This window comes from Serinus canaria, chromosome Z (genome assembly GCF_022539315.1).
Source record: "Serinus canaria isolate serCan28SL12 chromosome Z, serCan2020, whole genome shotgun sequence".
Lineage (NCBI taxonomy): Eukaryota > Metazoa > Chordata > Aves > Passeriformes > Fringillidae > Serinus > Serinus canaria.
Genome location: NC_066343.1, coordinates 33,805,866 through 33,929,891, shown reverse-complemented (window position 1 = coordinate 33,929,891; position 124,026 = coordinate 33,805,866). Strand labels below are relative to the sequence as shown.

At 39.3% G+C, this 124,026-nt stretch overlaps 1 protein-coding gene across 8 annotated transcripts; it reads right to left on the bottom strand.

Annotated features, from left to right (window-relative positions):
- Positions 1 to 18,096: 18,096 nt before the first annotated feature.
- Positions 18,097 to 101,802, bottom strand: CDC42SE2 (CDC42 small effector 2). Of its 8 annotated transcripts, XM_050986756.1 has the most exons (9): positions 101,477 to 101,802; positions 100,541 to 100,593; positions 86,390 to 86,472; positions 71,861 to 71,926; positions 68,469 to 68,589; positions 51,758 to 52,070; positions 25,015 to 25,116; positions 20,508 to 20,625; positions 18,097 to 20,032 (listed from the first exon to the last, which is right to left on the bottom strand). In XM_050986756.1, the coding sequence occupies exons 6-8, from the start codon at positions 51,809 to 51,811 to the stop codon at positions 20,527 to 20,529; spliced, it is 255 nt and encodes an 84-aa protein (XP_050842713.1). In that variant the 5' UTR covers positions 51,812 to 52,070; positions 68,469 to 68,589; positions 71,861 to 71,926; positions 86,390 to 86,472; positions 100,541 to 100,593; positions 101,477 to 101,802; the 3' UTR covers positions 18,097 to 20,032; positions 20,508 to 20,526. The 8 variants fall into 8 exon arrangements, with proteins under 8 accessions (XP_050842713.1, XP_050842714.1, XP_050842712.1 ...); XM_050986757.1 differs by lacking the exon at positions 68,469 to 68,589; XM_050986755.1 differs by lacking the exon at positions 71,861 to 71,926.
- Positions 101,803 to 124,026: the final 22,224 nt, after the last annotated feature.

The window sequence follows — 124,026 nt, the reverse complement described above, 5'->3', positions numbered from 1 at the left end:
CCCAGCAGTCTGTAGCAATTTGTGTCACTAGTCAGCTGTTCTGAAGAATACCTTGATAATCTTCCTAGCCCCATTCACAAGTGCCTTCTAGGTGTTAAACTAGAATATCGAATTCAGAAACTGTGTGTGTGAACACCATCTTTATGATTTCAGTGTTAAACTCCTCATCATCAGTACATAAATCTGCACTGACCTAAAGATCTAGATAAAAAACCCCAAAGCACACTGAAAAATCATATCACTATATTCTAATTTTTTAAAAAGAGAGAAAAAAAGAGCAGTTTGATATTTAGAAGTGTCTGAAGTTCTGGAATGGTGGAATGACTTATAATTTTTTTAAGTAAGTTGACTTTACTCCTGAAACTTTGAGCCCTGGTCCATACAGAAAAGCTTTGCTACAGGGTCCTCTGCCAGATTCCTATAACCCGTGTATCTGGGAAGTTTGTTTGTTATGTCAAAGCTGAGGTGCTTTTACAGAGAGATGCCCTTTTCCTGGGACTTGTTATCTGCCTGCATAGCAGGACATACTACATTGTGCTTATATATAATTGAGAATAAACACAGACAATTCCTGACTTTGCATATATGTCAACTAGGCAAGTTGGCTTTTTTAATTGCTGTTTCACACTGTATAGGTGCTGAAGGTGCCACGTTGTATGCAAACACTCATGAGAAAAAATCCCACTTCTCCATCACCTAGAAACAGCTAACCATGAAATTATCAAAAAAATGGGTTACAGGTGAGACAGAGGAAGAAGAGGATTTTACATCTGCTGAGCAAACCATTGCCAGGCTAAGTCAGTATATTGTCAATTTATCTTGTTGGTGGCTAAGTATTTAGGATAGAATAGTGCTTACTCCACATTTGTTGGCAGGAAACAATCTTGTCATATGGAAGTACCCCAAAAACTAACCAGGATGTTCAGTTTAAGATACAATAGCTAGATAAGAGGCCTTCCTAACTCACAGTGCTGCCCAGAGATTTAGTTTATCTCTACAAGGAATGAGTGTTATATGTGTTAGCACTAACACTATATGGGGTCCCACAAGAGAAGTCTTTACTGTCTGGGACAAAGCCTCTATCTGATCAGCATTTCAAACCTATCTGCAAATGCTAGGTCAGCAGGTTAATTGAAATTTTGTGACTGGTTGGCAATCCAGGAAAACTAGAATAACATCTCACAGGTTTGTATTTGTAAGACACAAGTATGTTGAGGTCAGTAAGTCAATGGCCTTACAGAAGCATCCCCAAATTTTTTCAATTCCTGTGTCAGCAGAGCACTCTTACTATTTAGTATTTTGAGATTTACTGCCATCAGGAAACCTCTAATGCAAAACCCCCTGAGGCTTGTGACTATAATTCTAAACAGTGTAACAATATATTTTGTAGCTTTTATCACTCTGATGCCCGAAGCCGACAAACTGCAGTTCTGTGAGGTTTACTTCCTCAGAATGATTTAGGAGAGGGTTTTTGAGTAGTAGAGATGTTCAGAAGCCAAAAGAGAGTGAGTGATCTGAATCAAAAAAGAGAATTTAAAGTAAAGGGGTTTGCTTGGGCAATCTTATTCTGTTGCTTTCTCCTACTGCTATTACTCTTTACCCAGGCAAAGCAATAGGCTCCTTCTGCACAGTGATTTGCTGCTCCTGTAGCTCTCCCATTGTTTCTGGCATATCTTTTCCAGCTGTTGCTTGGCAAGAGCCTTCCTGTCACCCTGTCAATGTCTCAGTCTCTAGTGGAATGTTTGAAAAAGCATATATATAATGATGGTCCAGGCAGCCCCTTGATGGTAGCTTCAGGCAAAAAAAGGACAGGGTGACTAATACCCAGTCCACATTTCGTGCTCTCAGTATACACTGCAGAACACAGTAATGCTTTCAAAATTTCTTATCTCTTTCATTAAAGAATTATATTTTGATTTCTTTTATAAGATTCCAGTATGTTCTTTTTCAAAACTTGAAATATAGTTTAAGACTTTTTCTTTAAATTTATCTTCCTCATTCTGTATGGATTATTAACTTTGGTTGTCTTTAAAACCATGAGGAAGATACCACAAATTGTTAGGGGACTAAATATATTCAAGTTGAAATGCAAAGTTCCCCTCTTTGTTTCTAAGCCTCCTGCCTTGTGCTAGGTCAGATTCTTTAATCAAGAAATGCAAAAGGAGTGAAAAAACCCTTGTGGTCCATCCAAAGACAAACTGATGCTTTAAGTCAGATGCTTTTAAAATCTGCTTTTACACTTCCTTCAAAGACTTGCCCAGTTTTCTGTCTGTAGAATTTCTCTGCTTCAGAGCAATAGCCACATGAGAAATGGTTTGTGCAATTGGCAATACAGTTGTTAGTACATGTGGAAATAGCCACATGAGAATTGTCTGGTACAGGTTCCATGCTGTGATGTACCTTATTTTTCAGTAACTCTACACAGAAGAGGTAGTTCTTGCTACCTGCTGAACTTGCTCTGTAGCTTTGGGCTGTTTGGAGTAAACCTGTTTCCTGACCCCTCCTTAATACTCCATTAAATCACCAGCTTCTGCTAGTTCTTAGATGTGTCATGTTCGGTTAGCAAAATGGAAAACAGATTTAATTCTGCTTCATAAGATTTCCTTGGATATGGTCTGTGTATGGAGAAAAAAAGGATCTGTTTCCTTCACTATCACAAACTTCTGCTCAAGGCAATTAAAAAATTTATTGTCAAAAAAATCGTATCTAATTTCTGGAAGACAATAAATGTGGGTAACAAGAGTGAATGGCTGTTGGATGAAACATATTTAATTTCCCCATTTGAAGCTTCCATGCTAAAATTTAGTGCTCAATTTTTAACAGTTCTGCTGGGAATTCACAGTAAGAAAGGATGCATTTTGGTGGGACAATGTCATTATTCCATCACTGGTGAGTATGATCTTAGCCCAGAATATTGATATCTTTGTCCATCAAGATAAACAACTCCATTATTGCTTGGATTCTCTGATCTGTATCTGTTTTAATATTTTGCTGCAACATAGGAACCAGAGAGCTGGTTCCTCACATATTTTTTCTTCACCAAATGCCACAGGGGCAATTCCTGCTAATAATAAAAGGAATCTCGTGATTTAATTTACCTCTAGATTTATAACTGTTTTCTTGATGTTCATAAAATGCACATTTTTCAATAGCTTCTGAATTTTGTCTAATAAAATTAGAGAACAAATTGTTTGGTTTGGGATGTTTTGTTTTGGTTTCATTTAGGGTCTTTTTTTTTGTTTGTTTTTTGCTTTTTCCTTTCTAATCTTATAGATTTGAAAGAAAACTGCTATACTGAATATGCAATACTTGTGAATTACCTAATATACTGTTTTGGAGCAAATTATTATGACATTCATGACCTTTTCTCCCTTGCTAAGTTGCTAAAGATTTTCCTAACAAATGTGAAATAAGTACATTTCTGCATGTGTTTGTGTATTGTCAGACACATATTTGAAAATATGGAGAAGCTTGAGTTTCAGCAACCTACTCAGTGTGCTTTCATCTAGCATTTTTTACAGGCATGGAAAACATCTCTCTGCATACATGAGAGCTATTAAATCTCTTGTTTGCAATAGCATTTTTTTGCTGACTGAGAGCTCCAGCATTAGGTAGGCTTGCTTCAGCCTGTGGAAAACTTGCCAGTCAACAGAACAGCTGACTTAAGGTACTAAACAAATAAAACCTTTACTAAGTGAATGTTTTTTCTGCCTTTCTGTACATATACTCTATTATTTGAGTAAAAGCTACATATGACTCTTTATTGAGCCTTTCTTCAGCCTTAGGACTTGGGCTCATGAAATATCAGCTTCCCTCCTTCAGTCCTCTTCTAGAAGAAACTCCTTACTGATAGCATTTGTGCATGGATGGCTCTGCCTGAGCTAGGCAAAAGTCACTTTTTTCTTGAGCAAAGGGATTGGAAGGGCAGAAATGCTTTGGTGCCTCTGAACAAGAGAAGCGTGACACGCTGGATCTCTTGATGTCGTTAAGAGGACAAGGAAGAAGAAAAAGTATATTTGCCTTGTTTGGTATGAGGTTATTCTAACACCATTGTGTAGTAAAATAAGGAAATAAAACATAAGGAAATTATGAGTGGAATGTACATCAGATCTACCAGATATGAGCAGATAACACACTTTTGAAAAAGGCAGGTTATTTTCAGATGAGAAAGCACTTTGGAATGAACATTCCCTCATCTCACTCCTACTTTTTTCAGTAGCTTTCTTCTAGGGAATGTTTTTTTCATTGGGAAGGATTCCTAAGAGCTATTTCTAGGAGAAATGATAGAGAAACCAATGTGGTTTTCCTTTAAACCAGCATTTAAGTACATCAGATGCCACCTACAATGTACTAAGCCATCTGGCTTGTATTTCTTTCATTACTGTAAGTTGGCTTATAGAAAAAAAAGAGAACTAGATTAATGTCAGTTCAAGCTTGGACTGGCACACCTATCACCTAGAGAAACAGCTATGCTGATGTTCAAGTTATTCATCCAGCAGTTATTGTTCACTGTGGGCATTAGTTATATTCTGTAATAGAATGGAAAGGCAGCATGAAGGCTTTATATTTCACATGGTTTTGGACTGGGGAAAGAAAATCACAAACTATTTCTGCATAAATACTTCCCAGTTTGGCCTGTTATCTCCTTCACAGGAAATTATGCCACAACCTAAAGGCATTAATTTTTTGGAGTTGAAAAAGGGTTGAAAAAGGGTTGAAAGAGTTGTATTTTTGATCTGACTCCCAGAATTGATGTCTTATCTCTTGTTGGCTCAGATTTCCCTGGAGAGCTTACACTGACTATACTGACTATTCAGAGGCTATTGAAAATGGTGTTCTCAGACAAAGCTGGAACCTCTAGGCATGATTCTAATAAAAATTTAAAAAAAAATCCAAATTCACTACATGAATGAATTTGTAGATATCCTAAGGCCCTTGTTTTCCCTTGAGAGTCATCTTAAGTATATTAAATATTTAACAAGCATGACATTGCAGATGTAGTCTGAAGACTGCTGCTAATACACTTCTCTGCCCCGTTGCTTGCTACCTGTCCTTGACGGAATGCATGCATGATTCATGCTTGTAAGTCAGGATGGCAGCCTACTCTTCTGACATTGTTTGAAAGTTTAGTTGGGTTGAACAGTTAAGAAAGATTTTTGGTTGAGCAGAGACTTCAGAAATGTACCAACCCCATTATTATCTTGGGACACTATGCTCTTGTATTTTGGGTTTGCTTCTAAGTGGAAAGGAAGAGTGGAAAAACAGAAGAGGTCAGAATGACCTGACCTCATTCAGTTCCTCTCAATCTTTGTCCTACACGTCTTCCTCCACAGTCCCCAAAAATGTCAACAAGAAACAGTCTCCAAGTTTCACTTCAAAATAACTGTCCCTTCACAATCTGCTGTTAATTTAAAGCCAACATTACAGTATTCATGCTTGCCCATGGTAGAGATTTACTTAATTTAGCAAGACTGATAACTACCTTTATAGATATTTGTTAAAACAGATATGTAGCCTGGTATTGAAAGTGTAAAAAAACCCACCCCAACAGCTACTAAGGAAAAAGCAAACTAAACCAAAACTACACTTTTCACTTTCTTGGGACGCACATATTTTTCTGACCCTTTGGCTCTTATTTTGACATAGCTCGACTTTTCTGTCAGCATATTCTTGCAAAAGCATCACAAAAGGTGTGCAACACTTTCAGAATGCCTGTAATTAGGATTCACTGTTTATGGAAGCACCAACAGCTGAGAGGATATGTGGATCACACGCATTTCTCTCATACTGCATTTACTGCTATGAGTCATGGAAAAGAAATGAATGGGTGCTCCAGCATGTTTTCCAAAACTGCAGGCAGCCAAATTTCTTTTGGTAGCAATTGCTTGCTTACATATGCATATTGTACTTAGACAGACTAATTTTGATCTACTTAAATGCAAAGGGAGAGTATCTTCTTAAAGGGAGAGAACCCAAATGGAGGAATACCAAATATAGGTGCCTTGTGTGTCTCATCAGCTACTGGCTAATGAATATATGTTTTCACCAAGCTGTTCAATCCTATTTCATTATGACAAAACTATTTTAAAACATTTCACCCATATATGAATGACAGAAAAGAAATGACAGAAGCCTGACTGTCCCTGATGGCATTCGCCCATTGTTACTCCCTTTTGTTTGAGTCCTTATATGTAGGTTTTAATTGTGAAGGTTGGAAATTTTTGTTGTTAGTAGCTACAGGCTGTATTTAGTCCCTGTTTTCTCTTTGCTGGCATCAGGCTCCACACAACCCTCAGCCTCAGAGCTGAGTTAAAAGCTGTCCTGTGATATTGCTACACTGGGCCTCATTTATTTGCTCATATGAGATACACCGCTGGAGAGCTGTTTCCTCATACCTAGTAAAACTTTTACCTAAGGGATCAAAACCACAAAAAGAAAATACAGGAAAATAATTGACTGTATACTTAGGAGGTTGTTTTCTAACAGGCATTGCCTTCACTACTGGTTGCAGTAGTCAGGGGTTGAGGAAATCACCATATTTTTCAGAGCATACTTGAAGTAAAAGTGCAAAAGCACTATCTACAGTGCTATTGCTTTGTCAGGCCCTGTGCTCTGTCATGGACTCTTAACATTAAAACTTCCTTGCATCTTTCCTCAAGTGTATAACCACTTCTTAAGTACTCAAGAAAAGATCATAGACTGAGTGTGGGTAATCAAGGCACCTTTAAGTTTCCACCCCAATATGCACCCCTTCCTGAGACCTGCCAGCCTGAGGACGGTCCCTTACAGTAGATGGAACCCAAGAGAAGCTTGCTCAAAGGAGATAATGATCTGTGGAAATAACATTAGTGTCAGAGGTGAAGACACGTTTCACCGAAGATCGAAGTGTTCTAGTAGCTGAAGTACTTCTCTGCAGAGCAGCTTTTGCCAAATGCTTCATTGTTATAATGAAGTACCTTAATTATATGAGCAAGAGTTAAACCTAGAGCATGTAGTTCTGGTAGCTTATCACACTTATGGGACAGCATACTATTACTGTAGCTCCAGATGTGTTGTTCATATGCTCATTTACTAATCTTCTCCTTCTCTCCCCTGCTGTTTTTTTCCTCTTTTTTTCTTATGTCAAAGGTTGAGAAAATAGAGCTGTGCTTTGCACTGTCCTTTTGTGGTCATGCACAGAGGAACTAGAAAAAGGGATGCACACCACAAGGCTCTGCAACAACACCAGAATAAAATAGGGAAAAAGAGAGCAAAGAGAAAATCACCATGAACAGCATGTGGATGAAAAAAGTAAGGGAGTATTAGAGCATGGAGACAAGGAATAAAGAGCATAAGGTAACAGCAGTAGCAGACTACCCAGAGCTTTGGCCTCATGGTCAGATCTGGGAGGAGAGGAGACTTGAGAAAGTGTCCCCTTCTGAAGCTGCTGACTCAAGCTCAGAGCTCCCATTCATACTATAGCAGAGCTTTTAAAGTGCTCCTGTTCTGGTGCTTTTGTCCAAGCCTCTTCTGTCACATTTTGTTCAATGCAGCTTGAAGAGAAGATTGAACATTTTCCTCAGTGTATGAGGAGTTTGGGAACATGTAGGAGGTTGGGGGAGAAACCAACTGCTGCACAAATATCTTGAAGATTTTCATGCTACAGACTGGCACATGACAATGGGTTTTATAGGTAAATGAAATGCATGTGTGACAATTTTCATGCCCTATACTTGCAGTGTACCTTGCTTTAGTTATTATATTACAGAATGCTAATTACTTTTTCTTTACTGTGGGGAGTACAGGCCCTATCTGTGGGATATATATATCTGACACCTTCTAACAATCCAAGGTGTGCGGACACATGGAGTGAAGGGAGGGGACAACTGGGCTATATGTAAATTGTTGGAGCAATGTACCCAGCAGTCATGCTGCCACTATTTTCAGTGTGCAGGAAACAGCCAAGATAGCAGAGCTGCATGAAACACAGAGCAGCTATTCCATTTGTAGCTGAACAGAATAATACCTTCAATGTAAATGGCTTCATCAAGAATTGCAACAATGACCTGTAGATTGCCTAGGCAGCTTTAAAATCTGCTCTCAAAATACTTCATGTGTCTGCAGAGCTGGTTTCTTATCCTAAGTGACAATTTGGAGAAGCATGCGTATGAGATTTGCTGTTGCACAAAGTGTATATTCCCAGGGCTGAGGGATGGGGAACTTTCTTTTCCTGGTGTTGGTAGGGAACTTCTACATGTGGTGTAGCTTGTCCTCATGGAGCAGTATTTCAAGGCAAAGAAATCCAGAGGCCCAGAGTGGGAAACACTCATTTGCTCTGCCATTCCCTAGTGGAGAGAGACTTGAGCCTTCCCAAGGGAAATGGCAGTATCAGAGCAGCATGAGGCCCTGCTGGCCTTGGGATTACTGCAGATATGATATGCTATCTGTGTGGCTCACCCCTTATGCTTTGAGCTGTTCATGCATGTTGGTCCTGCATATCCTACACTGCTAGGATCAGCTTTAGAACAGGAAAGATGTTCTCACATCCCACTTTAAAACAGTGGGATGTGAGAACAAAGCATTGCAGGAAGACCTGAGATGAGTCTGGAAGGCTAGTGGTGCTCTCTTACTACTTAGTAACATCTCATGTAACCACTCTCACAAGCAGTATAGAGCTAATGAAGCTCTGAAAACCAACACCAGGCTGTAGCATGACCTGAGAACCAGGCATGCTTATGCATGTACTGCTTTGTCCTGTGTACACTCTTCTTGTACAGCATGTTTCAAAAACAGTATATTTCCTATCTAGTTCAGAGCTGCCTTTATTCCACCTAGACAGAATAAAGGTGGTTGCACAAACAGCTCTTTGAATTTATCTATAGGGAAGTGATAGAGATGAAAGATGTCAAAAACCAACAATGGTTTCAGCAGTGCTTGCCAGGTCAGCTGCTTGCCAGGTCTAAGATGAGACAAGAGATCAAGAATTCAGCCAGACTTGCTGGAAAATGATAGTATCGTTTGAATAAAGCATTTTCTTCTGCCTCATCCATATTTTTGTGCTAACTAGGGCTTATTTCTGAGCCAAATGCAGCAGAAAATGTGTAACATTTTTCTTGGTCGTGCACATATTTATTAGAACTTGTTCATCTCTTGCTGTGGAGGAGGGAGAAAAAAGCACTGTCACTAGTAATTTCTTTGGTTTGATCCTCAGAGATTTGGGACAGTCTTAAGGGACATGCAGAAAAGCTTTTTATTTCTGAGGTGGTAAATATCTTAGGGTAGTAAAATGTTTCTTTTCAGTGGGTCTGGTGGGAAATGGGTAGTCTCTGTGTGGAACTAATACTAAAATGCCTGGGAGCAAGGCTCATAGCTAGAAGTAAGGAGACAGTGCAACAGGAGTAGGGCTGCCCACAGAAAGCCACTGGCAGTGCCAGGTAGGATTTTCAGCTTTAGATGAAGCAAAAGATTAGAGCAAACAGTAATATGGCACATATGGCACTGTGTCAAACAAGCAACTCTGTTTTACCCTTTAGAAGGGAACTTTGCTGCCTCTTTTGCCTCTCCTTTGAGCTGAGGGTTCCGTGAGCGTCATCACAGAGCTAATCATAGCGGGTGCTGAACTCTGCCTGCGCTGCACAGAAGGAGTCCCGCTCTCACACAGCTCAACAGAACCACCAAGTCAGTAAGCTAACTTGTAGCAAAAGTTTATCAAGTGTTTGGGATCTACTGGATAATGTCACACTGGGGTTTTTCTTAATTTACATTACTTTTCAGAACTTTAGACCGTTTTAAGATAACCAAATGCTCCGTGATAAATGGGATTGCCCTGTGTGAGACAAGTCTCTGTGAAGCTGCAGAGTGTTCTGCAATGGCAAAAAAGTGAAGTCAAGGGGGAGAAAAAATGCATATAGGGTTATATTATCCTGGTCTTGATCCATGTGTTTCTATTATTCTCTTGGAATGAGAATCCTATATACCATGTCAGTGTGCTTCTCACCTGTTCACGGTGCCTTCTTCCAGAGAGACACGCAGAGGACCAAGGGCAGCAGCACACCACAGAGATTTATCTGGAGACTCCCACCACTGCCTGCAGTATGCCAGAGGACCTCTGAACCCCTGAGGTTCTGCACCAGTTAAAATCACCATTATACTCTCAGAGGTAGGTCACCTGTTAATTTGAATTTTGGTAGCAGACATCTTACACCACCTATTCCACGCAGCGTTGTGAAGAAAATGAAGCTTAGCACGCAACAGTTCACCTTGTCCAAAATAAGATAATGTCTGCCCACTATATTTTTCAAATAAGCTCTCAGGTATAAAGGAGAGCTTAATAACAGGGGTGTATTGGGGTGGTTTGGTTTATGCAGCAAGGTTTTGATAGAAGGGAGGACTGCAGGGATGGCTTCTGCGAGGTGATGCCAGAAGCTGCTCCCAACAGACAATGCCAGTTCCAGCTGGCTCTCAGATGCACCCACTGCTGGCCAAAGCTGAGACCACCAGAAACACTGGTAGCAACTATGTGACCAGATAATTACAAAAGAGTAAAAAAACCCCACTGTGCAACAGCAACTGCAAGAGAGGGATGAAAATATGTGAGTGAAAGAACTCTGCAGACATCAAGGTCAGTGAAGAAGGTGGGGAATGAGGTGCTGCAGGCACCAGAGCAGAGATACTGCTGCCCTATTGCTGCTGGCCAAGACTATGATGAGGCAGGCTGTCCCCACAAGGATGTCCAGCAGGTATCGACTGCAGCTTGTGAAAGATCCCATGCCAGAGCAGCCCGAAGGATGCTGTAACTTTGTGGAAAGCCCATGCAGAAGCAGGGTCTTGTCAGGACCTGTGGCACCATGGGGGACCACACTGAAGCAATCTGCTCCTCAAGCACTGCACCATCTGGAAGGGATACAAGCAGGAGCAGCTCTCAAAGAGCTGCAGCCAGTGAGAAGGATCCATGTTGGACAAGTTCATGGAGGACTGTGTCTTGTGGGAGGGACCACTAACTGGAGCAGGAGAAGACTGTGAGAATTCATCTTGCTAGGGTGGAGGGAGCAGCAGAGACATATTATTTAAAACCCCGTTCCCTGACTCCCTATGCCATGGCAGAGGAGTAGATGCAGAATTTGGAGTGAAGCTAAGCCTGGGAAAAAGACTTAGCTAAATTAAACTGATTTCCCCAAACTGAGTCTGTTTTGCCTGTGATGGTAATTGCTGATGATCCTTTCTTGACCTCCTCTTGATCTATGAGCTTTTTGTTATATTTTCTTTCCACTGCCCAGCTGAGGAGGGGAAGGATAGAGCATCTTTGGTGGGCGCTTGGTGTCCAGCCAGGATCAACCCACCTCAGCTGGCAAACTGACACAAGGGCCAAAAGTAGAGGGAATGGAGCTGGACAATATAACTGTTCTTCAGTGTTACGATTCCTCAGACTACATGGAATGGCAAGAAAACCTGATGGGGAAGTCAGGGTTGGAAAAGACTCCTGCAACAGTCAAAGTATTTCAGTTCATCATCAGCTATCACTATGTCTTTCACCTTAGTCACTACTGCATCAAACCCATCACTGCCCCTCCTGAAGGCAGCTGCTGCTGTTCAATAATTTCTTTAATCTCACTTTTCTGTGAGATTAAAGAAATTATTGTCACTTAGCCTGCCGTCTTCCTTGAGTCCTGATGCTGACAGTTGTGTCATCTGAGACTTTCCACGTTGCCATTTGTAAGTCCAGAAGGACAAGATGACTGTCCTAAAAAGGCTTCCTTCCTTCAGGGACGAGGTCTAGCACCACTCCAAAGACTTTTCCCATTTTCCTCTATCTAGTTTTACCTGACCAAAGAAAGTGGAACGTGGAAGTGCAGTAGTTGCTGTATTTTCCTTTTTTCACTCTCAGAAAATACTGCCAAGGTTGGCTTGTATTTGTGGGCTTTTATTTTGAGACCTGTGCTCAGCCTCAAAGCAGCTGGACAGCTTCACTGTGGGTCTGGCTTTTTGGAGAACTGCTGATTCTGCAGCATACACCTTTTAGTGTACTTTCACCTCCAGGCAGGCTGGGATTTTTCTGTTGCTTCCCATAACACATGAATGCAAATATCAAACCCACTTGCTGATTGAGGAATCGCAAACAATCAAAATCAATATTGAAGCATTTAGCTCTGATGAGTACATGGTGCCATGCTCACAAAAGCATTTCTCAATTAATCACTCTCTCTGTAGGGAGAACAGGTGCTATGTTTTTCACACCTCTGTTTTCAGAGATAAGAGGTGAAGATGGTATTACATCAGTGACAATGTTGTGTCATTGGGGCTGACTAAGAGGATGCCTTACTATTGTAAACAACTTCTCTGATGATCATATGCAGGCATAGAGTCAGAAATACTTGTCAAAACCATGCAAAGTTGCACAGACAGAGAGCTCTGAGTCTTGCAAAGAGCTGTTGATATACTGTGACACTAAGAGAAAAATGCCAGACGAGCAGCCCTTGTGGACAGAGCTCTCAGTTGCAGCAGTCATGACTGTGACAGCCACCGTTCTGCTCTTCTTCCCTCTATCCCTGCACGTATTGCTTATAGGAACTGGAAGTTTCCAGTATAGGAAAAAGTATCCCATCTACCTGCATAAGTTCCTGAGACTTACCCCCTATCTTCTGGTGTTTCTTTCATTGTGTCAAGATGTCAGAAACAGGACTGTCTCTGCAGATGCTTGGCAGATCTCATTCTTGTGTCCCAAAAAATTAATATTTGAGATAGATGTCACTAAAAGCTGCATCTGAAGCTGTATTAGAAGTGGAAGTTTCTTTCTTTTTTTTTACCAGATGATTCTAAGTGTTCTTACTGACATCAATGAATAAAGTAAATGTAATTTGCAGTGACCTCTGGTAAGAGAAGTTGTCCTATCCTGGCTTAGTTCCTGCAGTCCTTGTTCAAATAAATCTTTTTGTTACAACAAATGAGGCTTTTTGACAAGAATACTGTGACCCTTTTTACTTTTCTCAGAGGATCTATTTTTTCTTATGTCATGGTAATTGCTTGAAGCAGCAGAGAACTCTCTTGTTACCCTGCTGCTTCTGCAGGAGTCTTTTTTCTGACTACAGAACACAGGCAAGGGACAAGGCAATTAGTTTACAGAAAAAATGGCTGGTTTTATATAATTATTATTTTAAAAAAATTGAGTTTTTCTTTTTCAAAGTGTCTATTATGTCCTGTGTGCTTGTGCATCTCACTAGGAAGCTCTGAAGTAACCTTAAAATAAGTATTATTGCTGAAGTGAGGGTAAGGCATGGGATGCCAGTCACTCGATGCTATGTTACGAAGGCAGTGCTGTTACCCTTTAGAAGGTTTTAACCCCCAAACAAATTTCAAACCACTGCTGATGCTACTGGTTGAGGAGCATTGTAGTTATTTAGGGACAGTGTTCTTATGTTTGCTCTTTTAAGTCTCACTGAAGTTCATTAGCTCTGGCTGCATATCCTGACAATCCATTGAGATACGGCTATGATGCCATTTATGGTGGGAGAATTAAGACAATCCTCAGGGGCGAAACAAGATGCAGCAGCAGCAGCACACAAAGTCTTTAGAAATAGTTCTCAGAAGCCCCAAAACCTTAAGCAGTACATAGTGAAAGAATAAAAATGTAGATGATATGGTGTACATGAAATTTGGACAAAAGGTTGTGCAGAGGAAAAAGCAAAGCATTGAAACCCTGAATTGCAGAGAAGTATTCTTAGTTCTGTAAAAATCCTCTAAACTCTTTGCAGTCCTCTGATTTGAGATTCTCTTGGACTGATCAGAAAAGGCCATTCTCATTTGCAGGTTCATTCATGGTCAGAGGACTGGACTGTAGATTTCTCAACTGGGAAATAGTTCAGTGTGCTGTGAAACTGGCTTTAGCCTTAGACAATAGGGAATAGAGCAGTTGCCCATCCAGAAAGGCCAGTGCCCACTTTCTAATTACCTAAATATTTGTTAAAACTTTTAAACTTATTGTAGTGTGAACATCAATATTGCAAATAATGGGACAGGGCAGGGAAAGGTTATGGGCCCTGTGGCATGGTTTGTTGGACAGGGCTGTGGAAATTTCTTACTTAAAGAGCTTAAATTTAGAAGGCATGTCTGTTCCCTAGAGGACTTTTCATTCTGGGTGTGGATAGCTTTCCTCAGTGAGAAAGCTATTCAAATGAGCAGCTGCACATACTTGATCACAGTTTTCCAAGCAGTGACAGCTCTGATTATTGTATTGATAATAGCCAGCTCCAATGGCCCTTCCATAAGCTGACTCTGCTGGCATAACCCTGCTATATGGGGGCAGGAAGCAGGAGGATCTACTTTCTTCACAGCAATAACCAAATGCCCTTTCTTAGAAAATGTGCTTTGAAAAGGATTTTCTTACTGCAATACTGTGCAAATTTGCACGTGGAAAGACAGCAGCCCAGGAATGAGATGTAAATGCCTCACTTAGTGTGTGGGGAGGCTGGAGGAGTCTGGGCTGCCCCTTGAGCAGGGCAGCTGCTGTGGCAGCACGTGTTGGCTGACCCTGCAGGCCCACTGAGCTGGGGGCATGGCATTTCCATCCGCCTTTACCTGTTACAAGCACTCACAAAAATACCTACAAGTCCCTTGCACCAAATGGCTTTGGCACTTCAATTTGGGATACCATGTCTGTCTTATCAGTGCTGTGCTGGCCTCCACCTTGCTGTGGGAGGGATGCTTGAAGTGCTGCTCCAAAAAGGAGGACTCTCAGACAGCAGGTGAGAAGTGCCTTGTGCTCTCTGAAATTGCTAGGCACTCTTAGAGACAGAATTACTAGGTCTCCTTACGGCATACATTCTGGATAGTGTGAGCCATTGCACCAACATAGATCAAAAAGTTTTAATTTTCCTCTACAAGACTATGCAAGTGTGTTGTAAGAGGCTGAAAATCCTACTTAAAATTGTTTTAGTAAGCAGTCGTCTTCATGTAACTTCACAGTTCAAGGTTTTATAAAGCTGTTGTTTTAGCCACAGTATTTCCTTCTGTCATGTATTTCCAGTGCTCTGGTTGTGATTTAGAGAATAAGCAAGGAAGCTCTTAAATCAAATCATGGCATGGCAATTTAATTCCCTTCCATGGACTGGGCTGGGTGCATTTTGGCAGTCTCTGTGGAAAACTGCATCTGTGAAACTGCAGTTAGATGTGAGCACATAGAGGTGGGTGGTTCTAGCGGGACTTGAATCTATAGCATCATCTTGATTTTGTCCAGCTCCAGTAAATGAGTCTGGAAAGAGACTTCTGAGGAAGTTTTTAAAGAGATGTGAAGCTACATGGCCATCTATTCACCATTTTATGTATGTTCACAGTAAGAAAAATAGTTTCCATTTAATATAGACTTTGAAAATTGAGAGTCTCATCTCCCAGCTCTGTTCACCATGCAGCCCTGTTGCCCTGGGCTGCTCTACTGCCAGTTCTGACAGATCCTGCTTATGCCAGTTGGAAACCAAATAAGCATTGCAACTTACAGAAAGAGTAATTGTTTTGGAACCTACTGCCTAAAACAGTGAAAAATTAATAAACCTTGCTCAAAAAGGATGCCATGGGGAATGCATACAGTGCTTGGTCATCTATCAAAGTATAGCCTTCCCCCCCACTTTATCTTCTTTCTTTTCCCTCACTCATCCTTTATATCTGCCCTCCCTGCTGTCCTCCATCCCTCCAAACCCAATACTGCTTACTGAAATGTGATTTTTTTATTCCTTATTTCCACCCTTGAAATGTTTCTCTTTATTATAAATGTGAAATGAAATGCTGTGCAATACCTCCATATCAATGCATTACTCTACTGCTTAATGCACATACCATACATGAGATTATTTTTAATGCTCCAGAAGGTGGAATTTTGACAAGTAAAAAAAATCTGTGGAGTGCCAGAATGTCCATTAGCATCAACCACTTTGAAATAGTACTATTTTCCAAGGTTTATGGTTCTTTGAAAGTTTTATTGATAGTTGTAAAGATGATTTCCCAAGGAAAACTGTTTCAGAACAGCCATTTCCCTAGAGATACCACATTTCAAAAAAGCTGAGGACTTCAAAATCAGTTTCAAGCAGTACTCATTTTCCTCCTTGAGGCAATGTTTTAAGAACTGGCCTTGCACAACAACAGCCAACCACACACACTGGATAAGGGATCAGAGTGAGTGACAGCAGGTGCAAAAGACAAACCCAGGCTCCTCTGTGGTGCATTAGAGTTCCTCACACCACGCTCCATCAACTGCAGTCATTCACCTGGACCTTCCCAGCAGGAAAGGCACAAATTTGATGTATGTTTATTTTGCCAGGCAGATAATTTCAAATCAATTAGGACCTACAAAGATTGATGAGAAATTAAAAAATCTGAAAGCCAACAACTCCCTCCTGGAACTGAAGGCACAGTATGCAAAGCATATTCCTGGGAAACAGGGATATGCTGAGGACTCTGACATGCAGGGCACTGGTAGAAGACTAGTAGTCCTAAAATGCTGACATCAATATATAAAGCTTTCTTACTGCTTAGTGATGTTCACTTCACTTGAAAGAACTGATAACCAAACATAACATTCAACTGTTATTTCCTGCTGATAGGCTCTGTTACTATCTTGTATATAAAAACAATCTACCAAATTTCTTGAAAAACACCCCTGACAAACCATGAACTTGCCTATAGACAATGCAGCTCAAACAAATGCTTAAATAGCTACAAGTGAATACAGCTTATGACAACTTGGTTATTCATATATGGACCATACTGAAGGAAGCAAGTCTGGTATTCAGCAATTTATTGCCAACTCAACCAGCACTTTGTGTTTTCCAGGTTTAATAGAAAACTTGCTTCAAATCTGAACTTATAATTTCTCTTGTCTTGTGTGAAGGTAGAAAGTGATTTCCTGTGCAGTGCAGATAGATGGAATTACCACTGATAGCAGAAATGAATCATACTGCATGAGGATGGCTGACTCTTGGTGATGATCTGGTTGTTCTTTTAGCAACATGTTCAACGTGCTCTGTGCCCCCAAACCAAGCGAAATACTCTAAACAAAGCTGGTGAGCACAGTACATGGAAAAAGAGCTCTAAAAATGTGGAATTAGTCTTTCCAGCAGATGCATTCACTGCTGCAAAGCCCAAACGTTCTGTTTTGGGTGAGTTTTCCTTTTGGGTATTTTTGTGTTGTTTTGGGGTTTTTTTTGTTTTTGTTTTGTTTCTTTGTGGTTTTGTTTGGGTTGTTTATGTTGGTTTTATTTCTTGTTTTGTTTCTTGTTGGTTTGCTGTTGTTTTTTGTGTTTGTTGTTTTGGATGGTTTATTCAGAAAAAGCTTGATGTTTTTCCATGGCCAAACTATCAATGCTCCCTGTAACAGATTATCTCTGATCCCATGACACTCATTCCCATGGTCCCATGTTTTGGTCTTCAAAACAGACCTCTGTAGACAGTTATAAGTGTCTATAACCTCAGCATTAAAAAAAAAAGAAGTTAGTTGGTTAGTATAGCACGGATTTATCTCCATCTATATTTTATTTTAAAATCTTATTTCCTTTTTTCCCCTCAACTGGCAATTTAATTGACTTGGCATGAGCTAAAGAATTCATTATCAGTCTTGAGAAGAATTTAGAATGAAATTTAAAGTAGTAAGTTAGTGCTTAAGGATTAAACTCTGAGAGTGTCAAATATAAAAATTAATTGACCCAAATAGAGAGCAGAGAATACTGTGTCTTGCAGGTACTTTTAATGCAGATGAGCATATTACGGTGACAAGTCTTTTACTGACCACCATAGTAATCTGCAGGAAAGCAGATTACTATGGAAACAATCAGGAAAGTAACACACATATGAGTTGCAGTCAAAAGGAAACATTTCCAAAGTATTTTTAGGACACTCTCCCTTCCTTGCAGAGGGCCCTGGCATATTTGTTAAATCAATGCAACAATAATACTGATAAAATTACAGGTTAATCCATTTGGCAACAAAAGGGTCAAGTGCCGTGAAAAAAACTCAAGCTTGCTATTTATTTATTGACACTAATAAGTAACTCTTTTCACCACAAATCTGTCTGTAAGATGCAAGTGTTTTTCTAACGCAAACATAATTTACGGAAAGGAAAAAGGGTAGGCCACCAACTGAAAGAAAACATTTATTGAATCAAAGTCAATACTTTCCTTTTAATATCTACAAGCCAACACTGAACTGACTTTATTCAAGAATGAACACAATGTACAAAAAAAGTATGTCTGTTATAAAAATATGTCAATTTTTTTCCTGGCTATTGAGCTGAAAACATTTTGGCAAGTGCAAGATAGGTTTGGCAAGAAAAATTTAAACTGCTATTACCAATAACAAAGATCAAATAATTTTATAATAGTTTTGTAGTATATTTAAGAGTCATTGTTAAAGTGGCATTGGAAATGCTAACCCCTAAAAAAAATATATGTATCGCTGCACCGCCATGTACTTATGCATCCAGACAATTGAACATCTCATCAGGAATCAGCATCTTTATCAGTGAACACTATCCAACCTACTTTGAACTATTCAACCAGATAAGTGACATCTACCACTGAAATACAACCTAGGGAAGGCAAACTACCTCCACAGCTGTGAATTTTATGTGTTGTTTACAAACAGAGAGAGAAGCTTAGGTAGGTTCACAGATATTTAAATCAACCAGAAAGCTGTGGCAATATGAAATCAGGGAAAGGATAGAAGGAGAATAAAGAACCATTTATGGTAGCAGTCTACATGCATATTTGCATATAGAAATGGATTTTATTAGGATCACTTATGCCTTATTTGTTTTAATGGTTTGGGTCTTTTTCCCTCATATAAATCTAATGTAACCAGGCCTCAAGTAATTGACTTCTCTAAAACCACCAGCAAGAAGCAAAAAAAGGGACCATTTATAGAGATAATCTGAAAACAGTGCAATATTAAATTGCAGTTTCACAACACGTGAAAGAAACATGCTTTGGAACCTGAGCAAAAGGCATTTTACTGACTTAGTAAAAAGTCACCCTGTATGTTGTTTTCATTGGCACCTGTTCTGCCAGATTACTATGTCGCTCTTAGCAACTTCCATGGCCCTAAATATTTAGTACACAGAAACTGCCAACTACTTAGAAAGGTCTACTAAACTTTTCAGCCAATATTGCAGGCAGTCTGACATGCTGCTACTAGAAATGACTGTACAGGTTGAAATTAAGGAAAACTGTAGAAAGAAAAAGAAGCAGCCAAACATGTTGCTCTTCTGTGTAAATAGACTAAAGCGATTCCACAACACTTAGATACGGTACTACACTGGTTTACAGTCTCAAGGTCAGCTCTTTCAAAATAAATATACTGAACATTTACAACAAATGCCTCATGAATGCAAGCTCTCTCTTTATTATTTCAAGACCAATTGGATAAAAACTAAAATAAAGACATGACTGAAGCAGCTAAGTTACAAGTCCTTTTTCAGAAATAGGCATGACTTGGTGCCACAGCAAAATTTTTCACATCTGCAGTAAGCAATTTTTTTTTTTCTTTTAGCACCAAGCAGGCCACCATAAAAAGCAACCTCACAAAGCATGCGTTCATCTACTCTGTTGATTCTGTATGAAATAATTATTTGTGCTTGCAGGTCTCAGACCTTTCAAAAATTCAGTCAACATTAGGTAATTAAAGACACTAGTGGAAACTCATTTCATTTCTAAACTATTTGAGTGGAGAAAAGATTAAAGGACTAAAAAGCAACAGAATGTTGTGCATTAGTATTTCTGAGGAATGAGGAAAGCTAAGATTGGTTCTTTAATGTGCCTTAGAACAACTAAAAACTGACAACCAATCCTAAATAGCTCTACGTCCATGATACTGGTAGAGGCCAATGCGTGCATGCCACTGAAAGGCACAGTCGGACCAATCTGATAAGTGGCATCATCAGAGCAGAACAGCAACTTTTCACTGGACTAATCACGAAGGGTGAACAATGAGCCATCACTTCTCTTGTCAGGAGCACAGAAAGCAGTCACCAAGGCAAAAGAGAGGACACAGGAAAGAAGATACAGGAACTCACATAAACCTAAAAGACAGAAAACATGCATTAAACCAAGTTTTGAGCATTCTGCCCATTTTCCAACTCAATACTGCTATACATTGACTTAACACCATACATATTATGGAACCGCTGCAAAAGTGGTACTATAATCACATCACAAACTTCTTATGAGATTTGTTTTACAACTAACTTCACCTGTAAAGACTGGCCTACAAGATCACCTTTAGTTAAAACGCGCTTGAAGTCAGACTGACACAGTCAGAACAACCTGCACTCCATTCTGTGAAAAAGTAACATTCTTAAAAGAATATTCTAATTTTAGAATATTCTTTTAAGAATATTCTAAAGAATAAAGAATATTCTATTTTTTTACTCAGAAATGGATTTAAAAACTGGTCATCATAAGGACACAGGTTTTTATAGGGAGAAAATTATAAAGCAGTATCATTATTTTTCATACTGCTCTAACAGTGCCTAAGAAGTAGAAGGAAATACTTACAGGAAAGTTATCCCCAAGGTTATCCTGCCTTTGTATCTACAAGCTGCATTTGAACATTTGCAGATAAGCCACCTCCATAGCCTCCCTTGGATTGCATCTGATTCTGAATTGAGCTGACCTGGGGATAAAAGGGAAAAGAGGGGTAGAGGAAAGAAGAATAACAATGAGTCATAGCATCATCTTGCTTTTAATTTTATTTTTTCTCTAGGTTTAGTTTCCCAGTTCTCCTTTGTTACCAGTAAAGCTGTATTACTTTTGCACAAGGACACGTGCATCCAAGTCTTGCTGAAATTTCAACTTCAGCACGTAGCTCAGCAGAAAAGATCAAAGAAGTGGTGCTGAGGCAAAAGTTTTTCCTCTCTCCTAAAGAAAACTGGCTGATTCATGGTTTCACTGACCCACTTGATTAATCAAAAAATAATTTAAAAAAAAAATAAAATCTTTTACTGGCATGGGCTCCACCTGACAAACTAAAATTTATCTTGTTACATGGAAAACATTCTCTGGCAATCATGATAAAGCATAAGTTTATCACTAAGTTAACATCATTCCAACTTGCAAATATCTGTATGACTAATTCAGATCATTAAAACAAGGCTAAAATAGGATTTTCTACATCAAAAAGGACCTTTTGGTTTGTGGAAGATTTTTTATTTATCTATTTATGTGACAATGTACAATGCTTCCCTTAATTTATATTGTTCCTTTAAATGGAGGGCATTTATTTTTTAAACCACAGTTGATCCGAACTTTCCTGAATACCTCCTTATTTGAAGGTATTTTTAGCCTGATGCATATAAATCTTTGTGCCCCCTGTTTCACACCTCATGTTTCAAGACATGCACATCCGCTATGACTTTCACTGCCTCCATCACCAAACAGAAAAGGAAACCCATAGTTCCTGCTTGTGTTGCATGAGTCAAAATAATCATGTCCAAGTGCCTGGAGGAAGACAACTTGAATCTTAAAGGTTTGGCCCTTTTTTCTCTGCATCCCAGAGCATACATAACAACTACACAAAGAGTAGAAAATAACATTAATTCAAGGCTATGCCTGCAGGGCACCACTTGCAATTATTTCATCTATGCTCCTCCTTCACAGAGACCTAAAAACACCACTGGAACATCACTGTGGTGTATTAAAATAGCACAGGAGAAATATTTCCAAGCAGCTTGCACAACATTCCCTGTCTACAAAAACAAAAGAAATATATTTTCTTTTCCACAAGTAAAACACATGCAAATGCATAAAATGCATCAGCAAACTCATTCTTCCATGCAGTTTTTTCAAACCTATGTGACAAAAGAGCCTGTTTTTTTGATCTGTATCTTCAGCAGCATATTGCAATGCTATGCAAAGGATCGTGTTTTTATGTATTTAAGCAACGCAACGTAAAGCCAATTTATGCTTTAGTCTTTTGCTGAAATAAGTGATACAGCTGCAGCAAAGCAATACTACCATCTTATTCTTCTTCAGGGAAAACTGTTCAGGGCCAATTTTCTAGTGCATCTGACATCAAAGACTACAAACTCAGTAAAAGAGTGTGCTGAAATGCATGGGGACATATTTAAGAAGCTGCTCATCTTCTTCACTAAGCATCTTTTGCTGCCCATGGAAAAAAACAAGGTCTGAATTCAAGTTTTTTCCTCAGAAAATAATGAATCTATGCATAAATGTATTCACAAGAGTGAATATAGGATCCTGGTAACTTTACACGAATGAACTCTGGCTCCAGCATAAAAAATCCTATAAAAATCCCCAGGCCACATCACCTTCCCACCTAAAAACTTGCTTACAAGACTTGAAAATTTTAGAGAGTAGCAAATCGACACAAATTGCAAGGCTGAAGTGTAGGTTTTCAAGAGTATTTCTAGGAGTTAGAGTAATTTCTCTGGTTCGTGAGTCACACATGAGTAACTGAATAAGGAAGTATCAGTCTTCATATGCAGAGACTACTGCCCTTAAAACAGAGAATGCAACAAATGGAACTAGTCATTAACATTTCAGTAGCTATTTTGTATATGAACACTTTCGTAGGAGACATACAATGCTAGAATTGCTAAGCAAAAGAGGTCTAACATCTGTAGGCTTTTAAGGTGGCATTCTTTCTGAAACACTCTCCTTTTGAGGCTGAGAAATGAGAACAAGCATTGTGAAATGCAATCTTTGGTTTCTTTCTTTTCCCAAAGATGCTTTTGCATTTTTCTGATGATATGAGGTTCTTCTCTCTTATGTCTAATTTAGATGGGACTTAAGGATTTTAAAGACTTTGGGAAGGAAAGAGGATTGTACCCATTAAGGGTCATGCAAACAGTTGTGGTGCTTATGCATCTCATGAAATTTCCTTCTTTCCTTTATTTTACCTTCCCTTTCAGAATTAGGAAAGAGCACAGACAGATCTTAAGAAAACAATGGGAAACTACATGAAATACATGAAATCAAAGACTGAACTGAAGAATATGAAGCCTCAGAAGAAAGAGATTTCACCATGGACTGTGAAAGCAAAACAGGGATGGAAATGAACAAGTGCACAGAGGGCTCCTGCTGTTTAAGTATACCTCTGACAAAGAAGCAAGGCACTCTACAGCGAAGGAAAACAAAAAAGCAAAATATTTCAGAAATATTCTGAATAGTCAGAAAACTATTCAGTCAGAATTGTAAGGATGTATAACAAAGAATAATGCTGATGAAAAAAGGCACAAGGCAGACAGAAAGTGAATAAAGAACCAAATGTAAATAGAAAAATTGTCATTAAATTGCAGGTATTTACCTAAGTTATTTAAAAAAAGAAAGTACAAAGAGGTTCCTGAGGGAATATAATGTCCATACTATAAAGGAAATTGTGCAGCAGAAGAACATGTGAAGGTGAACACTGTAATCTTGGAATTTAAACTGCAAAGAATGAATGTGGAGACCACCAAAGAGGCAGAAAATATGCAGCATGAGAAAACAGAGATTTGAGTTTCTGAAGCAAGGGGAGTGGGAATGATTATTTCCATCTAGGATCAGAAAAATCTTGCTAGTCATTGAAGCAGCACATTATCAAAATGAAAAAAGAAGAAAAAGAGAAAAAGCTATTTAGAAGCATACAAAATGAAAAAGTTTATGTAGAGAGACAATAACAATTACCTACTATCTGGGGATAAACTGGTTATTATGCAAGAAAAGGATGAGAGCAAACAGGCAGAAAGTGAAAAAAATAAAGCTTCAGGCCACCTACACAAATCTCAAATAAGGCAGCTCAGCTGTGAGAATGAGGAAGGTTCTCTCAGGAGAGACAACAATTACTGAAAAAGCAAAAGCCACACTTTAAAAAAGTAATCAAACGAGCTGGTCACAATATTATCAGTCTATCATTTCAATTTATAATAGCTTTAAATATTAAAGTAATATATCACATTAAATAAGGAACCAGCTTTAACTAAAATTTATCAAGTGGAATCTGTGTTTGGAATCTTGCTTACAGAGGTCTGACTGAAAATCATTTCCAACAAAGTGTTGTTTTCGAAAAAAGGTATTGCATTTTTTGATGTTGAATTTTCTACCTTTGTCCTTCCTCATTACACGCTAAGCTACAAAAAATTTTTGTCTGATCTCAGTAACATCAACTTAAACTAGCTGAAGCTACAAATGACCTCTCTTGCTTACATTTAAGCTTTTTTAGCTCTGTTTTCTATTCTGATACCTGACAGAGATTTTTCCTCTTTGTCAACTAGTCTTTGTCATCTCCAAATATGTTTTCCTTTAAAGACTACTAATAAAGTCAAGAAGTATTCTTCATCTACATACAACCATTTTCTATATTTTATATTATTGACCTTAGAAATAGATTGATATTTCACAAAAATTTGAAGCTCTAAAAGATACATGTCTTTCCATAAGCTCATTTTCATTATTTATCTTAGCTTCTGTTTTTTCACTTTCAGTGGGCTAATAATATTTATTGCAGCCATCTTCTACAGGAAGCTACAAAATCTCACTGTGGCACTGCTTGCTCTGGAAATAATTCACACTGCAAACTGGGCTACAGAATATAGAAAAAGCTCAGCAAGAACACCCAAACATAAATTTGTGTGCACATAAACTGACATAAGTTAGAATTCTACAGGAATTATATTTAAAACAGCTTGAGGCATTTAAGGTAAGAAATCTAGTCAACTGTAAGACACTTGGATTTCTCTATATAATACCTGAGTATATTTTCAAGTATACATCTATTTTGGTTCATAGATATAACCAGAGTGAATTTTTAGTTTAGAAAGTATTCTGTATGATTTATACAGCATCAAAAATGCGTTATCAATAAATCCAGGAATTTAAAAGTATATAATCCGTATTCTTGAATGCAAGTGCTTAGGACTTGGAATTAAAATGCTATCAGGTCATTCTCCAGTTTGCAGAGATGCTTTCTTATAGCTGAAAGACTCATTGCTTCAGCTACAACATACAAATACAGTGTTCCTGTATTCTGTCTAATATGAAATGATGTTCATCCACTCATGCTTACTGAATTCATTCCACTGAATAGGTCTCCAGATCCTACATGAGCTGTGTGAACAAAGTTTGTCGGCTCCCCAATCATGCTTCGATCAATCCGCCGTCGTCTTTTCTGAAAGGAAAGCAAAGAAAATATTTGAGATTCACTGGAAAGGCAGAAATGGTATCTGTTATAAAGGCAAAAGTTAACCATCCATAGGAAGGATATTGCATACACTGTAAGGTACTTTAACAGAGTCAAAAATCAGAGACCAAATTCTGCGGTTAACCATGACACTAATGTCCTTTTTACTTGCAGGATGTGTACCAGACAAGCATGGATACCACTCCCAGCACGGAGGCCAACAAAACATTAGTTAATAACCGTAGTAAATTCCATATATTTAAACAGTATTAGCAATGTTTCATACAATAACTTCTGCCTATATTTGGATTTAAGTAACGGTGGGACAGATCAAATTTGAGTCATTCAAAACAAGAATTAAGGATTAAAGCAAGTTAGAATAGTCTATGAAGCCACTAACTTCCAGAATTTCTAATCTGCATGCCCTGATGTCACTGTTTGCAATATACTTCATGGCAATGTCCAGAACAGTGCCTTGAGTTTGAGCAGGGTTAGTCACAGACGTACCCTTACTGAACTCTGAACCCATACACTCAAGATAACTTCCAGTCTTCATGATTCTCAACTGTGAGCTGAAGGGGTGCAGTGCAGTACTAAGGCAAAATGCCAGCTCAGGGACTTTTCTGATTCCTATACCATGCGACAGAAGGCAACGATTGCTTAACCTCTGCTTCCTAATTTTCAGAGTCAGAGCTTCATTTTTTAGTAATCTAATAACATGAAAGTAAAAAAAAAATAGAGGCAGTAAAGAACTTCCCTAATTAAAGCTGCTTTGGTTGCCTGCCTCCAGCTAAGCATTGCATTTAAAGGATAAAAACGAGAAAACCCTACCCTCATTTTTTAGGCCAGAGCCAGGAGCTTACACAGAGCAATTCATGCAGTGTGTAGTCACCACGTGCCCATACTCTGAAAAATGCCTGCCTTTGGAAAAGAAAAACCAGCCACGAAACAGAGTTCCAGTATCTCACTTTAAGGTATGCTGCACAAAGTAGAGTTTAACAGCTAAAAACTTACTTGAGCTCAAGTGAAACCTTACCATTACCTTAAAGCTCACTCAGTCTTGTTTTTAATCATCTCCATTTCTAATTGGCTATGAGAGTGTAAGACCACACAGACTCAAGGCATGAAGGTACATGCCTCGAGTGGGCTACCTACTACTTCACTAGTTACAGATGAAATCCTTATGAATCAGAGCCCATACCTATGAGAATACATCATAGGGTTTAGCCAGCAAGTACGAAACCTGTCCTGCTCCTTTTCTCCTATTACAAAAGGAGATTTCAGTAGGTTTCAGTACCTTCTTGCATGCTATGAATAGCTGGGATGAGGAGGAACAAATGAAATTCTGCAGGAATAGCTAAATACAATGATCTGATCTATGCTAAAACTACTAGTGAATTCTCTAATTCCAAAGAATTTTGCAAAGTCAATCCACTGATCAAATAAAATATTCCAGCTGTAAAAAAACTGTATTTACACCCTGATGAACTGTAATATGCTGTAATGTTGACACAGAAAGATGATCTAGACAGCTGTATGAAAATGCACTGCTTTAATTAAAACACCTAAAATTATTTAATGCCTGCAGCAGTTGCCCCCTCCCTCTTTTAAAAAAAACAGCAACCAAATGTAGGTATCTACAAAAAACACCCATAATTCATTTTAACAGTTTTCATACAGAGAAGATATAGACAAACTCAGACTTTAAATTTTTCTTATCTTGTTCCTGAGTTTTTAAAATAATTTAAGGTTTTTTTTGTTGTTGTTCAAAGTAACTTATTTTACCCCTTAACTTAAGATCAGTGGGATGCCATTAATGAAGTGCTGGATCTTGTAAATGACTGTAAATGATTCTCCACTAATCATCAGGTAGTCAACCAGTAACCACTCCTTAAACTGCACTGCCACCAAACCATGTCTCCTATCTTAACTGAGTTCCTTATCAGAGGTCATCAGCCTGCTATCCCCTAACATGTGCCCACTGATGGGAGCTCCATGAAGCTGTGGAACAGTATTTAAATGCAGTGCCACAAAACAGTTCACCGTGAAAGCAAATAAAAAAATTGATGGACTTATTTTTTTTCTGCAGGAGTACCCAGCTTGCATTTACATTACTATTTTAGCTTGGATCTCAAGAATGCTTTTGAAGCAACTTTACCAGTGCTCACTAATCATGATTCAATTTTAATTTTAGACTAACCCTGGAGTGCAAAAAATTACACTTTTTAAAAAATAAGCTGAACTAGAAGACTAACAGATGCTCTCCAATTGCTATCAGACATTGAGGCCAATGAACCAGGTGAACCAGGCTGGAGTAGATCACAAGACATCCAATGCACATCATGACTCCCCAACAGCAACTGTTCTGCTGTCCTACACAGCTGATCCTACTAGAACATACTGTTCCTGTAGACATGGTCTCAGCCACAACCAAACTGATCAATAAGAATATGTCAAGAGACATGGGGAGCACTGCAAAAACTCATCTCTTTACAGGAGAATGCAGTAGGGGAACATGCTTGAAAAGGTTACAAACGTCTTACAGAGGACACCATAAATACTAGCTTTGCCAGGATTTTGTTCTGAAGCTGTATTTTTTGAGGCCTTGAATCAGTAAGATACATGAGAAGAATACATGCATAACAATGTACACATGCTAATGTTAAGAATTAACACGAGATTGATTTTTTTCAGTAAATCGAATTTGAAAGAAGCAGCGCATTTATCTCCTACTTAAAAAGAAATGAAACATAGTTATACTCATTTCCCTCTACCATCTGTGGCATTCTGTGCTGTCTCCTTGTGCAGCTCACAAACCATCTTGCACGACTGATTTGTTGTGAAGGACTGATTTTTTGTTCTGGGAGTTAAGAAGTGCAGTGCTTGAAAAGTGGCCCTGTCTTCTCCAGGGCCACAGAAGCTGTGGCTGATCAGCTGAGATAATCACCATGACTTTCAGGAGGGGAACACATAAAACACTTCATGTTAAAAAGAAATAAAAAATGCTGACAGGGCTCAGCAAAATTTAATGCCATAGGCTTCACCCATACCTCAAACTGCTTGACCTCATACCATAAATACCCCTACAATACATTCACATACCACTGATCTAGTAATAAGCAGTACTGAAACGTGACTAAAGGTCATCTATAAAACAAATGGACATTTATGACACTAGTGCAAAGAACTTCAACATACACACCCCTGAGTATTTGTACCATCTAAAGCTTTGTTTTCAAGATGTTTCGAACTAAAGAAATAAATGTCCCAACCTAAATAAATGCCAGCCTAACTACAATGAATCCTGTGTCCTCTATTTGCATTCCCTGGATTTTTTTCCTAGCAGGAGGGAAACAGAAGAAGGTTCATATTATGATTAGCTAACTTGACTGTTATCTTTTCCGACAGTTTAGGTCAAGTTGCTAAAACACTCGGTATCTGTGGACAAAAAACGCTTAAAATCTGTATTCAAGTATTTTTTCCTCTTTGCCTTGTGCCAAAGCACTTCCCCTTTTACTAGGAGGCCAAGGGGTGACATGGAGCACAACAATGATGAGATGAGAGGAAAAGACCTGTAAAAGGATCCTGGAAGTGGAACATGAAGTCCCATCACTAATGGCTTTACTCAGTTTGTTCCCTTGACAGAAAGCTGAAGAATTTGGATTGCAAAGTACATACCCGCAATCTTTACACCATTGAAAGAAAAACTGATCTTGAAACCAAAGCAGAAGAGATGCAGGCTTGTGTGTTAAATGTCTTGAGAGGAATGGAAATAGCGTGAAGACCCACCTAAGAAGCCTTGTTCTGAATGTGTAGTAGAAGCAAAGAAACAGGATCACCTTTCAGTTACCATAGAAATAAAGTAAAAATTCATCTTTTCTATTCTTAACCTGCAAGTGACACTTTGCACCCACACAGCAGCATTTCCTTCGAAATACCAGATTAGAAATCAGAAAGCCTCCAACAGTTGCATCACACAAAATATTTTAACCCTGCAAGTTTCTTGAAACTTTAAACAATGTTAAACTTTTGCCTAAAAACTAATTATACCATGTATTCAACCTGCCCTTCAGCAAAGGCACCAACATTTAACTGAAATGTTGTTTTTCATAGTTCCAAAGACTACTTGTTGCAAGAACTTCAAAGTGTAATTTGTTTCTTTAAACATACTGAGAAGTCCAGAAGTATGTAAAATTTCCTTTCTACTCCCCTGTATTTTTGGCTTTCAGGGAAGAAGTTATCTCTTTTCACTTTCTCCAGATTTTGTCCAGAGGTCAGGCTGTGCTTCTTTAGCTCAAGCCCTTTCATAGGTGATGGCAACACTTGTGAATTAAGCATGCTTTCTGCCTGCATGAAAAAGACAAGTTTGGGAATTGTTTCTTCTTCCCGCAGTAATGCACCCCTCTCTGCTCTCCGTGGGAGGGCCTCTCAAAAAAACTAAACAAATCAAAACAACAACAACAACAAAAAAAACCCAAAAAACAAACAAAAAAACAAAACAAAACAAAAAAAAACAAACCAAAAAAAAAAAACAACAAAAAAAAAAAAAAACCAAAAAAAAAAAAAAAAAAAAAAAAACCAAAAAACAAAAAAAAAAACAAACAAAAAAAAAACAAACCAAAACCACCAAGCTTAAGACATGCAGAGTAACCAAGGTCTCAAACATATTAAAAAACTATTAAGTGGTATCACTTAGATCTTGGGAGGCTGACAACTACTTTCCTGATAGAAGCTGAAGATGCAAGTGAAATCAACTTCTGTATGAAGTTTCTTACAAAGGTATTCCAAAGTCAAGTGCCAGCCTACACTTGGTGGGTACCAAAAGCAAAGGAATCTGATAAGCTCCAGAAGAGCACATTCTGCTAATTCTACACCAGATATCTTGAGATGGCTGTGACAGACATATCAGAAATCCAAGTCTAAGTGAAATGTAAGTGACAACAGCATTGCGAAGGATCCTACAACACAAAAGTCTGTGGATTCTATGTGCAGCAGGCAGTCCTCAAATGAAAGGGGTACTACAGGTGCAGATGAGGAATGTGCACTAAAGTACATGGTGGAAACTGAACAAATTCAGGGGGGATGACATATTATTGCCATATTGTGATACAAAATCTCCGAAAACAATGCTTCTTTATAAAATGCACACATATGGCATCTTTCTCCTATTGCTTACCCATTTATTTTATCCCACTTTAAAAAACAAGAAATAATGCCAACTCTTTTTCTCCACACAGAAATATTCTTTATCCAGCTGTATGATGTCCTACTTACATCTCAGAATCTCAGTAAACTAAACTGTAAGAAACCAGAGAACAGAATACCCACTGTCCTCAATGTCTGCATGAGCAACAAATCAGTGGCAGGGACAGGCTGGATCTTTGCACCCCACACTAAGAATAACAAAATTTGGTATTTAAGTCACAAGCAGTAAGTCCCTGTTTTAATCACTCTTCTCTAAAACTAACACAGACACAGTTATGTTTGTATTGAGAAGAACTTTTTTAAAATTAACACTTGTTTATATCATCAAGCTATCACAAGGGAAGGATAACTTTCCTACTGCCAACGTTTTAGCATTTACCCAAATGTTTTGAGTGTTATTTTTAGTAACTGTTTTATACATATAGTTTTTACTTATTTCATATGCTGCAAAAATACACTGCTCATAGCATATTTATTAATTACTTAAGTTATATTAATATATCATGCATCTAAACACATTTTTTATGTAATTCCTTATTTATTTGTGTCCCAAAAGTACAGGGCACAGTACAATACATTAGAAAGGAAATAACATGCTGATCTGATCTATCTAGTCTGATTTTGTGCAATGTGTTTCCAACCAGATCCAAATCAATGTGAAGTGTTCCATATATAAAATGCCAAATGGTGCACCTTCCTTTTTTTGATCAAGATTATCTAGTCTCTCATTTTAACTGTCTGTAGAAGAGGAAGTTTTGTTTAAATTTGTCACAATTTCTCCTTATTCTTCAAGACACAATTATTTTTCATGATGTATTATTTTGGCTTGATACATAATGAGGAAAAAACAAAACCATGTACCATGCTTTGGCATCTCAACTGATACAGAGCAAAAACATCAGCTTCCAAGATTACCTTTCCTGTCTTGTATCAATTTCTTCTCTAATTTCAGACTATTAAAAAATAAAATTAAAATTAGTGGAGATTGCGTAGATCAAGGTATTAATAGCAGTCCACGTTTCAGTGGGTTATGGCAGGAACATCTGTGGCTTCAGTGGGCCCCATTCACCTGCTAGGCTTGCCTTGGTGGAGTCAGCAGTGCTTACTGTTGGCTGGCAGGCTCAGCAACCTTGCCAAGCCCAAAAATAGTTTTCCCCTTCCCTCAAATGAATACTGTCATAAAACAGGCTTATCTCTCTTGGCAAATGCTAACTAAAGAAGATTTAATTCCTCTCCACAGCCTTACTCGAGATTTAATACATTTACTTGCTAACTCCCTACACGGGAACTCTCCCTGGTGAGCAGAGAACTAAATGATCCATCTGCACGCTATAAAGAGCTGCTTTGCAGAATGGGTTTCTGTGGTCAGAGAATAATTGCTAAACATTTACTGCCTCCAAAAAGTTTTCTTTTTTAAAAGCAAAAAGATGACTGTGCATTCAAAAACACTAGAAAGTTACACAGCTTTTAATACTTGTCTCCGCAACATGAGGATGAATTTTGACTGCAAGCTCAGTCATTACAATGGCATCAAATACAATAGGAAACAATTTACTCTCTGATACTTCTTTGCTAGCCTGCCTTTTAAGTAACAGGATGGTAGTTAGAACATAACGAAATGTAATAACTTTTAACATTATCTAACCTTTGTAACACCAGGAGATCTAGTGCTAATACATCTTTCCATTCAAAACCAATCCAAATACTAAAACTCTCCAAAAGCAAAATAAATCCCAGTACAGCCCCCCAACTGCTACTCTTATGATAGGGCAAATACAAAGAAGGAATATACTCCTGGCTTTCCTCTGTATCTAAATGCTGTATTTGTTTTCACACTATATGGGTGCACTATCAAGACATTGCTAATACAGATACGATATGGACTTTTTTTTTAATTAAATAAGAACCTTCAGACTCTAGGTTCTTGCATCTGTTCTGTTTGATGTTTCAGAAATAAACCTCATACAGCAAGCCTTTTTTTAAGAACTTCTGTTACCACTTATTCTAGTGATAATTTCATGATTACCCAATGCAAAAAGTAAACTTGTAATCTCCAAATTCACTTTGGGTTCTTTTCACAAATCAAGATAAGCGTCCCTGAGGACATTTCAATGATAGAACTGTTGAAACAGAGCCATTTGCTAGCTTTGTATTCAAATACTCAGCTGAAACTTCAAAGGCAATTGCAGGCCAAAGATTAAAAAAAATCCCAAGACAGAAATCTAAGGGAAGGATTTAATCAAAGTCAAGATAGTCAACGATTTCAAGATGGAGGATTTGGATGGTTAGAGGAGAAACTGAAACCCTTTCATTTATTTTCCTTCTTTGACCTTTCACACTTTTTGTATTTGCTCTTAAAGAATACCAGCAGCAAGATTCCCTCTGCTGTGGCACCCATCTGATCCTCCAGACACTTGACACACAGGAAGGGCTAGGTACTTGCTGAGAATAAGAAGTATCAGTTCACCCTGCAGAGGCAGGTTTCTGTCCTCCCACGCACATGCTGTTCTGCTTCCAAAACAGTCTCATAGACAGAACACCTGAATGTTTCTCAAGACAAGCTGTGGTCTGAGATGCATCTCAGTTCCCAACAGTGGCCCATCAAAATTGCCTACAAAGGTCGTGGCATCTTGCATCAAACTCTACATAAGGGGGCTGTAAGGGCAAAGGTATCCCTTGCATTTGCTTTTTCGCATTGAATGTTTAAGATGTATTTCTCCACACCTTCCACCCTCATTAGGAACCTATAAGTTCATGTCAAAACCAACAAAAAGCATGTATGCATGTGAAGCTGGAAAGGTAACACCCATCTTTACCAACTAGATCATTAGGTAGCAAACTAACACTGTGAAAACCATGGCTGGATGTATAGGATCACCAAAAAGTCAGTGTGATATTTTTGAAGAAGAAAGGTTGCACATTCCCTAAACATTTCCCTGAGTATTGTGGTGTTCTCGTTTTTTTCAGCTGTTTTAAATCCGTGAGGTTACACTGCAGTCCATAATTTATACAATCTCGAAGTACTAAATCAAAGTTGATAAAAAAGACACGATACAGAATAATATTAAAATTCCAGTCAGCACTAGCATATGTTTAACATTTCAGTGTTTAATTCAATTTTTGAACCCTAAAGTGACAACGACCATTTGAAGTGTAGGAGCCCACATACTCTCTCAATGAGCCAGCGCAGACCTATGAGTTTCAAATGCCTCATGTCAAAACATCTCCCACACAGAAGAAACACAGAGATGCACAACTAAGGTAATGTGCAAGATAAACTGGAATGCTAGACACTGTCTCCAAACCACTGAATTTCAGTGACAGATTTATTCTAAAGCAGTAATACCTGATATCTAAGCCCAGCATAACGATGTTGTAACCAATGCTGTGATCTCCACCAACCAGATACCAAAGCTGCTGCCCTCACTAAAACACATTTTTCTCAGTCTCCTACTTGGCCAGTTTTAAGCAGGTTGTTTAGAGACTCCTGACTGATTAAGGATCCTGCGAACTGTGGCTTCATCACAACAGAAGCAGGAGGAAACTGGCACAGGCTTCCATGCTAGCTCTTAAGCAACAGAGGTAAGTAGCAGGTCTCCAGGACACTCAGCTTTCATTAAGTTTTCAGAAGTTCATAATGCCTCATGATTTCTCTTGCTAAAGGAGTTAGAAAATTGTGACCAGGTACTGAAGAGAGGTAAGTTTTTTAATAACATGAGCTGTTACAACTAGCATCTAATAAGCTGATTATCAAGTGTACACTGGATTTAGCTTTTACAGCAAAACCACTTGGCATGTACTTTGACTAACTCAAGTGGAAAAAAAAGAATGATGAAATCTGATTGTCTGAGCTCAGCAAACAACTCAGCAAAACACCTAGCAGTTCCATTTATGTATAAAAATGTTAAAGGCAAAATAAAATAATGTGACATGTCAGCAAAGATGACATCACCAAATCTTTGCAAAATCAAATTGATTATAAGTTTCAACTTCTCATCAAATTAATCAATTTCATAACTTTATACATCAAACTGGACCACATATTGTCTCAAACAGCTCTTTTTTTTTTAGCAAATTCACTACCTTCTTGCATCTTTTGAAGTATAAGCTTTTTGGTTTGTTTACACAATATTCCATTATATTATGATGATGTTAGTCATCATATGACAAAACTGGCAATTGTAGCCTATGTTTTCTAAATAAACAGGAAAAAATTGCCAGATGAGGTCAAATGACTCTGAAAGACAATAGGTCTTTTAAGAAATGTGTTTAGCTCACACATCAAAGGGAACTTGTTTCATTCCAATTGCTTGAACCACCTTTAAGTAACACAGTAAATCCGAATCTATTCCTTGGCACTAGGAATAGCACTGTCCTTTTCAAAACACACATTAGTAAGATTTTAAGTTGACATTTCCAACTTTCAGCTGGGCTGTCATTTTTTCCACAAATTTACTCATCCTTCTAATAATTTTATTTTAATTACTTGGGTGGTTTAATGTTTCTTTAACATAATTATTAAAAAGGTATTAAAAAACCCCAGTAATCTGAAAGAATCACACTGATTTTATTACTACAGTAACTATACTGCTTTAATGTCTTTAGACTGTGAAGTCTGACTGCAGATTAACAGGAAATCAATTAAAGGACAGTAGAGCATGATGAAAGCAACAAATCCTAGACTCAGAGAACAGGTTGGATTGGAAGAGACCTTCAAGACCATCCTCTGATGCCCAAGTTCCAACCACCCTCCCAACACCTTCCACCAGAACACACTGCTCCAAGTCCCTGACAGGGATGTGACACAGTAACATCCCTATGCAATTTGTTCCAGTACCTTATAACCCTCACAGTAATTTCTTCCTCATATCCAATCTAATTCTACCTTCTTTCATTTAAAAGCCATTCCCTCTTGTTGTACCACTAGCTGCACTTGCAAAAAGTCCCTTTCCAGCCTTTGCAGGCACCCTTGTCTGTGATACCAGCTTTAGCTTCTCAGCAAAAATCAGAACTTAACCATATTAACTCTACCCTTACAGCTGAGTAACTTCCAAAAGTTTAGCTGTTGCTTGGATTAAGTGCACATGATCAGCCTGCACAGATGAAAATAAAGTTAATCACTGAAACTCCAGAGTCAATCCAGATCTATGACAGGGATAAGGGGCAAAAACTGCTGTGCAGAACACAGGGAGAGAGACTGAAATATTGGTTTTGTTCATCTGTAAGAAATGAGACATCTCCTTGTGTTAATGGTCTGCCATTACCTATGTAGGAGGGAACAGAAGACAGACAGCCTTAAAGGTGACCAGTGGCAGTTTGAGAAGTCACAGCCCCAAGTTACAACATAGAAAACACTAATTAAACATATAAATACAATGAACAGTTATGTAGGTGGTCAAACACTGGACCAAAAATTTGCATGTCCATCCTTTGAAATCCCCAGAACACAACTGGTCCTGATCCTGCAAAAGTCAAGTCTAGCTGGTTCTGCTGTGAGCAGCTGCATTGCACCAGATGGCATTTAGAGGTGTCTTGTCATCTAGACTACTTTACAAGCCTCCAGCTTCAGATGGTGATGAAGAGCAGGCTGCAACTGACTTTCCTGTATATTCTCCCCTGTAAAGAAAAATTATAGTAACATAAAACAGAGGTTAAATGACAAGGACTCACCACACCACAAGCTTTCTGGAAACTTCTAAGAGCTTTTTATAAAAATCAATTCCCAAAGTCTTGATAAGAGCATGCCATGAACTCGATCAGGTTGAGCTTTCTTTCCATTTGCTTACTGACCTTTCCCAACAAGAACATAGGAAATACTTGAAAGTTCATCTGGCATGATGAGAACTGTAGTTCCTGGAGGACATAGCCAGGATTACAACATGTAGCCCCTCCTGCTCAGTCAACTGAACGTCTCCTTACCCCTCAGATAGAACACTAACAAAACTTTGGGTGTGCTTAAGAACACTGAGCACTGAACAGTTTTGTTAAGAAATTATGTCCCATGCTGTAGTAAGACTTCCTAGAGCTAACTGACTAATCTAAAGAGGTTTGTTAGGTCTTATGTGTGAATGTGTCTGAAAACACATTGACATTCTTGCTCTTGTGAGGACTTCTGCAAAGTTCCCAAATTTGACTGTCAGTCTGTTAATCTAGCTCATTTTAGGCAAATCATTTTGTAAAAAACGCATTTGCAGCTTGATGGAAGCATGTATGTTGCATAAGGTACATTACATCCTTCTCTACTCTTTGTACACTCTGCATCTTCTACAACACAATGACATGCACATACTAGATTTCACTGCATAAAACTAGAAAAACGAAAAAGAAACTGAAATACTACCTCCAAATGGGTGATAGCCACTGTCAGACACAGGGTCTTCACACTCACCACACAAAACTAATCCCTTAGAAAGCTGAACACTTTCTCTGGACCAGCTAAAGCATCCCCTGCATTGAAGGTAAATACCCCTAAAGGCACTGCCATATGTTCTCACAAACTCCACATTGTGATTCACCTTTAACTATGACAATAAATCAGAGCCCACATGGTATTTTCTTTATGAAACTCATTGTAATTCCCTTACTGGGAAACAAAAGATTTTTAAGAGTTATGGCACTCTTTATTTTTTAGCAGTAGGATTAATGAGTGGAAGATCTAGTACTTTTGCTACAGGCAAAGAAAAAGCCACAATATTTAATACCAATATCCTCAGGAATCAACAAAAACACAGATAGTGACTTCATAAGTTTTTAAACACCTCTGTGAGTATCATCTTAGAAACTTGGCATTAGTTTGCCTGGATAGTAGCAGCTTCTTGTTGGTACACATACCTGCATGCATATCTATGCAACAAAATACCTGAATATTTTCATGGTTTTCTAATGACATAATGTACTACTTACTTCTTAGTGAAGTTCTACCAAAATGAACTTGCTCTAAAGGTAGATACTTTCTTTTTTTTTTGGTACAAATCCCTTTTTAAGGGAAGTAATCCCATCAAAACTTTCTGTGTTTCAGTCTGAGACACACTCCTAACAGCAAACCTTTCTGGAGATCCTCCCATGGTCACCTCCTTGCTAAGTTCTTTGTGACCTGAGTGACCTCAGCATTGTCCCCCCTGCTCCAAAGGGCTGTCTCTCCTGCTCCAAAGGCATACTGATCAGTTACAGCTTCAGCATGAGTGCTGTCACATAGCCTTGGATACCCTCATCTGCAGTAGGGGAGAAGAACTTGTAAGCATGGAATCACAAATTTCCTTCAGTGGCAATCCCATTTCTTGCTCTTGTGAGGACTTCTGCAAAGCTCCCAAATTTGACTGTCAGTCTGTTACTCTAGCTCATTTTAGGCCAATCATTTTGTAAAAAACGCATCCCAAAACACATTATTATGTGACAGTCTGTCTTTGCTCATGCTTGCGGCATCAAAGCAAAAAGGAGTTAGAACCTACACAAGGGAAGCAGAAACAGCCTCCCATGTTCCTCCCATATTATGAAAAACACTCACACATTTGAAAGGTGATCTCACTAGTAGGCGTAGAAATGGTGGCACTATACACAAAATTATTAAAATACAATACAACAAGCAGCCAAGACAATTTAGCAAGGGATGGCCCAGTAGGTATTTTAGAGATCTTTACACAAGAAACCTACACACAGCAAGGCTGGAAGCATCTCTGGAAGAGCAGTCTACCAGTAAGGCTTAAGGAATGTTCAAATCAGCAGCTGTGCTTAGATTCAGAATAGCTTTCTGCTCAGCTCTGGACATATTCAGAATAGTAACTAACACAAAAGCCTATGGCTGACGTGTGGCAAATATCCCCAAATGACACAAGGGAACTTGTTCAGGAACCAATTAGCAAGCTCCAACAGAAGCATGGCAGCAAAGGAGAAGAACTGTGTGCCACTGAAAATCTGTGTGTTCAAAAGACAGACAATAAAGACAAAAGGACATTGTGTAGGAAAACTAGTAAGCCTACATATTTTATTACAACAAGGAACATAAAAAGGAAGCCTATTCAAGAAGTGTCCTGCTTTCCTTGGCAAAACAAAGGAATCTCTACTGCCTTGTCCAGTGTCCCATCAAAAGGAAAACACCAGTTCAAACATGTACAGACTCTTTTGTGTAGTCTTGCTGAGGCATGCCACAATTCCACAGCTCTTGAGTGTAAACAATCACTACTACTTCAATTTCATCAAGTAAGGAAGAATCCCATATTCCTAACTTACTTGTCCCATTCTACTCCTCTAAATTCAGTGTTGTTGAAAAAATGTATTCAGGAGCAGCAGCAGAAAGAGCTTCTTACTGTTCCACTTGCTGCACTACAGAAATTTTGTTAAGTCAGTTACAATCACAAGTCATAATTTACTGCTACACTCACAAGGAGTATCAACAACATCATACCATCATTTCTAGAGGTAGTGTTGGCTGTTCACACTACTCTGGAGAACTTTCCTACTTACTAATCCATTTCTGCGGCAGCCTATCCTTCCTTATTTGCAGATTTTCTGCACCAAGTTATCCATGATAAATCTATTCCTGCAAAAGCAGATTTTCTATTATTGTCTAGGTCTCCTACTTGCATATGTTTTGATACCATTAAATACAATTTCTTCAGCCTAATACTGGCAATTCTGAAGATGAATTCACTGTAGAAATCCAGGAAATATATACTGGGGTTTCCTCAGTGTGTCAAGTTTAGCAATCTCACCACAGTAAAACCAAATATTGGAGCTTCTTATGACAGGAAGAACAGGAAAGCATTGACAGCTGCACAGGAAACTTTGGCATTGCAACACTGAGCACCATGGAGATATCTAAGATTCCTCCAGGTTCATGCATTATTGGCAACTTCAGGGCAACTGCTTTCCAGTTTTACAAGTGTAGTCAGCTTCTACCAAAACCAAGATACACCCAACATTACCTTTTGGCTATAGATTTGCAGCAACTGGCAGCTAAAGTCAGAATGAAGAGTAAAAAGAACAATAAACATACAGAGCAAAATCAGGTCTTCTGAAGAGCTGCTGGCTGGGAATTTTTAAACTGGCTGCATAATAAAAACTGTACATTATTTATAGTAAGTATTTTTCATTTTACTCTTCAGCAAAATGAACCATGTGATATCTAAAAAGACAGAACGTGACTCCATCTTCCTAACAACAAGAATGAGTACAGAATTGAATAGTAGTTTTTGGTAGGAAGACAGATATTATTCCTAAATTAAAGAAAAATGCCAACAACCATGATAAAATATTACCACCACTACTCTCTGTTTCATAATCAGAAACAGGACAGGTACCCTTTACTAACACCCAGGCTTTCAGTGGACTATGGTACCTATGTCAATTAAAAAAAAAAAAAAAAGCTTTGAACCACTGGCTTGGCAGCATGACAACTGTGAAATCTTGACCATTTTCAATTACTGCCCAAACCTTGCTCCACTATCTCACCAGGTTTCCCTGAACATCTGTCAATGTCCTTGAACAGAGGCTTTAGAGCAGCCACCTACAACTGCTGTTGTGTACAGACATGGACACATGCTTCTCAATTGTGGTATACAGTTTTAGACTACGGAGAGATGTATACTACATCAAAATAATTTAGGACAATAATTGACCCTGGTTTTCTCTAAAACATTATTACAGACAATTTTAAATGTAATTCCTTAAGCCTTGAAGTTCATTTTAATGCATATTGAAAATGCAAATACATTTTGAGTATAATTTTTTAATCTAGTATTTGTCAAAACTCAAGGGAAAAAACATTCTCCACTAAAAACACCACAGAGGTATTTTCGAGCTGCAAAGCTGGAAAAAAAAAAAAAATCAGGATTCAGTATTATCATGAGACTCTACATACCCTCTTAGGGATTACTACATAAATATATTGAGAAATTCAAACCTTTCAGCCCTTCCCAATTGTTTCCCAGCATGGTTTACTTTCAGACCACTCTTCTGGGTTCAGGAATTGTATAGTTACAGTTCATTTTTTATTCAAGAAACAAAACCACATAAAGTTGCATGTGGCTGTTTATCTGGGATAACAGTAAAAGCCCAAATCAAACCACAGTCTGAGTATCCTACAGAATTTCTTGTTGAGGCATTATAAAAATAAGTGACTGCTATGTTTGGGCATAAAAAATGCCCAAACATGTCAGTAATACTCACCCTTGCAATGCCTCCAGAGCCAACATTGCTAAGAACCTAAGCTGAATTCTATTCCTTCTTGGGCATGACCAAATTATTTACTGAATTCCAGTGAGCTGAAGCAGGAGATTGTTCACAGAAAGCTTACTGTACCAGTGTGGGAAAAAGATTCAGCTGGACTCTCTGAACACAGTGGGAACTTGCAGAGCTGGCAACTGGAAGTTCAAAAGTGATTCCTTGGTCAGAGTCAACGACTTGATGTACATTTTAGTTATCAACAAACAACTTTAGGGTAAAATAGGTTTTTGAGCTGTCTCAGGGCATCTTTCAAAGGGAAAAGTCTGCTGGCCATTTAGACTACAATTTAGTTACAAACACACCAATACCAAATAAAATCTCACTCCCTTTATAATTTTTTTTTCCTTTTCACTGGGGAATAATGTGAGCTGACTAGTGCTAGAACACTAAATTACGTAAATTGTTATGTAACGTAGGGTATTGTAGGGTACCTGGCCACTTTTGCTATCATAAAAATAGATCAGACTGGTGCAAACTCTTCTGTTTTCTCTTCCTAAACAAAGTGAACGTTATCTACACAGGTGTCTAGTTTAGAGGCACTGAGATACAGACAAATATATTACAAAACATGACTTTGGTGATATGAGACATGCTACTAGTACACAAGGAGAATAATTTCACTGACTCAGGGGATGATCAAGACACTCTCACATTTGTAAGGTGTTACAGCATTTGCTTTGCAGCTCTTATGTCAAGTGAATATTGGTCCTGTCAGAAACTCTTCTTGTTTAATAATCTGATTAGATATAAAAAAGCTGTTTACAATGAACATCTAGTAAAAAAAAAAAAAAAAAACAAACCAAAAAAAAACCCAAACCAACAAAAAAAACAAACCAAACCAAACCAGGTAATCCAGAATTAGCATCATCCATTTTAAAATCCAGCTAGAATAAATTTTTGCCTTAGCACCCAAGATGATCTGCCTTCAAAGAAAACCATTATGCTTATGCACATGCCCCATAGATACTATTAATAAGCTTCCAAGAGTATCTTTGCAGACAGCAGGATCCCAGGGAAGCACCAAGGAAAATACTCTGCATGTTGGGTTTTGTGGTAATTCAGCAGATTATCCCAAAACACACAAAAAAGAACCCAAAGCAAACAAAACAACCCCACCAACTAAGCAACAAGAAAACCCCAAAACCAGAAAAAAAACAAAAAAAACCACCACTACCACCAACAAAACCCCAGCCAAAAGCCTTCCAAAAACCAACAAAAAACCCCAACCAACCAAAACAGACCAAACAAAAATCAACTGAACAGCAAAATCCAACCCACAATACAACAAATATTTTCACAAATCAGAAAAAATGTCTTTGCTATGTAGAAGAACCTGGAAATCCCCACAGCGTTCAGCTCTTTGAACATTAAATCAGCTAACACACAACTATCTTCGTGCCTCAGTCAACTTTTTGTCAGGTTTTAATCTAGGTGTGTATGTATGAAAAGGTGTGAACTTCCTCTTCATTGTCTTCTCTGTGTAGGAACAATAATCTCCTTCACATAATGGAAATGTTGGCATCTTATTCCTGAGTTTAAAAGAGCAGCTGAATCTCAGTGATGTGAGATGCATGGCACATGTTTTGTTTCTTTAGGGGCAGGACCATGCAAAGAGGCTTCAACTGCATCATTTCCAGTTTTCCAGCAGTCACTTAAATCCATGCTTTCATTACAACCACATCTTTTAAACGTTTTAAAACACTTTTTAAAAGCAATAATTAAGTAGCTCACACACAAATCTTGTTTCTTTATTCCCTGAACTACGCAGATTGAAGCTTCTTTCCTTCCTCCCCTAAATTTTCCTTCCTTTGCATTTATTAACCCAGAAGTAATTTAATTTTCAACATTTAGTTCCGATGTTAAAAAGAGAAAACATGAATTTGATATTCTTCCAAGGAGAGTAAAAGGCCTGTGAGCTCTTCTGCCTGCCACTTGTGGATCAGCATGCCTGTTCTTGTATTGGCATTTTTCCATGCCCCACAAGTGCAGCAATGCCAAGCTGCTGCCACAAATGCAAGCAATCCAGTATGTTGCATATGTGCACATGTGTGTGTGTGTGTGCCTTTGTGTTTACCTATCCTAGCATATCTCTCTGGAATTGTGCCTGGCAGGATTTGTTCTTCCATTTTAACAGCAATTTGATATTTGACCACCATTCGAGACCCTAGGAACAAATGGGGTTTTAGCAACTGCAGTACAACAAGCTGTATTTAAAGTAATATTTGTTCCAAACAGAGTAAAATAGGACATGTCCTATACAGATTTTACTCTTTCAAGAAATATACTTGAAGTGGATTTTAGCTTGTAAGCCACCTACATTTAGAATATATATCATAAGAGTAGTTTTCTTCCATAAGTAATACACTCCTTTGATACAGAGCTCAAATTCCCAGTATATGAGCTTTCTTCAGGCAAGTTAATCCCTGAAAGCATCAGCTTTTCAGCTTGCAAAATAAAAAAAAAGCACCCCAAAAGAGAAGTTTTATGCAAATATACATAATGAGGTGAAGATTAATAACTATATTTTATGCAACTGTCTTTCTTAAAATTTTTTTCCCCCCTGTAAAGGGGAGGAAACGATCCTTTAAATTTTAGCTTTCATAGTTTTTAGATTCTGTGCTGCCTAGGTGTGTAGCTCTGAGCTTCATAATCAGTGTAAATAAGTTCTCTTCACAGAGTAGGTCGACAAAACAATCCTTTTCCAGTTTGAGACCAAGGACAACTGTTACAAGTTTCAGTCCCAAAAAGCACAGGAGTGGACTGAAGAGAGAAAACAAGAAGGATGGGACTGCCTAACTTGAAGGTGTAATTGGACAATTCACTCCAATTTTCAAATGGATCAAAACTTATACAAGTATGAGACCTTGAGACCAGCTGTCTATTTTGTGACCATTTTGGGTCCATCTCAGGTGTAGCCCTGGCTGGGCTCTTGTACTGCCCAAGGTGTGTCCATTAAGGCCTTTTAATAAATACCTACTTTATTCCTTTAGCTCAGTCTAGTCTGTGTTCCAGGTCAGCCTCCCAAGACATCAGTTCCACCTCTAAAATTCTATCATCCTGCTGTAATCTCCAATTAACATCTATTCATAAATCCTGTTGGAAGTATTTTCTTCCATTTTATTCAAATTTGATTAATTTTTCACTATGTCATCCTGTACATCCCAGTTTCTCTGTTCTTCCCTAATTTAAGGTCACAGACTTTGAAGCCACCGCTGGACCACCATGCAGCTCTCCAAATAACGTGTCTGACATTTTGCAGCTGTAAAACAAGAATTGCAATGTTGAACCTTCAAATGAGTCAAGCATGAAATGCAAGAAAACAGAACTTGGCATCAGAGACAGAACTGGAGGGTTTCAGTGAAGGCAAGACTTGAACCTACTTGGAGCTGTCTGAGGCCAGAATAAAAGAATCTAAATTTCCATAGCATTTACCTACACCCAGCAGTCATGACACACTCCCCATGGGAAATGTTTTTGCTTTTTAAGCAAGTACAATACTTTCCAAGGTCAGAGTTTCTTTTAACAAACTTGAAGTACAAAGCTTTGTGTTACACCACATCCCACTCAGAGAGGTGGATGTAAATCAGAGGGCATGCAGACACTGATAAGCAACAAGCAGTAACTATTTCCTCCTGTGCACTGTGATGAGATGTATGTCTGGTCCAGAGATGGAAAACTCCAGCTGGCTGAATAGTAGAGCATGAAATGCCACCCTATGGCAGCAAAGAAAGGCTGGTCCAGGCAAACTTAAAAAGAAAAAACACAATTTGGGCTCAATTAAATTTCTCATTCTCTGGAGATAAGGCAGCCACATACCAACTTGAAACCATCCTGAGCAGATGAGAAACATATAAATTGCAATGTGCTAAATACAAGGCAAAATTAAAACTGTCTGATTTGAGAGCATCCCAGTACCAAAACTAATGAACTGTGAGTAGGTAGTCCTTTATGATACACTATCAAGCAAAACATCGAGGGTGGTTATGTTCATGCTGAAAAAGTTATACCACAAGCCAGAGAAAAGAAATTAAGACCGTGTCCATGCTAAAGACAACATATTTTCTAAGTCTGAGAGAGCTGAATCTACAACTGCAATAAGAAAGATAACGTAGTTTAAACTATTTAAAAAAATTCCAAGCGAGCATCATCCCTTTTAATGTCAAGTCACCTTCAGAGCACAACATATTAACAAATCACTCACTGTTACACATTCATTTGAGAGAGTAAACACAAAGAGAGATGGTATCTTTCCTTGGCTACAGCAAACTACAGCTCTCTTGAGGACACATCCAAGTAACTAAAAAAACTCTCCAAAATTATTTGACAAACAGAAAGTACCCAATGAGTTCAGAGAGTCATAACTTCCCTGAATCTGCATCTAAGTGCAGTTGACAGCTTCAGCTTTTCTGCCCTGCCTCTACTCTTCTATTCTCCTCACTCTGGAGAATATCCTCCTCACCCAGAATTACAGCTGTCAGCATTTTAGTGATCAGCTAAGTCACTCTGAAAACAAAGGCAAGAAAATAACTACAAGTGATTACCTATGAAAGTCTCTGGATACCTTATAAATGCAGGATCTTTGAAAACAGTAAAGAATAGCATTATTGGGTGTAAATGGGAATTTCGGTATCATGCATATCTCCTGTGGAAGTAAGTGTCGTGACAGGAACTGCAGAACCAGAGGTTTGAGGAACAGTCTGAAAAAGGAAAACTTTCAGCATTGTGAAATGCCAATGCTGGAAATTGAAAATGCAAGTGCAGGCAAAGATCTTTAAAACCACAATTTAAAAATACATATTTTTTGAGTTGCATATTGGTCTTAAGAATTATCACCAAGAGATCCATTCCAGATCCATTCCAGAAAAGTTACAATAAAAACACAGTAAGATATCAGCAGAGGAAGCCTCTAATCCCAATACCCCCTTTCATATCAAAGCAGTCAAAGCCAAAAGGCTGAACACATAGCTTCAGGGCAGCCACTGACTTCTCTATTCACTAACACAAAGCATAACTCCAAATAGTGTCATTGAAAGTGCACATCTCTCAGGCTATGTCCAGATTACCCCTGCCTCTAGATGTTGGCAAGTAGAAATGCCCCTAAATCTTCGTGCTCCCCATCTCCCCTGCTCTGATGTGAAAGGCAGAATGGGATAAAACCACTGAACCGACAAACATTAGAACTAAGGCACACCAAAAACACCAGGGCTTTATAGCTTCAAGCTCCATTAGAAAAATTACAGAAAAATCATTAAAAAATTGCATTGGAAATGCTTCAGCACAGTCTCCAAGTGTGTTTGCAAAACCATCAACTTTTGCTGGGCAGCATCAACTAGTTCTTGTGGAAGCTCCTTTTGTCAGTGACTCATACCCAGGTTTTGCTCTTGAAAATGCCTTCTCACTGAAAAATTTGGAGATTTAAGAGAAAAAAGAAACAAGCAATTCAAGGGCTCTAGCATTGGTGTCCAGATCAACAAATAGCACAGTCGACTTCCTGCCCATGTTTAAGTGGAAAGCCTGAGCTCTGTGGAGCCTGCAGATATTAAAAGCGAATTACATCCTTCTTCAAGTATGTTGATAATGGCAAGACACATTATCATCAACAGAAAGCTAGCATAATTCTTGTTTCCAAACTCCTTCAAAGAGCTATTTTCCATGTCATCAACTAGTATCATATTAAGTAAATAGCAACAATGCAGCTAATGAAGGGCGAAAAATTTCACAGCCATAATAAAAGAACATAAAATATTCTGTTAATTTTGATTCAGATATTTATACGTAAACACAAAACACTTCCTTTGTTTTCTTTGTAAACACTTTAATACTTAAACATGTCCAAGAATATTTTAAGATGTGTGGTGGCTAATTTAAAGGTAAAAGAAAAATCTAGAGCAGCTCTATCACGCTTAAAGCCATACAAGCAGATCAGGTTTTAAAAATAAAAGCCAAGTATTTTGCTGTTTTTTTGATTCTGCCCCCTCTGATAAGCTGTTCCCTCAAGCTACTTCTAACAACAGCACTGAATGGGAAAAAGAAAGAATTTCAAGCCTCTAAACTGGCAGCTCAAAATGTAACTCAGTAGGGTAACTGAAATCTGAGGGCTCTCTAAGGTTGTCATATTTTACATAAGTCTTTCCTAGGATTATTGAATGCAGCAGAATGATTGAATTTAATGAAAAAGAAAGCCCGAGTTTTAGGCATTTTAAGCCAGAAGCTGCACTTGCACAGAGCACTTGTGGCAAGCACAGAGCCTGAACCAGTACTTCAAGAGGCAAGGTGGAATGTGTGCCTGCTGGGGGGGTGATCTATTCTGCAGCTTTAAGGCACACGAATGTGCCTCATGAATGTTTAATTATTCTTTTTAAGAGTTGCATAAATTGCAGTGTTAGATGTATCCTTAGCTGTATCTATGCCTCCTTTTCCAGAAAGGACGCTAGGGCTGACAACATCCATCCATGGATAATTTCCTTGGGTAACCAGGGTTAGGATAATTTATGTCTTTATGTCTGAAGCATCTAGCATTCAGTTACACAGCAGTATGTGCAGGATTTTTCCCGCCTCTCTTTTAAGACTGGCCTCTCCACTCTAAATACCTACCTGTTGATCCTCTTTCATACATCAAAACAGACACTAAACAAACTTCACTTTCCAAACCACTTTAAACATTTATGGCATGCAACAAAACTCTAAAAGCCCCTTGACAAAACACAAAATGAAAACCATCTAAACAAGAGACAGGCAACAAAACATCAACAAATTAACTAGGGAAGGAAGCCTGGAGCCAGAAGTAATAGAGCATAGTTTACTCTTTTGTAGCAGAGCAATAATTTTACTGCAAGGTCAAAGCAAACTGAAAAGCTCAGCTGTACTGAGCTTTAGCCCAAATCAGGTGGGAGTGGATCAGATCAAGACCAAAGGCTTCTCAGACCAAAAATTAACCTTGCAAGCTAAAAACAGACAGACCAGGAAGAAAGCAGTATAGGAAAATAACAGATTCCTGGTGTAGGCGACAAGCTTAGCCAAAGGAAGAAACCACAGACACTTCCTCTAAAAACCTGCAAGATATCTAAGCTTCTGTTATCAAGCAATGCATCTGGTAGTGGGAATTTGGCAGAGTTTAGTGAAACATAGCAGTGGATAAGATGATAGCACAGAGGAAGCATATGAAAAATGATTGATCTTGTACTAGGAAACAAAATCAGCTTACAGAAACTATAAAGGATATCAGTGAGAGGTGCAAGAAAATCTACAATCACAGAAAGTGCTACTTTCCCCGAAACAAAGGTCAGATCATAAGAAACAGAATTCAGGCTACTTAAACCACCAAGAAAATATGGACATAGTTATTAATAGATTAGTATCTCCTCCTTGGTATCATGAAAACAGATATGAAAGCAACTAGTATTCTGAAGTCTTCATTGAGGTTAAATATATATGAATCAAAAAAAACCCCAAAACTTAGAGGGTGATACAAGAACACTCTCCCTTGGCTTTTGTTTGTATTCTATTGTGGTAAGAACCTCAGGCTATTAAGAAGCCACCACAAGGAACATGCCTTCTTCAGCTGCATCCCTAATTAGTTTTGCTGCTTTGAATACCTGCTTTCTTCATTTTATCACTCTATTTCAGAGATGCTTAGAGCTTCCAGCATGTGCCTTCTGTCATCATGAGTACTGGTTTTCAGATATACCAAGTGAAATATTTAGCAACCAAAGTACCATTTAGGAGAGAGAGTGTAACACTGCTTTCCAAGACAGGTGTTTTATTTCACAGCTGCATGGTGCAAACAGTTAGCACTGACAAAAGACTAAAAGCTGTGCCAAGATACATTTCACTAAAAGATGATGGTAATACTTGAACACTGTCTTTGATTTAAGGAACTGCAAAAAACACGAGTGTACAACTGCAGCATTGCTACTGTTCTGCTCTGGGGTATGCTAGTAGAGAAGTAATGGCAACGAAATTCACACAGTAATAATGTGTTCTTACCGTCCTTCCATAAAAATGACTGAAAGGACTCATGCTTGTGCAGTTCTCACGTTAAGTGCACTGTAGCTGAAAAGAATACAGATGCTGTATTTGACCATTTCACATGTAGTATGCTAGAATTTGCCAGCAAAATTCTGAAAGCAGGGACAATTCTGGCATCCTGGATTTCAAGAGATAATAAAACTCCTTAGCTCGATGGGTGCTAAAAATACCACAGAAACATGCAACTATTAAGACTTTCTTTTTATTTCCCCCTCTAGCAAGGAGGGTTAACATTTATGTCACATGACATTAAAGGTGCCTCAGACATCAGTATCTGCCAAAGATACAGAGAAAAAGAAAATCATTTCAGAACATGGTCCCTGGCAGAAGGAGGGGATGTAGGAGACCCAGGGGAGAATGGAAGCAGGTTACTACTGCTTGCAGTGACAGGCAAGTTCCCTCCCAGGCTACATCCCCTTCCCAAGTGCCCTTACACAGCAGGCATGAGGGCCTGGAACAATGGACAGACAACTGATGATGTGGGCAAGGTTTTCCTTCTGTGCTGATCCTCCTTTCTCTGCTGAAAGGATGACAGACCCAAGGGAACATATGAAATGTGTCAGGGGAAGTGTGGGCTGGATATAGGAAAAGATTCTTCACCAGAGGGTGGACTGGCTCTGGAACAGGCTCCCCAGGGAAGTGGTTACAGCACCAACCCTGACAGAGCTAAAAAAGCATTTGGACTCTGTTCTCCTGAGAACACAGAGTGTATTTTGGAGCTGTCCTGCACGGGGCCAGGAGTTGTGCTCCATGATTGTTCTGGGTCACTTCTGACTCAGGATATTCCATACTAAATGTAAGTTTAAAAATAGAAGGAACATTTTAAACATTGATCGAAACAATTAGCAAATTAACTTCCTGCTTTCAAGGTCTATTTTGAGAGGCTGGTGGCTGTTGGTGCTGCTACAAGACCACATCAGTCCTACCCAAGAAGAAGGCCACTCAACATGTAATGGCTGAACATGAAGAGGCTGGGACACTTAGGCAGGCCATAAAAGTGGTTGAGATGCAGGAATTAAAATGAAAGAAGGCACCTGAAAGGAATAAGACTGGGCAGATGAGGCATTTTTCGGCATTTTTCCTTAGAAATTGAACTCAACTGACAAGCTGAATCCACAGCATGGGACAGACAACTTTTATCCAAGTCTGCATGTTTCACTTAGCTTATGATAGATGGGGAAATATTTAACAGTATTTTGGAGCTTAAAAACGAGCATGTTTTCCAGCAAGCCTCTCAAACATGCAAGCACACAACATCTGCAGAGACAGGGAAAACTGCTTGCTTACACTTGTCTCATTTATCAGACTCATTTGCCTCAGAGTACCAGCACATGCTTTGCTATTTGTCAGAAATGGAAAACATTCCTGTACTTACTCAGAGGTATAAGTGTCTGATTAACCACTCCACTTAGTGCAACCGAGCATGGCAGAACAAGTGCTGCACAATACAACACAGCAAAATGAGATGAGTAACTGCAGGGAAAGGACAACTATGCGCCTTTCATCAAGCATGCCAAGAATCTCTTTTTTGTTTTTTTTTGAGACATATCCTCAAGAATTTTGGCACTTTGTAACAAGCAAGTCTCCTACAACACTTGAAAGACATATTTCAGAAACTAGGTTAGTGCTCAACACGACACTATTAGGATCTTAAACACAAGGATGGTTTTAATTATCAAGCCAATGCACATAGTGGGTTGCTTCCCTTTCCTCCACTTTCCATGTACTTTCCATCTCCACCTGCTTTATGAGTCATTACTCACAGACCACTGTAGTAACATATGTGGATTTCTTGGGCAGTCACTTAAACAGATCACAGAACTCAGGTCAAGATTTTGTAAGGACTGAGCCTCGGGGTTCTCAAAAACAAACAAAATATGCCATTCTGCTATCTAAAATACTTGGAACTGTCACATCTTATTCAAACATAAGTTAAAAAACAGAGACAAATAACTTTGGCTCCATTTGAGTACAGCTAGCAGTTTAAAAGATTGCATGGCATTCAAGCAAGAGAGGAGGATCACAGCTTCCCATGCTGGTATCTCAGAGTTCATCTTCCACAATTCTGCTCAACTAAGTCTGAAATAAAATTGCATTCATCAGTTAAAAATGTTAATGGTCACACTTTAATACTTGCACACCATCAGTCTGGCATTCAGGCTTTGTGCAAGGACAATGCCTAAGGTGAGGTGCTTTTTTAAAATCCTTTAGTTTCCCTAAAGCCAAATACTAGCAGCTGAGCATATTAATGTCAGGTTTCTTTATTCACTCTGGGTTTCTCTTGGTTACTCTAATACTACCAGTAGTAAATGTTTTTTTTTTTTTTAAACATGTCTGTTAAACTACTGTATGACCACTGTAATTTCTATATATTCACTTAGCTTGATCTGGATGTCATGTCATAAAATTATGTTTCTCACAGTCCTAACTATATTCCAGGTTAATTCCACCTTCATACAGGCAGAATTTCTGCCAACAGCACTGGACTCAGAAACTCTAAAGGTACTTAAAAATATATGAAAACAAAGAATATTTCTGTATTTTCTGTTTTCCTAACATATGCTTTGAATTTTTATTTTATCTAACCATTTGCTATTTACTTTTTCACAGGATGGCCATTTTATATGCAATTTTTTAAAAAGTATTTATAATATGAATGCATCCCTTCACTCTTCAAAGACTTAATCTAAAAACTAACTAATAGTTAAAGGTGAAATCCTTTTTAAATTAAGGTGGTGGAAGACTGGATTTCCCTTTGGACTTTTTAATGTAATCATTTTCTTCTACCATCATTGTCTAGACACACCCAAAGGCAGGCCTTAACTCATATAGAAGTGAGGACATCTACACATCTCCACTAAAAAGTTATTTACTCTAGGAAGACAGTTTACATCCTCATCACCCTTTTCCCTTCCCCTACTTTTCAATTCCAACAAATATAGGCTCTTTCCAAAGACTTTGGACAGATTTGGTCTCAAGGACAGGAAAGTAACAGCAGTTTAAAACAGACTTTTTTGATACCCATCAAGGCAAGTTATCAGTTAATTGTTTAATTCTCACCAAGGCTGGCCAAGCACCCCTAATTAAAAAAAAAAAAGTAACAAAAGAAAACTAAAAAACATGAACAATTTAGTCAATTATATAAAAAAAAAGCAGTGCCAATATTCATACTTACAGGCTGAGGCTGTTCTGCAATACAGCAGTTGAAACACAACCAAAACTCACTCATTGTTTACAGTCTGAAGTGGGAACACGGATGAAAAGCAGGACTCAACCTTTGTAAGTCTGCCTGTTCTTTGAACAGGTTTATTTTTAATGGCTCCAATGTGAAAATCTTCTTTTCTGATGAGCTCTTCTCCAAAGACAAGTCAGTCCCAGGACAAAGAACTCGAAGGCAAAAAGTTATTTTAGAGTCTTCTTCCAGAAGGTTGATCCCAGCACCAGAGAAATATTACGAATGCTTCTTTGGTCCCTAGCGTTACGTGAACCTGAAAACACAAGTACATGAATCAAAAAGAGAGAATACAAAGAATTTCAAGCTCCAAGCCAGCCACCCCAATCACTAATTTCTTGGTAATACCCTGAATCACAGATTGAAAGACATCAGCAAACAAGTCAGGTGCTTTTTTTTCTACAGTGACTACCAAAAATGGCATACAACATAAATCCATATGAGACTTACATTCCAGCTTTAGTTAAACAAAGTGATATCAAGAACTGGTGTCCAATCTTTTGGCAGTCATCTCTGTTTGTTTCTAACTTTCAAATGTCATTTCAGAAAGTGGAAACTGCCCATACAACCCTTTATCTCAGTGAATCATGCCTGTTAACACATCCTACTTCTGAATGCATACATACTTCTCACCATACACTCTCAGTGTGAGATTTAAATGGTATTTAACCCCAGCCCTGTTACACAGTTGTCAGTCAAAGGTATGTTCTATGAAGTGTCAAGGAAACAAATACATTTCTGTATGCAGAATATTTGCAAAATGGCTGGACCTGGTCAACACAATGTGTTTTCTTTCCTTCCACCCTCTTCTACCCTATGCCTCATTTACAGCTGACTTCAAAACATTAGTTGTAGACCTTGAAATTCTTTCCTTAAATCTCTAAAACTCCTCAAGTGGAACAAATGAGGCTCCAGATTCCAACCATTCCTTTCCTCAAATAATGTTTGTTGGTAAACCTCCATGCTGGTTTCTTTCAGTAGGAGTGCAATAAAAATTCCTGTGAGACTTCACTTATCTTGCCACATATCATAAACTTTACTTGCAGAGATAGCGAGATAATGAATATTCAGAAGTTTTTACAGGCATTCTCCTTAATAATTCTTTATACACCTGCATCTTCACTCACACAGATGTTTGCACCAGCATGCAATTTCTATTTCTACGCAATTCCTCTCAGCATGAAGTGTTTTGGAGGCTCCATGCAACGCATGAAACCACACACACGTCAGTACACACATTCTGTGGCACAGCAGCTCCACTTTGCTACCACCTTCATTAGTTCTCTACGTGCCAAGCACATGAGCAAAGCTGTGTCCCTCATTTATTACACGCTTGTCAAGTCACTGCACTGCGTGGCCACGACTAACCACGTACTTTCCACAACTACTGCCTACAACATGCACAAAAAGAATACAGCAGAACCTTTTCCATACCATCTCCAAAGCTTTTGGGAAGTTCTCACATTTCCTGGTTTTTAAGACACTATCTGAAGCTCTTTGAGAAAAAAATGCCTGCTGCAGTAACAACATTTAAATAGCAAGACTCCACCTAAAGTACTCTCGCCTCCTAGCTTTGAAAAATCAACTGATACCAAAATTAGGTTTATCTGCTTGTTTCTTACATTCCTTGCTTAAATTTCAGAACAGGAAGGGGGGGGAGGGGATATGCTTTGCTAGGTTGTCCTATTGCTAACACCATATAAAACAAAGCAGCTTTATTAAATAGGATACCTTGAGGGCAAGAAGGAAACATAAACAAGCAAACAATCCCCACTCTGACAAAAATACTTCTAACACAATCTTTTGGTTGTCAGGCACTTAAAAATAAGGTCTTAGAAGAGTGCTAGCATGACATATTTTCACTATTTAAAGGATGCTTTTCCTGCTTTAAAGATCACCATCTAAATCCCATGAACGAATCACGAAATTGCAGTAAAACTTGGGTTTCAGCAACCAGTAGTGTGAAACCCAAGAATGAAAACAGAAGTCTCTACGGAAGTTCTCACTCCATACTTAGGTGGCTTCAGACCCATTTTCTCAATTATTCTGGTGACTGAAAATTTCATTAACTTTAAATAGCAAGAAGAACACAGAAAACCTTGACAAAAAAATACTCGGCTGTTCTCTACAGGCTCAGAATTTGCATACCACAATTAATTTCTAAATTTGATTCAGTATGTTAGAAAATCAGAAGTAAAACACAGTTAACTCCTGTCAAGCACGTAATATTCTAGTCCCATGCCTGTACAGCTTATGACTCCTTAAGAGCTGGTCAATTTACTTCTAAGATAGGCACGAAGTTGTTCTGAAACACAGCAATGCCCTGCCAATGCTAGCAGATTATGAGGAACTGAGAAATCAAACACTCAAAGTTGGCATTTTGAAGTTTAATATACTGCAAGCTGCTTTTCTTGCTCTGCAAGTACCCCAATATTCTGATTTGTGACTCCTAAAATTATGATACTTGTTGCTTCCTTACAATCTCTTTCTAAGTCCAGAACTGACATATCAAGTTCTTATTCTCACGGAGGGTTAACTTTGATCTGTGTGTTACACCCAAGGACAGAAGACACACTCCGAAGGGCAGGGAGTTTTTTTGTTGATCTGTCTCTGTGTTTGCTCACTGATAGCTGGCACACTCCTCCAGCTCACTGCAGCCTCGGGCACTGTGCTGAGCTGAAGCCCTGGGAGCAAACCTGGAGGGCTTTGTGTGGGCACCTGTGAGCCTGGAAAGCTCTTCCTGGTTACAGATTACCCAAGGGTGCAGAAGTCTTGCTCTACACAGTCATTCTCTGCACACAGGACTTGTGACCTCCAGGAGAGTCAAAACTGATTCCCTGCCTTAGATCTAAAGCTTTTGGATGACAAAGCCAAGCTAAAGATTGTAAATAATAATCTCTGATAACATGTTTATTCTTAACAAGGCATTTTTAGTTCTAGAGCCTGCTACACTTGCCTTTAGTTTGGTGGTTCTGCAATCACTAACACTTTTTCAGTCTGTTGACTTTTAATTAAAACACACAGTTGACATATCAGTATGTCTGGAGAAAACTGACATTAACTGCACCTCTTAAAAGGAAACAAATGCTTAGCAGTCCTTTTCAGAGCTCTGGAATTTCATACATCTTCCCAGTCTGCTAAGCAAATTCTTTTTACAGAAATCAAGTTAAAATAAATATCAGGTATTAATCTGTTGCACCAATATGGAAAGAAAAAGCAATTAAGGTGAAAAAGGAGTATTGGTGCTGTGATATTAATGACAACAAAAACTTCTCTTAAAACTTCTCTTATAGTGTCAGGTGCTTGTTTAAAGACCAAGTTGAAACAGGAAAATTCTGCAGTTCTTTTCTAAATTATTGGTTATAAATAAATAAAGTGAAAAAAATATCGTAGTGGCCTACAGCTTCTAGTCAGGTAATTATGTAATATTAGCACACTAGCAATCTCATGGGAAATTGTTCCTGTAAAGCTTGAACTGCATCCCAAGCCTAGGTGCAATTAATGAGGCCTCAAAATATATGCAGTATTTCACATCTACTTCCCTCCTTTTTCACAGGATTAAGATTTGAATTACAGAATGGTCTGGGTTGAAATGGACTTCAGAGATCATCTTGTTCCAGCCTCCCTTCCATGGGAACACCTTCCACTAGCCCAGGTTTCTCAGGGCCCCATCCAGCGTGGCCTTGAACACTGTCAGGGATGGGGCATTCACAACCTCTCTGGGCAGCCTGTGCCAGTGTCTCACCACCCTCACAGGGCATCGTGTGCAGTACTGCTGCTTTTGTCAGAGCAGACTTGCCCGACGAAGAGCACAACAGAGGATGAACACACTTCACAGCAACAGCTCTGCCACCTTTAGTTTTGCTCTTTGCTCAGTTTATGGTGCTCAGAGTGGCAGAACACCACAGAGCTCACATTGAAAAGACAAGACAATTATTCTGTCTGAACCAGAAATTTACCATAGCAGTGAGTGGTGAAACACTGATTTGCTCTTCCCATGTAAACTTTCTGAACTCTGAATGCAACTTATTTTAGAGTGGATGATTCACATTACACAAATGCACAGGATTATCATGCTGGACAACTCTGTTGCATCTTAAGGGTTTTATGATATCAATTTCATAACATTTGCAGAAATTCTAACGAAAAAGAAATTAAGATTTTAAAAATAATACATTGTTTAAAATTTAAAGTGAAACATCAATGAGGTAATTTTCTTCACTCTAAAGGTTTCTTCCCTCTAAGGTTTATTCCACAGTGGCTGGCTGGTCTAATGCAAAAAACAAAACCACTGCTTATTGTTAAACACCAGTCACAAAGCCAGGAAGTGCAAGCACTGCATTAATGATTAATGGGCAAAACACATTTTATTGCAGGATCACCCATTTTTCTTACTAAAGCAGTATTAGCTTTTCGGTGAGAAATATACAGAGCAGGAAAGGAGGAAAGGTAAACTAAGACACCAGTTTTCCCTCTGAGCTTTTCACATTTATTGATATAGAAAAGGTTAGACAGAATTTAACTGATCGAAAAAGAAATATGCACTATGCTGTGGAGAGTCAGAATAAAACTACTTATTAAATACTCAGCTTGAGAACAACCTGGTCTTTTTAAAAAGGCATCTTTTTAGGGGTGAATTTCCTATATCCTTTGACTGTACACCGTTCACTGTGGCTTTACACAGGAAATGTGGTAACAACGCTCTTTGACAATCACTCGAAACAGATAAAACCACAGGAAGAGAAAAAAAAATTACAGGTGTTAGCATCTGAATTTAATTAGACTTGCTCCAAAGCTCAGAGTACTACTTAAGAAAAATGGGGGTAAAAGGGCTTAAAAAAAAAAAAAAAAAAAAAAAGGCAAATCATGTCATGCCATGCTATGTCCCAACACAACATGATGTGCCACAATAAGCACAGGGAGGCACAAAGTCATGACCAAGCCCACTACTAGTATTTTAGTCTCAAAAACTTCATAAGAAAAAAAAACTCTCAGTTGTTCTTACTATAGGAGATTAATCCCATGAAATACATGGGTATTTTGATTTGGTTTTTTATTCCCCAAATGCTTGGAAAAACTGTAATTTCTTCCAATCCTGCAAGCTGTAAGTAGAAAATTATCATTTCTGAATGTATTTCTAAGTCTTCTTTCACATTTTGCACTTTAAATTTCTATTTTGTAGCCACACTATTTCTCTTGATGATGACTAAATTAAGTCATGTGGCAACCAGAAATGAGGGGAGGAGAGGATTAAGGTGTGTCCAAACCAGGAGAGAAGGTGTGCTTGTGCACACTTACATACACTTACACCCGTAGCAACCAGAGGACACTCTCCAGCTCTCAAAGGAAGTGAGAGATGTTTTCATTTGCCAGCCTTATTTTTTGAAACAAACCATCTACAAGAAGCAAGAGGTTTTAAACAAAGACAACCGACAGAGAAAGTTGCTTCCATTTGTGAATTTTGTATCAAAAATTTTATCTCATCAGGGCACTGAGCTTACAGAAGCACTCTTCCTCCATTCCCCACTACAAGAACAGACACTTCTGGGCACTTTGACACTGATTTTAATGCAGCAATTATCTTCTGCGCTTTCAAACCCTGAGAAATTTGAGCTGCAAATAACTCTTGCCACACAAAAGACATCATTCACCATCAACACAGCCTGAATAAGGCTGAAATCCTTTTTTCATTTCCTCATAATCTTCCCATATTGATTCTTCCTTAGTGCCTCCCAAGTCCCTTAAGGTTTAGTTTCAATACATTTAACAATCTTCAAAGTCTGAGTTAGGCTTTCTTGTGCATTTTTAAACACTGAATGCATACGTCCTGACTCTGCAAAAAGGTTATTTTATTTTATACAGTTATATATATAGTTTTGTGATACAGTTATTTATAGTCTTGTGATACAGTTTTTCACATTATTATTAAAATGGTAAGGCTACAGGGCTTTATTTTGGGTTTACTGATCATTTGGACTAAGTTCTTATTTTTTGCCCCTATTAATACTGAAATGGCTTTCATCAGTATATTTTCTTAAGCAACTGAGAAATAATTTGTACTTCAAAGCAAGCTCAACACAAACTAACAGCTATAAACAATTACCAATATAAGAGTAATTTGCTTCTGAGTTTAAGGTTTGAAAGACTGTTGAAAACAGAGGAATAGTAGGAAGGTACTATTTACAACTTACTTAAAGGAGACAGATGGGGTGATTTTTTTAATTGTTGTGGTTGCTAATAGTACAGAATCTAGCTTTAGGAACAATCAAATCCTTCCCTGAACACCTCCAGTTTTCATGCTTTCAGTTTGTAGGAAGCCATCACAAGCTCCCCTGCAATAAATGTATCCACCTGGAATAATACATGGGAGGGCAGCAAAAGATACAGGAAGGAAACCACAGCAAGATTCTCAGGAGAAATACTAGGTTTTCCTTATCAGGCTGCTGATAGCATGCGAGGGAGCTGTAAAAAAGGAGACAGCAGGAAAGCACACAATTCTGTCAAGGAAAGTATAGCTCACCAAGTGTAACAGTAAACTCATTTGCAAGTGCCAGCTGTGACCTTAAAGCAGAAAGCCTTTAAATTTTTTTTTTTTTTTTTTTTTTTTTTTTTTTACATTCCCATCTGCAACTCCCTGAGTTTTATTCTGTAGCCCTTCACTTAAATTTAATTATTTCATGTGAGGGATACAGCCCTTGAAAGGTCCTTACTATTTTGGGCACAGAACCAACAAATGAGACAATACCAGCTAATCACATTAAAACTCTTCACATCCAGTTTTTTTCAAAGCCTCCTCCTGTCTTTAATTAATAACTACATTTGATAAATATGGGTTCAATGCATCTTTCTGAAACAGTCAATTCATAGCTCATACTATTCCCCACACCTACATGCCCACAGCAACCTACTTCTCTTGAAACCACAGCACTAATAGTTCTGCACCATGAAAATTTAGAAACACTAATAGAAAACTAATAATCCAAATTTTTTTATGAAATAACAGGAAGGCAGACCACAGACTTAACAAATATGTTCTGTCCTACCTAAGACATAGTCTAGGTATACTTTGCCCTACCTCAAAAAAAAGCCAGCTAAGAACAAGTGAGAAGGCTTTGGGAATTCACTCCTATGGTTTAGAAAACCTGATTTCATACTGACTTCCTATTTGCATGAAAAAAAAATAACAAACGATGTTAGACAAAGTTTTAAATGGTCAATAACATTTTCTTCTTAAGTTGCAAGTCCTGTAGAAGGAAAAACAATGCTTTTCTCAGCTAGCCTCCTTGCTACTTCTAACAGGTAATACCAGTAAGGGAGGGAAAAAAAAATGAACAAGGCAAAAGTAATGGTTCAAGGTAAACCATCAACAACTTACCACTTCTGTAAAGAATGGAAAAAAAGAAACCCCAAACAAACTAACATTCCTTAAGAATGCCCAGTTATTATTATTATTATTGGCCTGTTTAACAGTAATGATGGGGAATCCTCAACACTGGCATCCAGGGAGAGCATAATTTTAAAAACAGTGCAGCATTAGAGAGAATGGAACAGTCTGTGCTCACAACATACTACATGGCAGACCACAGAAGACACTGAAGGGACCCTCACCTGTTCTTAGTATGACAACAGATAAAAAGCATTACTCACAGCGTTAAAAATGTTCTTTTTTCCACAGGAAACTAACAAATCAAAGCAATACCCAAGGGAAGTTTGGGACAGAGGAAAGGAGTTAAGTGTGAACTAGAGAAGAAAGGCCATCAAAATTGCAAGAGTTCACAGAGGCAAACTCTTAACAGTACAGTAAGTGTTCCATATAAAAAAATGTATCACTATGGCACACCACTATATCAGATTTTACCCAGCCACTGTAAAACCGTGGTGCAACACAAGTCTGACACTGTACCTAAAGAACTTTTGATGCACTTGAGTAAATTAGTGCTGCTACTTCCACCCCAAATGCCTGGTGTGCAGTGCCAATTTACACACGGAGACAAGGTATTCCAGTTTTGTTGTTCTGGTTTTGTGCAAAGCACGAGCTAGGTGTCAACTCACAAAAGGCCAGCTCCCCAGTCACCAAAACTTTACACCATTTATACATTTCAGCAAAGAAAGAAAATATCAGTGTAATACTAATTGAAGATACCTGTGTGACTTGTAGCCAGTTGATTGGCTACAAGTCACACAGGTATCTTCAATTAGTACTACACCTTTTACTGGTTAAATGATTCTCATGCCAAGTAGTTCACATGGTCAGACTTTCTCCTGAGTCCGTAAGTTTCCTTAGTTCATGGGCTGCGAGTCGGTGGTCCCCGTCTCCCTCTGCCAGAATTGCTTTTTACCCAGTTGGAGCTGATCTCAACACAGTTGCTGTGTTTGCTTTATTAGTTTCTTCCTTATCTTAGGAGTAGTGCCAAATGTCCTTGTGGCACATAAATTCTGCTTTGTTTTTGTCCACTATCAGCAGTACATCCTTCTCCCCAAGCTCTGTCAACCTCCCCCTGGGTCTGAGATCACAGAAGAATGTTGAATCCTAAATCTTAACAAGGCGATCCTACACATAAAAGCAATTTATCTAATACCTGGACATCACATCACCTCCCACTTGAGTGCAAAACAATTAAGAGACCAAGGGCAGCAAGCAAAAGCAGCCTCACATTTTGTGGGACTGGATAAGTCAATGTCACTGTTATCCCATGAAACTACCCAGGATTCACATCAGGCCATCTGAAAAGCCAGATGAATTCTCTCTGTTCAAGTCCTCCTTGGCAGGCGACAATGCGTGCTTCAAATGGCTAGAATGTATCAGCAGGATGTCTCTGCTTTAACTTTCAGTTCCACAGCAGGCAAAAAACAAAACAGAAGTAGGTTTTTGTTCAAAGAGCAATAGAAATGGGTATTTTTAACCTGTATCATTTAAGGCCTTGCCAGTCATTAATATTTGCTCTCTAGCCCTTTTATAATTTCTCTATTATTAGCTCGTTTAGATGACGTGAACTCTGTATATGCAGCCACACGTAGGCACGTGGGAGATGGCTTAAAGAAAATTAAAAGTTAAGACAAATCACATTTTCAAAGACACTTTGGGTCACTCTAGAGAAGAAGCGCAATTCAGGACTTCTGGAGTGGGTACTCAGAGAAGCTGTAGGCAGAGGCCTGTGAGCTGATGCAGTCATTTTTCCCAGTGTACCAATTCCCAAGAAGCAGTACGTTTTCTTGTTGCTGCCCAGTGTACTGTACCTTCAGAACTCACTTAAATAACCACTCTGCAGCTTGCTACAGGTGACATCTCTTGGCTTCAAGGTCTACCTCCGTTACTGTTTGCCCATTTGAAGAGCACTCACACAAGAGCCACAGACACATGAGCCCAAATTAGGCTTTAACTGGACTGAAGTGCTACCAGTTTCTCCTGACTAGAGAACAGTATATCGAACACTCAGTTTATTTTACATGCAGTCCATCTTCAGACAGAAAACAGCTCAGAAATATCACCCAAGTCCGGCAGAAAAAGCAGGATGTAACTGGGGCATGTGGCAGGGCCAGAAAGTAAAGAAATTTCAGTACTTGTGAGAGGTGGCAAGTGCTAACAGGGCCAGTTTAGATTTTGCTCTGAAGATAAGCATGGGGCACCAGTAGACTCACAAAGAAAGTCTCATAAAGAATGCTCTAGTCAGAAACCTGCATTCAAGTAAAATCCTTCCCATAGCATTACGCGTGGTTGCAGACCAGACCATGTGGAGAAGAAGAAAATTGGTAAAATGTTTGGCCTTTTCCTATTCCCCTTCAATAGCCATAGATTAGCTAGCACATTAATGTGCAACATACAGCACAAACTGATCCCTAGGCAGGAGGGTCAGGTTTCATCTTTTTCTAGCAGTATACAGCAGTAAATGTTTTCTTCCCCTGCCTTCAGACATTTCTTAAAGACACTTCAGGGAAAGGAAAATCCAGACATACCTCTAGCAACCAAGAAATCTGGTCCAAGCACCATAATTTAAGTATGCCACAATGCACATAAGAGTGTCCTAACTCTGCAACATTTAAACAGGTGCAAAGAAAACAAGGGACTGAAACACAGCTCCTGAGAAGCACACAAAGAGAGCTCCTACATTTCCACAGCGCTGAAATCTCCTTTCAGCCACTTCTACATGCAAGAAATCTGCTAAATACTGTGAGTGCATGTGCGTGCACATGTCCATACAAAGCCACACACACAACCTACAATTAGCAACTGCAGCAATCATGAAGTATTTCATACCTATGGCTAAGGCTCTCATGCTATATCCAGCAACTATGAAAACCACCAACCAGAAAGTTAACAAGCTCTTGTCTCTACAAACTTCAGACAGCCAGCCGGTACGAAGGAGAACAACTACAAACTGAAAAAAAGTTTCTAGGGATACCTGGTTTAAAAAACCCCAACATATATTAAAGTTGTAGTCAGTATGAAATAACATTTTTCAGGTCAACAGCACATTTTGATTTTTTTGTTGGAAGGACCACTCATTTTGCAAAAGAGAAAGAAATTCAGAAAAGGGAGAAAAATCACAAACTCTGCAGATTTTTTTTATACACACAGTTGCTCACTCTAAGGCATTACACATGCACAGTTACACCTCCTTACTTGCAATAACACCAGTACCCATACAGGGTTGTTTATCATAGAAGAAATACTGTAATTTCCAAAATATCTTCTTTTGTAACTATCTTCAAATTTCAGCTTGATTCAGATAAAGCACATTAATAAAATGCACACTAATTAAAAGGAGTTACTGTTCTTTGCTTCCCCCTTTCCCAAACTGAAATTCACTGCAAACAATCCTTAATACTGAGTTGAATTTGAGTACTTATTTTACCCTTTAAAGTAAGTACTTGACCACAGAGAGCTCTTGCTGCTTAGACCGATAAAAATGTTTACCTCCACAGAGTATGAATAAAATGCAACTACAAACAAAGTCTTGAAAATCTTCGCTGACTTCCATTTTGTGATAGATAGATGCTTACTAATTTTCTGCTTAGAGATCTTGTTTTTTGGCACGTCCATGATGGATGAACCCCTTCTGAGTGAAGGGTGCTTTGACCCAGACAGACATCATCAAGGAGAAGGTGTGACTGAAGTCAGTCCTGCCGTGCAGAACTCTGCTGGGCCATATCTTCACAGGAACTAAGGAATCTAGGCCATGTCCTACCACGAGCCAACAGAACCAGCCCGAGCTGTGATGGGGTCATTCCCTCAGCCTTATCTTCTCCAAGCTGAACAAACCAAATCACCTTAACCACACTCCAGAATTCTTGCCCTCCAGACCTAGCACCATCTGGGTCACGCTTCCCTCTCTAATAGCTTTAGATATAAAGATATTTAGATATTTAAACTGTGGCACCCAAACTGCCCCAGCACTCAAGGTGATGCTGCCCCAATGCAGAGCAGAGCAGGACAATCCCCTCTCTTGCCTGGCTGTGATGCTGTGCCTGATGCACCCCAGGACATGGCTAACCCTCCTGGATGCCAGGGCACTGCTCACTCATGTTCAAATTCAACTTGCTAGAAAAACCAACCCCCAGACCTCTTTCCAACTCTCTTTCTGGATGCCTGCTTTTCAGACTCTTGCTCCCCAGTTTGTACATTCAAGCAGCACTACTTTGGATCAGATACAGCATCTGGAATTTGCTCATTTTACATTCCACATGGCTGGTGACTGCCCAGCTCTCTGTCTATCCCGATCTCTCTGCAGGGCCTCTCTACCCTCAAGGGAGTCCACAGCTCCCCTTAATTTAGTGTAATTGGTGACGTTACTTACTATCTACATTCAGACACCATTTCTTAAAACACTAAAGAGCACTGTCCCTAAAACCTATCCCATGGAACCCCACTAGTGACAGGTCACATCAGTCTGATGTCACCCCATCCACTGTAGCCCTTTGTGCCTGACCCATGAGCCAGCTGCTCACCCACCACATGATGTGTTTATCCAGCTGTGGGCTGGACATTTTCTTCAGAAGGGTCCTGAGAGAGACAGTATTGAAAGCTTTACAGAAATCCAAAAAAAGATTACATCAACTGGCTTTGCTTGGTCAACTGGGTAGGTTACCTTGTAAAAGAAAATTAAGTTTGGTAAACAGATCTTTCCCCTCATGAACTCACGCTGGTTGTGACCAATGACTGCATAGTCCTTATGATGTTTTCAGTAACTCCCAAACCAAGAACTGAAGTGAGACTGACAGGCCTGTAGTTACCACTTCTTTTCTCCTTTCTTCAAAATTTGGTTAGATCACTGCTTAGTTTGCATTCAATTACTGCTTACTTGATTAGCATTTAATATCCATTCAATCACTGATTAACAGTAATTTGATCACTATCTAATCACTAATAAAAGCCTTTTAGTTAACATTATAACCATGACTTCTCTTGGTTCACCTGCCACTTGGTATTTTATACATCGGACAATACCAACAGCTTTACCAAATTAAGTTCAATAACTTAATAAAATTTAAAAAAGTAAAATAGGAAACCAGGTAGTGATGTCTACCTTTAAGCCCAAAAGACACTATGACATCTTTCCTACATATGCAGAAAAATAACTATGTACATATAATCAGCTTAAACTAAAAACACATGGTGCACAAATTTTCAGCACTTCAATGCAATTTCATTGAAGATACCAGAATTATTGACCTAGTTAAGAAACAAAGTGTTATACAAAAAAGGGAATTTCAAAATGTTCCAGAAACATTTTAACAAAGTACATATTCTCAGCAGAACAGTTACTGCTGTTCTGCAATCTGAACCCAAAGGAAACTAGATAGTCTCCTCAGAAATGAGCTGTCTATCTTGCTATGGAACACTGACTTGTGCTCCCTGTGTACCCACAAAGGTCATTACTGTTAAAAAAGTCCACTTGGGAAATGTCCTCTGGGTAATATCTCAGTAGCAGAGTAAAACTCACCTGGAGTTCTACAGCCAGTGAAAAACCACTATAAATCTCAAATGGTTTGACTTTCACAGGAAACACCTAAAAACACAGTGGTGTTTGGCTTACCTACACTGACAAGGCATCCAGGGAAAGGAAAACCTACAAAAGACCCACCAAGGCTGCAAGCCATTTTTCCTACAAGCTTTAAATTAGCTTGTTCCCACCAGTAAATCTTAAACTGATTCATTTCAGCTCCCAAAACCAAAAGCTGCTGACCAAGCCATAAGCAGCTTGCAGTACTTGTTCACTAAATATGGAAAAAAATCTTATGTATCCCAATTCTTGGCTTCTCACTTTAAGGAAGTAAATAGGTAATGTGGAAAGCACACTCTGACACCAAATAACCACAGGATGACACTATCTGAACTCTGCAGTGAACTCCCGGTTATAGTAACAACTCCAGATTGTACTGTCATACAGTAGACAGAACACACGAGCAACATCCTCTTAAAAAACAGGCCTTTCACAGATAGGTATAATTTGATAGATGCAAATTCAGTCTGCCAACAACACACTAATAAGTTGCAGATTATCCCGTGTCAAAAACTCTCCTACTTTATCCAAGAGCCTACTAACCAAATGTGTTTATTAAAACATGCTTCATAGCATAAAAAACTGCTCTTTTACATTCTGAGTTTTGGAGGTGTTTTTCATAAAAACAACAACAAAAAAATCAACCAAACTTCAATTTCTTAAACAGTCAAAACCACATTCCTATGAAATAAATTGTGAAAAATACAATTTATCAACTGAAGAACCCTCTGTTCTCTGTGATGAAAAGTATTTTCTATAAGTTACATTAATAAGCATGAGAGGACTGAGACATTACACCTGGACACTTCGTGTTTGTTCCTCAGAACACAGCTAGAGAAACTTTCCAGGATACACCTGGATTCAGCACATAGTCTTTTGCCTGCCCTCAAGATAACAACTCTCTTGGTTGTGCCTACTTCACCATTAGCTTGGAAGTTTTCTGTGACACAGAAGCAATTGATTTGCTCAGGATCTGGGCTGTGTGACAGCAGGGGACAATTAGCAGATCAGCAGAGCTGGAGCAGGTTCTGGGCTGGGGGTGCAGCCCCTGGGCAGCCAGCTGGCTCCAGCCCCTGGGCATCCAGCTGGCTCCAGACTTCCCCCCATGAGGCAAGCCCTGGGTCAGGGACCTCACACAGCCTTCCAACCCCACGTACAGCCTCGTGGATGTCATCTACCTCTGCAAGCACCCTCAGTGCAGGCAGATGATATTTTTAATAGCTGAAGGAGAAAACAGATGGATACGTAGACAACTAAGGTTTTATTTTTCTCCCCACAAATAAAATCTGATTCACCTGAATTACATTTACACATTCATTCTGACTGCAGAAGTACTTCATCCAGCTGGCTCTAATGCAGTCATGCATCTGCTGTTAATTCCCTTCCTTAAAAATGAATTTTGTTTGCTCTTAAGCATATTTTGCACTAGAAACACCCCATTATTTTTCCCCAATACATTCCAGATTAAGTTCATGTCACACAATATAAATTTTTATCACTGGAGGCAAACATGATATTTGCAAAGCTGAGCCATGACAGCCACTAAATACGACCTCTTTTAAAGAGGATTTAAATAACGCATTTTTTTAAAAATCAATTAATCCAGGGACTGTGAAGGTAAACTGTTAACCTTACTGTTGGTAGAAGACATTTTCTGTATGCTAAAACTTCAACTCACAACAAAGTTACCTGCTTCTCAATTAAATTCAGTTAGACAAACTCTATATCCTGCTACCCAGTGCTCAGAAACAGATCTTCTGAATGAAGAGTCAAACACAGTGCTTGTGCTACCAGGAGAGCTAATTAGACCCCAGTTTCATTCAATAAAACTAACAAGGTGCCCAGCTCTTCTTATCAGGTTCATGCTCTTGGACTGATCAGAGAGTTCTATTCTGAATTAGCAAGTAGCTATCACAACAACATAAGACATTCCCAAAAAATTTAAACAACCCAAAAAAGCCCACAAAGAACCACACCACAATCCTCCCTGCCTCCAAATAAGGCTATTTAATTATTTAGCTCAAGGCCAGACAGCACTTGCTGCTTAATTCCTTTTAGCTTTCAGTTACTCATGTTCCCACACAACAACTTCTGCCTTTGAATGTCTGTTCTTAACATAATTCACAGATTAGAGACCAATTTATTAACTAAGAAATCAGAAATCATATTCTGGAAAGGAGGAACAAAGAAGGCAATGAAAAACAAGGTCTGCCTGTGGTCAGACACACTAGACCTACAGAAGAGGCAGGTGTTTAGCTGTCTGAGATGTGATTTCATGCATAATCACTGGGCTGCACTTCATCCACATCCCACCAAGGCGCCTCTGGAGGTGTGGCTGCATGTGAGGGAGCTGACCTGCACAAGCAGAGCAGTGCTAGCTACACCAGACAGAATTCCAGAGCAGGCTGCAGGAAGTCCAGAGCCTGGACCAGCTGCTGCAACACCCACAGACAGAGATGGCCCAGACTGGCCAAGCCTGCAGCACAGCCCCTCCCAAAATGCCTCCCTGCCCCTCACACATGCTTGCACATCCACCCCTCCATGGCCATCCCTGCGGGCTTGACAGCTGGGCATCCAGAGCTAAATCTAACTTTGTTTCTTTTAAGATGTGATAATTGCAAAGCAGAGCCATGCCATATGGCCTAGCTAAAAATTAGCTCAGACAAGTGTTTTTTCTCCCCAAAAATGCAGTGTATTGCTACCCAGCACAAAGACATCAGAGCTGCATCATGTCAAAACTAAGCTATTTCCATATAATCATAACAATAACAACAAAAATAGGTACTTAAGAGATTTTGAGCTTGGCCTAAGTAAATGCTCTACAGCAGCACTGTGCTCATAAATTGCTTCTACTGTAAAGTACTGAGTTACTTGTCAATAGCTACTACATAGTACAAACAAGCTCAGAACATGTTGCCAAGTCAGTCACGTACCACACTTGTCTGTCAATTTCACAGAAAGACACTGAAGGGAAACACAGGTGCCTAAACTGAGCACAGATGTGGGTTTCTGATTTAGTTGATGCTAGCTAGAAAGTCCTCTGTTAACAGAGTATTTTTCATCACTGTGAACAATGAAGAAACCAGGACAGTGTTTTCAACAATAAATAAAAAAATCAAAGTTACATTACAAAGGATAAACATGAGATCAAGTTATCTAGCTTATTTATGAAACATAGAAGGTTTTTATTTGCATGGTTATGCTTTCAGATGAAAGATGGAAGCATAAAACACAACTTTAAGTACAAAAATAATTATTAAGTCCAAAACACAAAGAACACTGTTGATATAACTGGGTTATTACTTTCAAAGGCAGGTTTGCAAAATAGCACTTCTGTACTCTGACACAAAGACTCCAGGCCCCTGTTAGTACTCTAACACACACTTAATCAATTTATCCATTAAATCAAGTTAAATGGTATAGGGGAAAAACCAGAAAGCTATTACCAAAATACATTTCCTGGATTTTTTTTCTAAATTGCACAACAGTCTCAGGAGGCAAGTAATGGAAGTTTCAGAGCATTATACAGTGGGGTAAGAAATTAAAAGGTTCTTGATGTATGTTAAAAAGCTACATTACCAAAAAACAAACAAACAAAAAAAATTTATTCATTAACGATTCAAAGACTTTGCCAAAACTTTGAAAAATAGTACCAAGCAGGTAAGCAGCCCATAGCTTTTCCCCTGAACAGGCATGATTCATCATCTTAGGTCCAGTGACTTCTTTGATTTAATTTGTGGTGTCAATTTTGAGATAGGATTGTCACAGCAAAGGCTGTAAAAAAAAATGCATTTATATAAGGATCTTTGAGTATAATCAATTATCATTAATTCTATTTCTAGTATTTAACAGGAATTAGTCTAATTGATAAAACCAAACACACAAATAAACAGGAGGCTGGTGGCAGATATAGGCTTTAAGGAAGTCTCCTGACCTCTCCCTCTTTATATGTGTGGGAAACTAAGGCACACAACAATTGTGTTTTAAGACAGCCACGGACATTCATAGTCAACTTTGTTCTAAGGACACACATTTCCATAATTTTAAAGATTTCCATGAGTACCTTCTCACAGAGGGAAGGCATTGGAACTGCTCACAGATGCTAAAGACAGAGATTCTTTCAACAGGCCAACAAATATCTACTAGCTTTTGAAATTCTGTATGTTAATATTTTACAATTTTATGAACAGACATAACAACAGTAAAATATGTTACCTTTTCCTAGAAAGCAACAGATATATGCCTCAGCAGAAGTTGTTCTACACTCTGCTCACAGAACTCTGCAGTTCATTGAATAGCATGCCTTGAAAAAACCCCACTGAATCTGCACTGACGATTACTTTGATCAGGGAGGTATTTAAAAAGAACTCGACACATCTGCCTTGGTATCTGTTTCCATTGCATTCTAGCAGTACAGCTATAAAGACATTATCTGAATGACAAAATCACATTACTTTAAAGGATATCTTTTCAGTTATACAGTTTTACTGCTCAGAACAAACATAACAAACTCTGCAAGTCTGTTACTAACACACGCTGCTCCTCAATTAACATAATATTAAGAGAAGACCAGGTTTAATCCTTCTTTTAGTGAAAAGGCTGACTGAAGAAAGGATATATGATATGAATATACTGCAGTGGCAGCAGTGTGCATGGAAACTACTTTTCCACTAGGCAAAATTACAGTATCCACATGGTGAGTTAAGAGTATAAACCTATCAAGTTTTATGTACTCTTAGTAGCATCATTCCCCTCATGTCAATCTTGCGTATTTATAAAAGCTCTGCAGTATCCTCAGCAGCTCTTTGACAAAACCATCTAACACACCCCTACTGGATACAGCGAGTCTGTTCTTTAGGCAACACTAATAAAACACATTCACAGCTGTCAGAGTTGCCAATGCTTACTTGCCAGATACACACCAAGGAAAACGTAAAAGAAGATTTGCTCTCTTCGCTACAAATAGGCAACAATGCAGGACTGTAACTGTGCCAGATAACACTTCAGTTCTCACTGTTTATTAATACAAGGGTTTGGGCAAGTCACTAGAATTCTGTATTCTATTTTGAAAGGATTCTCATATGGCATAACAGGATTTTAAAATGCCTCTTTTTTTTCTCAAGATACAGACTTTACACTTATAGCTTGAGATTAGGCACAAGAGTAAAAAGCCTTGTAAGTGAGACAACCTGCACAAGAAAAACTGGTTGAAAAAAAACAAAACACAGAAAGAAATTTTAGTTACTAATGCTGACCTACGGAAGTTACAAAAAAACCTAATAACATCCTGTTTTCTGGTGCATATACTTGCTACAACTGCATTTCTTTGCATAACTGCTCTTTGAATGTACATTTTTAAAACAACAAATAAATATGTAGTTAAGTCATTGGTTAATTTGTGGCCAGTAACATGCTTGTACTGCTTTGTATTAATCTGAATGTTCATTTCTTCTTTCACGTTTGGGGGTTTTGACTTATTTTGAAAACTAAGAAGTATTAAAAAAAAACCTCCCTTAGGTCTGAAACTTCATTGTGTAGATAAATGCCAGATAAATTAAAGGTAGCCTGCCTTGTCTAGTTAAAAACAGAAACAGTGATTAATAGACAGTTGTGCTTCCCACCTGAAAAGGCCTCCACAACACCTTTAACCACTACTCTACACAAAGAGACACTAAAGTAATAATTGAAGATCCTGAACCATTTGTATAATTGAGTCCATTTGTATAATTTTTTTAAATATGAATTCAAATGCTATTTGAAGAAAACAAGAGATGCAGTATCCACTAGTGCCCTTAGAAAGTTATTCTGATGATTAAGCCTTCTAATTCTGAAAAATATGCCCCTTCACTTCCTTACAGCTCACAAGCACTTTCTCATCCTGTCCTCTTTCCTTAACTTTTCACCGCTCTTTCTCAAAGACTATTTTCTCCACCTCCTCACTTTTACAAAGGCAATATACAGGAAGGAGGACAAATAAGCATCTGAATAGTGTGCATATTGGGGAATTAGTACATCACTAGCCTTTTACTGTTATTTTCATTATGAATGACATGCCAGGTAAAGACACACAACACACTGTTTTCTTTTGGAATAAATTAACCAAGGCTTTGTAGTAATTTTCCTTATTTCACAATTTCCCTTGACATTTTCGCCATGGATGCATTCCATATGTTTTGGTTTCAAAAAAATTAATAAACATTCTGTTTTTTTTGTCTATGTATCTAGCTTCTGTAGGATGATCAAACCGGTACAGCTCAAATCTCAAAGAAATAAAGATACCAGAGTGACAGAGGATGTAGTACTTGGGAAAAGTAACCCCCAAACTCCTCAAGATACTTGCACTAGTATGCTGCTGTTAAGGCTGAAACTAATGTTAGAATTGTGTGCAACTTTTATCTGTCTGTTGGTGCTTCAAGCAAACAAAACAATCACCCTCAAGGTGTGTCAAGCTACACAATTCTCAGTCTCCTAGTGCTTTTCCTTTTGTGTTCTGTTCCTCCCGCAGTGCACTGTGAAGCAGGCATGTCAAATTCTGAGGACAGTAAGGGTAGGAGCCAAAAGTTTGAAAACAAAATAGAAAGAACAAGCCAAGCAGCCCCTTCATGCTGTGTCCAGCTCTTAATGCACTGATGGTGGAAAAAAAAGCCATTGGAAGAGAACTAAGTTCTTTTTGCTACTGAGTCCTTTTATACTTGTGCTCCTACAACATCTGTTGCAGGAACATAAGTATAAAAATAGAGGAGCCTGCGCTTTCTGCTTCTGCTCCATGTTGTCCAGGTCCCCACACGAGCCCAGCACAGTCTTCAGACATTTCTCTTACCTACTTCTTGATTTCTCCTCTTCCCCAAGAGTATCTGTTCTCCATTGAACACATGTGGCAAGGAAAAACTATCCATTAAATATTAATTTCTGTACTGGTAAAATAGTATCTACTTACAGCAGGTGTTATCAGTGTGAAATAAAATGTTATTGCTGTAAGATAGCACAGCAATGAAGTTACATTCTTTTCCCCGTTGCGGGCACTTGAATTTGACCATCATGTTACCTGGAAATATTTGCTTATCCACACTGAATGAACACCTTCAAGTACAAAGACATAACTGTGGAGAATCTGTTTGGGAGGGAGGAAAGCGGGATAATTAGATAATTTGTAAGGAAACATATTTGAAAACAGTACCAACAACTATGATACAGATCAGAGGCATACTGTCTCCAAGCAATCTCTCTTGCATTATTTCAGTTATTCAGTTACCCGCTTGCCAACAGGTAAGGAAGGCAAATGAAATACACAACATACTTCCCTCTAGTTCCCAACCCTCTGACCTAAGCAGAAACCCTGAGTGAAGCCTAAAAAATAGTATTTCTTATGCCAAAACAATCAAAAGTCACAGAGTACTTCTGCTGGTAACTTGAAAGTCCTGAATAACAAATGTGAAGTATAATACTTGTCCTGCCTCACTATGAAAAGAATGCTGCTTCCACACCGAGTAAGAATCTCAATAAATATAAGCATGAGGACTCAAGTGTTTCTCACATCATTCAAAACCATTTAGCCCCTTGAAACAGGGAAATACGAGTTCCTTTACTCAAGATCAATTACAGATTTTTCAGACAGCAAACACAACAGGCAGTTTTTTGTAACATACTTGACAAAGTCATAAGGAAAATGGTAGTGACAACTATTGCAGCTCTTTGTATCAGGAAGGATTACCAGGTTCCTTCAAGATCCAAACTAGCCACAGACAGCACAGTAAATTACAAGGCTTAGCTCCTGATGGACTTCACATCAGATGCTTTCAAGTTTAAGCCCAGAAAATAAATGCTTTTCCAAAACCTTCTACACTATTTTCACCATTTGGTGTCTTACTCTACTCTTCTGAAAGGCAAACTTATTAACTAAGGTATTTCTCCTGGTGACTACTTGGTTCCTTAGACCACAAGGAAAACACATCTTCAGAAGCATCTTCCTGGCCCCAGCCGGTATTATGGTGAAACAAGACAAACCATAAGAATTTCCTAATATACAAATGCACTCCTTTTAGTGGTACTGCCACAGTCAGCACATGCCTCCCTTTCAAAATCGAGACACAGTCTCATTTAACACAGCAGAACTTGTCCCATGCCCTCATTGCAGCAATGCAGAGATAGAAACCACTGACTACTACAACAGCTTCATTTTCTCTCAAGAACTACTGAGGCAAATGACCACAAAACAGGCATCACACAAGTTTTGAAATGACAAAAATAGCCCAAACTAGCACACTGCCTTTTACAAAAGAGGTACAATGAGAGATTTTTTGACTTTGAGAGAAGAGGCACTATTTTCTTTAGTTCTTTGGAGACACTTCCCCTGATCTCCAGTTACCTTGAACTCCTAAGAAGCTTTGCCGACCCTTTTGAAAAAGACATTGTATATCTCTGAAATACACAACTGGTATTTACAACTGGTAAATATCTTCATACTGGAGGTTTGCTTTAGCACTCTGCACACTACAGAACTGCTGCAAAACTCCATTATCACAACAAGTTAAGTTGGACAATTCAGTGGAAGCCTCTCTATCACAGAAAAAAAGAAAGGTGTTTCCTGCCTTCACACTTGTCTTAATTGTCTCTGGTTTCGTTTGTTTGTTTTGAGTTATTTACTAGCATAATAGTATTTTATTTATATAATTCTTCCCAGTGAAAGATCTGTTGCTGAGTCATTAGAGTTTTGCTGCAGGGTACAATCGAATCTGCATGTGCAATTGACTTAAGTAAATAAACTCAAATGAAAGAAGCAACTACTTTGACTAAATTGCCAAACAGCTGCACAGTGACAATTCAATTTACCATAAAAAGTTTCTCTGTTTTGAACAAGGTCCTATCTCCCCCAATGTCACATAACTGTTCATTTTCCCTTCTCTGTCCGTGGGTGGGGTGGGAGATATTTTCCTTGTATCTGCTGACAAAGATTCACTCTGTACATTTGGAAACAAAAAACCCAAAAAAACCACACACCAATTCCTTTGCCTGGGATAACAGTTTTTATCTGAAAGTTTAGATTAAGGTGTAAGAAGTATGCACTTAGATAAAAGCTGCAGTTGTTCTGGAATGTGTTTTTTCTTCTCAAAAAAAGAAAAAGGACTGTTAAAGATGGTGTCAAACTTTAAATCTGTAGCTTTGATTCCACTAGCAACTTCTGAAAAGAGCACAAGATATAATTACTCAATTAAGTATTTAAGTACAGTCTCAAGTCCTCTCCCAAACCAAAACATTTCCCTCATTTCTCCTACTCCTCACAAAAAAATAGAGAATTCTACAACTTGAGTATTGAGATGTCTCCAAATATTTTAACACTTGACCTTTCCCTCTGCACTTTACAGCAAGTCAACAAATATATCTAGTAAAAGGAAAGTGTTCTCCTTAGCTTTCATCTTCAGTGCTCAGGTCGAGAGGCTACAAAAAAGGGAAGCCAAGAAATCAGAAACTCATTCACTCTACCATAAATCTTGCTCGAACAGTTTAGTGGGATGACAGCTCTTCACCCAGCTGCTGTGCAGGACAATAGTGCCTGTGTAGCACAGTCAGTGGAAGTAAACGTGGTCCTGGACTTGCAGTTGCCACAGGTCAGCATTTTGGCCTGATCAGAAAACATCCAGGAATCACCACATCTGCTGCTCCATTTGCTCTGGACTGTGACTTACAATCAGCTTCTAAGATAAATATTACAGACTGCACCTAGGAGGTGTGAAAACATAAGGGTGAACAAACAAAGATCTGTACCTCACATCTTAAAAAATGATGACTGCATTTGACAAAAGACTGGAAAACAGAATTAAAATAACCAAAATTTCCTCATTACAGTAACTAGATGAGCATCATGCAGTCAGTAACAGCACCTTCACTAACAAGGTGCACTTCTTCCTAAGCAGACTTGATTTCCCCTTTTTCTCTGGAGAAATAGGGAGTGACAGCTCACATGCGAGATTCAGCATGCAAGCCATATATGGCTGTGGTCCTTTCACATGGAATAATCAGCCACTGCCCCAAAGCCCTCTTTGTCTGCCACTCAGACACAGATCATTTGGTTTAAGGTATTCATTATTCAGTCTCTCCCTCAAACAAACGCCCCCTCTCTCCCAGACATGCAGCCCAAACCATGGCTTGAGAATCCCTATCCACAGCAAGGTAATTAATGAAGCCTATCGTATTCTCATCAGTAGAGTTATCCTCAACTCATTCATGGAACTTCCCATGGAAATAGATCAGATTGCTGCACCTAAAAAATGAAGTATTTAATCATCTGTCACAATAAGCGTAACCACTTTAACAGCACCAACGCAAATAACCCTTTGAATTAGGACACTTTAAAAAATAAATTCCTTTCTTAAACCATTGCATCTTAAAGGATTTTGTGTACCTACACTATAAAATTCAAAACTGAATTCTTTCAAGCTCTTTAACTGGTGACAATGAACTGTCTGCACTGCACCCAACAACACTGTGAATTCTCCAGAAAATGCACTATCAATACTCTTAAAAGCAATAAAGACACCAGCAAGTCTTTAGTCATTGGTTTTTTCAGGATACTAAAAGACACTCGGTACATATTTCAGTCTAAGCGTCAAAGTTAAAACACAAAAAATATATCTCCAGTAAGAATAACAGGCACACATGTTCATCCAAACACGATGCTAGCCCTTCAATTTGCTCATTCTTAACCCTCTGGCCATCCTGTGCTGGGAAGCTGCCCTCATTCTTTCCTCCAGGCCCTTGTTGCTAGGGGTGCAGCTGCACAGCTCATTGCTGCTGAAGCTCATGTCTCGGGAGGGGGACACAAAGGGTTTCATTATCCGCTCCTCCCAGCACCAGATAAGAGCATTCCGCCCTCTCCCCCCCGAAGCAGGCAGGCAGACCCTTGCCAGACGTGAGCACGGACATGAAGAGCTGCAGAAGGCACAGTGCCCTGGCTCAGCTGCCAAACACCACCAGCTTGCTCCCTCCCAGGGACGCACTGCAGAAGTTGCTCATTTATGATCCAGTCTCGACTCATGCCTTGATGGGGAGCTCACATTGCAACTCAAGTTAAGAGCTACTGAGACAAGACCTGTATTTTTAAAACTAGTGAGAACAGTCTCCTAATAAACCCAGTCTTCCAGAAAGAGCTCTGTTCAAGAGATGTGGCCTTCTCTGGGGCACACAGACTGAAGACAAAACACAGGAAAGGATTTAATGACCAAATCAGCATACTGTGCTGTGGTCTCAAGCACTGCTCATTCGCACTGAACATCCTTCCCATGGTTTTATTTAAATCCTTACTGGCATTAAGAACTAGATTCATTCCCTATACTTGTGAAGGAGAGGGCTATAGGCCATTTAGGAAATGTAACTAAATAAATAAAATCATAAATATTTAAAAATTAATTACTTCTTGGATGGGTTTTGGTATCTTGTTAATTGGAAATGCCAGAATTCTGTCAGCAATTTCCTAAAAAGAAGTTCTTTAGCATTTCTGGCGCCAGAAGAAAGAAAACAAAATTCATTGTTTTCCTTCTGGATTTCCCTTTCTCAGGGCAAAAATTCACTGCTGAAGAGCCGAAATTTATTAGAGAAGAGAACCCTGAGTAGCAACACACAGTAACTCTTTAAATATGTTTTTTTTTGTCTATGTACAAGTAGTTTACCATGGAAACAGAATATTTATTTCATGTACATCTTACACACACACACTTTAAATATTATAAGTTCTACATTAATAGCAGATGCAGAGATTGAATAGAGTACAAAGTACTCCCAGACTGGGTGCCAGACTATCACAGAGCAAAAGGTGGAAAGGAAATCACAGCTTATCTCGGCCTTTACTAAAGGCCAGACTAGTTTTTCACTTCATATCATCAAATCAGCAGTCCTGTTCCTGAAGGCCTGTCTATTTACAACAGTGGACAGTGGAGGAAACATCTAGGATCTGTGCCAGCTCCAAGGAAACCTAGTCTCCATAGAAGGCAATATGAATTCCATTGTTGCCTGCCTGTAAGATTACCAGAGCATGCTGGCAAGGCTGTGCACTTACTGTACTCCTGAACAGTCAGGGCAGATGATTCCAGATAGTCTGAAACCAAAAGGCTGGTGCCTGTCCCATGATCTGACAATTGTGACTGGAAGGGCCAGAGGCAGAAGCATGCTCTTGTAACTCTGTGCTAACAAAGGACAGCCCAGCCTTGCTCACATAACTTTCTGAGAAACAGGTGAGATCTTCCCTCATGGGTTTCCCCTTGGTAGTTCTACTGATGTCTTCCAGCCTCATTATTATTTCTGAAGGGCACAAAGAAAGCAGAGCTGAGCAAAGCACACTTCTTTCAACGTAACAGAAGTTCAGAATTTGAAAAAAGCAGCATATTTACAATTACCTGTCTCAGTTCTGTGTAAGGCATCTAATCCTGAAGAATACAACCAGCATTATTCAAGGACACTGAGTGAAATACTTCTAGTATAACAAAAAGTTTATTTTTCTTCTTTACCTGTAAATGTGGGCTTTCTTCCATCATGAGGATATTTTATAAATATTAAAAGCAGGAACAAAAATAAGATCAAGAAATGGTACCAGTACCATTGATCACTTGTAATACCATGTATTTCAGTATTTGATTCCACCTGCTCTTTCATCTACCTTTATATCTCTGTCTCTCCCTCCTGTTGCATAGCCCTGTAACTGGGATGATGGAACAACTGGGAGAGAGAACTTCAATTTCCATGTTAAAGGCATATATCAGCTAGAGTCCAAGAAAAGAAAAGCAAGACACCACAAACAAGACATGTATTTCACATTAGGGAGCCAACAAGGTAGAAGTAACTAGAAAAATAAAGAGGGACAAGAGAGGAGCAGTAGAATAGCACACAGTGATGTTGAAATAACTGCAGTTCTTGAACGTGCAATGTAGTGAGTAATGCTGGCACTGTCAAAAGAAAGTGAATCTTCTTTTTATGTCACTAGTACATCCATTATTGAACATCCGAAAATAACTAGCAGGTGTGTATGTTTTTACATAGCTAGATAGATACCTCAAGCATCTCAACTGTTCTAGTGAGATGTGCACAAAGCTATCACTCTCAAAAAAAAGCTGATTTAACTTGCTTTGTAATATACTGACATCTCAGACAGCTGCAAAATTTAGACAGGACTGGTAACACCAGCAGTAACAGTCAGTGCTTAGTGGTCATCAACTTTGACACATACAGACTGGTATTTTGATGGAAAAAGGCACAGTGCCTAGGAATTTTGCAACAATTCTGAAGACAAGAGTCTAAAATACATTCATTCACTTCCTGATGAATATCCTACTTTACTGTAATATTGAAAATGCAGTTTATAAAAAAATTAAATGCTCTTTAAGTGTACCAATACTAACAGCACAATAATGAGATTGTGAAAAGTCTTTTAGAGGCCCTTCTGAAAAGCTACTGCTCTTAATTTGTCAAGTAATGGACTTTTCCTTTTGTAGCTGCATGTTACCAGCAACTGTGTTATTAAACACACCCTCTGAATATCATAAGCTTCTGCAAAACAAACTATTATTTCTGGATATATGTGAATCTTGCTGCTAGAGGATTCTCAGCTATATGAAAAATAAAAAATTAAATAAAAAGGCAGCGACACAAACAAAAAACCACTTCCACACTCGAGCTCAACTTGAACCACCAAATGAGCAATAGCTGCAGTGCGACTCGATTGTAAAGCTTCCGGTGAGTAAATGCTACGTGACTTCTTTAAACACATATGGGAATGAAGTACATCAGCCTCTAGAAACTGGAACAAGCATGTGCTTTTTAACAGTCTGTTTTGGGACACAGAAATTTTTTATGCTACAAAACTTCACACTGGGGAATTAAGACATCTATTTACAAGATGTCACAGCAAACCGATATTAGGACCAATACACAGGTTAACAAAGAGTATCCATGAGTCTCCAATACTGCCTAAAGATCCAAACCATTCTGTAATTTGCAACACATATCAACTCCCCTCCCCATAAATGGCACAACAGTCAGTACTTGCAAAGCTATCAACTTTTTCCTGGGCTTTAAAAACAGAAATAGTTACAGTCTTTCTCCTGCACCACCCACCACAAAGGACTTCAGGATGTAATGCTATACACCAGCCTTAAAATTCTGGGTCAAAGTAACAGAATCACCACAGTGGTACCAACCACTGTAGCTATTCTGAGACAGAAGCAAGAGAAAGGAAGAAGCAGAAAGGTAACAGGAAGGTTTCATGCTATATTGGAGGTAACAGGAAAGGCTGGTGTTCAAACAGGGGAAAGAGACGAAGGAGAAAAGCAAGGCAGAACAGAGCAGAGAGACAGAAACTACACTGATGACATAGGTCTGAAGTTTACATATGATATAAAATAACTGGGTTGGTTTATTTGGTTTTAAACAAAAAAATCTGAAGAATGGAAAGTAAAGCACAACAGATAAACTACCATGTCAAAAAGCTTTAGTGAAATATATCTTAATATTCACAGGCAAAGATAGTTTCAGGAGATATGGAGGAGCTAGATGGAGGGCAAAAGAAAGAGGGTACAGAAACAAAGGAACTATTGTATTTATGAGAGAGCACTTGCTGGCAAAATCATTCTATATCTGAAGGTAAATAAAATTTTGACAGTAAGTCATGTTTTTCTTCCACAGCAATTCTGTTAACAATGAGAAATTTCAGCAAACCTCCGTTAATTTGTTTTCACTACAACAAATAAATCAAGTAGTAACACCTATATACAAACTACTCTGGGGATCTGCACTTTAAAATCAGTGGGGACCAGAGATTCATGTCACTGTGTGGCTTTTCATTTGCTTGTTAAGTCACAGTCCATTAAAAGACATTCAATACAGCAGTCTCTTGTGGCTTCTCAAGTTAGGACCCTCATGTCAGAAGCATCTCAAAACTCAGATGGAAAGTTAGATTGTGAGATTGTCAGAAGTGTACCCAGCAGTTTCCACTCAACGCCTGACAGATCTTTTTGAGATGCAGGTGCTACTCAACTACAGATTCAGCTTGCTACTTTGTTTGTAAATCAAACAATTCCTTTGTCACTCCTGCCTCCCAATAATTTTTTTTACAATGCTTTCCTGTACCTCCCATCCCTCTTCTGCCTAAGGTAATTTATGTATACATAAATATATCTATAACACACACATATATATATACAGATAGATATGATGCAACAAGTAACAATCACCCATGTAGTCTTCTTTAAGAGAAGGTATTTCACATTTCCTCTTTACCACAGTAAAGCATCTTTCCCACAATACTAGCACAGACCACTCTTTAAAGGGAGTTGGGGTAGCCTTACTATCCTCATTTTTTAATTCACTCATATTGACTAAAAAGCAAACAAAAACCAACTGGAGCTACTGAAACTCCCCACTATTTTCCTGCCTGAGACAATTCAAAAGCAGCATTCCTCTTCTGCCTGTCAATGGGATTTAAAGAAGTTACAGCTTGAGGCCACCCACTCCTACAGGTCTCCCCACGGGCACCAAGGCTGAGTGTGCCCAGGATGTACAAATGCAGCCCAGCCTCTGAATGTGACTCATATTTCAGGCCCAACATGACTGACAAAGTAACTGTTGACAAATACTTGAAATGAAGTTTAATAAACCAGCCCCAAACGGAAGGGCAGTCATGCATAATACAGACAGAGAGAGGCAGATCAATTATGCAACAGGAATAATGGAAATACTGGCCTACTTACCCCTCCTCCCCAATTTACTCAGTAACAGAAAACATTCCTGGTAGGATTAATAACTGGGAATGAAGAAAGTCTAGAAGGATTAAAGACTGATTTCAATGCAAATGAAATTACATTTGAATGCAAAGAAAGATTCAAAGACAAGACAAGTTTCTTTTGAATTGCTTTGGTCAAAAGAAGAAATCAGATTCTTGAAAAATCTACAGCCACTACTTCGTGCTAAAGGGGGCAGGAGCAGCAAGGTAATTGCTTCACTCTTTGTATTTTAAAAAGAAAATACATAACTAAGTTATGTCCATGCAAAGCATAATATGATGTGAATGAAGCATATTCCAATAAACTGATCAGTGTCTCCTGGACCTAAGGTAGCACACAAACAGGCCAGTCAAAGAATTCTGGACATGAGCAGACATGTCACAGACATTAGGTCTCTGTGAAATGACAGAAAGGAAGAAAGAAGTCTGTAAAATCTACACCTCCAAAACAAAATGTTGCTAAAATTTAAGACAGTATTCTGAATCTAAGTGCAAAACTCTGAACAAGTGTATACTGGAACACACCACTCCTTCAAGGGATACAGGTTGAAGTGCTTTTCCTAATAAGGACATAAGCTGCACATAAGGTTAAGAACAAAGCTAGAACACAATTCATTCTGTGTCCTGCAGTGTGCTGTACCGTTTGTCCCAAAGACAGACCACAAGACTGTTTTGTGTGGCAAAGACCAACTTGAGAACTAATTTCTGCCATTAGCACAAGTCTGTTCATTACTTGTGCTTTCTGTCTTCATACTAGATCATTCACATGGGAGAGAATAGGATCCTTTTCTTTCCTTTCAAGAAAATGGACAGCTGCATGATGAGAAGCTCCACCCAGAATTCAGGAACATTTAGACACGTTAATGGAACAAACAGATCTCCCCTGCTTGTGCTGACTTTCAGCCAGTTCTCAGATTTCACAGGAGCTTTTCTGCCTCTGAGCTACCTAACTTAGTAGGTTTTAAGTATTTCAAGTAACTTCATGCTGCAGAATCGGAGACTTTAATTATTGCACAGCTATAGCAGTCTAACCTGACTGTGTAACGCCAAGGCACTGTCTGGCAGCTTTAGTGAATGCGCAGCATTGCACATACAAACCTGATGTACAGAAGACACACAGTAAGCACTGAACATAGCAAGGACTGTTAACACACAGCCCAGGCTCTCCCAGGAAACACGATGTCAATGCTCAAGTACACCCCAGACATTTGTCCTTGCCATTCTCTCTGCAGAGAGCACTTTGTCCCAAACATTACGTATTGAATGGACTTTGGGGCACCTTCCATGGAGATGTGATTATTCAAGGTGGAAAAAGCCAGAATTATACTCTTATGCTTCTTGGGCTTTGGGCCATAAGTACAAAATGGCAGGATTTTTCCCAGTATAAAATCCTGTATAAAATGTATAAATAATATTTTTTTTAAAAAATTTGGTTGCAAAGTGTACTTTAGTTTAAGAGGGCAGGACAAAGGTTTTTCCAGAAGTCTTATTTACCACTGCACATAAGATTAGCCAATTTAAGAAAAAAATTGTAGCATACAACTTCCAGAAAGGAAAAAAAAGTATATAGTTCTCTTCTCTTATAGAAGAGAACTACTTGATCTGCAATATAAAGGGGATTCTGTAGCAAATTGGAAGTCTAATTATAAAACTTCCTCTCTCAGGTGTATATTCAGTATTTCAAATTACAGAAACTGGACATCATGCAGGCATACTTCCCTGCACAATTCCTTTGAGAGACTTGTGCTTTCCCTTCTCTTCTCCATTACATCACAGAAGAGGAGAAAACAGTTTAAGTATCTAATTTAGACATCAACCAATATTCCCTACACACTTTTCTATCCTACTCTCTGTTTACTATTCTCTGCATTCAGACAGGTATAATGAAATTTGGTTTCCATGATTACAATTATCCTAATGACAAACTTTGCCTCCTAGCTTTCCTCTGTTATACAGTTTCCAATGCACAACTTTGTACTTCATGTTCCACATATGGTGAAAAGTTAAAGCAAAAGCACTGTGGACTTTCACATTAATGTAGTTCAGCTGGATCACCTATGTTCTACATCAAAATGCAAATAAATTGTTTCAGGGAAAAAAACTAAACCATTTCTGAACACTTGAGAAGCTGGATCAGTCACATAACTCAGCTGCACCCCAGTGATTTGCCCCAAGTTAACAATGGAGGAAGTGGAGGACAGTCAGATATAAATACAGATGGTACAAGAGTCAGCAGTAATGGAATGGTTGCACAAAAGGGCATCTGAAATGGAGTAAGAGAAGGACAGTTTTCTACCTGTGTTACTTTAATTATTCTACAGGATTAATATGATTACATGAATTTAGAACTTACAGGTAGTTAAGCTACACTGAAAAACAAAAGAACTTCATGAAATAAAATGCTGAGACCCAACATCTTAGGTGAGTTTCTTTCTTTCTTTCCTTTTCCCTTAGAGTAAAAAGCACTAAATTAAATCTCAATAATGTAAATGAATTAAAATTTCTCTTTATGGCATTGCTCCAAATTAATGAATCAACTATTACACCAAAAATTAGAATCACAGAGAATTAATGAAAGTATGGTGGATGAAGTCTAAACATTTCCTTACTCAGAAAACTAAAATCTTGCACAGAAAAGCCAGCCCATGGACCCAATTTGAGAATCATATACTAAAAAAGCAATGGAACATAAAAGACATGATTGAGATTTTGAATATCGGTGTTTTTTCTATGGTGGCATCAAGATGTGCAGACAACATATGAACAGTACACCAGCCTTTTAGGGTGGATGCAAATGACTTCTGGAGGCAAAGAGTAATGCAGGAATGTTGCAGCAGCTTTTAGTTCTAGACATGAATGGAACAAAGGCTTCCTTGCCAAACTTAAGTGATTTGACACTACCTTCACAAGAGAGAGGTTTTTTCCCATCTTTTCCCTCTCCCCAGCATTCCAGAACTTTAGTGACTCAGCAATAAGAGAATGGAAAAATTGAGAAAAAAACATTTACAAGGTTTTTTTTTTTCCCCCAGATTTTACTGACTTTTCTCCTAACAGCTGGAAAGTGTATGTTTAAGAGCATCGTGAGGCCAGATGAGGAATATACTATGAAGAAGAGCCACAAGCCTAAATACTTCTCCTTCACATGACTGGAAGTACCTCCACAAAGCACATGGCCAGAGTCACGGGACAAAAGCCCTGGCATGTGAACAAAGTCCACCACACACAACTGCAGTGAATCAGGGAAAGGAAAACTTGCAGGGTTCTAAGCAGAGAGGCAGCAGGAAATGGCACTAGAGCACTGTCCATCACTATCTTACACACTTTCAATTTCTGAACTTCAAAAACTTAAGAAAAATGAAGAAAAATACTAGGATCTAAGGCTTCTTCTTTCCTTTTTTTTTTTTTTTTTAATCTGGAATAGGCCACATTATAAAGTTTTCACGGAGATTTTACCGTCATCAACTTCAGAGCTGCTAGCAAGGCAAGTCAGGAAGGCTGCATTTCCTGATCTATGACTGAAGCTTCCTGCAGACACTCCTGGAGCTTGTACAGAAAGGCCAGCCAACAGGTTGGGAACACCCATTGCACTTCACTTGCTTCTGGCACAAGAATGAAACACACACATATTTTTGCACTGCGAGTTCTCTTTGCTTCCTGTCTGTGCCTGCTCCAGTGGGGATCACCACTCACTGAGCCACTGCTCCAGAAGTTCTGCTTCTTCCCCACCTGCCTTCCTGCACCAATTGCCATCCATCCCTGTGCCCTCCTGCTGCAGCTTACAGTACAGTACAGTACAGCCCTTACTTCCCTCTGGTTTTAAATATTACTCTTCTTTTCCTCTGAGTTGTCTTCTTCAAATAGACCTCATCATCATCTTTTACCTATCCTTATCACCCCTACACATGCTACCCAACTGCCTGCCTTCCTTCTTCCATCCACCCTCACAGGACAGTGTTTTTCTGGTTGTGAATTTTTTTGGGGGTTGGCAGTTTATAAAACTACTTAAAAATTACCTTAGGGTTGGGCTAGTTACTACAACTGGGCTACTATTTCTTTGTCTCTCCCCTTTCCTGTCAGAGTCGGGCAGCCCATTCTCATTCTGCAACAAACATTTTTTCACATGGTGGGCACATAAAACATCTGGGAATGTCTCTGAGTCCCAGCAGCAAGCAGCAGGCCAGAAGAGGAGCTGCAGGGTCAGCAACAGAGACTGCAGCTCCTGCTCCCAGTGCTGGATACCATTTACACAGCAGTTTCTCATGCTAATAATGCAATCACCTTTGTGTCACATGCTTCTCTAGGGTAAATTCCTGTGCAGACTTTCTTCCCCAGACTCCCTGGCAGAAACATTTTACAAGTAATAGTGAAATCAGAGCTAAAAGGATCAGGTGGTAATGGAAAGGAAGTGCCCAACATGAAGGATAAGCCCGAACAAGTCTGGTATCGTCAGTCGTCCTGAAAACACTTCAGAGTGTTCAAAGGAACTTGGGGGAAGGGAGACAGAAAGAATGAAACAGAAAATGTAACACTGACCAGTATCTTAAATGTAAGATGTAATTTTACCTGTTTTTAAACAAAATTCAACATACTTTGAGTATTTTTAAGGTAAGACATCAATTTTTACTGGTACTTGAATTACATACTACATAAATGGTGATTAGAAGCAAAGAGTAAGGTAAAATAGAAAGACACTTAGTTCCTGAAAAAGAAATCAACAACAAAGCCCGCAAAACACTATATGGAGTTTTTGCAATATGTTCCACAAGTTTCATCTCTTTCTGAGGAAACAACGTGTAAGTGATTTTTATGTACATTTCCTAAGGTACTGATATCCTACAGAACTCTTTTCCACACAGTTCATTTGGATTTTTAGACAGTAAAATATGAAAACAGCAAAGAAAAATATTAAAGAACTACAAGCTTCTAAAATCAAAATTGCTATGTAGAATTGAGGTCATAAGAAATAGTTTCAGGGTTTAACTGTTTCATTTGTACTCATGTAATCCACAGCAATTAACCCTACATAAATGTGCTCCAACCATTATCAATGAGCAAAGTCAAACAGGAATAGATATACCTGAGAATTCTGGTGGAGGAAAATTCAGGTAATTAAAACTACTGGCCATTCCTAAACACTATTTAACACAACACCAAAGCACAAGACTTGAACAGAAAACTAGGAAATAGCGAATTAAAATTGGATGGATCCTTAAAATCAGAGCAAACCAGGATAAACACTGTATTACACAGAATTGCAAACTAAATTATTAAAGCCATGAAAGTTATTACACAAAGAACATCAAAAGAATTTTGTCATCTTATATAGGAATTAAGTATTGGAGATCTGTTTAGAAGCCTGAGTTTAAACAAAGGAAATGAAATGTGAAATACATGTAATTAGCAAAGGCATCAAGAATTTTCCTTCATAAGAAAATTGGGAAAAGAAATGGAACTGTATGTGGCTGCACATACCATAAATACCAGAGTCTGTTGGGGCAACAAGACAATAGTTTGTAAAAAATAGTTTGTTAAATTTATTGAGCATTACAAAGTACCTGGACCTCCTATCATATTAGATATGAGCATTAATATATTTTTATTATGAATACAAGGAAAACTTGAATATCATAAGTCTGTTGGACTTCTTATCAGAGCCTGCTTAGAGCTCACAAGAGGTACCATGAAACCACATTCAGTCTTAGTGAGGTCAAAATCTATTATCATGCTCTTGATGGTTTTGGTACTAAAATAAGTATTTATAGGTCTGTCATACATATTTGCATCAACATTTAAAGTGAAAGTATTGCCTACCTGAATTTCCCAACTTCTGTTACTTTCTTTAAGCAGCAAGTTATTCAGTGAAGATATCCCCAATTTTAGAGAGCGATGAAAAACTGAAAAAAAAAAAAAAAAAACCAGAATTAAGTTACTCTCTGTTACAGCACCTAATCCAAACTATTCACAGTGAAGAGCAATGTAACTTCATGGTTCCAGGCAGAAAACAGCTACCAAGAGGAAGAGTCAGGAGTTCCTCCAAGGCTTCTCCTTTGCAAAGCACAGCAGGTGTCAGAATGACTGAGCTACTTCCACTTGTGAATGATTTCAAGAATTAAGACAACCTAGTTTACAGCACTGCTGAAAGAAACTTTCAGTGACTTGTGCACTCAGGTCCTCTTAATCCTGATATCCCAGCATGTTTACACACTGTTATAAATAAATAAATAAATACATAAATAAATAAAGTTTGACATAGTTAAATGAAGTAAATAAGGAGCATGGGTACAATAGCAGCCATCTACTTAGTTTTGACTGCTTCCTTTGCTAGGGTCAGACATTTATATTATCAGGGGTGTGTGGAAATTGTATGTATATTCCAACATTATTTCTGCAAGATTATAGCTAGGTAACCTTTCTTAGCGATCAGATCGCAAATTACTGGCAATACCAGGTCGTTCAGGGAATAACTGTTTTGTACTAGTTCCCAATAAAAACATACAACACAGCAGTTAAATGCCATGAAGTGTGAGAGGTTTAGCAAACAAGTTTGCTACTGAACCACATCCATGACTCCTGCTACCAAGTTCAGCAGTTCTCAGTTAAAGGAAGGATGGATTACAAGTATTGCAGGCAATAACAGAAAGGAAAAACATTCTTAAGAGCTGGCTCTGAGTGAAAAGAAGAATCACTGCTACTTGAAGTAGTAGGAAAATATTTAGTGCTGTTAAACCTCTATTCAAAAAACTCAACCCAAGCAAACCAGAACATCCTGGTATTCACAGAGCATCCACCTGCAATGATAGCCATGAAAGCACTGATATATCAGAAATGGGTTTCAAAACAGACAGAAGACAGGAGGAAAGCTGAAAACACCAATCTAGTTCATACTTTAAATGTGATAAAATAAAAACGCATATAAAAATAAGGTAAGTGAAATTTACCTTATTTTTATATGTATTTATATTTTATGGTAGTAAAATATAAATGCATATAAAATGCATTGTAGTAAATGAAATTTTGTACACTTCCTGTGTTAGGGCAATGCTTTGCAGATTTTACTAAAATAAGAAAAAAAAAAAAACAAAAAACAAAAAAACAAAACAAAAAAAAAAAAAAAACAAAACAAAACAAAAAAAAAAAAAACAACAACAAAAAACAAATAACCAAACCAGAGCAAAACAACACCCAGACAAAAAATTCCACCTCCCTTCTACACTTGAGACCCCCAATGTTTTACCCTTCACATTATACGGCGAGGCATTTGCTTGCTGACTATTACTGGGGGCTTTTTTATCCTATTTGAGCTCTTCCTTGCCCACACACAAGGGAACCAAGTCTTTTCTTTCTTCTCAGACTGACATAAGACAGATTTAAGAAATAAAATTAGGGGGGTTTTATCTTTACCCATGTAGTTTTCAGAAAAGATCATCAGAGAAATTATGAACTAGAAACAAAGAGCTAAGGCAGACGAGAGCAGGTGTAACAGACTACAAATGCAGAAAAATGGTTAATGAAAAGAAAAACGTTGTGAAGGAAAAGGAGTAAACTTGTCTGCATGGCATTGCAAGGCAAGAGCTGTGAAAGTCCAATATGAAGCAAATAAAATCTTAAAAGCAGAAAGGCAATCATATCTTTTTAGAGTAGATGCCAACTTTATAAAAGAAGTGTCATTGAAATTTAGCTAGCTTCTAGTTTAAGACTCTGTGGACAATATCTGATACATAGAAAGGAGAAACAACTCTTTTAGCTGCAGTTAGACACAGACCTCCTCACCCAAATGAAATACAACTGAAAGCAAAGTGGAGAAAGATTCATATTGGTAAATTTCACGGAGAGAAAACTGCATTATGAGAAATTAGCAAACAGAACGCATTAATAGCACACACAACATCCTAAGCATGTAGAGACCAATTCTGTACAAACAATTTAAATATGTAATAACAGTTATACAAATGAAGTAACAGTAGATATAAGAATATCCATATTTACATATATATTTACAATCTCTAAGTCAGATGTCTTTCTCCACCCCTCTCCTTAAAGAAAAAAAGACTTCTAGACTTTCCTAAACTTCAGCATTAGAAATCTGGGGCCAATGCTGTAAGAGCAGCAGGACAGAACAATGAAAGCCATTCCTTGTACAGCAACATCTTAAAAAGTCAGTCAGAAATGAGATGATCTAGACCAGTGGCTCCAAGTCTTCACGTCACAGCTATTTAGAATCCCAAATGGATGAATCCTGGAGACTAAACATACATCCTAATGGACAATTTAATTAACAAAATCATTGCTATATATGGCAGACTTTTGGCTTGAAAGGCTATTAAATGACAGCAGAGTGGAAAAAGTAGTTGTTTGCAGGTACTGCCAAGACACACTACTTATCCACTGGACCAACTTTCTATTAACTCTGGACAGCTTACTGCAGACTTGCCCACGTCACATTCATTAAAAAATCCAGTTCTAACAAACATTTGTCTAAGTGGTATCATTTGTGTGAGAATTTGAAGCTGTATGCTTCTCTGAAGCCTTGTTTTCAAGCCTGTATTTCTAAATAATAATCACATTACTGATTTAACCAGTTACAAAAAATCACTAATGTTGCATTAGTGATTAACAGGTCACATTAACAGGTGATTCTGTTGTCCTATTCACATTCTTGATATCATCTGCTCAGATGATGTCTTATTTTACTTAGACCATCCCAGCTTACAAGTCACATTTGCCTTTTATGAGGAGTTCACTATAAAACCTGTGTATGAAAACAAAGATGACAAAACTCAAATCAATAGGGTTGAAAAAATGGGATATGGGTGGCCTTAGAAAAGTGAAATGTATCTATTAGTACAGTGCTTCTACTGAGAGACATTATTTTAGAGAACCTCAATGCCAAAGAATTATATTTCTTAGTGGAAGTGGAAGTGTATCTCTTAGTGGAAGAGCTGTAAAAGCATCATAAGCATCAAAAGAATTGAGACAATTAATACTACTATTCCTAAGTATCAAATTCAGATAGTAAAATCATTACTGTAGCTCCATGACATTTTCTAAGTTGTTTTCTAATTATACAAAACGGGTTGAAATTTGATACAGAACTTGAAAACACAACACATGTACTCTGTAAACTTTACAGATGTATTCATACCATAAAGAAAAAAAAATTTAAGCTAAAGAGCCCATGAATTTACAATACATGAACAGTTAGTCTGCAAGCATTCAGTCCTGCCCACTGGAAGAAAAAAACAGAGAACTTCAGCAGTTTCACTGTTTTATCCATTAGAAAATAAAACCCTAAAGTTTGCACTGGGTTTCACTGTCTTAATTTGGAACTTTTTCATCATTCTGAAAGTTACTAAAAACAAAAATGGAAAAAATACCAATGATTTATTTTGCACCTAAGTCATTTTTATCTCTGTAGACATACACCATATATACACACAGGTTTAAAATCTTCATTATGTTCTAGTCAAAGGCAAATTCACACACATAAAGGAAATTACAGACAGCCCACAGAGCATATTTTATTATTTCACTATGAAGCCTGTAATTGGTACAGTAATTAATGAAACAGAACCATAATGAATGGAGTGAGTGAAACATCAGTGAGTTTAGACCTGTGCATATTTGGCACCAGAAGAGACATGCGGTATATAACATTAGAGATAAGTTGAAAAAAATTGCAAAGGTTCATTTTAGTTTTTCCCATTCCTATCAGAGAAATATAAAATTCAAAATCAGAGTTCCTCAGAGGACAAACTAGAGATGGAGTTTAAACTCTAGGTATGTCTTTAGGACAAAGATACTTCTATTCACCAACTTAGCCCTACAAGAGGACTTGGGACAGTAGACTACTTAAACTTACCTCAGAATTCATTTTCCTCACCTCAGATATTGTTCTCAAGAGATCCTTAAAAGACAGCACCACCAAGACATCTCAATACTTTATAATGTTTGTATTTATCCTAGCTGGCCTCCAGAAAACCCCCCAAGTCAGAAAAAAAAGGCAAATAATTCTCCCAGAAACTAGTAGGGGTCAGACACCCAGAAGACTGGTGTCCAGGTCATGTTTATCTCTACGGGCATCAGGCTTTCCTATTTCTCCTCTTTCTAATGAAATCGCTTGGCTCAGAGACACACATGCTTGCTACAGAGGATGAACACATAGCACTGTATGAACACACTAGGGAGAAGACTGAAAGATACTCTGGGATCAGAAGCAGAAAGCGCAGAAATTCAGCTAGGTGAAAGGGTGAAACCTTGTATTTCACTTTCATTAGACACACTGAATTTTGAGTATGGAGAAACTCAGTATGTATTAAAAGCTTGAGAGGCTAAATCTTTCTAAAGTGAAAGAAGTATCTGTGTACTAATATTTCTATCTCAAGATTATTTTACTGCCATAAAGGCTTTTATGTTTTTCTACACAGTGGGAGGAAGGTGCATTTAGTAGCATGCTTTTCAGTGCAGGTACTGTTTTCACACCTGCCAATACAGACTTTGAAAACCTGACATGAGTAACTTCACTGATTCATCAGATAAAGGATGCAGTTTACTTGAAGTTTTTATTTGAAATCTAATATGAAAAATCTGTCTGCTTTGAATCACCCAGGTGACAATCAATCCGTGTGGGACTACAGATCCTGTACATAACAGAAGCCAACAGGCAAAGGGAATGATGGAATGAAAAAAAAAATCCCACCCAAAATTACAACAGTTCACTGTCTGAAGTCCTAATGACCCACAAGTCTTGTCTTTTAAAGACATTTAAAGAGAGAAAGTCTAGTTGATGAGAAGTATCTTTCTCCTCAAAATGCAAAAAAGGACCTAGAAGTCACTAGATACACAAATGACTACACTGCATACACAGTGATGCTCAGCCCCCGCAAAAACAGCCTTGAAAAAGCTGCTTGTTTTCACAAGGCAAAGACTGTCAAAGCCATCACTTCCCACAGTTGCACTCTCCAAAGGAGGCCTGGCATTTTGAAGGGAAAATATCACAGTAATAAGAGTTATTACTATGACAGATTGTGTACAACAAGTGAATAGCATTGTAAAAACAAAATGCACCAAGAAATGTGAGCACACACACAGATGGCCGAGATCTCCAGATGACCTCCCAAGTTTAGAACAGCCTGAATGTTCACGTCACGCCAGGCTAATAACTCTGCTCTACTGGTGCCAAAGGCAGCTCTGGTGAACCTCCTCACGCATCTGAACTCTGATGCAGCAAGAGCTCCTCAGCTCCCCATCCTTCTCGGTTGTTTTGCTCTAAGGTTTACCTATGCAACGAAAGAGTTAAGAAGCCCACTCTGTCAGGCCATCTAACAGAAGTCATAATGACTTGGTCTGCATTTTTAACCCATACCAATGCCTTTGATTCTCAACAGCAGTGGGTCAGTATTTTTAAACTAGTAAGTTATTGCAAGTAATTAAAATTTCATAGATTCATATAACGTGCTGAACTGAAAGGGAACCACAAAGATCATCATCCCACTCCTGGCCCTGCACAGGACAGACACAAGTGTCATATCATATGCCCAAGTGCATTGTCCAAACACTTCTGGACTCTGTCAGGCTTGGTGCTGTGACCACTTCCTAAGGGAGCCTTTTCCAGGAACCAAACACACTCTGGGTAAAAAACCCTTTCCTAGTATCCAACTTAAACATCTCCTAGCACAGCAGCTTCATACCATTCCCTTAGATCCTGGTCATCACAGAGATCAATGCTGCTCCTCTAGCCCTCACAAGGAAGTTGTGGACTACAATGAGGTCTCTGCCCCTCCTCAGTCTCCTCCAGGCCCAGCAAATTCAGTGACATCAGCCACTTTCTGTATGGGTTCCCCTCTACATCCTTCACAGTCTTCATTGTTCTCCTACTTTAAGGCTTGAGACAACCAATATAGAAAGGGGGAAAATAAATCATTCTTCATCCAAGTCTCCAATTTTTCCAAGTTTATTTAGACTACAGTAACAAAGAGACAAAAAAAGTCAGCTTTAACTTTTCTCTTGTCCACTTTTCCAACAAATTCATAGGCATTTATAAGTTTATCTGTAATCAGCACTAAGGGCAATTAAGAATCAGTTTTAGAACAGAATACAGTTCTTCTTTATTTAAAAAAAAACACTAAACTAGCATTGAGGATACTTCAGAACTAATTCTGTATGTGAGAAAATAATTTCAAGTACAAAGAATCCAAATATGCTTACCCAAAATTAAGCAACTTAACATTCACAATGATTTGGCAGACATCACCAGGACATGCACTATCAGTAGCAAGTGTTCTTGGCAGATATCTCTAGCTGTAACACAATGACTTTTAAGTCTATCCATAAGTTCTCAGAGAGGGAACAAAGAAATTGTGGAGCTTCTTTGCAACTTTACAAGATCATCATATGCCATTTTCTGAACCAAAGAAGATTCCACAATTACCCATATTTTATTATTTCAGTAGATTTGTTTCAGAAACACACATACACATAGACACAGGAAAAAAAAAAGATTAAAAATCAGACAATAGGGGCTTTTAATTCCATGTTATTACTTTGTTTTTAATTGAGCAAAGAACATGCAGTCAAAGAACACGCATGTCAAAGAACAAGCAGTGCTAGTGCCACTGAGCATATGTAATATTAACAGATTCTGATAATGCAGATTCCAACTTTAGCCTTTCTCCCACATGCACACACGCACATTACCATGGTGATCTGCAAAATTTGCTGCCTGGGACTTCAGAACAGTACAGCATTTGACCTCAGCATCTTTGAATAGATGCAAACACAAGCCACATTTTAAAAGACATTAAGTCACAAATAGTTTGATAAAACAGTCTGTACAGAAGAACACTGACAAGAATATCTGAATATGATCTCAACCAGTAGAAAAAAAGCAACAAAGCTTTCAGATCACACTTTCTGTCCTTGAATGACAAAGAACAAATTTTAAGAATTTGAAAAAAGAGGTAGCATATATACAGTATAAAAAGCATAATCTAGAATCACCCATTACCTTTGTGAATATTTGAGTACCTATCTGATCTGTGGAAGCGTCACTTTCAGAACAATATATTTTCTTCAATGGAATTCTTAATTTGCATACTATTTCACTGAAATGCACACTTGTTTGGACTATCACAGGTCTGTGCCTGCTGTGAGTTTCTCCCAAATGGGATCACTCTTAATTCAGTCTCCTTTTATCTACTACAATTTTCAACTGATCTAAATAATAATAAAATAATCCTAAGAAATAAGGATCATCTTACAGTGAATACATATATATCCTAACAACACAGAGGACAAAGAACTGGGAGCAAAGGTGACAACTGTGCCCCAACCAAATAATAAACACATTAAAAACCAAATCCACCACAAGCTCAGGTATCTGTATTTTTCTGTATATAAACTGACAGTCACACTTTGGTTTGTAAGCACCTCTGGATACAACTATCTGCAATTCCACTGAAGAAATACAAGAACTACAACTCCACCATAACTGCTAACTGCTGGTTGATGGCCAGTATCACTCCTGCAAATGCATTCCTGCAGAGATGCAGCTAACTTGCTCTGCAGACTTTGAATTGTAAGGAATTTAGGATCTCAGTGAAAGCTTCACCACTAATTCAATCATAGCCAGGGCTTGACCTGCAATGCTGACAGCTGAAAAGAGTCACGGCTCCTGATGACTTCCTAGGAAAAGCCTGTGCTAAGTGGAAGAGCCACTTAGCAATCATTCTTGGAAAGTAAAGGCACCAGCGCAGGGATTTAGAGGTTCTTCTACAGAAAAAGCTTACAGGAAGCTTGGATACAGCAGACCCTAGAGGATGGTCCACATGTGAAACTGTCTATACTGATATACTGCCACTTCAAAGTCACCTCAGTGAATTTGCCAGTCTCAAGTTGAACTAAGATTTTTGAAGAGTACTACAAGGCTTTGCCATTTACAAGACGGCTTAGAACAAAACCTGGTTCAATTACAAGAAATAGCAGAGCTGAACAGACCTAGATTTATCCTTTAAAAAAATCCCTATTTCAACACTGAAATAAAGACTTGATTACGTAGCAAACCCTGGCTCTACCAGTGACATGCTCCTACAGTGAGCACACCACCTAAACATTTGTGCAAGATGAATTTTTGAGAGGACAAAACCAACCAACCAAAAAGAAATAAAATAACAGAATGCATCAAAGCTTAGTTTTCTATTACCTCTGCAAATTATTCCTCCATATGCTTGAGGACAAAACCAAAAAAATCAGATGAGCAAGGAGTGCATGAAATACCAAAAATAACGCTTCGGTGTAATTTGGTGAAGACTACTCCCTGATTCCTTTTTCCTCCCCTTAAAAATTAGATGTTATGTAAAATACGCATTTTTAGCCTTTCTTCCAGTTCACTATACACTGACTTTTTGAACATGTCTACACCAAATAAAATGGGTAAACTCCTATTTCTGAAATACTTATACTTAATTATGGCTGGAGAAAACGGCTCCTACTGTATCTCATAATCTGTTTATACAGTTCAAGTGAACAGGACTACTGAACTTGAAACTACATTCTCACATCAATTTTAGGTTTTTTTAACTATATCAAGGCAGAACAAACCTTATAAAACTCAGCTTACTAGAAAACAACTTCAGTGCAAATGTACCCAGGCAAGATACCATACTTGAAGGGTTAAGAGAAGAAATAGGTAGTTGAGCTCAAGTGAAAAATTGTTCTCAGGAAGCTTTAAAGGAGTAGGTGGAATTCCTCTAGCAACTGGTATTTGATGCTAATAGCTGCATCACATGGGGCCAATTAAAAGAGGTGTTATCAGACAGCACAAGACTTGCTGAATATGAGCTGTAAGATAAAAGCAACCAATAAATGTAACAAGACACTTTCTGCATATAATATTTCAGTACTAAGCAGCATGACTGTTTTGACAAGGAAGACAGCTGCAAATTAGAAAAGTCCTATTTTTGTAAGAGATTTAAACAGTCGGTCTCCAAATTCAGTGAGTGAGTACAAAAAAGATGATTAAAGGCCCCATTCCAAAAATGAAGCATGGGAAAAGTATATAAAGCCCATACAACGATAAGCAAGAACTTAAAGACAGGAAAGGTACTAATTTTAAGACAGAATTCACAAATCTCACTCTGAAGGCACACATTTATTTTTTTCTATGAGGACAACTGAGACTTTAACTGGGGAGGCTTTGGTGACAACATACTTTCTATTCTGTGAAAAGAAAGTTTTTGTAACGAAACATTTTTGAACTCTTTGTAATAACTGATAAGGTTCAAGGCACATACAGTTAGAAAAAAACAGGTTGAGTTGTACAGAGATTTGTAAAAAAGTACAAGATACCAAAATACCCAGCGAACCATGATGCAGTCTGTAATCAGTTACTTGGGTCATGTACAGTTTTGCCCTTGTACTGCTCATATACTGATAAAACAAATAGCTCTCTCTCTTTTAGCCTAAATGGACAGAGACACTTAAAATATTTTATCCCTGCTTGCCTAAAGTGCAACTAAAAGCACTCTGTTTAGCTGTGAAAAGTTATTAGATCAGAGAGGTCAACTCCATGTGCAATACCCTCCCAGCATTACAAGCCCCTTACTTTTGATATCAAAGTTTCTCCTTTTCTATAAACTGCAATTTCTCCTCCAGCACCTCTTCCCCAACACAGAGGCACTGGTTAATGCAATGCAAAAAAACCTCATCACAGGCCAGCACATGTCTGTTACAATTTATGTATGGTGGGGAAAGGACTCAAACTCTGTCCAGAGAACAACTGAGGTAACTGTTTTCTAATAACTATGGTATCAGATCAAGGGCTCGGGGAACTGCAATTGAACAGAGCTTTGACAGGACTAGATGTCAGCCTATAACATGATCCCTACCTTCAACATCAGCAAAATAAGTAAACCATTGAACACAAGAGAGACCCATTTCAGTTGGTTGTTGTATATAGTTTAGCCATAACACAGAAGCAAGCTGTATAGCAGCTCCTACCCTTCAGGCAGTGCAATTATAAGCAGCTTGCTTTCTCCCATGCACCACTCATGCACTAATACATGTGCAGACAGAAGGTAAGACAGAATCACAGAACATGCTGACTTGGAAGGGACCCCCAAGGATAATCAAGTCCAACTCCTAGCCCTGCACAAGACATCCCCAAGAGTGACACCAGCAGCTCTCCCTCTGACATCTCACAACCAATACTGCAAATTTGACTGGACAGAAAACCAAATAAATTTCCTTAGAAGAGGAAATTAATATAGTTCAGTTATGCTTCAGGAAGAAGCCTGCAAAACTTGCCAACAATTTCATGTACACCTTTGTCCTAAGCCATTCTGTTAATGTGAAACTGACAAAGAATATGTAAGACTGCTTTGAAGGAGGTCTGCACTCCCTTAACTTTGTCTTCTGTAAGGACAAGGCAGCTCTTCTTCCCCTTGCTGCTGAGGTGAAGCAGTCAACAGAAACTACTGCTCCTCTTATAACTTGGTCTGGTAATTTCATCTTGCACATCCACTTCTAAGCACACACAAAACATTCCATTTGAGAAAGACCAAAGGAGTCCTCAGGCAGAGTTACCCATCTATGTAACGGGCACTGAGCCAAGACCCTCTTGTAGGACGCTCACCAGCCTGATTTTCCTACATTCACTTTGGTACTAATAGGCAGCTTTCTCACTGCTAAACTTCCTGTTCAATCTACCCTTCATGTGAAGCCACCACTTAAACACATTCACTGCAGCTGTTTGATTGCTCTTTTTCCCACCTTCAATTGCTTCAGGTTGCCATTGCCTTCAATTCATCATCATTCCTCATCATTGCTAGTCATACAATAAAATGAGACACTCATCATGCAAGACAGACTTGCTTCATCATGAAAATAACATGAAACCTTTAAGTGACTGTGAATGCTCAAAAGCCTCTCTTCAGATCAACTGATTTTCTTTAAAGAAAAATTAATCCAATCCACCCATCTCAAGATCTGCAGCCTTCAGAGCAGCATTCCTCCTCCCCCTCTCTCCTTCATTTTCCTCCTAGGCTTGGCTACAGAAAAGAACACCATGTGCCTGCTTTTCTAGCACATCCACATCTAGTCTATTCAAAAAATAAAATAATTTATTTGTGCAGCGATATACACTTTGCTTCAGTCCTTTTTAACACCAAAGTAATACAGCAGCTATAATATTAAAAAAAACTCCTTCATGTCAACCCTGCTAAGTATACTCTGAGCATTGATAAAATTGGATTGGGAGACAGGCATTCATGTTTCAGCAGTCAATTGTCTACAATCATTCAGAACACATTAGAAAGCGATTCTCCCACTTCTAAAGTATGAAAACAGTGACAAACACTTTCACAACACCTTCAGTTCCTCCAAAACTCTTTTAGTTGCTACATCAGAAGGCCAGTATTAAAACTAGGAGACACAAGATGACTAATACTAAACAGTTTGATAGCAACTAACACATTTTAATGAATATGGCACGAGGAACAAGGGCCACACTAGCCCTCATCCACTTTATCTACAGGCACACAGAGGCGTAGAACGAGAAACACACACCCAGGGGTAAGGCGGTGACCAAAGATAAGTGTTTACATAAGGCAACAGTCTGTAATGCTTGCTAGAATCATAGCTGGGAAATACACACATTGCACTAATGAATTACACGATAAACTGCTATTCATACCTGGACTCAGCTCTTGATTGCACTGTCAAGTGCAATCAAGAGCTGCAACTGAGTTGCTGAAAACTGATCTGAATAGGCAAAGTAGATCACTCAAAAGTGAAAATTAGTCTCATTTGAATTCTCTCCAAGCACTCACTGACACTGACCAGAACTCCGTGGATTTCTAAAACCAAACATGACGGAGTATGCAAAACAGAGGCACAAGATTTTCTTCAGCACTATGGTATGCTAAGTTTACATTTAATTTGTCAAGCTAAGTTCACTGAAAATTAAGTAACAACAATAAGAAGAATTCAACAGGGGCAGTATCTCAAGGGAGTACTTCCACACCAGGGTTCTTTTTTTCCATTATTGAGTCATTTAATAAATCACATTAAGAAGAGCAGTATCTCAGTACTATTCCTAATAGTTTGAAAAAATAATCCTGAACTTCAGGAAACTGTCACCTCGAAGATATATCACAGAATGAAGTATGTTCTCCTTGTCTGTGGTGTAAAGGAAAAAGTATTTTTCTAACAGTGCACTGCAATACTAGTGAGAAGAAACTCAAGAGGCAAAAAAAGATGCCCCTTCACCCCCACCTCAGGGTCAAAAGGTCTGGCACAAGTATCTTCAGGGTTTGTGCAAGCTTGCTCAATTTAATGGGTGTTACATGGACCCCTCTGCAGTGGACAGTCAATAACAGCAACAACTGTTGAGTAGCACTGTTTCACCACCAACAACCATTACTCCTAGAAAGGAAACTTCTTGTTGGGCAAAGAGATGAAATGAGACATATTTAATCCTTCTTGTTTACTGTAACAGCTCTATGGCACATGATCTGATTTTATGAAGCCATTTTAGGGTTAATGTTTTATCACTGCAATGAAACCTCTGATATACAGGTTAAAAAACACATAGTAAAACATACAGAAAGTTGGAACACATACTAAATTTCTCGCCTCCTTTACTCCTTTTCCTGTTTCTAAATCAACTCAAGGTTTTTTTTGTTGTTGGTGGGGTTTTTTTTGTTTTGTTGGTTTTTTTTTACTTGATGGGATTTTTGAAACATTTCTGTCTTTTCCCTACTGTGATCTGCCACCATGTCCTTAAGACTTTCCACAGACAACCACACTGCACGCCAAGCCACTACAGAACCTCCAAAACACTCACAGCATCAGAATTACCAGCAGGCTTCAAAAGAAATTAATTTTTTGTGGTTATACGGCAGCACAAGTAAATTGACAATTTTTTTTTGCAAAACAGAACAAAAGATAATTTAAGTGCAATATTTCAGTCCAAGCTACATATAAAAACAATTTCAGAGTTTTTTGTTCCTCTGGTACACAAATGCCATATAAATTACATGGACTGTGTGATGTAATTTGCAAGCTATACAACTCTGGCCTAGATATAGAAAAAATTCACCAGGAACTGTCTTGAACACAGAATAACTCATATTGTTAGCAAAATCACTTTTGGTGCCCAGACAGTTATATCCAGGTTCCAGCTTCTCACTCAAGCTAATGGGAGAACCTAAATTTAAAAGAGCAGTGATCTAGCTATTGACATACAATGAAGTTTATGTATATACTAAGTTTGTACAGTGAATTATCTCATTGCTTATTTGATCTGCTACGTATTTCATTAGTGGTTGTAGTCATTTGTTTGATCACTTCCTGCAACTTCATCTACAACAGTCCTTTTTACCCTTCAAAAAACCCCATTTACAGTATTACAGTGGAAATTTGAATACATCTTTCAAAAATACATCTATATTTTAACACTATAAAAAAAATCTCAGAAATATATCTAAATTGTAACACTGTTAAAAAAACCCCTCAGAAATATATCCATACCTTCAATGAGATGCTATTAATTAGATCACCTAAGTCAAACATTTGACTAAACATTCCTTATGAGTGAGGAAAAAGCAGCATCTCATCTCAGTTATTTCAGACAAATGTAGGGAAACACACTAGTATTACACTTACCGATATTTCCTATACACTGATTTAAGTCTAAAAGGTGACTGTCAGCTGTGGAGGATTAAGTAAGATCCACCACAATAAGTATACCTAAAGCAAGAACTTCAGGCATCACTTTTTCCCAGATATCCTTTACTTTTTTATTTTTAACCAGTTATTGCAGTCTAGGAGAGACATATACATGCAACAGGCATGGGAAAAGTCTGCCTAGGGTTTTGCTTAAATTACTTCTCAAGTTTTTCTCTCACAGACATGAAATAATCACTCCATTCATCAATCCAAGTTCAGAAACAAAACTGGAAAACTTACAGTTTAATGCATATCCAGCTTCAGAGTTAAATGCCACAGGGCCTCACGTTCTCCTACGGAAAAGTTATAATTCTGGTAAGCGAACAGGGTCACACACACGGAATAAATATCTGCCTGAAAACCACACGCTCACCCCAGCAGATAAGCACCACATTTCAAATAACAGCTGTTAAACGCTAATTTACCTCTCTAGATGCGCACGAAAATCATCGCCGCCGCACCCCAGCTCCCTCCCTCCCCTGCCGGGAGGGCCCTGCACTCCTCCCGCGGCCCCGCGGGGCTCCGCACGCCGCTCGGGGCGCGGATGGGAGGGACGGAGGCGTCGCGGCATCCCCGCCGCGGCACCACGCCCTGTGCCAGGCACAGCCCGACCCCAGGCCCCGCTGCCCGCCGCGGCACCTGCCCTCCCGTCGCACGCTCGGGAGACGGGGCGGGGGCGCACGGCACTATAAAAGAACCAAAAAAACCTTCCCAGCCCACCCGCCAAAAGTCTCACAACAAACCAAAAAATCTAAAAAACAAGAACCACAAAACCCAGGAAACCCAAGCCCCCTTTTTTTTACTCGCCCACCACAAAATTTGTGGCTCTCGCCTCTTTGTCCGAGCGTCAAGCGGGATTACTGTCGAGCATCACCCGCCGCGCCCGCGGCACTGCCCGCTCCCGAGGCGGCGCGGCCGGAGCCTCCCCCGCATCGCCCCGCCCAGCACCGGCCCCACCGCCCCCGGGCACCTCGGTCGGCCCTCGCTCGCCGCTGCCCGGCCGTGGGGCAGGCGGTGCGGAAAACACCAGCGGTCCCAGGCGGCGGCGCAACACAACCCCCGCCATCGCTCCCAGCGGGCCCCCGGGAAAAGGGAGTGGCCGCAGCCCAGCCCACCGGCAGGTACCGGACAGGGTGGCGAGCGCGGGGATCCCCGCAGCCCTGCCCCACCACTCACCGCTGCCCACGGCGGCGCCCGCTCCTTTGTGTGCCCGCCGCGCCCCGGCACCGCCGTCTCCCGCTGCCGGGCGCCCCGCGCCCCCTCCCCGCCGCGCCGGGGGCGGAGGAGGACGCAGCCAAGATCCGCGGAGGAGGCCGCTACCGCCCGCCAGTCACATGCAGCGGGAAGGCGCGGCGCAGGCTCCCGGCGGCTCCCCGGGAGCCCGGCCGGCAGCGTCCGAGGCGAGCTCGGGGGTGAAGATGGCGACCTCGGCGGCGGGGGAGGGAATCCCCAGGCCGGCCCGCTCCGCTCCGCGCTGCCGGCTGGGCTGGGCGCGCCGGGGAGGGGAGGGGACAAAGAGCGGCTGCCGCTGCCCGTCAGCGCTATCGCTGTGCCGCCCGCTCCTCCTCCGCCTCCTCCGCCAGCGCCGCAGCGCTCCCTGCCCGCCCCGCTGCGCTCCGCTGCCATCGCCCGGGGCTCGCTGCCCACCGCAGCGGAACCCCGGCGCTGACCCTTCCCTAGCCAAAATGTGCTGGCATGGCCACGGCCTTAAGGAGTAGCGGAAAGCAGGTCACGAAAGCTGGCGTGCTTGTGGTCGGACAGGGAAATGAGAAGGGGATGTGTCTTCTGACCCCCAGCTGTTGACAGCAGCAAGTCCACTCTGCGTGTCGGTAACATTTCAGCGTCCTACATCCCCCGTTCCCCCGGCAGTCACTTCAGTTGCTCGCGGAGAGGTGGTGAATCATCATGGGCGCTCTGCACCTGTAGCTGGTTTACAGATTCAAAATAGTGCCACTGCAACTCTCGAAGAGAGCGATCTCCGCTCCGTTCCAATAAATAATACGTTGTCTTTTAAAAGTGAAAAACAAGGGGAAAAGGCTGAAGGTGGCAAGCATGACTCAAATATGAAACATGATGAGCGTGCAATATCAGGTATTCCTTGCTAGGTGCAGAAGTATGGCTGCAAGCTACACCTGGTGACACCGTGTTGCTGCCAAGCCATGGTTCTTTACAGAGTTAGTCTGCCATCTCTCCTGTGCATGACTGGTTTTGCACATCAAGCCACTCATTCGGTGGCATGAGTTAAAGTGAAAAATGTGCCAGATACTCTTTTTTTTATTGTCAACATATTTATGTTTTATTATTTCTCCAGGCTGTGTTTTTACAATTTTGGATGTTTTTCTGAGAGGGCTTTGTGCCCACCAATGTGCCCACCTTATGTCTAATTTGCCTTCAGAAGGACATAGTGTGAGAAGTGCCTCCATCAGGCATGACCTGACGCTCATCTTCCATTCAAGAGTCAGTCACCAAAAACCAGTTTCAGCCCAGTGCCCTGCAGATGGTGTTTTTGCTGTGTGTGTTTAGAAGATGAATACCCTTATTTAGAACCCTAGAACCATCAAGCTGGAAGAGACCTCTAAGATTGTCAAGTCCAACCATCAACCCAGCACTACCATTGTAACCCCTGAACCACTAAGCCAACATCACCCAGCACCGAATCCAGATGCCTCTTAAACACCTCAAGAGATGGTGACTCCATCACCTCCCAGGGCAACCTATTCCAATGCCTGACATGCCCTAACAGTGAAAAAAATTTTCTAATATCTAATCTGATTTTCTGTCTCAGCTGTAGGCCATTTCCTCTGATCCTCTCACTGCAGGAACAGTAGAAGTGAGCAACCCCCAGCTCACTACAGCCTCCTTTCAGGGAGTTGTGGAGAGCAATGAGGTCTCCCCTGAGCCTGCTCTTCTTGTGACTAAACAAACCCAGCTCCCTCAGCCATTCCTCATAAGAGATGTTTGCTAGACCTTCCTGAGCCTTGTTGGCCTTTCCTCCAGCAGCTCAATGTCCTTTTTAAAGTGAGTGGCTCAGAACCAGACTCAACTTGGCCTCAGCAATGCCAAGTACAGGAGGATGATCATGTCCCTTGTGCTGCTGGCCACACTGCTCTTGGTTCAGGCCAAGCAAGATGCCACTGGCCTTCTTGGCCACCTGGGCACTCAGTGGCTCACACTGAACTGGCTCTCAACCAGCACCCCCAGGTCCCTTTTTGCCAAGCATCTGTCTCCCTCAGCCTGTGCTGCAGGGGTTTGCTGAGACCCAAGTGCAGGACATAGCACTTGGCCTTATTTTATACCCCCAAAGAACAGCTGCAATTGTTATTTCCATTCTGCTGAAGATGATCATTACTGTTCATGGATTTTGCTTCATAAGAATCCTGTTACGTAGGGAAACTATTCTTATTCCTGCTTTCAAGATGAGAGATAAAGAGACAGTATAGCTTGCCCCAGGTTATATATATATATATAATATATATATATATATATATAGTATGTGGTAAAACCAGAAACTTAATCTAGAATTTTGGTGCAGATCCAGTTAGTTAGTTTGGTGCAGATCCAGTTAGTCTCACAGACTCTGTTTTTATTGGACTCCACTCATAAGAAACTATTGTGAGAAAGAGCAAAGCAATGTTGAAAAAGACATGCTAAAATAAATTTTGTTGAATTTCTGCAGAAAATAATGTTTACTTACACGGAAGTGTTGAGAGTAAGCTTATTTACACGTAAAACATCAGCAGAAATATATGCTTCATAAGCATATGAACCAATAAAGGGAACACCATGCAATGTATTGTTTCAATATTGTACATTTAAGGTATGTGATGTAAGAACTTCCAGGTTTTTTGGTTACATTTAATGCAGGAGCAGATGAATTGCAGAAACAACATATTTGGCCAAAACTTCTTGTACAGTAATGATATCCCGAAGGACTGCCTACATTAGTAGTACCATTATATTCTAAGGAGTTGTGACATTTTCATCAAGTACTGTGATAACACACAGTTTCAGCTGTTCCCCACAGCAATACCTCTCAAGTAACAGAGATATGTCAAGTGCATCCACAGCCAGCTGTGTTAGATGCTTCTGGTACCACTTCAGAGTTTCAGGCCTCTCCACTGTCAAGTGTCTCTGCAGACACTGGTGTGCCCAAAGTGACATTGTGTAGCCAGCAGCATAAACCTGTAAGATGCTAGCCCCTTCAGACCAGGTCTAGCAGCAGAGTCATAAGATTCATCTGCATTGTGAAAGCATATGCCAAATGCTTGTCAGAGGACAGTCTTGTGCCAGGCTTCTTCTGGCAGTAATGGTACATATTCAGCTGCCATTGTTGCTAACAAAATACTAATCGTGCTGTGTGTGAGAATGAACTGTGCAGAGAGCCAGCCATGCTTGCAAGTGAACTCAAGCCTTTAGAAGATTGAACTGTGCTGGACAAATGTGCTCTGACCAACAGTTCTTATGCTGTTTTATTATGGTTAGTTCCTCAAAAGTGCAGTCATGGTGCCTTTACCACTTTCCAAGTATTTCTCTCATGTCCTTCTGACTAAATACTGACAATTTTCCTGATTTCTTTCTTCAGTGACAGTCTTGCCTGTATTACTGAATACTTTTACTAACTACTTCTCCCATATCCAAAGATAGACAAGAACTTTATCTTTCAGAATCCTCTTCCTTTCCTGCTTTCGTCAGGGCCTCATGCCAAAGCCTGAAAGAAATGGTCAGGCAGAAATAACTCAACATTTATATGAACCGTTCATAGTAAATGACATTCTTCCCACACTGTGGTCCAGAATGTTTCCTAGTTAACACACAAAAAAACCCCAGATAGAAACATCTATCATTACTGGGATTGATGTTACCTATTAAAAAAATAAAAGATTTATTTTAAAAGATAAATTTTATCTTATAATTCCAAATTTAAAAATGCGTTTTCTGCTTTTTCGAATGAGCAATAAAATGCACACACTAATTAATACTAAACAGTAGTGTGTGGGTATAAAAGTCATGAGCACAACAGGATTCCTCCATTTCTGATGTGGGCATGGACATGTCAGTGAAAGCATGTATCAGCAATTAAAAGTCGTCAAGATAGCTACTCACTGAGTTCCATTAGTTGACCATAGCTGCATTTCTCACCTGTGGCAACTGTCTACCCTCATACCTTCATAAGGAATTTTTTCATGGAAAAGGTTGTTAAGCCCTGGAATGTACTGCTCAGGAAGGCAGTGGAGTAACCGTCCCTGGAGATGTTCAGGACACCACTGGGAGTGGCACTCAGTGCCATGGTCTGGTTGGCAAGGTGGTCATCAGTCAAAGGCTGAACTCTGTGATGTTGGAGGTCTTTTCCAAACTAAATGATTGCTGATTCTCTGATTCATGGTGGCAGCCTAGGCAAATTTGCACTGTTCTGCAGCTGCCAGAGGCAAGGAGCCAGAAGTGTGGTCTGTTAATGTAGCTCAAGAGGCAATGTGCTATGCTCTGACTGCTCAGTCAGTTGCAAGGGTCTCTTTGTGGCCAGTGTAGAAGGAGACTGCAATCACAGCTGCCAGTTTTAAGGGGAGCTTAGCCCAGTGAATGGGGGTGGTGGGGCTGGAGCAGAAAGGCTAGCTCCTTCCTTGTCTTCTTTTAGGGTAAAATAGGAAGCTGCTGAGGATGTTCGCTTTCCACAGTTTCTTCTAATTGGTTCTTCTTAATGAACAAGCCAGAGTAAGGAAAAATTTTTTTCCAGAAGAGGCAGAAGTTCCATCTGGAAGTCCCAATAAACTCTATTAATCTGTATGTGTTCTGCATCCAAGTCCCTGTATGTGGCTTGATAACTACCCATGTGGAAGCTGATACACCATGCGTGCTCCCTTAAGGCTTTATAGCTAGTATATCTATTTTTCTGAATTAGATCCAGACAACTGAAACACAAGCTGAGGTGCTCTTTCACCAAGTAGTGTGAGGCAGATTTACCATTCACAAAAAAAATTGTGGGGAGAATGGAAAAGAATGTGTGTCCTCTTGACTCAGTAACTTCTCACTCAACATGTAAAGACCTGAACTTGGCAAAGTGGCTCAGAGCTTTTCTGCATAATAAAATGAAGATCCCTAAACAAAAGAAACTCACCAAATGGAAATCCAATGGGATTTTCTCAGATAATAGTACTGTTTCTGTCAGAAAGGAACTTTGCTAAGTAGCTGCAGTGATATAGTTGCTTCATTGTGAGCCTACAATGATATATCTGCATACCATCATTCATTCTCCTTTTTTTTCTGACAGAAATGAAACTCCACGAACAATAGCATTTTTTACACTTACAAGAACCCTGATGGTAATTAGGTTTCTAATATATTTTCTGTAACTTCCTTTGGTTTTTATTCTGGCTTTGGAAATTTATAATTATTTAGCATGCATCTTTGTTTCCTCTCTTACCCTCTGGCTGTCTGGTCTGTTTAGGTTGCATATTTCTGTGAGGTTTTGTGCTATGTTTGCACATTGCCCAGTATTAAGCAACTCACAACTTGTTTGGCTTCTGTACTTGCTATTGTGATACAAATTATAAATATTTCCACACTTTTAAAAATCATTATTATTTCTGAAGCTCCAGGGATTAACTTTGGTTTCCTGTTTATGAAAATACAGTTTTGCTGGGTTAACCAGAAATTGGGGGCATTCCATTAGGCACGGTAAAGAGCAGGCTTTGCATTTTACGGGCTATGCAGCATGCTACTATGAAAAAAGTAGGATAGTCTGGAATGGGAGAAAACACTGTGGAATCCTTTGTGACACCTAATTTTTCTTGCTGTTGCTGTTAATATTCCTAGTGCTTTGCCAATGGCACGAAGAGTTTTACAGACTTATCTCATTAGTGTTCTTGCTAGGTTCAAGTATTTTCCAAGGAAATTTATTTGTCTGGGAAAAACTCCTCTGACTTTTTAGCATCCATCCAGCACTTCTTGAAAGCTGACATTGGTTTAGTTCTTCAAATTAATTTTCCTGCTACATTTTTTTCTGTTTTAATTGTCATTTTCACTAAAGTTGAATTTTCACTAATTTCATTTTTTTTTTTTTTGATGCAACTGCATCAACCCTGTTCTGAACTGCAAACCAGATGTGCTCGCATTCTAATTGCTATTCAGCTACCTGTTCCTACAATAAACCAACTTAGGGTAACTGAGGATAAAGGACAAGTTGTTAAGTCTTCATCTAATAACAATATAAACCTCCATTGCTTTTTCTTACTCAAGCTGTTTGAACCCATTTTGCCCCATCACCAAAATGAAAGGAGCATCAAAAGGAAACCATCATTCCCTGTACCTTCAGAATAATTCTATTTCTGACTTCTAAAAATGAAAATAGGATGGTTTATCCAGTGTCATGGGTGTTTTGTGATTTTTTTCTATCAATTCTGTCATACCCATTAAATGATCCCTGTATCTTAAACACAGGGAATTACCTCAGTCTGACAGTGACCTTACAACTTGAATGACTTAGTGGAAGACATACCACTCTCATCAGTGAGAACAGTTTTTTCACCTTGTAAAAAATCTCAGGTCTTAACAGAGGGCTGTGTGTGTTTGGGTACTTTTTCTTTATACTAGGGGCTTTCCCACAGTATAAAGGCAGTCCACCCTACAAAATACAGCCCATCTTATACTTTGATTTTGTTTTTCTTCTCCTACACTGTTTATTGTAGCTATTGAATTTTAATTATTTAATGTTAGGTAGGTGAATAGAATCTTACTCAGCTGATGGAAAGGTAACCTGAATGGTGGGTTAATTCTAAAAGCCTCTTGCAGTAGTATTTGCTGTGCCATCAATCACTCCATTAAAATGCCTTCCTGGTTTATGTAACTTGCAGTAAGTTGCACCAGCTCATACACTGATGGTATTTTTGATCTCTTGACAACCTGCTAGATTAATTTGGAATTGTTTTCCGTCCTAGTCCACTAGAGATTGCCAACATTTATTTCGAACAGGATATTCATATTCATGAGAAGAAAACAACCGCCCTCAGCATCTGAACAGTGACTGTAAGCCTGAAGCATATGCTTTGAACTTGCAACTGGGATGTCAGACAGTGATGAGTAGAGGTGTTTATTTCATGTCCACAGTACTGGTTAAAAGAGGTGGGGCTCACAACAGTTCTAGCTGATGTGCTTGGAAAACCATGCTTAGTTTCTCCTATAACAAGAATCCCACTAACTGCTAGCAGAGTTGTGAGTCTTTCAGAAAACTCTCAGGTCAAGACAGACTATATAAGTCACCTCAAAAATTAAATTCAGCTGCTGTTCACATCCCAGAAAATGTATGTGTGAGGTTACAGAGGTTTTTTATCATTTTGCCATCAGCCTATCTGATTCATCCTTGGGGAAGGTGCAGTTCTGCACGTCCAGCTGCACTGCCAGACAGATTTTGCCACAACATGGCATGAGTGTCTGCACAGGCCTGCACCCAAACACCTGCCTTTTCATTCCTAAACCAAACATGCCCACTGATATCAAATAACATTGACAATGGTGTAGGAGAACATTTTCCTGAAGTTGGAATGGATGTTAGTATCCATTCTGAATGCTACTCCCAGATTTCCAAAGGGAAGAGATACCTCAGACTGTGCCAAAAGTACAAAAGAAAACAAAGTATGCATATAGGTTGAAATATGACTAAGATGGACTATCAATAAGAGAACAGTATGAAGTTCCATGAATTCTGTAACCTGTGTATTCTAGTTTCTTAGACTTTCTATCACGTGGATTCCCTGATGTATGGTAAAATGTCAAATGACTAAAGTATTCTTGCAGGGGAGACATTCAGTAAGTCCATACTATGTAATTTCTGCACAGTATAATAAAGGGAAACAGGACTGTGTTGGTTTCCATCTCCTGGACAGTATTTCTCTTATCTTTTGGGCTACCTCTTTTGCTCAAACTTGTAGAGTCTCCAAATCTGGGAATTACCTTTATCATAAATGCACAGAGAGGTACAACATGTACAATTTGAACTGAGGTATTAAGAGCCTTACTTATGCAGACACACACACACACACAAAAAAAAAAAAAAAAAAAAAAAAAAAAAAAAAAAAAAAAAGGAGGAAAAGGGCTCTAGCACAAAACTGAGAAAGAAAGAGAGGCAAATAAAAAAAGAGGAAAATAGCTGTAGAGAAATCTCTGTTTTCACATTGATGCATTTGGGAGAATTGGCCTAGAAAATGGGTCTCTCTCCAGTTACCCAACTGATATGATGAAAATCACACCTGCCGTAGGCAGCCAGAGTACATTTTTTCCAGCTTTATGCCTGTAGCAATATATAGTGGCAGTAAGATCTGCCATCTAATCACACTGTAATCGAAACATTCTGTTAAACTCTGTTTCCTCTGTGTGTTGAGTGACTGCCTTTTCTCCCCTATGGCACAAAAGTTAAGAAGGCATCTTTCAATCAAATCTTTTCTTTCCCATTACTATATAGTTAATTTAGATCCTTTTATCAGAAAACCATGCAAAATGTGGGAAGCTTTCCTCAGATGTAAGTGCTGATTTCTCAGTAGCAACATTTCTGTCAGAGCATCATGATATTTAGCCTGAATTAAATACAATCTTACTATTTTGAAAAACAAAAGAAAATACAAATATATTTCTAAACTAAGGGGATTTAATGCCCTTAGTTGTGCTGGAAGAAAACCAGTTCAGCTGTTTGAGTTAATTGGTGTGTTGCAAACTGAAAGGTAATCAATTATGCCTTCCTGAGAAGTGTCAAAAGAAGTGGGTTTCAGAAGTAGGAGCACTCAGTGGAAGCAGTTTGCTGCTGTGCCTTCAGGGCTCTCCCTGGCAGCTGACAGCAGGTGCAGTGCAGTGGACTGGTGCTGGTGCGATGAGAGTGAGATGGCCAAGCATCCTTCCTCCTGCCGTGGTATTTGTATCAGGTGTTCATTCAGTGAGACAAGACTTTAAATAAATTTTATTGTGATAACAAACACTTCAAATGGCACAAAAGTTTTTTTAGCTGACATTTATTGCTCTCTGTTGTATTACAAGTGTTCCTGGAACCTCCTTTTTTTGTCGGACATCAACAGTAGCACAGCAGGAGGTTATTGCAGTGCTGAGAAACATCTTCCCTTCCATTCACTAAGGAAAATCTTGGAACATTCAGACTTCTCAACTTGTCTCACAGAGGTCTTTCCTCCATCTTGTTCTGGAACTCTTTAAAGAAAATATTTGAGGTGAAAGTAATGAAACAACCACAGTAACTCATACAATTAAGTTTCTGTGGGGAAAAAAAAGTGAAGGAATGCACACCTGATTTTCTCCTTTAAATAGAAGCATTCAGCTCCTGCTAATTAGCAATTTGAGTAGAGCTTGGTGGACTCTGAGTAACTGCAAAGGAAAAACAGGCACAGTATGATAAGACTGGGTGAACAAATCTAAAAACAATCTGTGCTTTAAATGGATAGTAAATATAATTCAGGTTCTAAATTAGATCTGGATGTGCTCCAGATATTGAACTCCCATTAAAATTTACAGCAACTTCAGGAACATCTCATATTAAAAAGCAATAGAATTTTCATTGTGTCTGAGTAGATATTCAATCCTGTATGGTACATTTTGTAAACACAGCACACTAGTGTATGAATACCAGTTAGGTATTCTATGAGGTTCAGCAGTTTAACAGGTGACCCTTTGCTAAGTAGCACAAATTATACTTTTTTTAAACCTTCCAAAACCAGTACGAACAAATTCTTGATGAATTTTGTTCAAGTTTAAAAATCCCTGATAAAGAGACTGATTACAGTGCACATAAGAAACCAAAACCAAACAAAAATAAAGTTAAATAAGAAGAGTTATAGTGAAAATGTGGAGGACAACAGCAGGGAACAGCTATATGAAATATCCCACTCATTTATATATTTAGGAAAGCATTCCAAGGATTTCTGTGCTGACAGAAAGTGTAAAAGGACTTTTCCTCAACCAGCCCACAGCTGAGCTGCATGTGGCAATGATATCTAAATAGGACTGTGTCCTGGAGGGTATAAGGATCTGTAATTTTGGCAAGTCAGTGTGTTCTCTGGTGCTTTGCCTCCGCCACGTGATTGCTTTCCTTTTGTTTTTTGTATCTCTAACCCTGCTGGGCCAAATACACACTTGGAAACAAGCTGACCACCACTAGCTTCACCAAGGGTATTGCAGCCTACCTGTGGGACAAAACCAGAACGGGCTGTGACATCCTCGTTGTTAACACACTGCATTGCCCCGTCCAGGAGCAAGGAATTCAAAACACCAAGGAGCATCACACAGGCTGTTATGGACTTTATTGGGTAGAGGAGAATGTGTAGCACACCAAAAGCAAGGGAGTTCTGGGAGTAAGACTGGGAATGATGTTCTGCTTCGTAACTGCCACCCCCAGAGTTCACAGATTGTCAGCAGCTGGTTATATATTGTAGTTTGATCTTGAGGCCCTGTCCCCATGGCACTTCAAGTGCGGATAGCCAGAGCTCTGTTTAAATAACAATCTTGCTGGAAAATAGCCCAATTCACCCAAGCCAAGTGGGATCATGTTTAAAAACTATGTAAATCCTCTCAGCCACTGAGCTTATGCTTAAAGATATTTTTTAACCTGAATACTGCCAGTGCTAGAGCAACTTCAGCAATGTGGAAAACAAGTGGGAGCAACAGCAAAGACATGTTGCTGGCAACCAGTGCTGCTCAAACCTGTTCCACATAGTTGCCAGAGCTTTCCGTGTAATCTTACGCCAGCAGATTCACACCACTCAGAAAAGGTTGGAATTTTTTGACAAAAAAATATTTCTAACCTCTAGCAAAAGATTGGTATTGCAAGAAAGTTTGTAAGATATTTACAGGGGCAAATCCTGTTTAATATCTAGGCATATGTTGATGGGTGTTTAAACAAAAACAAGTACTAACTAATTTGGCTAGCAGGACAGATTTGGAGGGCTTCTCCAAGTTTTTTCCTCCAACTCATTCTAGATTTGGAAAATAATGTGACCTTTCCTGGGAAATGAAATTCTTTCTCTCCCATGCCACTTCCTCAAGAAAGCAGATGTACTTGTGATGACATAATGTGATGAAATAAAAGGAAATAAGTAGCAATGGGAGGATATATCCTAAAGGCCTATTTCTGTCCCCAGTGAAAGAAATTTAACAATTCTCATTTACTTCAGTGGGACCTGGGTTAAGCTTTGGTAGTATTAAAGGAACTTTAATAGCAGAATAGTGATCTACCTTAGGCAAAAAGAGAGTGGGAGACTTTCAAAGTATCAAATTAAGAGACACCGGTTTGTATTTATTTTATTATGCCCAGACAATCTGGTCCAGGAACAGAATAACTAAATATGCTCTGGTCTTCCTTTAAAAATTTCCTACGACCAATTCTCTCAAATGAGACTTAAAAAGAGTACAAACACATACACACACACATACACAACCCCAAACCCTCCTCCTGAAGCTATAAAATTCCTCCCTCCCTTCCCAAAACTACCTCTGCATTAAACAAATGCAAATTTATAATCCGGGAACAGGACAGATTCAGTTTCAGAAAATGTTTGAAAAAGACAACTAGTACTGGATCCTCATTTGCCATTATAAAAAGAAGCCTCTTTTACATATACTTGTTTAAGTTTCAGATAAACCTTTTATGATACAGAGATCTCAAAATATAGTAGAGTGCCCTAAAACCTGACTTACGGCACCTGAATTCACTGATGTACAATAAAAGATGTAAATTGAACAGCTATGCATAGAATATTTCACTTCAATATTGCTCAGAAATGTTAGACTCTCAGACCTTGGCCATACAAGGACTGTTTGATTGTTGTAATTATATTCTCTACAGAGAATTAATAAATATTTAGATCAAATCCACGTGCATGCATGCATGGTTGACAGAGAGAAAGAACCATTTCCATGCAGCTTCAACAACTCCATACTGCTGTGAGGATATAAAAAAATGGAGACATGCCTTTCAAACTGAGTCAGTGGTATGTACTAGCAGGAGCACATTTGCAAATAACAGTGTATAAATACAAAGTAATCATAAAAATAACCTTTTAAAACTGCCTGTAAAAGAGCAAGTGGTTGATTAAAAACGTCCCCATTGTTCTCGTTTATTCCCTTTTGGATCAGGGGTTCTGCTGCAATTCATATTGTATTTTTGAGTCACTGCCAATTCTGCTATCTGGAGAGAAACAACTGAAGCAACTTTAGTGATTACTGTCTTTATATAGTCACAATTTGCCAATACTGCAAGGCTGGTAATTCTGTAAGCTGACTTTTTAACATTTTGTGCTCCTATTATCCCGGATAAAATAACTACTGCAGAAAATGTTGTGAATAGCTCTGTAATGTCTCCTCAGGCTGGCAGCAGGGTGCTGTAGAAAGCTGTGTTCTTAGCTGCTGCTTCTCCTACACATCTTTCCCAGTTGTCACTTCTCTCTGCTGTCTTTGGTGAAGTGGGTTTGTGATTGCCAACAGTTATAAACCTCTTGCAGCAATGCAGAAATGAAAGAAAGAGAGCTACTGGCAGGGAGGAACAAAAGTACTGGTGGAAGAAGGGCTGTTTCCTCAGGATCCTCTTCAGCAAGGGAATAATCTCCTTGGCTTGTGATTTTTACTGGGTTAGACTGAATGAACATCCATTCTTCGATGATGCAAAGGGTCCCCATATCTGTTAACCAGAGAACAAGAATAAAAAACAAATTCCCTAACTTGCTTGAAACACATGCTGTAAACAGACAAAATGCAATGCAAGCAAGCCTCTGTGATTCAGGCCTGCAAGCAAACTCAGAAAGATTATATAGTAGTGCTTATGTTTGAGTCTCAGGAGATATTTGTAGGATTTAGCTTTCCCTTTTAGTTTTTCCCTGAAAATATAATTGCAATAACTCTAATACATTGCTAAGGCCTTGGCCCTTCACACATCCATGTCAAACTTCATACAGACAAGTTGTCTCATTCATTTAACCAGTCTGAAAGTGCTAAGCCACTCGTGTCTGACACTGCCTGTCACCATGCTCTAGCTTTGTGCTGCTTGCACTCTCCACGTGGCCGTTCTGAAGGGAGTGCAGGTAGCCCAGCAGTTAAATGCTGCTGACATGATCTGGTAGTCCACCTCCAGAAGCTGGAATTTTGCCTGTGGATTATTGCAATATTGCTTGTGGAGACCTCCAGAATGGCAATCTGCCTCACAAAATAAAAATGCATATTTTTCTTCTTTATCCCCAAGTATGGGAATAGTTAGATTGCCTTCAGTAAGACTGTTCACAAATTTGAATGTAGATTGATGTCCTGCTGTGCATGGAGAAGAAAATAAAAAATGCTGATACTGCTCTATGTTTTTTCACTTCTCTGTCTGATAGAACAATTCAGATTAAGAGTTTAGGGTTTTATTGTTGTTTTAGGCTTTAGTATGGAAGAGAAAATTAATTGTAGAGAGAAGAAGTGTTCACTCCATTCAGAGTTGAACTGGTGAACATGAGAGGAGGCTCAGGATGTTGCAAATGTTTTAAGTCTTAAAATGTCTTGTTACTAGCCAGAAGCTTTTATTATGCATAGAAATACTTTTCCTGCCTCATGTAAGCTGACGTACTTTATTAAAAGTCTAAGTTTAACAAAGCTATTTTTATTTTCAGGAAGTCATAGTTTATATGATTTAAAACATGAATACATGGAGGACAGCCCTGGGGAAACTAAGCCCATATCTGGAAATGCAGCAAAAGAACAGTTGTGCAAGTTTTTAATTTAACAAATTCTATTTGCAGAAGCCAGAACTAGTAGTGTTCATGCTCCCAGTTTACTCAGCAGTCTCTCAGCACTAAATGTCCTCCTCTGTTTTATTATTGATTTTAGCCTTGTTCTCATAATTTACCATTTCTTATAATTCTCCTTTCCTGTAACTAAGTACCTCTCTTATACAAAAAAAAAAAAAAAAAAAAAAAACACCAAAAAAACACCAAAAAAAAAAAAACCCACAAAATCAGGAGTGAATAATGAGATGCTTTCCAAAGAGTGTGACATAGATCAAGGTCATGAGAATTAGTCTTCTTGAAACACTCTCAGCTCTGCCACCAACTTTATCTGAGACCTTCAATAAACCACTTAACCTCTCCACATCTGTTACTCCACCTGTCAAAGGAGAATGGCAACACTTTCCAAGCTTGCCAGCTTCATTTTACTATGAAAATATTTTTGCAACTCATAGGTACAGAACATCTCTCAAGAGCCACATGTTACTGCCCAGGCCTTGATGGACTTGGCACAGTTGAGGGACAGACATCACCCTAGTCTGAGCTGGGGCTTTGTGCTGCTGGCTGACCATGGCTACTTTGCAGGTTGATATTATAGTGGAGGCCTACAATCACTTTATTGCAGAATTTACCTCATGGGTTTGTAGGTCTAGGAGTTATTTTACAGGTAAATTTGTTAGCAGATGTCCTATACTAATCTGGCATAGAATCATTTAAAACCCCAAAGTAAAAATATCAGCAATTTTTTTCCCAAGGGTTTTAATAAATTAAAATTGTCTGGCTCTTTTTTTTTTTTTTTTTTTGGTGCATCTTGAAAATGAACATAATTTTTAGTACATATACAATTTGACTATCAATTTGAAGACTTTTTGAAGTTGATAAATATATGGAGCATTAGGGAGAAGGGAAAAATGATCTTGAAAAGGGGTAGTTGTCACTCTGCCAATCTGACCTGTTCTTCTGACTCACTCTTATCTTTTCCTTTCTTCTCTTTCCCTTTCCCTTTGCCTCCCAAGGCTCTTTTCCAAAAGCTATTTAACTGATGGTACAGTTCCCTTTTGCTAAAACACTGCCAGTCTTCCTGACACTAGCAATTAGTTTCAGCTATTGTGAGCTATATTATAAGACTGTGCTGCAGCTATATTATAAGACTGTGCTGCAACTCTTGGGGAGTAACAGCTGGTTGAAATAGGATGCATCTAAATTTCACCAATTCTTTAAACCAAAACCAGAGAAGGTTTACAAGAGGGCTGTTTTATGGAAAGGGATCAGGAGAGTTAGATAGTTCCTTGGAGGTCCAGTAAAAGAGATAAAGTCAACTAGCTGAAAGGAACAGGCTAACCTTGCCACTAGATTTCTCCTTATGTAATTCTGTGCTGAGAGCTTACTAATGATGGTCTTTATGAGCCCTACTTCTTCTGCTTCACATAGTTTATCTGAAGCAGTGATGAGAAAGCCAAGGGTACAAACTCCATTCCACCACTAAATTAGACATCAAAAACATAAGGGATACAAGATTCAGAAGTGCAAAGGCTTTTTCCTTCTGTCTAGATGCCTCTAGTTTTTTTCACAAGTGTCAATAGCTGGAATATCTCCGTAGCACAATCTAGGCCTTATTTGGGTACCTTATGGTAGGGAAGGGAGAAGAATAAGAAGAAAAAAAGAATAATGAATCAGTCATCAGAGTAATAAATTTCACTTTTATAATTGATCTAAATTTCATATTATTGGTATTTATTACCAGCAACTTCTATATATGGAGGCATCTGTTATTTCCTTTAATGTGCTTATTTTACTCCTCTGCCCACATACTTCCTTTGCCTCAAGCATGCCTTTTTGACAACATTGATTATGAATCAGTTTACTTTTGACAATTGTTCTGACCACAGCTTTTAGAAAGCCATGAAATCCTTCCTTTCCCAAGGTGTTTTAGGCACCAAAAATATGCTAATAATATAAAACTTAATGTTTTTAACAAGCTTGTCTACAGTGAAAAAAGAGAAACTGGTTCATATTGTTACTAAGGCAGAGACAAGGTTATTTTTGTTTAATGCTCTTCACCACAAGGTAAGTGAAGAAATTTTGTGATAGATATCCATAATAACTCTCTAGCACCAGGAAGGCAGAGGTCATAAAGCAAGACATCAGCTCTACAAAAATATATGCTCAGATAATGTTAAATGGGAATGTGAGCTGTGACAGCTGCTGGGAGAGCCTAGATCTATTTTTCATTTGTTTTTCCACCTTTGTTTTCCTTCAATAACAAGCATGCAGCAGTACCAGTTAGTGAAAATTTCCATGAAGACTGCTAGTACCTTAGAGGACTTGGAGCCAGTCTGCAAATGTCCCCAGCTATAACTGAAAGTAAAAACAACCCAAACCAAAAAACATTCAAATAATGAGAGTCACATCCAATTGGAAATCCTCTAGGAAATGCAGAGACATGAATTGGCTTTTTTAAGACCTTTTTCAACCCATACCAGAGATTCCTTATGAAAGAAGCCAGTAGCTGTTTTTTTCCAGGTGCTCCATTATCTCCCAAGAGTCAGGAACAGCACTGAGTTGATGCTGAGTGACGGTGTGGTTTCAGAGCCATCCTGAACTGGTCTTAGGCCCTGTTGCTGTTAAAAGAAGCAATTCTGCTTCCCCTGTGCTATCCAGCTACTCAAGCTTGCTACATATTTGCATGTTTGTAGAGGTCTCTCAGCCATGAGACATCAACTCTCTGATCTTTGTTGAGGACACAGTTTTCATCCAGATCTACAAGCTTATCTCACTTACCAAATAATTTCTAATTTTGACAGAAAAGACAAAATGTTCCTGAGAGCAAGGCACAATCCCCCTCTTCAGTGGCAATTCCATCAGAAGCTTAACCCGAGCTAAGAAAGTGTCTTGAACGCATTTTGCATGACCAGAACCAATTGATTTTATGTCTTCAGTGTCTCCTTATGCAACTTCCTTTAGCATTGTGGGTGTTGAAGTGTAATTTTGTCAAACACAGCCTGCCAGTGTCAGCATCTGGTTAAGCCAGCTTGAAACACAACCATCACAGCTGCATGAGGAACCTGCATGTTGCAGCAGGAAGTGTTTGGCTCTGTCCTTGTGCCCCTGCAAGAGCAGTAGCCCTACACTTAGGCAACATCCAGTTTGTGCTGTGGAGCAAGAAACCCACAGACATAGCTCCTACCTTCAGCTGAGCTCAGCACTGGCAAGGGCAGCTACCCACAGTTAGAGCCTCATGACCTGATGGCTCAAGACCTTTAAGCATTGCCTGTATATAAACATGCAAGCACACAAGATCATGAACCATAATCCAGGCGTTTTATTAATCACATAATCATACTTTTCAGAGCTTCTTCTAGGACAAGCTAAAGGCAATCAGGCTTGCTTTTCCTTTGTGTTGTAGAAGTGTATAACATCAAACACAAGAACACACAACAATTATTGCAGTGATTTATAAACTTCCAGCAGTTTTCTATAATCTTTCCTATCTTGTTGTGGGCACCAGCAAATTTTCCCCAACTTTATTCTGGATAGTGCATGTCTGACAGCCAATTATTGCTCAGAAAATACATTCCGTGTGAAGTATTTTGTAGCAAGTGATGCTGTATGATGATAATTCATCAGAGAATTGTAGCATTGCACCATTTCTCCTGGGATTGACTTTAAGGAGTGATTTCTAATGAAAATTCCTGCTGTGAGAAGCAGAAAAATTGGAGCAATATTGGTCCCTGCAGATGTATTCTTCAGATCCCATATTTCCTATTCCAGATACAACGCCTAAAAAGTACTACTGTTTCGCTGTAAAAAACAGGAGAAAGTAACCTCTCAACCTCATCAAGCCTGACCTAAGACAAGAGGACAATAAGGGCTATCAAGACTTTTCATGTATATGTTTGTGAGTGCATACACAAACATGCAAATCTCATGCATAGGTATCAGTCTCCTCATATAAGGGAGGAGAGTTCTAAAACCGGGCACTACGAGATGAATAAGACAAGATACAGTTACTTGTACATGAAGTAGACTAAAATAACAGAGATGTGACCCATAGGAGCAGGACCTTTCTCCCCCAGCAGTATTGTTACATTCATCTGGGATGCACACTACGAAGAAAAGGACTTGACCTCCACAACATTACCCAAAGTCCCAGGCCTCTGCCTCTCCCGCAGGCTTTTACATGCTGGTTTTAGGTCTGCTGACATGTCATGGAAAACCAGGTTAAAGAGGGAAAGGCAGGTGTTTTCTTCTTACCAGACTAGTGAAACCCCTCCATGTTCTTTCACACAGCTTCCTCTTTGGGGGCAAATTAATTTAAAGGTGAGAAATGAGAACTGCCTCTGCTGATATGTCTTCACAAAGCTGTGTAGAGAAGGCCACCCAGGTGCATGAGCAGGTCCTGGATTGCATAATGAAAAACAGCACTTTTAACTAGATACCCTTATTCCTGTGTCCTGGAGGACCAAGCTCTTGATTCCATTAATATGGAGGAAACATTTCCCACTAAGGAAACTCTTCAATGCCACTACAACCTTTCTCTTTTTCCCAGCCCCTTTTCACAGGTCTGCTTGTGGCCAGCTGCAAGGTGATGCCATTCATGCTGCATATTCTGTTCCAGTGGAAGAAGTGTCCTCTTTGCTGGGATTATGTGCAGAGATGCTGATCACTCATAGTCACTTGGGACTATCTCTCACCCAATCCTGCCATGTGTCCTGACATTGTACAGGGTATTTGGGTGAAAACCAGAGCAATCTCTGGTTATTCTGTTCCGTCTCTGTGGTGCACACTCATCACCCAGCTGCTTCTGTGCTAAATACAGAAGACAAAAGAGAGACACAGTCACTCTGAAAAGCAACTGTGGTGTCATGCAGACAGCACAGCCTAACTGTGGCTCTCTAGATTTCTCTGGCTTTGGAAGTTATGACCTGCTCTAGTCCTTTCTGCTGACAGCATCTATTTTTTTACCCTCAGCTGCCTTTAATGCATGGGCCATTAATGCACTGTGGATACAGCCAAGATTCATCTGCTCACTCAGCCAGACATCTGGAGCTCAGTGGCATTTGACCTCTTCTTCACTCTGGACCAGGCAGCGTGGGCAGGTTTCATTACACTCCCTGGTGCCTTTATGTTGCCACACAGATGGACACTCCAGACCCTGACGTGGATACCTCACTCCTGCCTTGGCTCCAGATGTTTTCTTCAGACAGGATATGTAAGTAAAGGAATCAACAACTAATTTCATGAAGGGAGGAAAGGAGGGGAGTTATTACTACGAAAACAATATTGTGCTTGCAGGGAAAATACTTTGGACATGGGAACTTCAAAGTAGGACAAGAGTGATAAGAAACAGATCTCAATCAGAGCTTAATTTCCTGTTTTCTGTTCAAAACAGTCCTATGTTACAACCACTGCAGTATTTCTATGCTTGCTAGGTCAGGGAGATTTTATCCTAAATGCTACTGATTGCCATGATCAGAATATGAAGAAATAACACAAAATATTTTTTCTACAAAAGATTTTGACCTGCTCTCCTTCTGCTGTTCTGGTAACCCAGCTGTATGGATTCCCACAGCCTACTACCATGATTACAAAAACTTCTTTCTCTTTCGCTCTCCACTGTCATTTAATCTATAAAACAGATCTTACAACTGTTCGACTTGTCTATAAACCTGGCCTTGTCAACCCTCTTCATTACCTTTAGCTCAAGGCTGCTGTTCTGATCTCCCAGTCAAGTGAGAACCAGCTCTCCTCTAGGAATTCAGCCTTTGATGCATCTCATCCTCTACACAACCAGGCTGCTACCCTCACATCATGGTTTTCTCTCTCTGGAGGTACCCTCAGTCTCTTTCTGAACATCTCTGGGTTCTTTTCTTCATGAAAATCATGGAATCACACAGAATCACAGAGCATATGGAGAAGGGAGCCACTAGGATCCTCATGTCCAACTGCTTGTCTTGCACAGGATGTTCCCAAGAATCACACCGTGTGCCCAAGAGCATTGTTCAAACCCTTCCTGAACTCTGTCAGGCTGGTGCTGTGACCACTTCCCTGGGGAGCCTCTTCCAGTGCCCAAACACTGCTGGGTGAATCTAACCTAAACCTCCCCTGACACAGCTTCAGGCCATTCCTTTGGGTCCTGTCCCTGGGTACTGGAGAGAAGAGATGTGAGGGGAAGGGGGAGGGGGAGGGGGAGGGGGAGGGGGAGGGGGAGGGGAGGGGGAGGGGAGGGGAGGGGAGGGAAGGGAAGGGAAGGGAAGGAGGGAAGGGAAGGGAGGAAAGGGGAAGGGAAAGGGAAGTGAAGGGAAGGGGAGGGAAGGGAAGGGAAGGGAAGGAAGGGAAGGGAAGGAAGGGAAGGGAAGGGCAGGGAAGGAAGGGAAGGGAAGGGAAGGACGGGAAGGGAGGGTGAAGGAAGGGAAGGGAGGGAAGGGAAGGGAAGGAAGGGAAAGGGAAGGGAAGGGAGGGAAAGGGAAGGGAAGGGAAGGGAAGGGAAGGGAAGGGAAGGAAAGGGAAGGGAAGGGAAGGGTGTCTAGAGTACTGTTCCTAGCAAGATGGAAGAATGAAGAAATTTTCAGTATTCTAAAACTGCAACTAGTCCTCAGCCTCTATACTGGCATCAAAATGCAAAGGTAGTCTGCATAGTTATAAAGTATTTGCAACCTAAAACAATATAAGTCTACACCTAATGAAATAACAGGGACAAATCTGGGCTTCTGAGCTGATTGTGGCTTGCAAAGAGTCTGGCTATAGGCAGTACCTGCTGCTGACAGATTGTTTAACGAGAGAGGGCTCTGTAGGCCCAGAGGCTGTTGGATCACATTGAATTCTTCGGGTAAAGGATGAAAAATTTTAGCCAAAGGGAAGAGTTTCTGTGGTCAATATAAATTGCTTTTCCTAGCTCTTCCTTTGGTTGTTGCATTCACCTGGCTTGGTTGATAAGGAAATTCCAGGCAGGAAGCTGTTATGCTAATGAAGGGAAGTAAAAAACCCTGTGGATTTCCAGGGCTCTGGAAGCACCCATTGAGGAACATCATGATTTTTCCAGAAATCCTCTGCAATGTTGTCTTACCCAGGTCTTCATGTTGAGGCGATGTCCACCTCCCACAAAACACCAGTCACCTCCCACGCCTTCCCCAGTAGCTCCTCCCTCTGCTCATGCTCAGGCACCAGTGACCCTCATGGCCAGTGCCCCTGAGGCTGCTAACCACTGCTAACCACTCCTGTCTAACAGAGCTAGTGGCCAGCTACTGACCAAGGTGCTAGATGGTGCTGGCAGATGATCCAGCCCTGCCCATTGCACTATGGGAGAGGCTATCCATGGCAGCAACACTGTTTGGGATATTGAAAGTCTGGGGATGACTGTGCAAGGAGGTTAGGACCGTGAAAAGTGCAACTCTCCCAAGTCCTGCACGACCCACTCCCGAGTGCCAGTGACAGCAGCTGCAGGCTGAGTGTGGGTACAATTATCCCTCCCTGTTCCATGCCATGCACTTCCCTGTGCAGTGACCTAGGGACTGCCTCAACTGTCCTGCACCTGGTTTCATCCAATGGGCTCCTTAGGGTCAGCTGGAAACAGGCCAGAGTACTGTCTGCCATTTGGAAATCTGAGAAGGCACTTCTTATGGAATCAGGCTGTTACCTAGAATGCTGTTACCCTGAATGATCAGTTCTCCATTCACATCTCTAGCTTTCCTGTTTTTCCTGCAAGGACACATTATTATATTTAATAAAGGATCCAAGAGCACAGGTGAAAGCCATAAGACAACTGTGTTAGTGTTTGTGTCCATCTAAGGCTGTTCAGGTACACAGATGGGCAGAAAACTAGAATACTTTATTATGTCAAATGTACAGTTCATAAAATCAAACACATATTTCAAAATACCCTTGAAGTCAGGTGCTACCTGTTAGAGCATTACTATGTAAAGGCATAAAGATGAGCATAACAAATGAGGGAAGTTACAGTGTCTAACTTGGCTTTGAAGCAGCATGTCCACAGCTGCACAGCTGTGGAAGCATTCTGTGCTGTGAAGCTTTGTCAGGTTTCTTGGACAATTTTGTTGCTCTGTACTGAAAGGCCATGTACAAGCACAGGTTAGAAGGCCTGAAAAAGGCTTTGTTGGTGCTCTCTGCAGTTGGTTCTATGGCTATCTTTTTGGGCTGATACGTTTCACACACACATGTATATATTTAACTGTACTAGATATACTTCTTAGATAACAGCCATGTTGTCAGTACAGATAAAACACACAAGACATGAAGAACAGAGCTACTTTCTCCGAAAGTAAGTCAATCACCAAGTTGAAGATCTATACAGATATTTTCCAGGTTAAAATTGAAAATGGCTCCAGAAATAAAACGAGTGGTTATGCATTCTTTCTATTGATTTCTGCATTGCTTTTAGACCACTGCATACCCAAAGGCATGCAGTGCACACAGGAGCTTGGCATGCTTTGAAGCTTATGCCAAATTCTGCTTGCTTTATGCAAGAAGGTGAAATCAATGATAATGCTCCTGCACACAAGACAGAAAAAATTTAGTCCCAAGTTCCTCATTTCCTTGGCAAACTGTCCGTATAAAGCATGCTGCCAGTTCTGCAAGCTTTTAAGCAGTGGATTTAATTAAGCTATTTATATAAGCAGAAGCATGTACTTGTTCAAATGCTGCCCAGTTCAAATTCTATGCCACAGCTGAAATTTTCATGTGAAGTCTTTAAGGAAGACTTACTTTAAGGAAGTAAGACACTCCTGACTGAAAGCCCTCTCCCACTGCTGTGGCAGTAGTGGTGTGGGTGAGGGCCACACAAGTCGGGGCTTAAAAATTGTATTTCCATACAACACCTTTCTTCTTCCTTCTGAGATTGAGGAGCAAAGATAAGGCAACAAGAAGCACCAGCCTTTCTAGTTTTAATGGACTCAAGATATCCACAGTGATTTACATGTTGCATATACAGCTATCTGGCATGGAGTAGGCTGCTGTTAACTCTACTCATAA

Bases quoted from the DNA above. Each gene is read 5' to 3' on its own strand.
- CDC42SE2 (XM_050986756.1), bottom strand. From the start codon at position 51,811: ATGAGTGAGTTTTGGTTGTGTTTCAACTGCTGTATTGCAGAACAGCCT. The intron at 25,117-51,757 runs GTAAGTATGAAT...CTTTCCTTTCAG, and splicing joins TTGCAGAACAGCCTCAGCCT to AAAAGACGACGGCGGATTGA. The intron at 20,626-25,014 runs GTAAGCATGAGT...TTTTATCCCCAG, and splicing joins TATTCAGTGGAATGAATTCA to GTCAGCTCAATTCAGAATCA.